Raw genomic sequence first — 144,179 nt, forward strand, 5'->3', positions numbered from 1 at the left:
CAAGCGCGGCAAAGCGCCGACAGAGCGCATGCGCAGCTTCCGCACTGCAGTACCTAAGTTTGGTCATAAGGTGGTAGCAGCGAGCGCGGCAAAAGAGCGTCACTTTGCATGTGCGCCTCCCGCGCTGCAGTACCGGATTCTGGTCGGCTGGTGGCAGCAGCGAGCACGGCAAAACGCCGCCAAGGCGCATACGCGGCTCCCGGGCTGCAGTACTGAACTTTGGTCGCCAGACGGCAGCATTACCTTAATGATTCTTTCTGAAGCATCAGTAGATGATAAATTTCTGCTGTCTCGGCCGTTTCTACCATCCAAAGTACCGACTTAACGGGGATACAGGGCTTACATTTCCCTGCGCTTTTCCCACACGCAGCCCCAGCAGTGATATTCGTTGCCTTGTTCTAAAAAGCAACCACGTGGCTCGAGCAGTTCACCCTTTGCATTTGGCTGCTTTAAGTCTGGTGGTTGTTCCTGACATGTGCTTTCTCTGCTCCTGTGGTTTGTCCCCTGCCAACTTAACCCCTCGTTTTATTACTGAACATAGACCAGGTGGTCTGGAATATCTCTTTGTGGAGTTCAGGTCAGTATTCCCTTCCAACTTTCTGTGCACCACCAGCCTACTCACTGGTGGGGTGGTGGTGTGAGGAGTCAGGTGGCGTGCAGGGAAGCCGGTGGGAAATAAGCAGGTGGGAGGTGCCCAGGGGTCTGGAGGCAGAAGCATTACGGGCAGCAGAGTGGAAGGGGGGGGAGGGGCGGGGCAGGCGGGCACGGGGGCATGAGATAGGTGAGCAGTGGATGTGGGTGAGCATGTCATTTGCATGGAAGCGCAACCGAGTTGAGAAAATGGGGGGGGGGGGGGGGGGGCACGGGACGACAGATGGACCAGGGGGGCAGGGTGGGAGATGACAGAGGGACCAGCAGGGCAGGAAACAGATGGACCTGGGAAGGGGAAAAAAAAAATACATGTGTAGAAACGTGCATGCAGAGATGTGTGTAGGACGACCTACACCAAATGCTCACAGCTGGGATATCTACATGAGATTATCCACTCCGGATGACTGACCCACACTGGGTAATCCACACCAGCTGCCCCACGGCAAGGGGAGCATGCTAGAGGACAGTGCCATGTATCTTGCTCAGTCTCTGCTCCATGTTCCCCTTCCCTTCCTGTGCTTGGACGGGCTCCCCATGGCAACAAACGTGCCCTGTCCCCACCACACAGCCTTGGATACTGCACTCTGCTGGGCACCCACTGGAGACAGAGTCAGGAGCCTCCAGAGACAGGGCTAGCTCCTTACTGTGAGTATGCTTAACCAGCAGGCAACCCCGGGCTAGGGAGGTATCTACTGAGCATCACAAGACACTTAACAGCACATCTGAAAAACAAAAATCCCAAACTGTATTTCAGCACATTAAAAGAATAACACGGAAGAAAGCAGAGGAATTGTCAGAATAAGGGATAGGATAGTAGTTGAGCTAAAGGATGTCAGCTTGAAATACAACAGATCCTTTAAAACCTAGAGTGATCTGAACACTTAAAAACATTATTTAGACTAATTGATACAATTTTGAACACATTCTTAGCATAAAAGTAAACACTCTTGCTGCTGTTGGACAAGGTCTCATCCGTTCCTTACACCACTGCTGCAGGGATATAACCCTGTGAGGCTGCAGGACAAGGTTGTACTGTAATCAGAATCTATGCTTACAGCTATCTCCAAAATACACAGTTATAATTTGACTTGGCTTTTTTTGGTTGTTGTTAAATGATTAGAAATAAAGTACTTCAGAGCACTCTGTCAAAACATTGGAAAGAAACCTGTAACATTCAGTTGACTCTCTTTTTAAACATTTAGAACAAATACCTAACTGCTTAAGCACTCCTAATATTATATGCTATAGTTATTTGGCAGTTACAGTTTAAACATTGCTAGTCAATTTGTAATTATAAACTTTTAACTTTTAAAAAAAAAAAAAATTATGATGGAAAAAAGAGATAGAGATCCTGTGGTTTTACTTTTCAAGAAAAAAACCAGTCAAGTCCCCAGTGCTGCAATTCATAAGGCTACCAAAAAGGACTGGCAGATTTTGGTTGTACTGAAGCATGCAGAGGAAAAATGGTTTTAATTATATCTCAGCTGTTACAACTGAGAATCCAAAGACCAGCGATGCCATTAACTTTTGGAACGCACCTGTGCTTGGGTCTTTGGAAGGAAATGGACTACCTTTTTAATTTATTTATTTAAGGAAAGTGAAAAGTCGTATCGCTGATGACTTCTACAGCCAAGTAAATCATCTCTGAAGATGCACTCAGATGGCAAGTTCATAAAATGCAACTTCTTCAAATGAGAAAGATTTCCATTTTGGAAAGTCTCTTTCCAACAGAAGGCAAAATTAGACACTGTAGGGCAGTAGTCCTGGACCTCTCAGCTTTCAGAGGGCCGGGTGTCTGAATCCATCCTCAATCAAAACCACATCAGCTAACTGGGTTGTTCCTGCAGTCGCGAGGTTCCTCTTCATCATCTGCAAAAAAAACAGTGATAACACTAAGTATCAAATGGGTCGACACAGACTTGTTCCACAATACCCTCCTCCTCAAAAGGAACATGGCCTTCCACTCACCTGCTCTGCACCAACTCTCCGCGATGGATGCTGCAGCCGTCATCGCTCATGGCACCTAAGATAGCACAAGTCAGAAAACTACTGTTGCGCTTGCAAGAAGTCACCAGCCCCACGATCCTCCTCTCTACTACCCCAGCTCACCTCAAATACTCACCCAATGGCAAAGGCTGCCTGCACAGTGCCTGCAAAACCAAAGAGAAATGCTTCACTGAGTTGTCACAGAACACTTTGCTCTTAGATGCTGACCTAGCTGACAACAGCCTTACCTTCTTGGACCGCTTGTCAGCATATGGCTTCACCCCCCCAAGGCTATGTGTGTGACCTGCAAAAACCAAAACAAAAGGCATATTCTGAGATACTGACCAAAACCATAGCCTGCCCGCACCCATTCTCATCTCCTCCCCCTTTACCTTGGCCGCTCACCCACCCTGCCTCTGCCCTTTACAGGTTACCACACTGAGGCTTAGGTATGAACTGTAAAATACAAACAAGGTATGCTAATAACTTCACCAACAATACGACACCCAAAAAATCATTGCTACTTTACCCAAGTCAGCTCCAGTGCCAATCTCCCGCTTTGCACCTTCAAAAGAAAATAAACCTACCAAAACCTATAATCTAGTCATGTAGCCACCAGTCTCATCTTCCCTCCAACACCACTTGCCAACCCACCTTCTTATAGAGGGCCTCTCCTCCGTCACCCTTTGGCACACAGCTCGTCTCTCTGCATCTGCAAAAACAATATCAAACAAGTCACACAGATGCAGATCAATAGCTTAACAATTCCAGAGGTCTTGTTTCCATGTAGAAACACCATCCAGATTCCAACAACAGCCTGCCAGCAAGAAAACCCAAAAACAAAGCCTCTACGTAACAATGACTGTAACATCCAGATGGACAGTGAAAGGTTTAGGGGATTCAGTAATTAAAAGGCACAGAGCAGAGACCGCAGTTCTGAAGGATATATTTTAACGTTCCTAATGCTTTATGAGGCAAGACTCATCTGACCTTCAGCCCTGCCTATCGTGATGCAAAGGCCTGGACGGTTTACACTGCGTCTCTCGTGACTTTGTCATAGCTCCCGCTGGCCATGCAGAAACTAAACAGAATGGACCTCACTGACACCCAAATCCAATGGCAAAAGCGATCCGAGAAAGGCTGATGAACTCTCCTCCCTTTATTAACCATCCCTCAGTCTTAAAAATTCAGACACCCCTTTCCTTCTCCTGAACTGTCAGGGAAGGAACCCCATTCCCTCCTGACAGCTCCTGCCCTGTGTTTGCACCCCTAAACCACCTGCACTGCCCACTCCTTAGCAGCTGCTCTTCCAAGCAAATTACCATACTGTAGTCTCTCTAAAATATAATTTTAATGTATCTGCTTTCTAGTGTATATAGTACAAGGACAAATACTTACAACAGCCAGGTTTCCCTTCTGACCACTTCCAAATAGTTGCCTCATGTGCATATATTTTATTATCCTCCCTTTTAAAGTACTGGTGTAACAGTATTTGTACAGTATTTGTACAGTATTTGTAGTTGACTTGCTTTAATAAGATACAGAAAGCTTTGCTTAAAATTCCTCACAAAAAGAACTCTGTGAAGAACAACTGTATTATTTCCATAAGACTGCAGTGTATGATGATGTACGGTTCAAGTGAGTACCTAAGAATTTGTCTGTAATTATAGCAAACTGCCCAGTCTGAGAATTTCACACACAGGTACGTTTCTTTCATAGAATCATATCATCGAATGGTTTGGGTTGGAAGGGACCTCAAACATCATCTGGTTCCAACCCCCCCCCCATGGCAGGGACACCTCCCACTAGACCAGGTTGCTCAAGGCTCTGTCCAACCTGGTCTTCAACACTGAAGCATCCAAAGCTTCCTTAGGCAACCTGCTCCAGTGTCTCACCACCCTCAGGGTGAAGAACTTCTCCCTTATATCTAGTCTAAACCCGCTCTCTCCCAGCTTCCAACCACTACCCCTCATCCTGTCACTGCAGGCCCTTGTAAAAAGTCCCTCCTCAGGCCCTCTTCAGGTACTGGAAGGCCACCAGAAGGTCTCCCCAGAGCCTTCTCTTTTCGAGGCTGAACAAACGCAACTCTCTCAGTCTGTCCTCGTAGGAAAGGTGTTCCAACCCTCTGACTGTCTTGGGAGCCCTCCTCTGGACTCGCTCCAGCAGCTCCATGCCTTTCTTGTGTTGGCAGCTCCAGAGCTGGACACAGTATTCCAGGTGGAATGTCACGACGGAAGAGTTCTTTGGTATGTGTTTTTTTCCTTCTCCACAAAACGGTTTGTTGATAGTTTTTTTATGCGTCCATAATTCAGCACCAAAACAGCTCACAGGGAACACCTGCAAAATTTCCACTGCTGATACTACTACAGAACACGTGTCGTTATTTTCAAGATTGATCACTGTAGAACACACAACGTGCAACTGTTTAAAAAGAAACAGACTAAACATATTACTTCATTTCCTCTAAAAACACAGCACATATAAACTATGGATGCCGATGTGATGATTCACACTGCAAGGGCCGTTTACATTCCCTTCTTGTCGGTGTGCCGAGGTGACAAAAATGGCCCGTTACTACCAAAAGACGGGGACCACAAGGCAGCCCCAGGACCGCAGGCCAAGGCGCCACAACACGCACCAAGAGCTCCGAACCGCGCCAGGGCCGCACAACCTTCCCTCCCGCGCCTACGGGCCGCACAGCGCGGCCCGGGCCGGTCTCCCCCAACCACCGACACGAAACCTCCCGCCGAGCACCGCCACGCGCCTGCGCCACGCGCGCGGCCCGCCCGCCACCGGCGAGAGGAAGCACAGCCCCCGCGCGCTCGCGGCGCGTCACCGCAGCTGGCCCCGCCTCCTGCTGGCCCCCGGCGAGAGCGGGACGGTAGCGCGGCCCGTCGGCCCGCGCATGCGCACTGCCTCGCAAGCGACCGCCCCCTCCCCACCCTCTGCTGCTCACCCACAGCAGCGACCGCGCCGGGGCAGCGGGGGGCAGCAGAGACCGGCCCGGCGGCAGCTCCCGGCGCTGCTCGCGCCCAAAACCGCGGGCGGCTGCGGGCCCCGGCGGCGCAGAGCAACACCGCCGAACACAGACAAGCTCTGCTGACAGTCCCTGAGCGCCGGGGCGGGGCGGCGAGCACTAGCGTTGCCTTACCTGCTACCGAAACAGCGGGGAACGTGATCAAACATGCCGAGCAGCGATGCGCGCGCCGAAAGCTGAATGCTGCACTACGCATGCGGGAATCTGATGGCGGCACCGGCCGAAAGGCGCATGCGTCCTACGGGCGCTGCTAGGCCGTAATCATCGGAGAGCTGTGGAGCACCACGGGCCGGTGCGCACATACGTAAACCGGCTCACTGCAGTACTAAGCGTGCCCGCGGAAAGGCAGCGGAGAGCGCAGTTACCCGCACTGCACATGAGAAAACCGCACGGCCTAACTACAGGGCTGCGTAAAAATCACGTGGTGGAGAGTGCGCCAATCAGACCACGTGCCGCCTACCAGAGCGCAAACGAGAGAGGGCGACAATGGGCGCCCTCAACGAAAGTACGCATGCGTCACCCGATTGCCTGCAGCCCCCCCCCCCCCCCCCCCCCCCCCCCCGATCGCAGGAGGGCGCGTGTGTGAGGTGTGCGACGCTGCGCGTGGGCGAGGCCTCCTTCTGCAGCCCCGGCCGGGCTCGGATCGAGCGGGGCCGGCCCTGAGCTTGTCGTGCTGCGGGGCGCGGAGCTGAGCCTGCTGCGTGCTGTACAGTCACGTGAGGGCCCCGAGGAGCTCTGCTGACTCACGCACGCGTGGGAGCGCGTCTGCACCCGAGTCGGCGCGCCACCCCCGTGCCTGTTGCTCCCGCATGGCGTCCCGGGGACGGTCAGTCGCTCCACAGGGTGACAAACAGGCCCAAGTACAATGAAACTACACGGATCATCTTGCAGACACTGGGAAGCGACAACGGCCAAAGACAGTCCGTGCTTCTGGTCCATGAGGACTTGGGGATGGCAGCAGCGACTGTTGCGGCTGCAGTGCGCAGGAGTGGCTGTTGCACCCAGCGCCAGGCTTTTGAGGGGCGATGGTCATGCGGTGCACCTGGCAGCTAGGCGCATGCTGCAGTCTGGCGAGCAACTGGGGGCAGCGATCGAGGCTGAGGCCATGCCCACGACGTGTGCCTGGAACCAAGCATGCTGTTGTGACACCCTACTGAGAGCCCCGTGCCCTGCGCAGGGGGAGCCCTAGCTGTGGCCACAGGGTGCTTGTATCACAGACTCAGAGCAGCTGAGGTGGGAAGGGACCTCTGGAGGTCACCTTGTCCAACCCTCTGTTCAAGCAGGTACACTTCCAGCAGATTGCCCATGACCAATCCAGATGGTATTTGAGTATCTTAAAGGAGGAGGGCTCCACAACCTCCTTGGGTAACTTGTGCCAGTGCTCGGTTGCGAAAAAGCAGGTAGGAAGAAAAGAGCGAAGAAGAGGAAGGGTGAGGGGCAATGGGCTACTAGTGAAGAGACCTGCGGGACCGAAGGCCGGGCACGGCTCCCACCGCGCCGCGCAACGACGGGGGAAGCGCGGGGGCAGGGGAGGCGCCGGGCCCAAGAGGCCCTGCCCGCACGGCGCGGCGGCGCCTTCCCCCGCCCCGCGGCTCTGCGCCCGCGCTCGTTCCCCGCCCCGCGGAGCGCTGGGAGGAGCGCGCGGGGGGCCGCCGGGCGCGGGCCACGGCCGGAGGGAGCCGCGGCCGCCGGCGGGAGGAGCTGCCCGTCGGCGGGCTGCGGCGCGGGGGGCTCGGCAGGGGGGGGCTCGGCGCGGTCTGCCGGGCAGCGGCGCCGGCTCCGGCTAGCTGCTTTGCCGCGCGGCGCTGCAGAGGCAAGAACCACCTCTGCGAGAACGCTGCGGACGAGGGGAGGCCCTGGGGTGGTCCATAAGCGATTCCAAGGGAAGATATGCGCAAAGTTCGAGGACGATAAAGTCGTTTGAGAATGTCTTTGAGAACTCGGGATGGGATGCGGTGCGAAAACGCTGGCTGCATGTCTCAAGGCAGCGATAGGTGGCTCTCGGTCTGGAACTTGGTGGGAGATATTGGGAAGGGCAAGGAAGCGAATAAATAGGGGATTCCAAGTCTCCAACAGCAGCAGTGCAGCTGTGACCGAGAGATGCCAGAGCTTTGAGGGCAGGAAGGGGCTACGCTTCCAGGCGGGTCTTCTGGTGCTTTGCGGTACTAGACGGGTGTCAGGGTGTAAGGTTTTACCCATCTCCTGCTTGAAAAGTTGTTTCTTTTCTGCTTTTCTGCACTGCAGGCTACAAGCTAGAGTCTCATTTCATAAATGGTACCTTAAAAACACCAGTGTTGCTGTGACTGTAACTCGATTCTAAAACAGATGTTCCAAATTAGATCTCTGTACTCTGTGGTATCGCCCATGCAGAGATTTTTTTTTTTTTTTTTTTTAATGGATATCAGCATTAATGCTGCACAGGACAAGTGCAGATGGACATCTCTACTAATTAAAGTATAGACTGAAAATATGTACACCAAGTGGAAGCCAAGCATCAGAAGTCACTTCAGCCTTTATCCTGAAGAGACAGTAAGATGACACTAAATTCTAATGTCTTTTTCAGTGTTAGAAGATTCTTGTTGTTTCTCATTACAAATCAGCTTGTCATTTTGCAGTCCTGCTGCTGACACGAAGTTTGTGGAGGAAGAAATTAGAACCTTAGAAGGTGTGTGTCATGATACACTGACTTCTGACTCGTCCACTCACACTATAAATATTTCTTCTGTCACGGTGCCTGTCTCACAGGGTTACTGTGACAGCAGTTATGCCTAAATTTTGTGGAAAAACTTGTGATAAAAAATCTCAGGTTAGTGCAGAGAAGAAATACATTAAGTAATTTCTCAAGTAAGACAAAGACTGAACAGAAAATGCAATACTTTTTTTTAATAGAGGTGAGTGGTCTGGTAGACATCCTAGGGCTTTATCAGACAATGCTATATGCATTTTGAATTTACTGTCAGTTGTTGACAAGGCTCTGCTTAGAATCTCTTTGTGTTTGACTTTGAGGTTGCTGGTATTTAAACATGTTGTTCACTTGCACCATCTTTGGTGCTTAGGAAATTTAGCATAAAAATTTTGTTCCTCATGTAACACAATTTTTTTTTCTTCTCCTTAAGAAATAATGAGCATAAGGAAATTATCACCAGCAAGTTGTGTTGAGTAAGCCTAAACCCGCTGCCTCCACACCCTCTCCAAAAAGCTACTCCTGCACAGAATTCCACCTCATATTCCATCAGATGTTCCTTTCCCCTCCTTCCATGTTTGTCCCTGGTCAGACAGCTCAGCCCAGTCCATACCATACTCCAACCCCGCTCATCCTTCACCTACCCAGCACACAGGGCTCTCCCCTCACTGACGTGCCAAAAGCCTGCTTGTGGGCCTGACTGCCTCCTCACAGCTCCAAGGTGTCTGCATCTGCAGGACCAAGAGCATGTGCACTGGCCCATATTGGGAAGGAACCTTAGACCAGAACGAGAGAAGAAAAGCTGGGGCGGATCAAATAGGCCATCCAGGCTAACCCCATAGCAGGGTCATCCTCAGTGAGTAGACAAGAGAAATCCTGGTGACAAAGAGAAATGTGCTTGCCATGGCCCTTATCCACCACAGACAACAAAAAACTTGCCCCAGGCTTCTGCAAGGTTCAATTTTGAGTGCTTTGTGTTGCCTGGCACAAAGGGGATCAAATAAACTATAGTATGTATTGATTCAAATACGACTACTGAAGGACGAAGGGGAATCTTGGGAGATACAAGAGTCTCTTCTTGCCTCTCCTTTCTTTCAAACTCTCTTTCAAACAAGAACTAGGATTTAATGGGCAAGCAGGATAAACATTAATATGCGCACTGCCTGTTTTCCCCATGACCATGCCGACGAAATCCAAAGAACTGCCACTGCCCAGGCAGCAAATGGTCAGAGAAGGATTGGCTTCTGCTCCTGGTGTTTCTGAGATGCCAGCTGCCAATTCCTCAAGATTTCCTTCAATTACTAAGATTTTTACTATTTCAGTGCTTTCTATGGGTCCCTGCGGGTGGGTAACCACCACGAACTCTCCTTCTCAAATCCCTGAGGTACTACCTAGCCCCATTTCAGGCTCATGTATCTGTGCTTCCACTATCTTGCATAGCTATACCATGTATACTTCCTCACATCTCTCTACAACAGCTCAGCAATTCCCTGAGAAGTCTGAGTGCATGTAATGAAGCTATCAAAACCAGGTCTTGAATCAGACCGCAGAGAGATGAACTGTGGATAGTGAAGGAAGAAGATTACAAATCTTATTTCAGGGCTAGTGTTCAAGAGTTGCATCTTTCAGGAGTTTATCATTTACTTCAGCAACCCACAAAATGCTAAACATAGAGTGTGAATCCTAAATGATAAAGCATGAGGCCTGAGAATACAGTGATCGATAAACCATAAGCCCTCGATCACAGTGATATCCTGTAAGTCATAAACTCCTGGCAATATATGGCAAACACTGAAGGATAAACCATCAACCCTAAGCAATAACCACTAATAACCACTAAAGCTGGGTGAAAACCTGGGAATGCTGTTACAGTTGGTTTACACCTTTTTTTTTTTTTCGGGGGGGTGGGGGTGGGGGAGAGGCAGGCAGCACAGAATAGTAGCTTCTGGCTGGGTATTTCTGAGAAGCCTCACACACTATTAACATACAGTGCTTCGTATGACCAGCCTCAGGAAAAAAGAGGTCACAACAATGCTGAATTACATGTGAGATAATATTAACTCATATCAAAGGTTACTCTTAGCATTCAGAATCAGCAGACCAATTAGTCAATGATAAGGCAGTTGACTGACTGACAGCTATTGATGGTGTAAATAGGTTCCAGGGCTGAACTGGGAGTATATGTTACCACATCTAAGGGAGAAAAGTTATTATAGAGAACTAACTACATGCAATCCCTTAGCTATAGCTATTGCAAACAACTACACATGGTGTGTAAAGAAAGCTAATGAGGACAACCATACAGGCTATGCAGAGAACACTTAAGGATACGTGTACATACTAGAAAGTGATTCTTTTTAGGGGAAGGAAAAAAAAATACAAAGCTCAACAGCTTTTATGATCTTATGTAAGTTGACACTTTCAACACGAAATTGAAACAGAAAATATCCATGCCTTTATGTACATTTTTGCAATAGGTAATATTCCAAATTAAATCTGATAAAAAACCAAGGTGAGTGGTTTTTCATGGGTAACTAACTGTATGAGACTTTGTAGTGTAGGCTCAGGGAAGTCTCACAGTACTCCGATCTTACCAGACACACAAAAAAAGGCATTGTGATAAACACAAAAATAAAAGCCAAGTTATGACTGAATAACACGTCTGATGAAAGACAAAGAATTCTGATAGATCCAGTAATTTTCTGATGGTTCTTTCCCTCAAAACAATTACTTCATTTTTCATGAAGCAGCATCATCCAGCCTCAACAGCTAAACTCGACAAGCATTTTTGCCTCCTGGGGTTTTCCAGGGGTTATTCTGACTAGTGATAAAGCCTGTAGTGTTATGAAATTAAGTCACATTAAACGAATTGAACAGAAAGCATTAATCTGGACAAATTACTTCCAACAATTAGAAAGCCACGGCTGTAGCAAAGTCAGACAATAGTTTCCATTAGAGAACAGAAAAATAATGACATATATAACCTCCTCTCGCTTAGACCCTGCAGCTCAAGGAAGGTTTTCGTTCTACTGTGATACAATTTAGAAAATATTTCCTGGATCTATGGTAGAGTAGATGTCTAGCCTTCCCTAATAAGTCATCCATAAGTGCTTGGGATGATGGCTGAAAATATAACTTTTCTTTTGGAGAATGCTGAATCCATCTGAGGGGGGAAGTATGGGAAGACAAGAGAAACATGTAGCACTCTTCTGTCATTGGAAGTTAAACCTAACTGGTTACATTCCTTGTGCATATTTCCATGCTTTTTTTGGCAGGGATGGTTCCACCTGCGGTAACATCTGTACAGCGGTAAGGCTTCTAAGAAATTGTACATTCTGCATTTAAGCTAGAGATAATACAGAACTAGGAGAAGTTTCCACAAGTCAAAAGCTCCTATTCTCCCCTGTCGTCTTTTGAGATGTTTCTCTCGTATTTCAGACATCTGATCAGCTGCATTGAATGCATGCTTCTAGTCAACTGCTTCTAAGACTGCCGAACACCGACTTTCCACCTATTACCCTGTTCTCATTGTTTACTGTTCCTGACACCCACTCACTTTGCTAGAGATGTATCTGCTGCCTCCAGTGTTTTCAGACACACTAATTCTTCCTCTTTTGCGTGCACATGGAAAATGACTCTCTGTATTCTGCTAAAAATAGTTCCTTCATTTTACAAAAGATGCATCAGATAGACATACAACCCTTGCTTAGATAGCCCTAGATAGCCCTTATTTTTTCCTACGGTGACCATGCTTTAGTGACTTTGTAAGTGAATTTCAGGCAGTATTTATTTCCATTTCAATTATTTACCATCAAAAGGCTTCCCCCCACCCCCCGACTGAATTCATAGTGCAGCGAAGAGTTAAAAAAAGAGAAAGCCTCTTATCATTGTCTGTCTTTATTATCTATACTGCCCATATTCACAGAAAATTAAACATCTCAGCACATCAGTACAGACTCTGGGAACAGTCACCCATGTTATTTATCTTATTATTAGAAAATGCTTTTGAAACACGTTTACAGCAAGTCCCCATATGATAACTCCCTTAAGTGTGTGTTTCTCTGTTGAGTTTCTCTGAATTACCAAGGACAGATTGTTTAGTAGTTAAATATACTATCCTATTAGGTCCTCTTGATCTCTGAACATGTAATCTAAAATTGGGTATCAGTGTGACAGATTATAATACCAAGTGTCGCAATGTTAAACCAGTCCTCCCTTGTTTTTGGACTGTCAGTAAAACACAGCAGTATTACAGAGCACTGCTATTCATGCTTTGTGGCTTCAGACAAGCCTCCCTGTTTATCCTGTGTGGAGCAAAGAAAAAAGTATGCAATATGACAGACCCAAGCATCCAAAAGAAAAGGTTAAAAAGTCCTCAAGTCTTACACATAGTATCAGAATAATCCTTCCAAAACATTATTGGTGGGACACAAGCATCATGCCCTGCAGAAGAAAAAGCTAGTGGTTTTATCCAAATGGTTTCAGTAGATGCTCAGCTCCATCTGCCAGTAAGCAATATTCCTAAATTGGCAATCTGAGAAGAAAAATCTCTGTTATGATAGCATTTTTCATTCTGATCACCGGAAAGTTTGTGCTGAATGCTGAAGACAAAAACAAAGCCTTCATTGAGGCAAATATGGAGAGTGCCTCATTCATGAGAGAAGGAGAAAAGGAATCGGGAAGACAATGACTTTTCGCAGGCATGCGAATCTCACTGAACAGCAGCACAAGAGCACTTTTCTGAAATATTATCCATAGTAAATTGTCTGCACACAGTCTATTCACAGATGCCTTTGCTCTGCCAATCTAAAGCAGCTATTCTCTCAGTGGTTTTAAGAGTAAATACACACTTGTAACGCATCCATATATCACTGACTGCATTCAAGTGTCTATCATACAAAAACATTCTTGAGTTCAACAAGGCACTCTCAGGCACAGAATTTTTTAGATCTTAAAGGTCAGTTATGACAGCTTTATTCCACTGTTCTGTGCTGAGGAGTTTTTCCATGCAAAGCTCTAGTGTCGTCTGAGAGAGCAGTACAAAACCAGCTCTCCCAGCTGTAGAAGTAATAGTTTTAAGTCAATAACCTCTGTTTGCTCAAAAACAGCTGTGACATGGCCCTCAAACAACAGAATCCTCCTCACAAAATTCACTAGACTTTCTGTTCTGTTAAGACCAACTCCCTAGACTGCTATAGCTTTCAATGGAAAATGTGAGCTGTTTATCAATAGGTCATCTTCAAATTCTGAGTAATTTCAGAGTTACCTCTAGAAATAATTACAAAAGGTGGTTCTAGCACAGCAAAAACAAATATACTTCATAAATTCACTTAGGATTCAGTCAGCCCGAGGCAAAGCAATCAGGGTAAGAAGAATGTGTCTTAGGCAGTTCCCCAATCTCCAAGCACAAGGGTATTTGAAGGTCTCTGCTTAAGCTTTTTAAAGTCTTTAAAGGGCCTGCTGCATTCTGTAGCACTACAGCTAACTTTGATATTTCTTGACAGATTATTGTCAAGTACATTGAGAAAGATGTTTCTTTGAGTAAAAATATATGCATATATCCTCCCGCATTGTCCTCAGTGGGACTCCTCTTCTGCATTAAGGGGCTTGTGTAAAATACAGTTGAGTATCTGAATAACTGAAGAAAAATCTAAGAAGCAAACTGTGGAAACTTGTGGGTGTTTCATCACCCAGTTTGTATCTAAAATTACTAAATTACATGCATCAGCATGAGGAAGAAATGGACAATTTGAATGCCTGGACAAAAGCGGGCCAACCATCACATGTCGCTAGTATGGCTCACTATCAGTAGAAAATATGGTGTGGGGCACAGGCAGTGACTATAGCCAAGTACGGCCTAGACAGGCGTACACTAAGCTGGGTTAAAGACTGGCTGGACGGCCAAGCACAGAGTGGTGGTGAATGGAGTTAAATCCAGCAGGCAGCCGGTCAGTGTCCCCCAGGGCTCAGTATTGGGACCGATCTTGTTTAACATCTTTATTGATGATCTGGATGAGGGGATTGAGTGCTCCCTCAGTGAGTTTGCAGATGACACTGAATTGGGTGGGAGCGTTGATCTGCTGGAGGGTAGGAAGGCTCTGCAGAGGGACTTGGACAGGCTGGATCGATGGGCCGAGGCCAGTGCTATGAGGTTTAACAAGGCCAAGTGCCAGGTCCTGCACTTGGGTCACAACCACCCCATGCAGTGCTACAGGCTGGGGATGAGTGGCTGGAAATCTGCCTGGTGGAAAAGGACCTGGGGGTGCTGGTTGACAGCCGGCTGAACATGAGCTGGCAGTGTGCCCAGGTGGGCAAGAAGGCCAACACCATCCTGGCTTGCATCGGAAATAGCATGGCCAGCAGGACTAGGGAGGTGATCGTGTCCCTGTACTCGGCACTGGTGAGGCCGCACCTCGAGTGCCGTGTGCAGTTTTGGGCCCCTCACTGCAAGAAAGACATTGAGGTGCTGGAGTGGGTACAGAGAAGGGCAACGAAGGTGGTGAGGGGTCTGGAGAACAGGTCTGATGGGGAGCAGCTGAGGGAACTCGGGTTGTTTACCTGGGAGGAGAGGAGGCTGAGGGGAGACCTCATTGCTCTCTACAACTACCTGAAAGGAGGTTGGGGGGTGAGGTGGGGGTCGGTCTCTTCTCCCAAGTAACAAGCAATAGGACAAGAGAAAATGGCCTCAAGTTGCACCAGGGGAGGTTTAGATTGGACATGAGGAAAAATCTCTTTACCAAAAGAGTGGTCAAACATTGGAACAGGCTGCCCAGGGAAGTGGTGAAGTCATCGTCCCTTGGAGATGTTCAAAAAACGTGTAGATATGGCACTTCAGGACACGGTTGAGTGGGCATGGTGGTGTTAGGTCAACGGTTGGACTTGGTGATCTCAGAGGTCTGTTCCAACCTAATGATTCTATGATTCTAAGTTTAATTTTTAAACATAGGCTCGCTATATGTGGCCAGTGAATAAAAGGTCATTAAAATTTCAACTTCAAATTCAATCAACTAATCTCTTCAGGCCAGTTAAATGATTGCAAGTTAGAAACATGAGTAAGACTTTTATTGTGTAGAAATATCACTACAGCATAGCTGCCATAAATTTGAACTACTTAAGTTCACAGAAATGTAATGGAAACTGATTTGTGTTTGTTCTTAGGAACATACGAAAATTCAGGTTGGAAAGGAACTAAGGAGGTCTCTAGGCTCCTGCTCAAAGCAGGGTCAGGAATAAGGTTAGACCGAGTTACTCGGAGCTTGTGCAAAGGAATGCAAGCAAGCAACCTCTAAACGAAAATCAAAGGTCAAAATATCCCTTCCCCCTTGATTCCTTCACTGCTACTACTTAAAAGACTGTAGAGAGCTGACCTTAAAAGTACATTTCCAGCAGTCATTTGTCACCTCTATGAATTTATTTGGTTCAAATTATATAAAATCTTTTGTAAAGGAAGTGATATGTATTAATAGAACAGAGTTAACATCTAGGAAAAAAAAAAGAAACATAGCTTGCTATTATTCATGACATTCATTAAAATAAGCTAATGCTGATGAATTTGAAAAGTGATCTTTTCTCTCTCAAGTGTTTTGATGACAAAGTACTGCTTAATATGTTCTTTCATTTACTAAATGCTTTAGAGAGCAGCATGAAAGTACAACACAAAAGTAAAGATTTATATTCATGACAACTGTTGCTTTAAAGCACAACCCTTTGAGGAATTAATCTGAATCCTACATTTCAAACTGGTATGTGTAGTAGCATGTTTTGGAAATGATCAGTGGGGTGAGAACCTGCCTACTTTATACTAGGTCCCTTTTGACAAGCATCCCAAAGATATTTCAGAGCACGAATGAGAGAAAGATGAAAGCATGAGGGACATACTCTGTTGCCTCCTTAGTATGTGGAAGCAGGGATTTGCCCTTCTCGTCTAATTTTTTGCCAGCAGCATTGCTGTTCTGATACATATAATCAATGCTAAGAGGTTTTGTTTGGAATAAAATCTATTTGTACAGGAGAACAACTGCTTTCTGCTCTGTATAGTTCCCTGTCGGTAGGACTGTTCCCTTCTTGATGTTCTCGTAGCTTAAGGCACTAACAAAAAGGAAATTACAGAAATGGAATTGGACAAATTGCTTAACTTCTGACTCACAGGCTCTGGAATTAGCTGTATCTTCGCATTCACTGCAAACCGGTCAAAACAAACGAAGTCTGGTGAAATAGCACATTATATGGCCAAACTGGAAATGAAGGACCTTCCTCATTTTAAAAAATTTTAGGCAGTCACGCTGCATCTCTTCCATGAGTTATTTCAGAGCCAGATGAGGGAGGTTAATTTGTCAAAGCACGTGGTAGAGAGTTTGGGGGGCTCCCAATAGTTAGCAGCTCTTTGGCCAACCATTTACAATTTGGCAGTTAAATGGATAACTCTTGGGTGGTGGACAATGAACAGGAGGAAGAGCTTGTACATCTCATACTGATCCAAGTTATTTGGAAAAAAAAAAAAAAAACCTGGACGGAATTCACCTCTGGCATGAATGCAAATACTTTTACAGATAATAATGCAGTAACAAAACAGTTGAACTTTTTCTCTGTCATGAGCTGAGTTGATTGTGCTCAAGAACATTCACTGTACTACTCTTCCACGGCCTAACTCTTCTTTGTACCAATTTATACTTTTACTTTTCACAGTACCCTCTGGCAATGGAATACACTTCCATTTGCTTGTTTTAATCACCTACCAGACAATTTAGATGGGAGCTTTTATTTCTTGTACTGCAAGAATTACAGGAATAATTGCTCCCCACTTTTACCTTCTCTGTGTTCACTGACTTAACTGTCTCTGTCTTATAGCTCTGATCATCCTTGTCACTGATCCTGTACAGCCTTCTGAGTTCTGAAATACTATTTTTAAGATGGGCCAGCCGTTATTATTGCACACAATGTTCAAGACAAGGACATATGAGGAACTAGAAATATCTAAACCCTAAAGTTTAGAAAAGGACCAATGTTACCTTGTAGCTTGGCTTCCCTGGGAAACACAGGCTTGAGTGGACAATGAGTCCTTTCACAGAATCAGAGAATGGTTGAGGTTGGAAGGGACCTCTGGGGGTCATCTTGTCCAACCCCCTGCTCAAGCAGGGACACCTACAGCAGGTTGCCCAGGACCATGTCCAGATGGCTTCTGAATATCTCCAAGGATGAAGACTCTGCAGCATCCCTGGGCAATCTGTATCAGTGCTCAGTCACCCTCACAGTGAAAAAGCATTTCCTGATGTTCTAACAGAGCCTCCCATGTTTCAGTCTGTACCCACTGCCTCTTGCCCTGTCACTGGGCACCACTGAAGAGCCTGGCTCTGTCTTCTTTACTGCCTACTTTCAGATATTTGTACACATTGATGAGATTCCCCTCGAGCCTTCTTTTCTCTATGCGGTCCTAGTTCTCTCAGCCTTTCCTCATAGGAGATTTGCTCAAGTCCCTTAATCATCTCAGTGGTCCTTCGCTGGACTCTCTCCAATAGCTAGCTCTATATCTCTCGTGTAACAGGGAACCTGAAAGCGCCTTCCAGTAGCACAACCCAAAATTGCAGCAACCCGCTTTTGATACAGCTGGCCTGCATGAGGAGTAAAAGCATAGCTGCATGGCTTTTGCAATTACTAGCAGATGAAGCATCAGCTCCTGCAGTTTGGTCCCCTCCAACAGGGCAGGACTTCATGAGCATCCATGTCAGTGTATCCTTGTGCATACCACATATTTTTCCCATGTCTCATTGTCTTGCTCCCATTCTGATATGGAAAAAAAAAAATCAGTTGCATTTGTTATATTTTTATACCATTTTAACAGTGCCACCTATGACTCCCAGATGATTTTATGCTTTAAAAGCCACAGATTCTCAATAAGAAACAAGAATGGGCTCCGGTGAGAGTCTGTATGTCTTACGCCAAATGGAATGCTGAGAAATCATTTTATTTTAATGGATGTTTATTACAGTAGAAAAGTGTCCTGTTAGCAAAGATATTTTCTAGTTGCCATGAGAATTTGTTAATAGTGCCCCCTGAGGATTGACACCAACTGACTATACCCCTTGAGTTTTCACAGTAACACTAGGAAAGAAAAAAAGTTTACTACATATTGTATCATTTTTAATTTTTTTTTTTTTTTTTAAAGAGAACCTGTCAGACTGTGTTTTTAAAGTTGCAACATAAATTCTTAAGGGTGGGGGAAATGTTACATCATTTTACAGTGACTTGATCATACTCAGCATCAGTTCTAAAGATGGAGCTGAAAGAACCTTTTTTTCTCTACCTGCCCATGCCTGATAATCTAGTCCCTTGATACAAAAGTGAGAGATGAGATATAAGTTAACTACTTAATGCCAACTTGATTCTAAAAAGAGACCCCATCCACGTCAGAATATCCACCTAGTAGAAAATTTTTCACAGTAGCTTTCTGGAGTACTGAAGCCCTAAGTAAATGAGTCGTTACACAGTATTACAGCTCCCCTAACAGATAAAACAAGCAAGCAAACAAAACCCCCGAAATCAAACTGGAAGGTTCCAACTACCATCTTGTACTATCTCCAGTTCTAGTGTGAAAGCATTTCTTGTCCCCACCCCCTCAAGATTTAGAATTTGGATTAGTCAGTTTAAACATACAGCTAGAAAAATGCCAATTTTCTAAATGGAAATAAAATAAGACCATAAGCCTAGGATGCAGGAAAACGAAGAATCTTCCTATAAGGGTACAGAGACTGATGCTAAATGAATGTTTACGTATGGTGTCAGTTTCTGAAGAACATAAATACTGCCTTACCATATATTAGTCTTATCACTTAATCAAAGTTCTTTGCTTTCCGTCTGCATAGGCTGAGCTGTATATTCTGGAATACAAAAGTTACTCTATTGTATGGCCGATGCCCTGCTGGAAATAAATGGATGACTCGAAAGACAAAAGGCAGCCTTGTGTGAAAGTCTCGAGAATACTGTGCAACACCCTGCCGCCCAAGGCACTCACACACATTACAGCATCAATTTAAGTTAAATTGAAAGAGGGCAAAGGATATTTTCATGTTTATTTTGCTCTATAGGAGCGAGTGGCAGTACATATGTTTAAGTAACGCATTTATTCTTTCAAAAAACTAGTTTGACATTCACACAGATACATTAAAGCGGCCTTAACCGAGCAGACAGAATTGTGCATTCCTTCCCTTGGATGCTGCTTTTGCAAATAGCAGTAAAGAAGAACTTATGTATAATGACCCGCAGGAAACTCCTTTGTTGCTGGGGGTACTTGCCTCTTTTTGGGAAAGGCGCTTCTTTGTGTACTTCCCTCCCTTGAAAATAACAGACACTGCGAGCAGACAAGCTCACAGAGGATGAAAATACTTCACTGCTTTGTTCACTTTAATTTGTGACAAATATACTTCAAAACACACATCAGTACAATTTGTTTCAGTGAGCTAGTGTCTCCTGCTGGCTGTCACAGTAAATCCACTTACAAGAGCAATGAGTTTACTCTTTTTATTTCAAAGACCTTTATGTCTGGAATATTATATTCAAAACTCTTCAGGTAAAAGTGACTGAAAGGGAATTACTTTTTGTTTCTTCTCCCAACTGTCAGACACAAAGACAATACAATAATTTTCTTCTCCGGTTGCTAACTGGGATGAACGTTTGGGAGACATGTATCCAAAAATATTTCTGTATGTGTAAAACGAGTTTGTCACCTGGGAATTAGTTATGCCGACCAACCAGACAGAGACCAGATGTTAATTCACCAAGAACCTTGCACTGTGCTATACATAAAATACAGTGTTAGTAAAGCTTGCACAAGCAGGAACTAACCTGTCCAACAGGATAGTGGGTCATGGTGCAAGAAACTTCAATTGTCATTCCCAACTTCTTTTCAAACACACATAATGAGTAGATGTAACCTCATCGCTAAACCTTGCAATAAACACTGCTAAATGAGAGATATACAAAGAAACTTCCCTTACAAAGTAAGTATACTAAGTAAACTTCCCTTTGGTTTCAATTTTCCAATCCAATATTTTTACAGGAGCTATTTAAATTCTTCCATCATTTTCTTGGAAACTCCATACAGTTTTTCTAGCTGTTGCATAAAAAAAAAAAACCAACAAAACAAAACTACTTACCTCTTGCTGTACATTATGACATTATGCTAAATTAGCACCGGTGAAAAACAGGACCACAAGTGCTTAATACATTTGGTGCATAAGAGTTGGCTCTGATTTTTTTTTTATGAAGCACTGCAACTAAGGACTGCTTCATATACTTTTTAGTTCAGCCAGTGTTAGAACTGCAGAAAGCAATGGGACTCCGGGAGTTTGGTGCATGCTACTGGGAGTTTGTACGGCTAAACTATTCTGTGTTCTTTGTTAACTGCACCTATAAGCACGTATTTACGCAGAATTTCTTACAGGGGCTGACGACAAAGGAGCAACATCACTGACTGAATAAAGCTTAAGCACCATAATGAAAATTTTCATTGCAAGTTTGAAAGTCAATCAAAGATAGGCATTTAATGTGTACCTAGCTCAAAATATGAAGATCAGCATGCTAGTTAATCCAAAATTATTGATTAAATCTAAACAAACTGGGATGTTTTTCAGGAGTTCAGCCTGACTGCAGCACAGCTTCAGCAGACAGCAGATACAAGGCTAAATTGCTTTTTCCAGTCAACTGATCCAGACATAGGCCACCGACCCAGCAAGTCCATAGTTTGTTAAAAAGTGTGTGTTGTTAAACCAGCAGCCACAAGCAACCAGTCAGCTCAGGCAGGGTAGTATTTAAAAGCATAGTAAAAGACACTTAATTGAAATGAGCTAAACTGCAATGAGCTTACAGTCTATTAATTCACACAACCAACATAGAATGCAACAACAGTATTAGCACAGCCTCTGGTAAAACTTGTCTCATATGTACAATGGTGACCTGCTTTGATAGTTATTTTTGGCAAGTCATATCTAATCTATAGTCTGACATTAGTAAATGGACTCGTAGTTTATAACCAAAAAAAAAAAAAAAAAAAAAAAGGGTTTTGGTCACACTTCTGCATAAGCACGTTGCATTTTTAAAGGCTGGCAAAGTCTTATTTAATGTCAACATGTTTAACTGAGACACTGGCCAGATTCTTCTAGGATCCATACTTACATTACGATAAAGGAAGTTCCCAGATTTTATTTCTAGCCCTTACACTGAAACTAGCCCGTGGCACAATCTGTCACGGCATAGAAATCAATACAAACTCAGGCTCCTATTTGTCAATTCCATTTGATGGCCCATGCTGTACTGCCAGCATTGATCATCAAGGGACAAAGTAACGGAAATGCACTTGAGAGTCTGGAACGAGAGCGCCTGCAGGATTGCTGTCAGAGGTGTGCAAGGGATGAGAAACACATAGACCAAGAGAAGCAGTTTGCCTACTGATACACACCTACTGTATAGCCCTTTAATCCAGACAGACCTCATGCATAATGCAGGTAACTCCTCATCCACTAAATAGCCCTCTCGTTTGACCACAGTGCCACAAAAGCCTGCTCTTTCCATGCTCTTTATTGCCTAGACTTAGAGCTAGCGCTCAACCAGTTTCTCCCAATCCCAGAAGTCTTCTTACCACATCTTTGTCATAAGTCACTCAAACCTCCTCTAAGTATTGACAGAGCTCTCACATCCATTTTCTACAATTCAACCTTCCAGACGTACATTCCAGCAGGACAGCTAAAACTAGTTTTCTAGGCCAAAACCAGCACGGCTCTGGGTTAATAGCAGCACATTTAAGAATGCACTTCAACTAAACCCAAGTTCCAGAGTCCTTCCTCTCCAGAGGAGAATGAGGTCTACTGGCCACGGTTTATACCCAGGTATTCAAGTTGTTAATAAGGTCAAAAATAATATCCAAGAAGCTTTGATACTAAAAAAGCTCGCCCTTGCCATCAATACCCTTTCAAGGCCCCTACCTGGGACTAATGCCTCTCTGGGGGCTGTCTAGATGCAAATCTGCCACCCATAGCTACCTTCTATCCTGAACATGCCTTAAACAAGTTTTCCAGCTCCCTTCTCAAGAGCAGAGCCAGTCATCTCCAGGTAGGCCCGTTCCTTCCAGGGTGCAGCCATAAGGGGCAACTAGAGCCATTCAGTACTGACTGTCAAGGTTTTTCGAGCATATGGTTTAAATACTATCTCATTCATATAGGTAGGTTAAGTGAAAATACCAGCATGGTATTCCTCAGCCTTAGGGCCTCCAAAAACCTGCTAATTAACAGAGCTTAGAACATACAGACACAGAGGTGTAAAACTACTCATGAAAGAGTGATAGGATCACTGCTGAAAGCCTGGTCAGGGAAGCACAAAGGGAAGGACGGCTGCTTCTCTGTTCTCGGGGGCCTTTTTCTTTAAGTGTTGGTCTACTGCCTAGTCTATGTCAGCGTGGTAGAATCCTATACACCTTATATGGTTTGTTCTGAAATGGATGGTTCTTTTACTGACTTTACAGATTTTTTCATCCTATAATCACATAAAAACATTTTCACATAATTGTCTTCATTAACCAAAATCATCAGTGCACATGAGAAATGTCTATGGCCCAACTTCGCTGTGAAAATCTTCACATGGAACTATTACTGAGTGACTTTACATTTTATTATAATTTCACGTATATATCCTAGTCTGTTTTAGAAGACAGAATGCCTTGCTTAGCACCTTGCATTGTTCTCTTGCTCGTACTTGAATAAATGAGTTCTAATTATGAGACTGCTGGTTTGCTTGTTTTACACCTTTTCTGGAAAAACACAAACAGGGTTAAAACAAGCCTGGTAAGGGAACCAGACCCTGATAGGCTAGACAGAATTCCCCCCACTCCCCCCTTTTTAGAGTTCCAAACAGTGAAAAGAAACTCAGAAAGCCTTTCGCTTGTTTGGCAACTAATAGAAAAATATTTCTGTTTGCACTTAGTAACACTCTGAATCAGAATTTTTAATACAAAATCAGTTTACAGAGCCTATCCTGTTACTTCAGCTTTCTGCAGCAGTTTTACTCTGGCTTTTTGCCATTTAGAAATCTTCAGGGCTGAAAATTTTTCAGGAGACTCCACTCAAGGAAAGATCTCCACAGCTTCCCTTCAGGATACTACTCTTTCAGAGTATCTTGCTTGGTTTTTTTTTAAAAAAAAAAATTAAAAGGAAAGACAGATAGCAATAAAAATACCTCCACAATTAACACAGGAAAATGGAAATACCACGCTTATGTAAAATGACTGTAGTATGCTGGGGTTTTTTGCTTTATGATAGAAACCAGATCTTTACTATATGCACACAAAAAAAAGAGAAAATTATTCTTTTCAGTCTCTAATACTGTATTACACAGCAAGGATTTTTAAATTATAAGCTTAATTTGTAAACTTATTAAAAAGCATAAAGTAAATGACTGTAGAAATGGGTAAAGCATAGTTTGTACCTTCTCAGAAGCATGGTTGCCCTTTAAGCTGCCATCTGAATTCACACAGTCTCATCTAGTGTGGCTTAGAATTAAAGCAAGGAAGTTAAGATCTGACATTGCTTCAGTTCAATAGAAAGACATTAATTGTGAATCCTGATCCTGAATATATATTCTGTAACTATCTGAAAACTTCTTGCCTTATTAAAAAACAAAGAACGGTAAAAGGAAATAGCTGGTAAAACAGTTTCAAGACAGCTGCCTAGAATTTTTCATGGTAATTAGCTCAGTTCATAGACTTCAAAAATATAAACAAGACTCATTAAATACGTAAGAATGGCATTTTCTACATTCATAAAACTACAGATCAGCATTTGTAAGCCCTCAGGAAGGCATCTAGCCCTCATCCTAATTAGATATGGTAGTTCAAAACCTAAAAGGGGGCAGGGGGGAGATAGATCTCTATTGGTGATTTATCAATTATGGCATTTTCTATTAGACTAAAATGATGCATGTAGGCTTTGAAATACGTAATTCCCAATGCCAGTTGCTGTAGCTATGACAAAAGGGCTATGCTAACAACAAAGTCGGTTTCATGTTCTGGTATTCCACTTGACTGCCTATCTCCTAAGTTTAAGGGATGTGGCCTGAGGCCACAGTCATGCTAGTGAGCTATATATAACACTGGCAATCCCATAGGAACTGAAAAAAAAAAAAATCCCATATGCATACATGCATTAAATCGGAATGGTAAGTCTACTTCATGAGTCTCATGCTGTACCTTTTGTAAGATCTTTAGCAGATAACCAAAACCTCAAGCAAAAGTTCGCGTATAGTTTATCAAAACATACATAAAAAACAACTGTCTGCTTACCTACAAGAAACATTTCTGATTGTCCTTCAGTCACGACAATGATTCTCTACGGGCCATGTGAATCTCAGGCTGAGTCTTGGCTGATTACAAGAAGCTGCATATGTGCATAATAAGATCTGCTGTTAAATGGCAACTCCCCCCTGGAGAACAAAGTGCTGTGGTCACAGATGTTCTGTACTTTGGCAAGCTCTGTCAACAGTGAAATGACATTTAATTTTTTATTTATTTTTTTTTTTGCATCTAGAAGAGTAATTGGGTGAGCAGGACCCATCAGACTGCAAATATACTTAGACAGAAATAATATACTTAGCAGCTATCCTGAGAGGAAACTGGAGATAACTTGGCACTGTTGCTGTAGTAGCAACACATTGCTGCTTTTGAATTGCAGAACTGAGTTCAAAGACACAAACTGCTTTGCCCTACTACTGGAGGGCAGAGAGCACAAACTTAGAAGACAATTACGCAGTATTTGTTATTTAAAAAAAAAAAAAAAGAATGACTGCACTGGAAGCACAGAGAGCTTCAACACTCTACAGAGACTGGTTATGTCTTAACTATGTCACATAACACCTACTGCAGAAATCGCCAACATAGCACAGAACAGGTGTGTTCATATCAGTGTGCTATCAAGCAGGAGTTTGTTACAGCTGAGCTGCTCTTAAATCCTGTGCTCTGATGAAGATATTGTGTGGGCATATCTTCTCACAGGTGTGGACAGCTCAGGCACCTGTAACTCAAGCCTGTGCTTGTACTGACGAGTCTTGTAGTTTGGCTAAACTGTGGCAAAAGGAGTGGAAAGACAGTAATTGTTTACAAATAAAAATTTATAAAAGGGAAACTGTAAACAGTTAAACAACTAAAGAGGTACTGAAGAGAAGTCAACTTGTGCCAGTGGGAAGGGAGACATACAGAATCTGAATCAACACAAGGGAGCTTAATCAAAATTTCAGCCTCGTCTTTTTTTCTGAATGCTTGCTGTTCTCCTTTCAGATCTGGAAAGCTGCAGATTGACATATGTCTGGATTTTTTTATGTTGTGATTCTTTCCTCCTAGGATCCATGCCCTACTGCTTCTGGGAAACTTGTGACCTCTGTATTTTTAATTAGAACTCAGAACTTTTTCCATAGCAACATATTTTGATGCTGCAAATACAGAATCCGTCAAACCAAACAACTTCTGGTCAGATGAAGTCGAAATACATATAAATGCTGAGCAGCAATAGGATGTGTGATATGACACAGTTAAGAAAAAAATGAAAATAGACAGCAGAACAGGGAAGTCTTGGCTTTGGTTAATTTACAACTTTGATCTTAGTAATTAATGAATCAATACAAACAGAAAAGTATTACATCGCATGCTGAACTGGTTTAGACCAAAAATTCTTATAACTAATTTCCTTGCAGTTGAGAACAGATAAGATCCAGCTGTCTGATTGGTCTGCCAGTACTCACATGGTATAAAGGAAGTGAAGTATTCTCAGGAAATACTCTAGATGTGGAAAAATCCTTACTCACAAGGATGAACTGTATAAGCTGGTGCTGAAAGAAAAAGAAATCCTCTGCAACAAAACCTGAGCTCAGATATTAACAGACCCAGGAATAACGCAATTCAATGCAATGGGTTAAGAAAAATAATTTAGTATAATACAGCAGTTATATATGTATTTTTTTCAAAAACATTTATGTATGATACATATCTTGCATGCACCAAAAAATCATAGAATCACAGAATGGTTTGGGTTGGCAGGGACCTTAAGGACCATCCAGTTCCAACCCCCCACCACGGGCAGGGACACCTCCCACCAGACCAGGTTGCTCCCAGCCCTGTCCAACCTGGCCCTGAGCACTGCCAGGGAGGGGGCAGCCACAGCTGCTCTGGGCAGCCTGTGCCAGGGCCTCACTGCCCTCACAGGGAAGAACTTCTTCCTAATACCTGACCTAAATCTCCCCTCTTTCAGTGTGAAACCATTACCCCTCGTCCCATCACCACACCCCCTGATCAAGAGTCCCTTCCCACCTTTCCAGTAGCCCCCTTTCAGCACTGGAAGGCTGCTGTAAGGTCCCCCCAGAGCCTCCTCTTCTCCGGGCTAAACAAACCCAACTCTCTCTCCTCACAGGGAGCTGCTCCAGCCCCTGAGCATCTCCGTGGCCTCCTCTGGACCCCCTCGAGCAGGTCCGCGTCCTTCCTGTGCTGGGGGCCCCAGAGCTGGACACAGCACTGCAAGGGGGGTCTCAGCAGAGAGAGGGGCAGAATCCCCTCCCTCGACCTGCTGCCCACGGTGCTGTGGTGCAGCCCAGGGTGCGATGGGCTTTCTGGGCTTGAGGGCACATTGCCAAGTCATATCCAGCTTTTCACCCACCAGCGCCCCCAAGTCCTATACTTCCTTCAATATTTAATATTGGAAATGTGAACATATATTAATATATCAATAGCTGTATTAATTCAAATTGTATATAGGGAATTAATATATTAGCATATTACGATAAATAGATTTATTTCATTATTTAATAAGGAAATATTAAATATTTCCTTTGATAAGAAAAACTAGGAATTTTTGTCATTCAGATACACTATGTGCTACTATAATTCATTCATTGATTCTCGATTACAGACATTTCTTTAATGCTTTTTTAGCATATTTCAGTGTCAGATAGACTTGCACAGAATAGTGTTTCCTGTCCCATCTTCCTTGTAATTACCAAGAAATGCACTAATAAATTTCATCTCCAACACGAAAAACTCTTAGACAAAAATAATATTATTTTCTGGTTAACCAGACTTTTGCTCACTCTTAACATAGTCAGTTACTTGTGTTTCCTTCTCCTGCTTTAAGCTAAGAATTGGCTTCAGACTGAGAAAGCGTCTTTTAGCGCCATTACTGATACCATGCAAGACGCTCACCCTTTTGCAAGGACACTCATATGTAATTCATTGTCAGGCCAGCGTCCAAGAGATATAAATGTGCTCATTAAGTTTGTTAAAACAACTGTTGAATTGCATGAATATCTTGAAGAAGAAAAGGCAAACACCAATATGGGAATAGCAGCTTTTTCTTTTTCCTCACTGGTTAGAGACACGTGATTACTATCCCTTTGTCTATTCCATCTGTTTCCACTTTCCATAAAAACCCCACTGGAATATTAAGTTAAATTTGGTGTGTTTTAACCTTGCATTTCAAATAAGGCTTTCCTGGGGTTCCTGGATCCTCCACTATCACAGGCGCCCTGCCTGGGTGTGTGTCAGGGGAGAGGGGCACAAAACCGCAAAAAGATTTCCTAGCAGATACCTGGTATTTCCCCTCATCTGTCTCTGGTATATAAGAAAACTAAGTTCAACATTCCAGAAATGTACTGTGGTGGCCTTCAAGACTGTCGAAACAGAGTATGAAAATAGATGACATTACTTACACAATTTAGATTTTTCTACTTTAAAATTAAATGCTCTATTCATATAAACTCTCCTACAATTGTCAGAAGAAGTAATTTTTCAAATTAAATGCTTTATCTTACTAATTTAAGAAGAAAACCCACTGCTATGAAAGCTTTGATTTCCAAAACCACAACATTTTTTAATTACTTTAAAGCAAGATGGAACTATTTAATAAATCTACTGCTACATATAACATTCAAGTGATCGGACAGCTAGTTTGCTGGTATTATATTTATGAGATACAGAACGAGCATCACTATATTTATGTGTGCCTCAAAGAGGACCATATTATTTTTAAAAACCAAATCATAAAACCAGAATGTTTTGGAGATAGACAAACAAAATTTCCAGGATTTTGCCTTCCAAGTATAAATTGCTCAAGCTTATGCCTGCAGCTAACAGGCATGTCTTCTAAGTGGCTTGGTGAGAGAAATTGAAACCAACATGGCTTTTACAGAAACGGTGGCATTCATTCACTTTCTGTGTTTGCAGTTTTCCCAGCTATTTCCACAGATCCTGTCTGCCTCATGGGTCCTAAGGATGCCATAACCTTGAACAGAGTTATAAATCTAGAGGGGGAAATGAACTGTCTCTTGTCTTAAGCAGAGAGCCTAGGACAATGTCTATGGGGCTTTACCAGCAAAGTTGCTGAAAAAAGAGCCAAGATACAGGGGTCCCTGACCTTTCCCAGCCCTCCTCCACCAGCATCAGCCTGCAGCCTGCTCTGTAAAAGTTTCTGCTCATCCAGGGAGCAAAATTAGAAATCTTCTCCAGGGACACTCTCTTCCACCAAGTCACTCATCAGTCTAACGAGGCATGGAAACCAGAGAGAAAGAAGTGAGTTTAAAAAATGTATGTCACTCAATAAGGGTTTCCCACAGCAGAGTGTAAATACCCAGACATGCACCGAGAGTCTAACACTGCCTCATCAGCAGAGGCCTAGCCTTCACACTTAGGCCTTTGGTGCTCAGAGCTGTTATGGTGTAGAACCAGTGCCAAGCACTTCCATGGTGATCCACACATCTGTGAAGCATGTACATGTAAACATGTTTAAACGGAGTAACATCAGCACTTAGCAAGCGTTCAGATCCTCTCATCCCCACCGTTCGTACAAATTTGCATGGTGTTTCATTAATAGCGTATTTTCTCCAAAAAAAGTTTTGGACTTATGGCTGTTATGTAAAGCTTTTTGAAGGTTAATGATAACTGTATCGTTTCTTGGAAAAAAACTCCTGGTTAGTATAGTCTTATTTTTATCATAAGTCACCACAGAACAAGGTCAAATTGATAAATGTGGAGAATTTTCCAATAAACTAAAAATAAAAATAACCAACTGCAGTACACCTTTTTTTTTTTTTTAGTTTAATTTGCTAGTTGTTGAGTTATAATTAGCCTTTTTTAAGTGAAACCTATGAAACAGTTTGTCTAGTCGATTTTTGTGACCACTTCTAATTCCTGTCACAGGTTCTGCACAGGGTGGACATGAGGTTTAGAGAGATTTTGCACCACCTAGTGAGCCACTGATGCCTCCTGCATCAGCAAGAGGGGAAGCACCTGCTAGCACTGAGCTCCAGGTGTGTTTTGAATGGGTGAAATGCACTCTCAGCACAAAATTCAGAGAAAGTTTGTAAACTGCTGTCCCAGAACACAGGTAAGCTATCGTTCTTTCAGCAGCACAGTTCCAGCCTCTGCACCGTGAACATCTCCTCTATTTGCTTTAAAACTACTTCCTGACGGTGCTGCTAGACCCACCTAGTGCTTGTACTGGAAAAGGTCTTAACAAGCTTCTACCCCACTGGCTCCTAGGGGCAGCTACATTAAGTGTACAGAGGTCTGAAATTGTAACAGACTTTACTGCATGAAGGTGTGAAGACACACGACGAAAATCACAGCCTGCATGCTCTGCTCAGTGGGCTCTCTTTTTTTGAGGAAAAGTCTGGTCTCAAAATGTCTGATGAGAGTACAGCACAAGCTGTAACACAAACCTGCTGTTGGCTGGGACTGCATACAAGTCACAGTAATTTTCCTTAAATAATCACAGGATATCTCAAAATGGAAGGGACTCATAAGGATCATGAAGTCCAACACCCTGCTCCACGCAGGATTACCTAAAACTAAATCATAATGACTAACAGCATCACCCAGGAATGTAACAGGATGTACAAATTACTCTCTCACTCTTAGAAATCCTTGTACTACAGTAAGTATGCACTATTTTTCTGTACTCTTTTACTCTTTTTTGTGCTTACACTGACAGTCATAGGTATCTCACGTAGCCAGCTGCTCTCTGCTCACAGCTTTAAATGCTAGTGCACTGTTTGTCCAGAACTGAATACAAAAGCCGCACGTAAACAAGCAACACAAAAGCAGGGTTTCCCTTCTCCACTCAACCCTCTGTGGAGGCAAAAGGCAAAAAAACTTGAATGGAAAGAAAATTACCACTTTCAACTGTCCTGTTCAATGTAAATGCCGCAAAATTCAAAACTGGACTTCCTTTTTCAATAAATTCCATATTACACAGTGGCAAGTAAATTTAACAAGTATTTAACTTCCCTCCAACACAAAATGCCTTAACATAAGTAGTGAATCAGACCAAGCATCTGTTCAGCTAAATATCTTGCTTCCTACAATAATGTCTAAAGGGTAACCATAAAAGTGTATATAACATTAGGACACACATGTATTAGAGAGCTCCAGAATATTCTGTCGCCCTCCAGAAACTTGCATTTTAGAGGCTTCTTAAATCAGAAGACAGCATTGGTCCTCCCTAGATTTCCTTTCCAGGAAGGAAACAACATTCTACAGCAACAGGAAGAACAGTCATCATCTCTTTATTTTGAGAGTGGCTTTTGTTGTCCCCTACTTCTTGTGTTGCAGAAAGCATACTAGCATTACCTTTGCAATGTCTCTCATGACTTATCAGACTTCTATCAGATCTCTTCCTTTTTCCCCATTATTTTACTCCTTTCCAGACTGAAGTGTTCAATTTATTAGGCTGTTTCTGCATGAAAAATTATCACATACTCTTTACTGCCCTTCTCACCCTTCTTTAAATCTTTTCCAGTTCTACTATCTGCCTTCTAAAGTAGTGGAATGAGAACTGCACATGTACGCACGGGGAATTTTTACAGTGACAGTATTTATTCTGCAAGTCACCTTGCTTTCTTCCACTGTTACAGACTAATTAAAAGCAAAAGCCTCCAATGACTATTAAAGGTATTTTTCCTGATTTTCAAGCTCAGAGCCCATTACTACAAGGGTAAAATTAGGTTTTTGAGGGTGTTTTCTGGTTTTGTTTCGGTTTTTGTTTTTTATCCTGGTGCATCACTTCACATTACCTAGAATGACCTTTATCTTTCATTTAATTTGACACATAATATAACAACATCCTCCTGTAATTACTTGGAGATTGAACACTAGAGCCTACCATGTAAACAGAGTCTCCTCGTTACTCTCCCATTCCCAATCACTTATGACTGCTGATGAGCCTGGGTTCAAGACCCCTCCAGGACTTCCTGGAAACTGACTATTTCATCATGTCTTGTCGCCTACCTTCTAAACCATTCATTTCTATGGATAAGGACTCCACTGTCATAGACCATGACAGCCTAGCAGTTTCGGTACTGAAATGTGGTTTCTGAAATATATCATTATGATTTTGAAATAATTTCGGACTAGAAAATTTTATAATGTTTTCATTTGGTTCAATTTAGGTGCATTTCCCATTACCAGGCTTTAGGATAAATGGGATTATGCACAGCAGTTGTTCAGCAATAACTACATGACTTCTATTCCAAACAAGCAAGGTAACAAGGTAGCTTATTCCCTGCTCTGCAGCTCTGCCTTCAGTACTAAAGGCTTCTGTTGAAGGATAGCCTCAGCATAATGCAAAGGCAAAATTCAAGCACGCTGAAGGAAAGCATAACTAGGGAGTGTTCACTCAAACAAAATTCGTTGTAGTTTAAATTTATTCACAGAACTTATGTAATTAAACACTTTAGCAAAAGAGACATGTACTAATGGTATGTAGCTATAGTTTATATAGCAACATTAAATATTTATAGCCATGCAGTTACAGTTTACCTGTCACCAGAATAATTTCAGTTCATGGAGACATCACACTAAGGACAAGTGAAATTTTACTTGAAAGTCCCCTAAAACAAGAAGAAAAAAAATATGCTTTAGCAGTAGATTGCTTTTGTCATTAACTAGCACAAATAGTAAATTTCACGTTTATAGTCAGAGAGACTAAGGAATAATTTTTGCTGAAGAGAACTGGTTTTACAGTTGATTCATAAGGCTGCAGATTGCACAAAGTCTCTGAATTATGCTTTGTCAGTAAGTGGAAATTAATGGGGTCTCCTCAGAGAAAGACTTTTCTATTCCTCCACAGCCTACAGCTGTAGTTCATGTACTGTGGCAGAAAGAAAGGGCAAGGGGAAGGGGAAGAAGAGAGGAGAACAACGGGAGAAGAAAATGAAGAGGAATTGTGGAGCTCCTCTGCTTTCTCTGCTCGTACATTTTGTGAGGAAAACCGATTACATAAAGATTAGGAACGTCAATTCTATGCTATAATTTTACATGTATTCTGGTGAGGAAGATAAATCATTAAACAACTAAATTCATAAAAAATAGTGATACCAAAATTTACCAGTGTTGCAAATAATTTCCAGGGAAGTCCCTCTCTCAGCTGATGTAAATAATCTTAGTTCTACTGAATTCTGTGTAACTTCACTCTAAATCTTTCCAGACTATTTTAAATCAATGACTGAAACACCTAAGCTTTGTGTGGTTGATCTCAACTGTAGAATTCAGAACAATGTGGTAAGATTAAATGCACTGCAACACGTGGGGAACAAGGCACCCCAGGGTTATGATCATGCCACATGGAGGTAAGTTTAACTGGCTCAGTCTAACCTGCAAAGACTACCCACAAATGAGCATATCTGAAGTCTTACAGCTCACTGGGAACTGGGTATTTTACTCAAGCCTGTAAGGAACCATGTAGGATTCACAGCCTGGAACCACATTCTCAAGAACAGGCATTCACAACTTTGTTTTCAATATTCTCGATAGCCCACACTCGTTGGAAGCATGGCAGTGAACGCAACTGCTTTGCAGTACAGCATACTGCACTCATTCTCCACACTGCCTTGGTTTTTACTGCACCTACCCAGGAAGCAGGAGGCACAAGGTGAATTTCTTCTTTCTGTAAAAACATAATAACCCATGTCTCCCGTCTTCTGAGAGAGTGTTCTAACTGCCAACCTGTTATGTTAGGAGTGGGCACTAGTGCAGAGCACAGCAAAGCAAAGCCTGCCCCATTGTTTCTAAGGACCTCTGACCTATGGGCCAGTGTTAACCATATTCTGAGAACATTTGTGGACGTAATCCCTTTGGGATCACGAGAGGTGATTGCCGCATTTCTAGAATCTGATCTCACTTACCTACTGAGAAGCTCAGGGAAGGCAATCACGTCCATTTCAGAGCCTCATGACTCCATGTAATAAACAGCTAACCCTTTCCAAGATTGCTGTGTCTCCAGGGACTTAATTAACTTTAAAATAAAAAATTAAGATGACAGCTGATGGTAGTGCAGTAGATATGCAGGTTTTTCCTCATCGCTATTTTAAAATTAGGTGACTAAACTTAGCCCTCTGATTTTTCTGAACTTAGAATCTGGGTCTTTACGTAAAGTCTTTTGAATATGAAAGACCACATACAAATGTCACCTGTTATCTGGGCTGGACAGGAGGTGATATTTTTGGTAGCATTAAATTTTTATAGAATCTCTTTATGTCCAAGATTCCTTAGTATTTGTTTTGTAGTTATGTGTCTGCATCGTCTGGGAGTCTTGCTCTGCGAACTTTCTGCCATGGTTTTGTTCAGTATTTGAATTAACATTTAGTTTCTTTTTTTGTGTCATGGAGTCATGCCCTTCAACCAAGACTGAAGTCTAGGTTTCTTTACTCCTCTTTGGACATCTTGTTATCAGACATTAATTCCCTGAGCCTACAGATCAACCATCCGGGCACATTTAAAGCCTAAAATGTGAAAACGATCAAATGAGCAATAAAGGTGAAACACGACAGCATCTGAGAATAAATGTTACATTGACGGTTCAGCTGGCAACATTTCAGGAGTTACATGGAGTTTGTTCTCATCTCCTACTGGCAAACAACGAATCTTGTTTTTCTTTTCCAGGGAATGACTATAGGGAATGATTTGCTAATGCTAGATGGATAAAATATACCAGTCTATTAAGAGTTGAACCTAGTGATCTGGTACAGTGCAGTTTAATTTTGTAGAAGGAAAAGTCACTGTTCCTCAGGATATTAACTCCTCAGAAATGCCACACCATACTTTGTTTCTTTATTGCCTGTAAGGACAAGTGCAGACTTTAAACAGATGCAATCATCCTCTGTTTTTCTAAGAGGAAGACACTGCAGAATTCTCTTCATTAAACAGAATATGCAAATAAGAAGCATAACTCCGGAGTATCCAGAAAAAGGACAAAAATCCACAGTTGATGTGTCTGGAGGGCTGCAGACCTCAGATCCACTTCACCCGCAATAAAAAGATGAAGAAGAAATAGACTCCAGCAACCTGTGATACATATCCAGATATTTAGTATAATTTTTGAAGAGCCACAGGTATACTCTAGACAATAGACTTCTCCTTTACCTGAAACAGCATCCAAAGAAAAACAGTGAATGCTGTACATCAGGTTTACTACCCTTAACTTCCTTAATTGCTGTGACTGCATCTGAAATTACTCCATGTTTTACACTGCTTACTGTTCTTACTTTTAAGAATTTCAAGGGACAGTTGAATACTGTGAAATACGATTGCAATTGTAATAAAAAATAAAAGCAATACCTTCAAAACATTGTCTTAAACATCTATGTAACAGATGCTGATGCTTTGCCTTAAGGTTAAAATGGATGCATTCAGCATCTGTTACTGAGTCACCATGACAGAGATTAGAATGTTATGTTTGTGTTTAGATTATCTGCTATAAATGCATCCAGGCGATTGTCCTGGGATTAATTTGATGAAGTCTGACATTTGTGTACTATCACCTTATTGTTATCTGGTCCTCACAGGGGTGTTGGCAATTCCATAACTACCTCCCCCATACAACTAAAGGAAGGGAAATAAGAAAATGGAAAAGGTCAGACTTCTGAAGTAATCTTCACCGTGCACTTAACACTTTACATCACAAAAATTAATGGAATAACTGTAACCACAGGCACACAAGACAAAGGACAGAAGCTCTTTTTCTTTTATGGTGCAAGCACCTTCTCTCCCACACAGAATCTGTCAATGACTCTTTTCCCAACTGCATGAGATTTATTTCCCATTCTATTTCAAGATGCCAGCAACTCAAACTCTAGCTAAAGCTTGCTAAGACAACTATTTTTGAGTTCTCTTGATGAAACCGTTGCATCACATTCTAAACACTTGTCCTTTCCACTGTGATAAATGTTCAGGCAGATAAACAGCAGTGTGCTGGAGTAGATTTGGGGTACTGGAGATGCATATGGGTTTACAGTATCATGTCTGCTAAGTCACTAGGAAACGAAACACTGGCAAATTTTCATCCAGCCTTTACTGGGACACAGTATTAGTCCACATATAATTAAATGCAAAGATATTCTGACTCTGAGGTATTCAAAGAACAAAATCTTCTTAAAACCACTGGGCCCAAATAGATTGATTGTCACTAGTATTTCCTTTCCCATTACGGCAGTTCAAACCACTGTTGTTAGTGGGAGTATGAAACATTTGTAAGTGCAGGTTACCATAGCTTAATCGAATTTGCCTTCTAGTGAACTGGAAGCTCACCTGCCTACCAGGAAGTTGAAAGACAGTCGTACTATCTATTTCACTGCAGTAAAACTGGACCCTGAAGTCTGAAAACGGCAATATTTTGCGTGGTTCTGACTACATACCAAATATCCTCAGCTTCCAAAATCCTCTTTGCAACAGGAGGCCTTTGAGCAGGCACTCGGTTCCGTAGGTGTCAACCAATCCATGCTACATTCAGAGCCTTTTTACCATTTTGTTACATTTTAATGTGAGCAGATAAAAAATCTGGACCCATTTGTTTTGTTACTTGCATCCACAAACCAAAAACTGCAGTAGGGCACTGTATGCCTTTAACAGAGCGGGGTGGGGATAACTTGTGGCTATTTTAATTATGCTGATTTAATACCAGATTTTTTTGTATGTATCAATTTATGTCAGCATATTGCAAAGTAATTCCAGGGGACAGCCTGAAAATGCAGCACACAATCACTTACATCCACAAACATAGTCATCTTACCGTATGAATGGACTGAAAAGAAAAGGAAAAAGGCCAGACCTGTAAAGGAAGTTGAACTCCAATGAATAAGCAACACTGCTTCACGGAGATCCTCCAACAAAGTAGTGACAAGATCCAGTGCCCTGAACATAGATGATGCAGACTGATGGACCGCTATGACTTTGTCAGAAATTACAAAATAATAGAGAAATCGGAGCAAAATCTCCTACATAATGGCAAAAGGTTATCAGTAGTAGCCCCCCAAAAGACAGCACTCGATAGTGTATTAAATGCAGTCTTACTTATCTAGCGTCTTTAAGTCAACAACTACAGTTGTCTAGGGCAGGCAAACTCAGGCCAAGGCTACCGAAGTTGAGCCTTATGTCATCCTAGAGTCAAGCTAAAATTTAAGCAAGAAGCAAGAGCTTGCTTGCTTTTTTGTTAGCTGGGAGCTAATGTGAAGGTACTGATTCAGTTTTCAAACATCCTCGCTGAAATACACTCAATGCTAAATTGAAAACCACAGAAGTGAGGAAATGAGCAGGAGTAAATAATGTCTCCCTTTTGATATCTAGGTTCATGGAAGCTTTTCTGAAACAACGACAGTTAGGTAACAAGATGCAACCACTTACAAGGTGTTACCTATTATGAGGGAAAACTACGGAGAACGACATCTCACTTTAAAAAGCTTCCTATTCAACTGATTTACTGAGAGATGGCAGCTTGAAAGAATAAGGTGTTCTGAAAGCGTCTGCTGTAGAGCACAGCCTGAGAAATACATGCAGAGCTCTAATATAAACACATTTTAATATACAGTTGTTTGAAAAGTTAGACAAATACTTCAATTTAGCACATCTGTATCTCAGTACAAAAGAATTCTAAATGCTAGAAAGCTCTCAGAAGGTCTGACAGCAGCCTCTTCTTCTCAGAGAAACTGGAGAAAGTCACACCTGACAACTCTCCCAAAGAAAAGTGTTGGAAGCCCTCTATGCAGCAGGTGAAGGAAAACACTAGTTTAGGTAAGGAATCTGTCACAGATCTGACACAAGCTCCAGCATGATAAAAGATGCCATGAGACAAGTTGTCTATGAAAGTGTTTGTAATGTCAGCCAAATCCATTCTTCACATTGCACGAGCTACAACAGAAATGGGCAAGGTCTAGTTTTGCGAAGCAATGCATTTTGACTGATGGTGCCATAACGAACATTTCACTTTCGTGTCGGCTTTGTAAAACTTAAAATCTGAATTATCTGTCTTTGCTGTTTCTTTTCTTTAGTAGCTTCCAGTGTGGCCTACTGGCTTTAATCAATATAACCCGCTACTTTCTAGTGGCACTAATTATCACTTCCTTCTGCAGTTGTACAACGCAAAACAAAAGTCTGCGGGGGAAAAAAAAAAAAAAAAAAGTAGCTTATGAAGTCCACAACAAGAATAAGTTTCACTGTAACTAGTTTCTTCACATTCGATTCCAGTGAGGACAGTATGATTCCAGGAATGTGTTTGGTCCACAAGTTTCAATGCCACTGAAATCCTAAACTTCAGAAAACACTGGAAGATGAACTTTGACTGTATAGACCTTTAAATAAAAATAGCATTTTTACTAATGTATTCTTCCCAAGTGCCTGCTTCTTCCTAGTATGTTTCCCATCCTAATACTGTATGTTTTTGCAGCTGGCAATTGACACTGCCAATGAGCCTTTATGTTCAATGTTATTTAATAGATTCCCATCAGAAAGCTATTTTTGCTATTCAATTTCAGTATCTTCTTGAAGTGTCTTACATATAATGTTCATATTTTAATTCACATTTTTCCCATAGGGTAAGTAAATAAAGATTCAAACAACAATATCGAAAGAATTCAGGCTTGTTTGCTGAAAGAAATTTATAGAATGGAAAACTGCTTTGTTTTACTGAAAATAAAGGAAAAAATGCAACTTTGTGTTTCAGATGGCTATACTGGAGATAACCAATAACAGCGCCATCATAATGGGACATTTGCATTTAATTTTATAGGTATGGGAAAATAACATGCTCAGTTATCATCATAAATGGCAGGATGAAAAGTTCTCAAAATATTGTCCCATTCTATAGAACAATCTCTTAAACAGCTACAACTGGCCCTTCAAGAGGCAGTCTGTGTGGATCTGTGTGCACCTGCCGTTCTTCCACGAAACTAGGATTTTGCGGCCTAGCACTACATGCTTTGGCTAAACCCATGCCACCCAATTTTCCCTTAATGTTTCAGCAGCATGCTTGTGAGGAATCACACATCACACAGTCCTGTGTTCTGCTGTCACAGCTGCAGAGTGATGCAACGGGAACCTTCAGTCTTGCGTCTGGAGTAAACACCAGCCTGTTCTAGGGCTCAGGACCATTCCTTGTGCCAAGGGCATTTGAGTTCAATGCTTCCACAATCCTTTCTAGATTTTCATACATATAAAAATACATATAAAACTCAAAACACCTAGCAAGACAGAATCAGTTCCACCTGAGAGTACGGCAGTGGCACAGACTACAAATTATTCTTTCATTTACACTTCAAATATATTTTGCTCACAAAACTGTAATTGGCATTTTGTCCATATTGCTCACAAAGCTCACAACAGCATGGGCTGACTTACAATGTTTGAAAAGTAGACATCATTTACATATGTTTGCTCAGGACATATCTGCCATTGCTGTAGTACAGTAAGATCTAAATTTCCTTTCTGCTATAGTCTACTAAATAAGCATACTCTGTCCCTTCCCCTGGACTGAGAAAATTTTTATTCACACACATCCAGTATAAAAATACTGTGACCTCTTTAACAATCTTCAAGCCAATACTTTCTTCTGAATTGGAAAAATAATCTTATGTGGCTACAGAAATAATGTTTGTGTTTTATCAGTGTTGTTCCCGCCAAAGGCTGGATTATCTGTTTCACATCCATTTAAACACAGGAAGGTTATAACAGGGCAGACAGCAATCTGGACTTTATTGGCTGGGAAAACTGACCTCATAAATCTGATTTGATACATCTGTCCTTTCGGCTGTCTGCATATATGCCCATGCATCCACTTGGCCATGTGCCTGCTCAGTGGTAGATCAGCTTCTGTGGCTACTGCACAGAGGATTTTCCATCTCCCCGCCTCTGCTACAAAAATAAATGTACCAAAAGAAGTGCAGAAAGGAAGACATGTTTACGGTTACTTGTAGGTGCTTAAGAGACAACATACTGTAACGACGAACGGTGAGGAAGCCGTTCAAACTACCTAGAGCAATGTTGATTATGTCTAGCCACCTATTTCTGTAAGCAGACACTGATACTACTCTCATTGGCATATTTTCTGAGTACACAGCAGCGTCTATCAATGGAGTACATCACTACATAGTTGCAGGCCATCTCGCGTCCCAAATACCTTACAGCTCCCACTTCAACAGTAAAAGATTGGTATCTACCACTTGAACCCAGTTAAAAATACCAAACTTTCAGAGAGACCAAGTTTCAAGTAGGAAATGAAGGATCAGAACTAGCCCTGTATAACTACAAAATAGGTATTATGATGCAACAATTCTTCCACATAAATGAATTTGCTGAATTGCATTTACTAGAGTGAAATGTTTCAGTTTGTTTATCACCAAAGACACATGAAGTCTGCTCCTCTGCAGCACAGTGCAGATACATAACGCCAAGTTTTTTGAAGGGAATTACAAGCAACTCCTTTTTCCTCCAGTGTCCTGGCCATTCCATAATTTAGGACTATCCCCATACAGGCTTACGCTATTATCAGTAAACCAATTTAATATAATTAGCAAATACAAGTGAAAGCAAAAAAAAAAAAAAAAAAAGAGCACATGTCACTTATTGCCTTTTCAAAATGAAGACTATCAATCACCAATAGGCAGTTTTTAAAACAGTTCATACTAGCTCAAGTCCATGTTCTCTTCCTTCTGTTAACTTCTGCTGGTCTCTAGAAGCCTTGATGTGAAACTTCAGAAGTGCTGCTAATACACTCTACCTGGAAAAATGACACTGTATGATAGAAGTAGGAACAAATGAAAAATTTAATATTGTCATTTTAGAACATTCCCCCCCGCCTTAGATTTTCTTTTTCAATAGACATACAGGTAATTTCAAGATTGATAAACATTTTTGTTCCAAATGTCTGACTTAGTTGCTAGATGCATAGAACAGCAGTTAACTATAGATACCTAAGAAGCCTGGCATCTGTACTGATTTATGCTGGTTTCAGGCACTGTTTAACTTCACAGTGGAAGAGTAGAGGATTAAAAAAAAAATTAGCCTCCATACTATGGATGGATTTGGCAGTCCAGCTGCTTAGAAGGAAAGCAAAGAAGAACAGGCTCATGCTATCGATCCGATTTTCTGCTATGTGCTACAAGGATGCCACAGTTTGATCTGATTTTACGATGACTCCACTTCCCAACTGCTCTTCTAGTAGAGAAGGATAAGATAATAAGATCATGGGAACAGCAGCTGATAGAATAATCCACCCATTGATTTCTTCTCCCTGCTTACGCCCTGTGTTTTAATTGAATTTTGTGGTTCAGCATTGGTTTCAGTCTGTGCTTTCCAAGTCAACTAGAGTACAAAGTAAAGCAATGGGGAAAATCAAATTCTTGAATTTTGTCCAAACAGAATTGGACAAAAATAGACTCAGAGATTCTCATTGCAAATTTGACTCTGGAATGAAGGTTGTGTTGGGTGGTTTTTGTTCTGGTTTGGGTTTTTCTCCTTTTCACTCAGCTCGTTCTTGCAATAAGGGCAATGTGAAAAGGAGAATGCTGGGAAAGAGAAATTTTCTTGTTCCCAGCAAGCAGGTTAAAAAAATTAATGGAGCTGGAGGTTTTGAAGAATTCACTTTTGACACAGAAGTCACAGAAGATATTTAGCAGAGTGGGACAAGTTGCTGTCAGTCACCTCTTACATAAATACTTTCTTTGCCAGTTATGCTAGAATTTGGTTTGCAGTCTCTCACCAATGCACTATGTAAATGCTAAAACTTAAACGCTGGACATCTAAAGGCATTACAGCGTTAAATATAATCCTAAAAGAAAGAGAGACATTGAACAATAGAGATGAACGGCTCACTTCTACTCCAGCACTGGGCAGAGTATTTACATGCCCTGCCTTCCTCATGCTTAAATTAAGCTTCAGTCAAAAAAAAGTGTTTTCCACCACCTTGAGAACATGGTCCTGCATCACTCTTTCTTTCTGCTTTACCTGGAGAATGCCTTTAAGAATGTAGGATTTAGAAACACGGATGATGATTTGTTTGATGATTTACTAACAACCAAGACTATGGATGATAAGCTCCAATTCAGTATCTCCCTATTCTCCAGCACTGCATGAAAACTGCAGGTAACTAAAGCTCTGACAGCAGAGCTGTCACAAAAGCTTGGTTTCATTCCAAAAGGACAGTGTGTGAACAGTGCAAAAGTTCAAGTGGCTAAGGAACCGACAGGCCGTACGCAAACAGAAAATACACGATCAAAAAAACCCAAAAGGCCCACACACAACTTTTCTCACTGACCACAAGGTTGTACAATGACTTAGGGCCTGTTAAAGAGCTGCATGCATGAAATCAGTATTAGGCTGAAGAATAACGGAGGCACTCTGAATATTCTGTAAGTTACCCTGGGCCTCCAGAACTCCTTAGTAGCTGTTCTTTATAGGACAACATTAAGCAACGAATACATTAAACATGTATTACATGAGATTTACAAGTCTGAGTTATGCTAGGTTAATTTCCAAGCAGAATTACTTTACCCATCTGACGGCTTGCATTTGTAACCACACAAATTTTTGAAAGGCTTATTGAATGACAGATGCAACGTAAAATTGTATTTGCATGTCCTTAGGAGAATAGTAAGAAGAAGAAAACCCAAAATACCAACTCTCCCTTCTTGCATAATGAAGAATAGTTTCAAGACATAATATGGTTCAGCATTTCAAAAGGATCACAGCATAGCAAGGAGAATGGTGCCAAGACACATAGCAGAATGGCATGAACTCACGCAGTACCAAGTCTTTAACACTACAGATCTTGGATATTCATGCAGAAGCCAGGCATGATGCTACCCACAAGGCAGGTACACGTCCATGTCTAGTCACCGACCACACTGCATGGCCTTTCAGATCACAAGAATGAAGACAAAATGAGCCTTCAGCAATACTGATTATCCGCACATCTTTCTAAACAGCAATCATAGGACAATCAAAATTCCTTTTTATGGAAATGACTGCTCTAGTCTTATCTTCCTCATGTTTGGAAAGAGGATATGACATGTGCAATCCATTAAGTAAAGGAAGAATAAGATCAATATCCAGTTAGAACCAGCAACTGTCTCTCATTTGGGGGGTTCTTCCTGCCATCCAAAGAGGGCCCACATGAGTTTCATAACCTGGGCTCAAGATGAGCTAGCCGAAACAGTGCCTTCTCCACTGCTTCCAGAACAACATTCTTATTGAAATACTCTGTACTTCGCCAGACCCGAGGCAGTGCCAGCAAGCTAATTAACCCATTGATTCCAGTTATAAAACACTGTGCAAATCTCATAGTGGTAATATATCCACTTCATCCGTAGTCTCCAATTCTTCAATAGCACACAGAGTAAATTTCTGTTTGCTGAGCACTACATGACGGCATTACATAAAGCTGCTGCTAGCAATATCAAAACATATTAAAAGTTTAACTAAGACAATGTGTTTCAGAAGAATTTGCTTTCTTTAGAGCTGGAATGTCCCCATAAAAAGGCATGATCTGTACTAGACTGAGCTGTCCAATGATCTGCAAACACTGCACATTGTGTCCTGGAGTAAACCCTGCTTTCTTCAAACCCAAATTGGTTTGGATTCCTCCTGTGCATACAGACAGCATTTTCAACTAATGCTACAGCTGCATGTCTCAAACCTGCGTTTTGATTTGTATGGTTGACTTTCACAGATGTACTTTCACTTTTTAGTATTGCGAGTCTACTGACAATGCCACAGAGCCTCTTCATGGAACCCCTGGGAGGGGGGGGGGGGGGTGAAAATGTCCCTGAAAAGAATAGCTGTTCCCGTTTTCAAGGCTTGATCCACTACTCTGATTTGCCAAAAATAAAAGGGTTTTTTTCCCCAAGATTCTCTTCCTGCTATCCCACTGAAAATAGTATTATTTATGTAGATCTGTGCAGCATACAAACATGTAATTCAGCACATGCACACTTTCAATTTCTCCCTGTGCCAACACAGACTCATGGTTACTAGCAGCCTTTTTCTTCTCCTGAGTGCCTCTCTGCCCCCATCTTGCCTGGCCTCTCACCACTACTTCACCTCATCCTCTGAAGTGTCCTACATCTCTAGTACACCTGTTTCACTATTTCATTTTAAAGCTTTGTATTCCCCAGTCTCTCCCACCTCCCTGTTAATACTTGTGGTCCCACATTAGTGCACAAGGCAAGAAAGTCCAGGACACATAAAAGTGAGTCAGTTCACTTCACTGCTGATAAAAGGCTGAGGGATTCTGCAGACTCTGAGGAGATTTACCTGGCAATACAGACCTGAAAATCCTGGTGAAGGCGAGACAATGTCTGTACCTCTGAAAGAAAAATCCAGTGCATGAGTGTTACAATCCTACCGGGGGTTGACTCCATGCCCACTTTTCCTCATAGCAAAACTGAAAAGCTGTGCCTTCATTCAGTTTTCAACTTAGAATACTTCTCACACACAGAACTATGCCTTTTACTGCAGAACAACTTAACATACATAAGCACTCCCACACTAGCTCAATCCAAAGGTAGCTCTGGCCTGGAGTTCTGTCTCCAACAATGTCCAGGAGATGGGTAGAAAATAAGTGCAAGAAATAGTGCAAGTGCAGAGCAATTCACTCTTTGATATACTCTCCCAGTTTGCTGCCTTTTTTAGTAGTAAAGACAAATTGTAACATTGGCAGGGAGTCCCAGCTTTTTATACTTTCACCAGTTCTATTGTTGTTACACAATACAGAGCTCAGGTCCTGGAAGACAAGTATGATATGAAATACTTTTAGAGCATTACTTTAAATGTGTTCATTTGCACTCCTCTTTAGCCTTCCCCCAAAGCCCCTCTAAGATTTATGACTAAAGACAAGAAGATACTGGACGCAGAGATGGTGAAGTGCAAATCCATCCTTTGAGGCTTCTGGTGTCAGGGCAGGATCTCTCCAACTGAGCACATTCTTTAAGCTATCTTAAAACGTCTCACCCTCAATACTCAGATGCATCTCACTCAAGAGTCTGACATTAAGCTTATGTTCCTAATTTCATTGCAGCACTTCCTACTACGTCCTTTTGTACCCACTGCCCCAGATAGTACTGAAGGGACCACAGCTGAGTGCAGAAGCTGGGGTCAGTCATAGCTTGACGCTGAAGTTTTTTTCCTTTGCGCAGGTACACATACACAGAGTGAGAGAATGCTTCGAAATGCAGGGGATAACCCTCACTCTTTAAGATAATACTCATATTCTGATACCTAGAAAAGAAAGGCAGTTTAAAAAATTATTAGTGATGACTGCTTTAAAAAATGGGCTCCCTCCAAAAGAGACAGAACTAGCTTCTCTTAGCAATGTGCGAGTCGCATTCAGTAGGGTGGACTGGTGTCCAGTCTGAGACATAATTCACATGCCCGAAGGAAAACAGCAGTCAAGGTCCGATCTCACTACTGTGAAAGTAGACAGGCCTTGTCAATACCTGCAGAATTTGAACCAACAGAAAAACTAGGAATCAGCCTGACAGCAATGCTCTTTTCAGTGAATAAAAACCACTGCAGAGACATTTTACACTTCATTGTTGTGAATCTGGTCTCTAGGTTTGGACGGTATCTCTTGATCAGGTTACGCAAGCCTATGTGTGCCCAGAAAGCAGCAGTCTCGTCAAGCGCATTTTCCTTTTTAATTAAAATAACATCTTGTAAATAAAATTGCCCTGTGACAAGAATAAATGACAGAACAGCAGCTGTAGTGATTAGCCTGTAAGGACTTGTATAACACAACACTAATGAGCTGAAATACACGCTTGCAGAATATCAAAATTGTTTCTTCACATGGGCAAAGGAGTTCCTTGGCTTTTTAATGAATATTTAGTACAACAGATGGCTTGACTACAGTGGATATCAAAATGGTTTTATCAGATGTCACCACTGCTTGAAAATGTCAGACATCTCAGAAAATATGTATGCCTTCGCAATCACCTCCACAAACCGTGCAGCATCTCTCTGCATCAACATGCTGAGTCTATGTACAGTTCTAGTCTCAGGAGGGGCAGAGTGGAGTTAGAAAACGGTCACAGAAGGGCATATAAAGAGATTACGGTGCTGAAACAGCTGCCTTATGAGGAAAGACTAGAAAGACTGTGGCTCCTTCGACTGGGGAGGAAGAAGGTGGGGCAGGACATGACAAAGGTTTACAAAATTATGAAGTTGGTGGATAAGGTGAATAAGGAACTGTTGTTCAAGAAACCTGACATCACTGAAACTTGCGGACAGTCATTGAAACTTATGTGAGATCAGTCCAGAGCACATACAAGCAAGCACTTTAAAGAGATGGTAGAGAACTTCTGGATATTGTTGCCGCAAAAGGTTGTGGCATCAAATAGTACCTGTAGGCTGGAAAAAGAACCAGACAAGTTCACAGACAACAAGTTCACCCAGATATAAATGGAATTAGGGTAGGTGTGTGATTTCAACATCCCTACTTCAATGACTGTGAGTAAATCTTATCTCCTGCTGTCACTTTTGGGAACAAAGTGCATTTTTTATTAATCTAATCATGCTGTAGTCATTAAGCACTGTTCCTAAAGCTTTAATGAAAACAGAACAAAACAAAACACCAAACCCAGTACATTTACCACAGAATACGCACTAACAAAGCTAATGCTTTCAGGTGTTGATACATAAAGAGTGAATAACAGTACTGGTTTTAATTATTGCCATGCAACAGTGCTAGGAACAGAGAACCATGTTTAGCAACTCCTAAGCATGCTCCTCCTTAGAAACACAGAGAAGCGCTGGTCAGGGAGAATCCTGCAGATAGGATTCCTCTTCAAAGACTGAATTCAGCTTAAGGAAATTAAATATTGCATGACTGGGAGGCAATCTGCAGTTGTCCACAAAGTATGGCCTCTAGCACGGGAATGATTTATGGTAAAGCACAAGTAGCTTGAAAACTTTTATGGGGCATTAAGTGTTTGAAGAAATTCACTGATATTGTAAAGCCTGTCCTGGTACCAGAGCTTGGACAAATCCTAGATGAACTTTAAAGCAGCCATGTAATACCTGTTATCACAGAGTGACTGTTAACTTTACCAAATTACTTTTTCTACTTCAACTCCATAGCTCAGCGAAATTTTGCTAGTTAGTACTTCAGTCTCCTCTGTTGCAGCACAAATATTATTTTAAAAACTTTCAGCAAAACTGGGCCCCCTGAGAAAGAAGTTTTAGGCAGCATGTTTATAGAAAAAGAGGTGGGCCAAGCAAGCTGGACCTCTTATGACCATGTTCAGACCAAAGAGCAGGAAAAGATACGTAATGAAAAGCCTAGTTTTACACTTTTAAAAAAAATTATATACTAGCAACCTAAATGCCACTGTTTGTCCCACATCCTCCACAGGATTTAAGCAATGAGGCAACCTTCCCTGACAGCACCAAGTTCTCCTCTTGAGGCCTACTTTATGACAGAAGGTCAGGGGGCACCCTGAAATGTTTTAGGGCACACTGAAAAAAGAAAATACTTCTGTGGGAGAATCTGTAGCACAGTGCTGATAGTTCCTGTGATGTTCTGAGGCCACTTGCTATTCAGGGCCACTGAAGCCTCCCTTAAGAACAAGTACAACATGCTGCCTTGTGGGGATCGCCTGTAGGTCAGACTCAATACAGATCATATTCAATACGCCTGTGCCTCTAGTGAGACCTGCTGCTGTATATGAAGATTCAGTACTGCAAGCCTGAAAGAAGGAAAAATTCTGATATGATCATATGTCATTTACCCACTAACATGGCAAAAAGGATCAGATGGTAATACTCATTCCCTGTGGATATAAAATCTCTTAAGCAGCTGCCAACTCCCAAAGGTCATGAGCAAAGTGTGGCCGTGCTGGCAAATTATTCTCATTATCTCAGTGCACATCATGCACATGTGATGAAGCCAGACTTTGATATGGAGACATAGGTTCTATTAGAGCATGGTAGAAGAGCAGTAGAGAGTAGGACGAGTAAACCTAAGGCCTGTTTCATAGATCAGAGCAGAGAAGAGTCATTCTACACCAGAGTCGATACTCCTCTCTGGTCCCAAATCCTCTGCAGCAACCAGAGGAGCAATGCTGGAAGCTGTGGTTTCTCAGCGAATCTGCAAATGATAGCCTTGCTATCCAGCAACAGGTGGCATGCCCAGATCTCCTGAAGAACGGTCTCATTTCGTGCTGACATTGGGTTAGTGAGTCTTCAATCAGCTATGAGCTTCACTGACAGTGCTAATACCCCACAAAAAAAAAAGGATACCACTGTCAGACTCTGTGGATTTTAGGAAGATTAATGCTAGCACACTGTTAGCAGCATATAACCAGTCAAAAAAACCCACTAACCCCAAAACAGGGGAAGCATGCATTTTACTAGCTCTTTAAATGCTCCTGTCATGGAGATAAATATGAAAGGTACACCAGACCATGTGTGCTGCTTATAAAACTGCATCAAAGGAGCTTTTGTCCACGGACAGAGACCTCATACGAAAGTCCGCAACTAGTGAACTCTGACTGACAAACTCTTTATGGTTTCCGAGGAGAATTCAGACTTCAACGCATGTCTGTCTCAGCCAAGTGCAAAAAGCTACGTCCTGGGAAACAACTTCGCAGCTACTAAGCAGACTATCTCGAAACTTTTTCTCCTCTCACAAAAGAGTATGGAATAAACATCTGAGTGCTGATTTTGAAAATCCATAGTTCATTTAATACTTTAAATAGCTTATGCGCTGTCGTTTGACCCTCACTGACAACCAACGGCTGAGGGTTAATAAAAAAGGTATCCCAACAGAAGTGCAGGCGTTGTGTATTCCAGAAATATTTGTAGTTACTATATCTTTCCTAACAACTATCAGGCAAAATCCCTGCTGAGTCTGAAGACTAACGTAAAGTTTTTCTCATAGCTCTGCTCTGTCTATATGTCACTGCCATTAGAATTATATTCTCTGTCTGTAACAGCATTTGAACAATCAATAGAAATTTGGCTTCTAGTAAGCTCAGGCTTTTGAGATATTTTCATTTATAGTAAAATGGTTTCTTTCTACTGTGCACTACATAACTAACAAACAGAGAAAGAACAGATTAGTTCAAATCACTTCCCTAATTCACCATAAATGAACGTTTCTAACCACTGCTTGGTTTGAATGGCAGTGTATTGGAAATGCATCATGTACAAATCAATTTTCCGATGCACCCAAGCTACATTCTGTATGTGTTATCGACTCGATTGTGAAGCCATGTGGCAGAAACAGTTAAGAAAAAATTTACAGGAGACTGAGTCCTACAGTAAATCAGTAATGAACTTGTTTGTCTGACCTATTTATTCATGACCCATAAGTGAGCTTCTGCTTTTTTCTAGTAACTTCTATCACACACATAATACTATAAAGTAATGCTACACAAACTAACAAAGACAAAACAGACTTCATTCCTGTATCAACTTTTTCATTTTTTGCAACTAACACAAGAAAATAATTCACATTGTGATCATTCCTTCCAATCTCTTAATTTCTACTTAGCCAAACATGGGTAAGCTTCCTCCAGCTGAGTACTAAGGGAAAAGCTTAATCTCTCTTTACATTCAATTTAGCCTTAGGAAGAGAGCTCTCAGACAAGTTTACACAAGACAGCTATGTTCTATTTTCTGGAAATTTTTAAAACTGGAAATTATAAACACTTTTAGGTAAAACAGACCATTGTCTTACACTTTGAACGCCTCATTTGAAATGCTTAGAACTTTTCCTGCACTTACATCAAAGCATCACCAGGACAACTAGGGGAAGTGGGTAATTTATGATACATCTTTTTTTCATGTAGAGGCTTAGTATTACAAGGAAGCATCGGATGTAAGTGTTCACACACACACATGTAAATAAGTGTCTCTGAAGAAAATAGAACTTGTTAACCTCATCCCATCTCTCTATACTTTTACGGGATCTCTGTAAACTGTTTGATGCTCTGTGGGCCCCTTTCTCAGCGACCAGACACCTGTCTGAAATGCCAAGATTTTAGGAACAGCAGCTGTACTCACCTGTGTTACTTCCAAATCCACAAAGATTTCAGAAATAAATGAGGATATTAATCATTTTGGGCAGCTTTTTTCCTCAAAGAGTGTTGCTTCTAAACAGAAAAGCCCAGACACTTCTCAAATACCTTCCCTGAGACTTTCAGCAGTCAAAAGACATTGACTCTAGGAGGAATCCACCTACAGCCCTCAAGCCCTCTTACAATCCTAAACATACCACATAGGCACAAAGCACTGTTTTCATACGTGGTGCCTCCTCCACCCTCCAGCTTTCTTGGACAGAAGTGCTGATGTGGAAGCAAGAGGGTGTGATGATCTACAGTTGCTGTTGTGGGGCTTAGGGCAACACCAAACTCAGCCTAGCGGTCAGAACAGACAGCCCTACAGCCAGGAGAGCACAAAACATTTTACCTGTAGTCATCACTCTCAACAGTACTGCTCTTTGTTTTGGTCTGAGCACTTTTGTTTTCCTGAAATTAAATGCATTAGTGCACTACATGGCAGTACTCAGGCACACACTGGATTGATTTGCACTTAGGTGGAACTGGAGATATTGTTTAAGGAAGCTCATACAAAAGATCATGGGAGACTTGAAATTATTGTAGTAGAGGCAGAGAATTAACTGGATGCAAATCTGTAGAGAACCAGGATTCATTATTCCTCTGCTCACAGAACTTCTCTTCATGCAGCTGCTTCTCTAAGTCCAGAGCTCATCTTTTCCTTACTCAGCCTAACACTACCAGTCCCTCACCTTGTATGCATTGACCTGCCAAAGCAAGAAAATCCTCAGCTCATGGAGCAAAAAAGTTAAGCAACCATGCACGTAGTAAGACTTTTCTCTTTAAATCTCTGGTTCAGACCACTGCTAAAATAGAAAGATACGTGACCTTTGTGCAATGCTTTCAGCCGCTCAGCTTGGAGTATAGTACTCCACCTGGGATTAGGCATTCTTCTGCGCATTGCTAGTGTGCCTGTAGGGCCACACCTGCTCTAAAAACTAGAAACCATGTTTGTTTCGGTTACATGGGAATATAAGGAAAGGGAATACAAGCTAGTGCTTTTTCCCAGGGATTGTCACAGCTGTCTGTCTTGCTTGTTTATACCAGTCTGCTGGTGTAAACTCAAGAGGTACAAGAATAAAGCACAAGAGAAGGATTTCTTCAAGACAAAAATAAGTGCTTGTGATACAGATTAAGTACAAACATGGTATACTATTGATTATTATGTCCAAAGGAGCTTTTGTGACCACAGTTTTAAGAAAAAGAGGTAGGCAAGAAATCAATTGTAGAGATGCCAAACACAAGTGTGCACTAACGTTTAAGTAAAGAAAAAAAAAAAAGGGGTATCTTTTTATATCTCTGCTTCGATGCTGTTTGCTACAGTCACAATGGGCTATAATGCTCTTTCACATTTTCCAGCACAAAGTCCTAATCTGAGGATATTCTAATGAAGCAAGACAAATGCTCAACACAAGAACAGCGTGGCATTTCTGCAATGAAATACGAAGCTAAGGCCAAAACTCAAGGTCAAGTTTTACAGGCCAAACTTTCAGAAAACTTTGATGGCTGGCTGTGTAAATGAAGAAATCACACTTTGGCCTGTGACTGCTATCCTATGCGGAAAGCATTTTTCTTTTAGAAAAACAAAGAATCTGCATAATCCTGGCAAACTGGGAAGGTAATTTTAGCACTTGCATCAAGCATTTTGTACTGCAATTTCCTTAAGGATACTTCAGGCAAGTTTAAATGCACACTATCCTTCAAGAAACAGCCTAGCACTGAAGTCACTGTTATCTTTGGTGCTGTGGGAAAGAAATTTAAAGTTTGTCTACTAGTTTTAATAAAATACAACGGCGTGCTGGCTTCAGGTCCAGAAAGCAGCATATCCATGTGGCAAATTAGAAACATTATTATCTCAAAACTACTTTGCCTCCTTGCTCTACACCTTTGTGTAAGCACCTTCCGCACATCTTTCCTTTCCCCAAAGTCTCTCCAGATGGCTGCCCTCTTCTGGATGGAATCAAAAAACGTTTGATTATTTCCACAGAGAGAAAATGCAGTGGTCTGCTTTTCAACAGAGGACAATTTAAATTTTTTCCTTGTGTCTGTGTAATCACAAAGGCTACCCTATGCCAGAGTGAGAGCTATAAAACTCTTAAGTGGCTGCTTCATAATTCTCTACATAATTAGCCACTTTTTTAGAGTTTTTAGCCAACTTGCTTTTTTTTTGGTATCTCATGAAATTTTTCACTTTTGCATTTCTTTTGTATATTTATCAGTTTTTAAAACACCCTGTTGTTTCCTTGAAAGCACTTAATACTTCTCCACAAACATAATGGAAAACATTTCCATATCTCTTTGTTGCTTAACATAAGCATGTTAAACACAGGGTATTACGTCTAGAAAGGTTCTTATATAATCTTTTCTTCTGCTCCAAGTCAGGGTCAAATATTTCTTTGCTACTCTAGATCAGTGTTTGGCTGACCCTGTTAAAAGAGAGCTGATAATGGGGACTGCACAATTTTTGCAGGGAACACAGTCCGCTGCTTCACCAGTTAACTCTTAAGAGTTCCTACAGGCTTGTTTATAGACTCATGACATGAGTAAAAGGCTCTACAGATGATTTTCAAAAGGATCCATTCATCAGAGAGCTCAGAGTTTCTTTCTGTGAGCTCTCATCTTTAAATTGAGTGCAAGGATTAAGATGCAAAGTAGAAAGGCTGAAGACAAAACGTCCGTGCAAGAGGGTTTTGGTTCTTGACAGTAGAACCAGGAAGTTGGAGGTTTTTCTCGGTATTATGTATGCACAGTCATACAACTAGCGAACGCTTTGAAACTTTCACTGCACATCTGTGCATCACTGCATGGACTAGGCACCAAGCCAAAGGCTGAATTCCTACGAGTCCATGCAGCTCCCACACGTTTACAGCACTAGGACCCAGAGGGAGCTTAATTTCTGTGAGTCAGTGCAGCTAGCTGAGCCCTGAGAGCAGTGAATGAGGCTGGAAAGACAGAGAGAATGTGAATGGCTCTTCTGGCTTGGGAAAGTGTCCACAGACTGGGGTGCTACAGACTACAAAACAGCTTCGACAACCCTCCGGATTCCCTGTACCCCCTGCGTCCAGCGATACTGCTCTGAGGTGAGTGACCCCACAACAGCCAGTTTTCACAAAGCAAGTAATGGGGCTGTTGCACCACTTGTGGAAGTTTGGTATCTTCAAAATTACCCGATGTGTTTTTGCTGTACAGTGATTTTCGCTCTCTTGAGGAGGAACAGATCAGATGACTTTGAACTACGGAGTGCTTGTTGCTTAAAAATAGCATTTGCAAGAAAAGCGTGGTCTAGTGAAACTGAAAATTGCATCTACAGGTTAAACTGCATGCACATCTGGAAGGTGTTGATAAAGCATTTGTGCTTAAGCTTAAAGCTCGAAAAACATCTTTAGAAAGAACAGCTTAATCTTAGAGAAAAGTAAGTATTCTTCTCATTTGTTTTATCCAGGTATATAAGAACTCAGTTTTATTTGCATTGTACAGCAGTTCCACCTAAATGAAAATTCTTTACTGTCTTTGTTCTGAATATTAGGGCTTACTTAACACTTCCCATACCCTCCCCCCCCCCCCCCCCCCGATAATTCTACTCTAGATAAGAATTCCTTTCTTTCTTTACAAATGTGAATAAATAGTAGTTCTGGTAAATCAAAGCATGACTGGTCCAAGGCAGAAACCTTTCAGCTACAGGCAGACTGTATCCTCTAGGATACACTTAGAAAAGCTTGCAAACTCCCTGCTGCCTGCCTGCTAGTGACAGGATCAAATCGACAATGTTTATTGATTTATACCAGGTGCTAACACTGTTTTATCTGATACACTGGTCAGAGACAGAAATGGGGAACCCAGTCAGGGAGACAGAAGGAATTTGTGTGCTGAGAACAACTGTGTCTGTGCTTCAGTTGCTTTCTTCACTTTAAATTCTCCTTATATGCTCAAGAAGTTTTAGAAAAACAGCGAAAGTGAGCATGCTTGTCAGGCTGGTTTTTCCAAGTTGTCACAGCTTGGAAGTTGCATTGTAACTGTTAGACAGATAATTTATGGGTGTTTTCATGCATTGGAGTATCACAATAAAGTCTTTTGGGCACTTTTTTACTAAGGCAAAATGTAATCTGACAATTATCTGCAAAAAGATAGAGAGGAAGCTAACTCGCCTGTACATTCATACTCTTCGCACTTCTGAGCTGTTTCAGGTATTATGGAAAAACGGCTTTTTAAAATAACCCTGGCAACTACCATTTCAGACATTTGTTTGAAACTCAGAAGGTTACAATATTTTCTGCAATTTCAAAAAGAGGTTACAATGATGGCATGAAGAACCAAATAAACTGGAGTGTTCACATGAGTATGATAAGAAAGATTTGGCCTTTAAACATACTTATAGCTATGAATCATTTTCTAACAAATCTCAGCAAGGTCTGGAGAGAAGCCCTCCTGACACATCTGTGCAGGAGAGTAATAGGGACTTCACATCTTGATCAATCCCAGCCACTCACCCTAAAGGGATCTGTCAGTCTCCCAGTAAGGTAGTAAAGGAAGTAACTGTGGCTTTCTTTTTCTCATCCTCTTAGCTAAGCAGTGTCCATTTTCTCAATCAAAAGCTTAAATTATCTTTTCAGAAGTCTTCATTTAAGTTCAGTGGAGAATTACAATAAGCGCAAAAGATCATTCTAACCCATCTGCTAAGTAAACAATTGTTACATAGAATAACTAGACAGTCTATGCAATCACCGTAAGAAGTTAATTTATAAAATCAGGTTAGAAAAACACCTCAAATATGTATTCAGATTAGCATTTTCATGTGCAAAATGTCTGTCTTTAGTGGAATAACTATATCAAGGGTCAGATAGAGCACATTTAAAAACTAGATTATTTCAATCAATAGAGTAAGTCCCATAAATTCCCCTACTGCTTCATGGCTTTGGCTATATAAAAATGTTCCTTTAACAGCAAATTCTATTAATTGGTTTTCTGTTTCTTGATTAAATGCTTTTAGGCTAACAGAATACTGAATACATATTGGTTAGCATTAATTGTACTAAATTAAAGGCATGTGGAAAAAATATTGGTAATTTTAAGAAGTTAACATAATTCTGCCTTTTTTAGACTGTATTTTAAGAACAAACTCTGTTGATAAAAAATAAAGGGTTAATAAAATTAATGCTTTCATTCCAAAAGCTTCAATATTCTAACCCCAAAAGTCAATGCTGGGTTGGTGAGTTTAGAAATATTTGTCTATCCTTCAAATCTCAGTCCCAACAAGAGTGAAACTCAACTCCTTTCAAATCGGCTACAGCAATGGTGACCTCTGCTGGCAACTGCCCACTCATGAAAAGAAGCTGTAAGGGCTTATTCAGAAAGTGACCGTGAACTACAACATTTATTAGATCAGCTGATAGACTTAGAGAAACATAAGATTACACCTCTTCCCATGCAACTTGCCTCATGGTAAAGAACGTGAAAGGCACATGCAACTATTACAACTGCATTTCTTTCAGAGTAAGAACGAAATTCTCCCTATGCTGAATTTGACTTGAGCCCCGTCACAGAGGCCAATGTATTTAAGAACATTTCTACAACAGAAGCATCTCCTCCTATGGGACGGATGTCCTATGGGATGTGTCTGGCCTGTTTTCCTGACACAATGCCCTTTGTGCAGCTCTGCTGAATTCATTAAATATGCGTGTGTGTGTGCATATTTATACCAAAAATCATGTGGCCGAGCAAGCTGTTGCCAAGAGATTGTAGTATCTATTAATGTGATGTGCACTCTCATCTGCTCGGTTCTACCAATACTAAAGCTATGTAACTTCGTTGGTGGAAAGAAAATCTCAAACCCTCTATATACACCTATACTGTCCCCACAGCCTGAGTATTGCTTGTAGTTCTGGTCTTCATTTACATCTCACAAAAAGAATAAAGTAAAATAAGCAAAGGTGCAGGATAATGAAAGGCCTGGAACATTTGCCATAATTAGAGGATCTACATGGATTATGATTTCTAAGTCTGGAAAAGAGATGGCTGCGGAGGGGTATAATCATAGAATCATTAGGTTGGAACAGACCTCTGAGATCATCAAGTCCAACCGTTGACCTAACACCACCATGCCCACTCAACCGTGTCCCCAAGTGCCACATCTACACGTTTTTTGAACACCTCCAAGGGACGGTGACTCCACCACTCCCCTGGGCAGCCTGTTCCAATGTTTGACCACTCTTTCGGTAAAGAGATTTTTCCTCATGTCCAATCTAAACCTCCCCTGGTGCAACCTGAGGCCGTTTCCTCTTGTCCTATTGCTTGTTACTTGGGAGAAGAGACCAACCCCCACCTCACTACAACCTCCTTTCAGGTAGTTGTAGAGAGCGAGGAGGTCTCCCCTCAGCCTCCTCTTCTCCAGAATGAACAAACCCAGTTCCCTCAGCCACTTCTCGTAAGACCTGTTCTCCAGACCCTTCACCAGCTTTGTTATTTATAATCATAATTGTCCTTAAGATGTTTAAAAGGAAATGGCTGTTGTCTCCCAGTTCAAAAATCGAGAAGCGGGAAATAAAACTAGCAGGTGGCAAGTTCAAGGCAAACAAAAGAAGGTGGTTCCTCTCTCCATGCATAATTGAGCTATGGAATTCCTTTCCACAGGATATTGTAGTTTGCAGGGGTTCAGAGAGTAATCAGGCATACTAAAGGCACAGACATTACCTGTGGTCAGGAAAACTGTGATGCAAAAATGATTGCTAAGTGGGAAAGTACAACAAGGAGATGACCACCATATGGTTGCCCTATTTGTACACCACTCCCTAAACATTATTAGCTACTGCTGGGGACAGAATACTGACCTAGATGAACTTCTGTTCTAGTACAGACACCCCAATATTCTCCTCAGTGTTTTAGACTGTCAAATACTGAACCTATCCTAGCAAAAAAAAAAAGGTGACTATGTAATACTTACTATGGGTTGCTAGTTCGCTACCAGAATGGCAAATCTGGCAAAACAAAAAGATAAAGACAGCATTCTTTTTTTTTTTTTTTTACTTTTGTTCAAGAATTAGGTGTAGGCATGTGTTCATATAAGTTTCCACCTCAGAAAGACATTAATCCTGAGATTTACAGCTATTCAGGCAAATCACTATCTAAACAGATTATGACCAAGATACTGGAGAGAGGCCTATAATAGTACATAACTGGTTGATCTTGTGAAATTCATTGAAATATACTGCAAATGGGAAAATACAATTTTATCTCATATCTTTGGGGCCTCTCTGTGGAGCTGACACTTTATTTGAAACTCATTATTGAACTCACTAAAAATATACATACATCTAATTAAAAAGTAGCATGGAAATATTACATCATTAATTACACTGACAATACTCCTTTCACTTTAAGAACTGCATCACCCTGCAAAATGCAACAGTCCAGAGAATGGCAATGCAAACAGTGAAACCTAAATGCCAAGAACCGGCAGCATATTCTGAGATTGAAAGGCGGAAATAAGAAATGTCAACCTGACTTTGCTAACCTATCCCCAAGCGTGGCTGTCTTGCTGGTGATACATTAAACGTGTTTTTCAGCCTGTAGCACACACGAAGAAACACTACAATTATACAGAACTTCCCGTGCATAAAAATGGGATTTTCTGCCCAGAAACTTTGCTTCTCTGAGATTACTAAGTACATGCAAATGAGTTATGATGTACTGGAACATTAACACCTGGCACTTGTAAACAATTATGGGGACACAGGAGAAGAGATGAAATCAAATTTAATGGGTACACAAATGAAGACGTTAAGACTGACTGCATTGGCAGAGAGTTGGGAAGTCACCAAGGACTATATTCATGTGAAAGACTTTTAGATTACACCATTATTGTACAGCAGGAGAAAATATGCAAACCACTGCTCAGTATTTTGAGCCTGCTTACAGCTATTAAGATGAAAATTGCTGCATGCGTGTAGAAATCAGGCCCTACCTACATACAGAATCATAGAATCATTTAGTTTGGAAAAGACCTTTAAGACCATCAAATATATACAAGAGTAAGACTTCTCTGGCATATTATCTAAATTGAAAATTAAAATGACTGTATGAGGTAGTCTGAAATAACATGCTTGATGGCTTGCTTCTATAGCATCACTTGAATTTCTTGTGCCATTGTCCAATGAATGGAACACCTCTGACTTTTCCTTATCCTGGAGTCAATGTTTAATTCCCAGTAAAGTGCCCTTCTTTTTTTTCCTTGGCTCTTGCACGTCCAACAATGCTTTGAGATTTTATGGCATAGTACTTGATACTATCAGATGACCCAAACTAAGATCTATTAGACTCACACTCTCTATTGCTGGGTTCAGTCTTATACAAACATGCCTTCCTCATTTCATAGTGGTATTCCCTGGAAGAAAATGTGAGCTGCTGACAACGCATAGCAAAAATCCTGAGGAATTGTCTGACCTGGACTTTACAACCCAAACCCTAACACAGTCTCCCCTCACTCTGACAGTCCCTACAAATATTTTCTGAACACAACTTTGATCAGAAATCATACCTGCAGTAACCAGACCACTTGATGTAGTTTAAGACTTCTTTTGTTCAGGGTTTTTCTAAAACTGAACATTGAACACAGATCATTAAACTGATTCCAAAAAAATCTTTCCCCACCTTATGTTCCTGGCTCCCAAATCAAATTTCCTGTTCCCACAGGGTCCATAACAATGTGCTAATAAAATACCAGATTCTGCTCCCATTGACTTGTTACATACCAAAACTCTCATTGATTTCAGTGGAGAAAGATTCAAGCACAAAGACAGAAAAAATCAAACAGTAGGTAACACAATTTCTGTGACTTTGTTTTGGGCCTCGGTTTACATATTCTTGACAAAATCATAATGACTATTTATGTTATACAAATATGAAGCTCCTTCCACGACTAAAATGAATGAATGATCAATAAAATTAATCTGCTGCTTACACTCAGGGTTGGTCATTTATTTTGAACTGCTATATTTGTGAGAAACTTTGCTGCATTAAAGAGTATGCAACAAAAAATTGATCCAGCTCAGTTAGTTGTTAACTGCCCAGAAAACTAATAAAAGATTACACTGTTTCTGACACTTCTGACCTACAATGCGTAAATCAGCCCAGTATAAATATTGCTGGGAAGCAGATTACTTCTTTGACAACTTTGTATTTGCCAAGTATGGCTTTGCTAGTCTAAAATCTACTATTTTGACTTTTTTCCTATTCCTAACCGTTTCATATTTTCCCCTCTTTATTGTATAGGTATAAAGTTGACACAGACTTTCTTTGTGGTCTGGTTCACTGATTTACTTCGATTGTCTTTATTTTGTTCTTTACACAATCATATGCGATCCAAGCTCTTTGGGCAGGGGGGGGTCCTCAGAAATTTTTATTATTGAAATTTGCCAAGCACCTCATTGCTATATACTATTTTGATTATGATATCTTTAACAGCTCTGGCCCACAGAATATGTGTTTTTCTATTTTGAAATGTATCTTTGTTTTTCTTTTGAGGCCTTTATGTGCTGGATGACTCAGGTATGAAAAAAGACCTGTGCTTGTTCACAAAGAGATTTGCCCTGTGGTGAATGACACAGCCTGTTTTTTCCGAAATGCATCATTTCCTGCCCATTATTTCATAATCCTTTTGAGACAGGCTGTGTACCAGCCCCAGACCAGCAAGGTGTTTAAGCACATACATTACCACAGCCATACAAATCGCTCATTTGAACTATTCATCACTTAACACATTTCAAGAACAACTCACAATTCTGATGAACGAACGTAACTATAAATTCAGCCCTACTTAGGAACTGTACTTTCACTAATCATGAAAACAATTACACTGTGGCCTTTAGGGAGGGTCAGCAGGGCGTGTCAGCTGCAGTGGATCAGTAGGCAAGAATTAACTGTCAAGCTGTGCAAGCATGGATGTCTTTTGGGACTGCAGCTGTCCATGTCCTTAATTTTCTGTTGCTTTCATATTTCAGATTGAAAATTAACACTTACACACAGCAGCCTTTCAACAATGGCATCTTCTCTCATTAATAATGGGCACAGAATAGCCATCTCTGAAAATGTATAGATTTAGATGTACGAAGCGAACTTTCTAACTGCAACTGATGGACTGCTACACTGCACAATCTGCAGGTAGCTGCTGCTCAGAGATTTGTGACTTCACAGGACAATTTGCTTCAAGGCAGGATGATCTACAAAAGAAAGGCCAATTTTTTTTTTTTTTCAAAAGCAGCTACTAATTTCCACTTTGTTCAGACTGCTGATCACCAGAAAATGTCATGTTTGTATCCTTTCCTGTTTGTTTCTGATCTCCTAAGAATTCTTAAGTAGCAGGAAACATAAACGCAGAGTTACGTCTGTCTTTCTTTTTTTAATTATTCCTACCATCTTCACACATCTAGAAAAGGCCTAGCTTTGTTTTGGACTTTCAACACAGAAAATACTTCAAAATGACAAACATAAATAAATTTTTGTTAAAAACACAGTATACAGAACAAATTAAGCAAGCCAGTTATACAGCATTCCCTGAGAGAAAGATGGCCTTCAAATACTGAGAAGTGTAGAATCAAAGAATAAATCAAATTGGAAGGGACCTCAGGAGTCATCTGTCCAGCTTCCTGCTCAAAGAATGATCTATGTACTATTTACTAGAAGACTAGGACTGGGTAGTCAATAACAAGCAGCAAAATTTCTGCAGTGTTATTTTCTTGGCTAGAAGTGATCAGTGCAGAATTCTGGGGATGAGCAGAGTACAGCCATACAGCAGCTCTTTAAGGAACTCAGAGCCAAGAGACAGCATTATGGGTGACATTCAGTCTCCTAGGTAAGACTTGAATTGACTCCACTGATGAAGGGTGATGTCCATGTGATAATGGCCCATATTTATTACTGTTTTGACACCTACAAGCGTTTCCATATGAGAAGCCACCCATTCCTTCTCTTGTTAGTCAGTTTGGGGGTTTTGGTTTTGTTTTAGGGGTTTCTTTTTTGCTTTTCCTTTCCAGTTGGCTGCAGTGCACAGTCATCAGCTTTGGTATTTTCTCTTTTTATCATATTCTGCCTTTAACCAAGAGTTCAGGTTAAGTGCTTCCATCACCTATAAAAACAGGTATCCTTTCACAGGCTAGATTCTTTCCTCACTATTTGGCTGCTGTACTGGGGACTAGGCCCAACTCTTCACCTCTCCCCACTACCATATTTTTGGACTTAAGCAAAACAGTAAAAGTCCAAAGGGGCTTAAAATTATGGGCAGATTCAAAAGGCTCAGATGCTTGGTGCCTCTTCCACTACAAAAGCGAAGTGCATCAAAGGGAACCATAATAATTTGTTGTTGGTTGTTTGGATGTTCTTCCCATAATCACTTCTTCCCATAATAAAGACTCTAGTCCTGTAAATAAGGCTGGTATTCTTTGTTCATCTACGAATGACATTCCTCTATATTCCTACCACATACCGGCTGTTCATAACACGCGTTGTTTGCTTATGCTCAGTTTACCAAGTGATCCATAATGCTCTATGAAAATTTTTTCCTCCTCTTTGTTTTTCATACTTTCCATACTTACATTAATTGCAAATGTTATTTGTTGCTGAAGGTCACAGACAAATGTTAAATAGCTCAGGGTCTACCCTTCTCTGTTCCTCTGGGTTCACATTTTTACTCCAGTCCCTTCACTGAATTACAACAAGAAGTACAATAGGTAGCAGAAATAATGAAACCTTGTTCTCTGTGGCAGTCAGAGTTTCTGATGTCTACTAAATTTGCAAGCACCTGTGAGGTCTGAGTAACTTTTAGGACCTACAGGTACATGAGGGCCCTAACATAAATTCTCTAAGCAAATGGATCTCTAACACCATAGCTTTTATTTTGGTCGGGACCTCTACCTATCCTGCATTTTCATCAAACTTGTAGAAACATATTATCTTTAACATACTATCTTTATGTAGAAACCTATTAGCTTTAAAATCTCTAACCTCCTGTCAGATGTGACTGACACTCAACAATTTCGAGGGTCACTGGGTCAAAGGTTCTCAAGACAGAGTCATTTCACAAGTGCCCTTTCCATATTAAACTAAACCCAGGTGATGCTCTTTGTTGAACGCAGTTTGAAGTCTATGCAGCAACAAAGAACTGTGTACTCTGTTATGCATTGCACTTGTGCAGTAGCTCATGTTTTATTTACAGAAATATCAAGCCATAGAAACTAGGCATACTTTTATTTTTGATGTCAAGAATCCTTTCCACTCTTCTCCTTGCTATTGGTGTTTCTTACCAATGCTATAAATATTAAACACCTACGTTTTTGTTCCGCCTAGATCCAAATCCTCCCTGCCTCAGTCGCTCTTGCCAAACCCTCCTCTCATCATTTTCTCAGGCACACACTGTAAACAGAAGAGCGCAAAGGTTCACTGCTCAACCTCACATTCCAGGACACTTTATATATGACAAAAGTTTGAGTTTCTGGCTTTGTCAAAGCATGCAGAATCACATGCATTAGAGGGACTTTGATCCATGAGTTCTCCCTAGATGTGCACTCCTGCACTGTAAACTGCCTTTGTGAAACTAGGGTTGTAAAGGACTGTACTAAGGACCACTTTTTATCTCTGTGTGTTTTGAGAGGGAAAAGCATGTGTCCTTTCCTTCTCATTTCTCCCACTCCTTCTTTTCTATTTGAAAGCAAAAAACTATAAGACTATTTAATGAACTGCAGAATTTCTTACCTTTGTGCAATATTTCAAATTTTTAAAAGAATTCAAGTCATTTGAATTCAGTCTTCAGCACTTGATCCATGATTGCGCCATCACTTAAAAATGAAAGGAAATACTTTCTAAGAAAATAATACATTTCCAGTGACACAGAAAAACTGATGTAATATTGTTGGACAGATTTAAAGTTCATCTCTCCACCTTTGAAATAACACAAATTTGCAGAAGCTCGTTTCCAAATGACGTATATTTAAATTCTGACATTGTGCACAGGTCACTGTGCACTAGGTAAACTAAGTAGACAGCTAATCATCAAAACTTCCCTCTGATTTTGATTTTAAGCAGGCAGAAAATGATCTCATAAGGTGCACAACTAGATTATCTGCTTTGAGCCTAATATTCACCCCTCAACAAAACACAGAAAAGTGGAAATATGCTAAACACAAACACAATAGGCCTCTTTAAAAAGATTCTTAAGTCAGAAAACTGCTAGGCATATGTTATTTTTAAAAAATTCTTATATAGGCAAATATCAAAGAAAAATCTATTCCTAATGCCATGATTATGACAACAGTCTGTGGAGTACCATTCTTCAACAGCATTTAGCATTTTCACACTATAGATCACATCTGACCACAAACGTCATCTTTTTTCTCTTTCCACTATATGCTCATGCATACTACCTTCCTTCCAATTCAGAATAAAGTTGCTTTCTTGTAACTAATATGATTGTTCCTGACAACTGATTCAACAGACAAATAATACTATAATAAATACAATGAGGTGCACATCAAATATGCAGACAAAGGAAATATGTGGTTACATACAGTGTTACATGATATAATGACAGTTAATTTCAAATGTCAGGTTATTTGAACTAATTAATTTTGCCACAAAAAACCCATGGAAATACAGATTTGAAATCAGACATTTCTGAATGGTTTTTGTGGAGCTAGAGAACGTGTAGAGTCTAGACATGGTACGCTGTCCTGCCTGCAGAAGAGTGCCAAACACTTTGTGAATGTGTTCACTTGGCACTTCACCTACTGTGCAAATACATACTTTTCATAAAGGATGTAATTTCTATTTTTCACTTTGGGATAATATTTATTAGGTATCCTGTTCAGGCAGCTGTTCTCATTCTGTCCTGCACACTGCTGAGTGATCTGCACTAAACTGAAAAACAAACTAGTCATAATTATGTGGGGAAAGGATTATGCATTTTATTATGCTTCCAGTACTGTCACTAATAACTAGACAACAAAGACCAAAACCGTATCAGATACCTCATGTATGTCACCAGCAGGTTCCCAGCTGACCACAGGTTGTAGGTACAGTATATAAGCTTTGGAGTAAATGTGCCTAGATTCTTTATGAAATCCAAATACTGTTCTTCACAGGGCTGAACATAAAAGGTAGAAAAAGAAAAAATTTTTGGTTTATGTTACCCAGCACAGACACCCAAAACCAGAATTGAAAAGTAGTAGTATAAATTCTGACTTTGTAAAAGTTTTACTTGTTTGTAAAAGGTCCAGTGTGACTCTGGAGTGAGAATTCATATCCCTTTCCACCTTTCCCGTTCATATGGGGGAGCTCCAAATTACCTGTCCTAGAAGCAATGCAGCATGGACTCATGGTAGGGCATAAAGCAGAGAAAACAAAACCGAACTCCGAAGAGCTCTGACAAAACCCTTTAACCTCCTTCTCCTATTCCCTTCAGCTTTATTTCACTTTTCTTATAGCAATGCCATCATTTAGCAAATCATAAAATAAAAAGAAAAAGGAAGAATTTATAATTTCCAGCACGTGTTGAATGAAGCCTTATCAGCATGAGGTAAAAAAAAAAAAAACCAACCATCACCAAAAAACCACAAACAACAAGAAAGAAAAGTAATTTTCCTACGTTGTAATAATGGATCTTACCTAAGGTTCTACCACCTGCTTTGCACAATCTGTGCTACATAGTATAGGTACTGCCAGATGAGAAAACGTTTAATCAAGGTGCATGATTTGCAGCCAGATGTCCATGTTGTAACTTTTATCTTTATATGACTGGTAATTAGAATACTGTGTCATATAGTATTGGGTCACAAAATTATTACGAATACATTAACTGTGACATGGTATTAAGGTGTTAAGTGTGCTTGCAATTTCCGATATTACAAATGTGATGGAACAGCACATAACAAATAGCAAACATTTATCAAAGCAAGCACTCATAAAATTATGCAAACATGTGGCTGCAGGAAAATAGATGACTCATTTACAGATGTGCTGATGATAAATTTTTCATCATTGCACACAACCTGGCACATCAGGAACCAGAAAAGTATTGAAACAACCACCGTTACTTTCAACTGGACAAACTCTTGCAAAAAAAATTGACATAACCTGTCTTCAGCTCCTATTTGAAACCCTTTTTGCTAGATATAAGAAACAAAACCCACGGAAATATCCTTTGGGATTAATTCTTTGAAAAACAGTGAAAAACCTACTGACTTAACTCTAAAATACCCCATTTTCCTTCCAGGTGTGATTTTTGCTGCTAGTAGTAATATCTACAAGAGGCTGGGTAGGTTGGTATTATTTATCTTTTTGAAAGCTTCTAAAAACTTCTCTTAATTCCTAGAGGCTCTGCAAATTATGTATCCCAGAAACAAGCAGCATTGCAACATCTTTCAGAAAAAAGAACGTGACAGAGGCCAGATGCCATGTTCCAGTCTCTTAATCTATACCCTGCAGTATAACCTAATGCAAACCTGCACAATGGAAACCTCCTTCTACTTGGAGGCAGCCCTAGTGAAAATCTTCAATTATTGCAAAGAACAAGTTTTCACTAAGCAATTAACCGCTTGACTGAGAATATCCCTTCTTTTAATTTTATCTAACTCATGGGTGATATTTTGAAACATTTGGTTGAACTCAGTCACTCAGTCTTGATTATGGTTTGGCACTTCCCTCTGTGTAGGCCGATCCATAGGGAATGCCATTCATACCAACACTGAAGTAGAGCAGGATGACTCAGCTGACTAATCAGCTTTCTTTTTTTCTTATTAAGAAGCAAGTCTTTAGCTTCCCCAACTGCTAAAGTGATCATTGTCAAGCTCATGTTATAACTCACACAGTTTTGGTCACCCCTGACTCACATTCTAAGTGAAGGAAAGCAACCCGTAACCTACAATCTGTTACACAGCTATATGACTGATGAAGGCAATAGCAATACTGCACCCAGTGGTTTCTGTTCACCATAAAGTCCTTGTCATTTGAGGGAGAAATGTTTCCATTCCTGTTGCTTTCTGATCAAGATTTGTCCCTAATTTGGAATCAACCATAAATCCAGTGTTTATACGTTCTGACAGTGGTATCTATTGCTATAGAGAGGTGGCTACTGAAACTAGAGCACCTGTATTTTGCTACATAAATCTAGCCACTTCCTTAGCTAGAACATACATGGAGCTTTTTTTTTTTCCTTTCATTAATAGGTAAATCTCAAGAGAAATGCAGCCAGGGTACAAGTGAAGCATGTGATCACTGTCACGAAATGCCTACAGTATAAATGGACTTAATGACAAAGCTAAACAAATCTCAATTAAAGGCACAATGATTCTAGACAAAACAAAAACCACCACTCTCCCCCAGCTTCCTACTAAGCAGGTCTGCAAGCACGGAAAGGTTGCCAGCTATATGGAACAGTTTAGAAAATTAATGACAGTAAAAATAGGATTCACTGGAGACTGTAATCCTAACTCCAGTAAGCACTGCCAGAGGCCTAACACGAAGAAAGAAGTACTATTTCAATCAGAGCGCAAAGCCAAAGGAAAGATTAACATCTGTCAGAATCGGCTACAGACGAGATTCTTATTGATCACTGAATGTCACAAGAATTTAGAAGGACTAAAAGGAAATTTAAAGAAAATAATCACCTATCTGTGGATTTGGTTTGTAAATTTGAAATACCTTTCCTTACATTTCAGCTACATATTTTCAAACAGCTGTATGAGATGTAGGTCAATGTTACAAGGCAGAAGAGGTATGTCTGCCAACTTATTCACTGTCAAGCTTAGTCTTGTATGAAAAGTAGGGACAGGGAGCAGTTTTGTTGCTCTAGCTAGTATGGCTGTTACTAGCCTCCAAGCCATTGATTTTCACGTTTAGGCTATGTTGCCATGGATTTTGTTTCTGCCTTATCCCTGTCTATCCCTATAACAAGATTAAAACTTTGCTCACATTCTTCTAATTAAAATGTTGTAATTCTGGGAAGAGATTCCAAGTCGTCTTTTAGCAGGGTAATCAGTGTATCTGTGAGTTCAAGTTACCATTTTTTAACATCAGAGTTTGCACAAAGATAGCACTCTTCCATGCAGGCCATAACTCTTTATCCACACTGGTTTGAATAACACACTCAATTTTGTAGTAGTGGTATCAACAGCATTTGCATACCATAGCTAGCTGCAGTGTTGCCTCAAGCCGGATGAGTTTACAGGTTTTGGAAATGCCATCCTTCTCAGTAGTTAAGCAACCAAAGGCTCTTGGTATCTTGTCACACCAGGAACACATGTGAATTTGTCTGCAACATTTTTCCCTTATTAAACTGGAAGAAGCGTGATCTGAACTTCAAGCTGTACGGTATTTTGCACCTACAGCCTTCAAATATTATTTACAAGTTATTATTTCTGTAGCTTCTCATTCCTATAGCAAGTTACCATTCCACAACTTTCAGAAGTACCTTCTCCCACTGACTCCTTCCCCCATATATTCTGTAACGTATGTGGCACAGTACTAAAGAAGTTTTTGTTTAATCAGTCACTGCAAGATTGTTTTGGCCAACACAGGGTGAGAAAACTTGTTACAGCAGTTCAGTCATCCCAGCTCCAAAAGTTCATACATTCAATCTATTGATTGTTCTCACTATTGAAATGGGAAAAAGGTTCATACCTAATACAATAAAAGATAGCGAGGAAAATAATACACTGGTAAACACAGTAACAGTAATCTTCTAATCCTGGCCCACATTTCAAACTGCGTACCACGGAAGTCAGTGAACCGCACAGAATGTTGAAGTGTCAACAGCATAAAGAAATGCAATGACATCAGCAATTAGCATCACTGTGCAATTTGGGCATTCAGATTTATTCAACTTAGAACAAGGCCAAAGAGAGTTCTAGAAAAAATAGTAAAAACATGCAAATGCACAATTAAAAAGAGATACATCTTCCCCAGCATACTTTTTGACTGTAGCAAAAAATGCATTCAGCAGTCCGATGACGCCAGAAACTAGAAAATGAACATGTAAGAACCCTATATATATTCCTAACACAAGTGTGTTGCCAAATGCAGATCCATAAGAATTGTTGAGGCTGACAGGTTGGTCCAACTCCCTGTTTCCTGTTCTTAAGCAAAGGCTGCTGAAGCCTGAACTGCATTTAAACTTCTTTGTACTTTGTTCTTTGCTTGAAGGATTCCCACGTATAAGGGAGTGAACACTACGAGAAAGGATCAGATCTTTTCTTTACACTTTTCTGTTTAACTGTCCTTTTGCACAGAATAACTGTATGACCAGGAGTACCGTTCAAAGACACAAGCACTTCTTTCAGAGGCAGCTGCGGATTCCCAGCAAGGGAGGACATCTCGCACTCTGTATCATCATTCACTTCTCTGCATATTATACTGACCGTTGTTCAAGCTTTGTGTGAGGTAAGGATGTTGGGGAGTGGTCAGGCTCCAGAGACCGTTCAAGAACCAAACAAACCCCTTCCCACGTTTAAATTTTATTTCACCTTAAATATCTGGGTGGGGAAGAAAAACCTCCTATCTTAAAACATTCACAGCAGCTGCCTCCCCTCAAACTCGGACATAATACAAAGACAGAAAACTCCTACTCACCCACTGCTCACTGGGTCTGGGCCCAGAAGCCCTCACCATAAAGCTAAAAAACGGACTCTGTTCAAACTATCTTTGCTCTCTGGGAGCATTAGTCAGATTTTTTGTGCAGCAGCTGCCTGACACATTCAGGATGCTGGGAGCTCTGCACAATGCAGAAGTTCGGTCTGTATTTTTGTGGCCTCAGGTTTAGTGTCAGGGTCTCAACTAAAGCACAGCTGAGATCCGAAGGGACCTTATAGTGACCTTCCAATACCTGAAAGGGGCCTATAAGAAGGCAGAGGAACAATTGTTCACAAGGGTTTGTAGCGATAGGACAAGGGGTAATGGTTTTAATCTAGAAAAGGGTAGATTTACGTCGGGACATTAGGGAAAAGTTCTTTACTATGACGGTGGTGGATCTCTGGAACAGGTTGCCCAGCGAGGTAGCAGAAGCCCCATCCCTAGAGACATTCAAGGACAGTCCTGATGGGGCTCTGAGCAACGTGACCTAGTTAGAGATGTCCCTGCTTATTGTAGGGGGGTTGGATTAGACGGCCTTTAGAGGTCCCTTCCAACTCAGTATGTTTTATGATTCTATGATTCTCAGAGCATAGGAATGAAACAACCTCCTAAACCAAGTCACTGTACTTACTTCTTCAGTACAAGGAAATGCAGTTTGAATTAGTTTTTCTGAATACATATTTTGTTGCTAATGTACAGAGCCCAATATATTTTGTTACTACCTCTCTTTATGGTTGCCAGCAGTTGTCTAGCATTACAACTGTGCGAGTCACTGTGCAACGGGTTAATACAGTAATGACTAAATACCTTCCACAGGAGATGAAAGAAAAGATGCTTAAGAGGACAAGAGGTCCAACATACACTGCAGCGAAGACTGGGTAGGGCAGCAACTCTGAAGCAGCTGGTCTCAATGCGCGAAAGGAGAAGGCAGGGAGACTTGCAAATAAAGGAGAGGATGCAGTCAGAAAGAACGTGAAGCAGACAGCACTTGGAGCTGGAGAGGAAACAAAAGAGTATGCCAGGATATAGGCATGACCAGGGGCATGACTGATTTCCAGAGAATATGAGATTTTACCAGCAGGAATATATTGCTTGGTCCTTTAGTGTGCTGCCCAGCAAATTATTATCAAATCAGCACAACTGTTGCACAGAACAGCTGTTCTGTTTAGACAGGGAATACACAGGTCTGATTTAGCGTAAGGGCATATTGCGTGTGTTTGCTGCTGTACCAGTTAAGTCACAGTAGCAGGCACAGGCTGGACTTGGGGATGGCAATCCCATTCTCCTACTGCTTTTTAATCCATAAAGAAAGGTGCAAAAAGGGATCATGGTAAACAGAGAAGGAACTGGTACTCATACGGATTACAAACACTGACAAACCTTCTCTTGTTTTTCTACCACTTGAGGCACACACACCTGCACACACAAAAATACAATGAACAAATAAGGACAATAAGGCAGATAAAAGTGCAAAGAAATAGTATCTTTCCCAAACATTTTGAACACTTATACAGATCAGCTTTGCAATGGTTTATTCCGCTGCCAGTTAATCAAGACAATCGTCTAGACTGAAAACAGCTCAGAACAGAAAACATACAGGAAAAAAAATGTAGGTATGGAGCATTTTGCACAATGTCAACACATTTACACGGAAACCACACTTTAATCCTAAGTAAGTACTGACTACAAACATGTGAAGAATGAAAGTACATGGGTAAAAATTCCAGCAACACCACAGTTTACAAAACAGCTGTCTCTTCATAGAAAATGATGTAGCATCATTGCTTCTGAAGTGCTAGAACTCGAACTTTAAATCCTATTTGCTTGTTTCCTTTTTCTGATCAAGTCCAGATAAGCCAAAGTTTTAGAATATGGCTTAAAGGTCTAAGCAACAGTAAGAACCTCATGTTTTTCTTGGTAAACTACCCTAGATGTCAGGAGACTCTTATTTCTCCTGTAAGAACTACTTGTGCTTCTGGAGAACATTACAACAATTACACAGATGATATGGCAATCTGATAACTCTCTCAGTGTTTCTGTGGTTTACTTTGTTTTATTTGGTGGTGTTTCCAGATTTTTTTGTGGACAGCTCTAATACAGGCCCTGTTCTTAGAAGAACTTACCCTCTTATTTCAAAATTGCACCAGATCTGAAAGGGTCTTGCTGTACAGAGAAATAAACCCCTTTTTTTCACCTTTAGTAACTTCCGATTTTTAAATCACCGGAAACTACTAAAAAGCCTTCAAGTTTTTCTTGCACCCAACTAAACTATCTGCTTAGTTTAGATGGCAAAGAACACCATATTTCACATCTCTGTAGTGGAGTACTTGGGAACTCTAAGGAAATTGTTTTGAACACAAATTAAACGGGAAAGGCTGGTGGTGTATAAGAGTCTGAGCATCACTACATCTTTACACTCTTCAGAACAAGTTCAGGCATTGCAACGAGAAGACATACAAATATCTGCCCAAATCTTTGCATGTCACCTCATGTATAGCAGGACACAGCTCACTGCTCTCCATTGCTTCTGTCCAGCAGTCATCTAGAAATTACATACTTCTCAAATTTACAGGATATGTCAAAGAATACAGAAGGCAAACTGATCATGAGCAACAATTACTTAGTTTTTTATACATTCAATTCAACTTGGGGCATGCTGAATTAATGAAAAATATTAACATTTTAAGTTAATAAAGAGTATTATTCCCATGCCTTATACAGACTTTTAACAAAATCAGTTAAATGTAGTTACAGTAAGACAGGCACAGAATGAATGTGTCTGCCGTGGGGTCAACACCCATTTTCAACTGCAATTACAATAAGGAAGTCAATTTCTAAAGCTCTCATTTGAGGTTTCTTGTCACTATTTCCTTATTGTCATGCAAAGTAAATAATTAGAGAGGGAATTCAATCACTAAGAAGGTAACTGAAGTCTGTAGGTCTCATGAAGGTAAAATAGATTTAGAAATAGAAAGAATAACCTAGAAGTTGGGGTTTTTTTTTTAAAAAAAAAAAAACGTGGCAAGAGAGAAAAAGAACATAGCCAGTGCTTGGCAAGAATCCTATGTCAATTCTTCAGGTTCTTCACTTCCTACAGAAGTAACTTCTACTGACCATAAGCTAGTGGTGAGGCCCATTTGATTAAGTGCTTGTAAAATGACTTGACATTTTTGGATGGAAAATTCTACATATGCAAAGTAATATTCTGTTTCAGTATTGACTATTTCTCCACTATCTCAGAAATCTCTGAATGAACACAAGTGAATCTCCATTTCATAAGCTGGGAGTTTTATTTTGCAATCCTTTGTTTATATCGCTCCAAAATTTTTTATCAAGTGCAGCCAGATCCTCAGCTTCAGCAGACCATACATTTTAAAGTTCTCTCAATCTAGCCTTCTTTGCTGCATCCTTCCTGTATTTTGATTTGCCAAGTACAGACACACTTCAACTTCCCTTTTGTATTTTCAGAATTCCTGCCCCATTAAAATATTATTGAGGCTTTTAAAATAGTTATAAAAGCACTGGAAGATTTGTAGAAGATAAAATTCCTTTTTGATGTAAAGAATGAGTGGAACAGGGAAGCCTGAAACAACACAGGCATCAATTATTAAGAGTCATGAGGATCTTGGCCATAATTTGTGGATGCTCTTTGTACTTACATAATCATCTTTTCCAAATTCCAAGATCTAGAGAAACGTTACAGATGATGGAATCTATCTTTGGGAATCTGATCATGACAGTCCAGCTCATTTTTTTGGAGTCACCACATTTTATACATTACACTACAATACACGTCCAATCACTGAAAATCTCATTTGTTTCAGATTTATTTGCAAAGTGGCAGAAAAGTGAAAAAGGGTAACAAAAATGAAAATTATAAGCTTGAATAAAAATTAAATGCTAGCACTGCTGTTAGGATTCAGCTGGTTCTTATTAAACAGGGTTTGGACAAGAATCAGGATTTATATTCCCTTCTGAATAGCTGGAATAAGATCACTAGTTGGAAAAGTTTACTGGCCCTTAAAGATATTGTATTTTTCTGCCTTAACTACTTTTGGCTGTAAGATGTGATAGTAACAGTGTACTCTGATTGCCCTCGTACTTTCTTTTCCCAGATGAATTACAGTTTGATTTTGGTAGTTTCATAAAGTCTGAAATTCCAGTTCTTTCACTTCTGGTCATTTCACATTGGAAACCTCAGGACCAAATATAGCAAGCTAGACACTTGGTAGAACGAGCTCAAGATCCGTTCGGGAAAGGTGCAGAGGGACAGAACAGGCCATGCATCTATCCTCATGCAGTTCTTTAGGACTCGGTGTTTTAAGCAGCACTACGGAACAACTCCTCCTCTTGTGTTTGGACAGGAACTATATGTGAGCAGTAACCTTGTGTGCTGGCTGTTAGCTGGGTAGGATGGAGGCATCTGTTTCTATAGACCTCCAAGGTATCCAACTTTTTACAGGTGGGATGGATTTATCCCATTTATGCTGCAGTGGTTTTCCTGTCAGGGCCTCAGATCTTTAGTCACTCCTTTGTGCCAATGAATTAGGATTTATGAAACCCTGGAGTCCTATAGAACATATATAGTTTGAAGTCTATATTCAAAGTTCCAAACCATCATGTCAATCATTAATTTTAGGATTTGCTTTATAGATATAATATAGGGATGATACACAACTGTAGTATGCTCAGACAACTTATTTCTAGCCAGCATTTTTATTTCTAGCTCACTTAATTTTACCAGCTTTATGCCACTAAGGCAATCAACTTCAGAAGAACCAGATTCCTTCTAAGGCTGTTTTCTGTCATTTATTTTCAGAGAGATTTCTCACTACTTTTGATATGCGACCATTAATTAATTTTTCCTTCAGTATATTTAAAGATATTTTTATCCTAACAGAAACAATTTCCGTACCTTTCATTTAATGCCTGTCAGTTTTTCTTTCTTATCTTAAATAGGATAAACATTTCTCTTCTGCCAGGGTGGCTCTGTGCATGTTTAACACTGTACTAAAAGCCAATCTGTCACAGTAAGAGCTGCATCCCATTGCAAGTTTTTACTGGTATGGCCATCATGACCTGAAGATCATGTATTGTTTTCCAAAGGAAGTCAAGTTTTAGATGACTGTTGATGACTCTAAGTTCCCATGAGCATATTCCACATGTGAGAGTATCATGATGCCAAACACTACATTCTTAGAAACAGAAGTCTCGATTATGTTTTACAACTCGGTAGTTACAAAGTGAGCCTTTTAAAGTTGAGCTCTCTGTGTCCTGTGTCACAAGTCTCTGTCACCTACTGCAAGAAATCACCACCTGTTGCTGCAGGCTGGATCCCTCCCATCAGATAGCTTCACTTGTCACCCTGTGCTCTGAGGTAATGGAGCGTCAATGAAGGTGATGGGGAATAGACTTGTTTTGCTCTTTTGGGGCTTCTCTGCAGAGGCACTAGCAACTGAAATATTTATATACTGGTTCAGGAGGATAGAAGCAACAAAACTAGGCTCCTGCAAATAAGCCATTCCTATTACTTATGCCCAAATAAGTACAAAACCCCTTAAGAAGTGTTTTCCAAAGCTTTATGATTTCTGATTTGGTGAATCCCCACTCTGCAAGTCAAGACTCACAGTGCTGTTTTCTCTTAAGCACCCAAAATGGACAGATGCACCATGGACTATCAAGCATTCTTGTTACTACCCTTGCTTAGACTAACTTGAGTCAGAAATCCAGAGGGAGATATTTGTTGCACATCTGTGATGACGATGATCATGGTGACATGATGCATGCTCATTGCTCCAGGGCAGCATTTTTCTCAGTCTATTGCTCTCCCTAGAAGTACTCAAAGGAAGATTTCAGTACTGGAGGCATTTGGAACAAAAGGAAGTGTGTGAGACACAGGTAGCTTCCAGCTGGCTCTTCAGCATACACAGAGCTCTCATTTACAGGATGAGTCACCGTAGATACAATAGAGGAATGAAATCTTGAGATCATCAGAAATTCCCATTTTCTTGCTCATCAGCTAAGATCAAGGGAAAGCTGAAATGCAGTACCTCTGACACTGCTCTTAGTCATAATGGCTTAAGGATTCCCTCCAAGGCCTCTCAGGCCTCAGAATTTCTGTCCCTGAACTGCTACTGCTAAATTTTAATTCATCTACCTATTCAAATGTTTCAGCGAGGAAGATGTGCCAGTAGACACCTTCTCTTTAACAGCAACTTCAGCAGCAGCTGCCTCCTTCATTTCTCTCTCACAACCAGAATTAGTGAGATAAAACTAATACGCTATTTGTTGATTATTTTGGTGACCTCCACGATCACATTTGCTGCTTAAATAGCCAAGCATATCATCCATCATTGCAAATAACACCAGAAAACAAGCAGCAGTTTGCTGGCTGCAAACAATTTGCTACCACTAGCCCTAGCACAGCACACACACTCCATATCGTGTCACTGGAAGAACCGCACAAACTTCACCGCTGGGTCAAACCCTATAGAGTATGAACTTCTTCCTTTGTCATTACTGAATAAAGCAACTACTTCTCATCTCTGAAATGGAGAAGTCTAATCAAATACTTTGGGGGGTCTACTGGCTCATTCAATACTCTGAAAACCATTATTTCCTGCTATTATGATGTTAGTTTCCTTCTGTCTCCTGTAACCTGAATTACAAAATTGGTAAATCAGATGTGTGTTCTCACAAGCCTCATCATGAAGACAAAAAGATTCAGATATCCTTTCTGTTTATTATTTGCACATCCCTAAAATACACCAACAATTTCAAGAATGGCAGAAAACATTGTGAATTGTATCATGCTTCAGATTACAACTTTCTATGCTTATGTTTATTGTCCATGTTTATTTTTACTCAGAAAATAATTTACCTGCTGTAATTTAAAGAATTAACTATAAATATTTTAATTACTTAATTATTAATATAAATTAAAAATCTTAATAATTAATAAGCTGAGCATTAATTTATCTTTTCTCTTATTAGTGTAGGAGCTACTTTAGTGGAATCTGTGGAACATGCAATTAGAAGGCTGCACTGTCTTCTCTATTAAAATAAGGCACTAAACCGTATTACAGACAAACATGCCTCATTTTTACTAACACAGACTGTAAAACCACATTGATAGCCCAATTCAATTCCAGCTTCACTTTACCTAGTCAGGCGTTACTGGAAGCAACAGGGTACTCAAGAACCTCAAGACCTACAAGACAGACAGGTCTTGTATATTATCATTGTTTTCTGTGTTCTAACAGCCTAACCAGTACTCAATGTGCAGCAAATAGTAAAGTACCTAGGATAAAAACTGAGACATAATTAAAGCTTTACTGGTGCATTACGGTCAACAAACAACAAAAAGGCTTCCCAAAGCATTTTGGAAAATTTTGTTCCTTCAGTTCAAGCAACAGCACACTTGATGCAAGCTAAGGATGCTCCCACTTGTTTAGTACTATGGTAGTAGTTACCTGAGGTGTCAGAGGTTTCCTGGTATAAAATCAAGGCTTGGTCTTAGATTCCACTTCATGCCGATAGAGCTAGAACACAGCAGTATGGCTTTAATTACCAATTGCTCCCCCAGGTTTTTATTTTCCTGGTCTTTCAAGTCTCCCATCATGAGACTTCACAAAGCAATACAATCACCATATTTACAGAACTACATTATGCTAAGACAAAAACCTCAAAGGAAAAAAAAAATGTCATTCTTCAAGGAAAGCAAGAATACATGCCAACCAGACATGATGGAATTACAAACTTGGAATACACCGAGTGTATATTAATCTCTAAAAATTAGGAACTTTTTCCTGCCCACCCCATCCCCACTCACATTTAGCAAAAGCATGTGGCAATAAACACTCAAGAGCACACTTTCAACAAAAGCTAACTGGAAAATGGAAAACTTGTCAGCACTGAACACACATCCTCAGCCCTTAAGAGTTCACTGTAGAAAAACCATCCCTGTTTCTGAGTGGAAAGTAAGTCATCACTCTGAAAAACCCCACATTTTTTTAACCTGTAAAGTTTGGTGGCTGGATCTAAATCATGTGCAACTTAAAAAAAATTAGAAGTTTTACCTGTTTAAGTGAGGTGCGATTGAAAATTATTCACTCCCATTTGTCTCAAGAGAACATGTCTTAAATTCTGCCATAGTGCAATCTGACTATTAATCACTGAATCCCTTTTTTAACTTTGAGCATTTGGGGGACTCAGCCAATATACCAACACTAGGAAGGGATAAATCACCTTTGTACAACTGTAAGAGGCACTGTAAGGTAGGGATTTGCCCTAAAGGAGAAGACTATGATTTGATAGGAGCAGTCCTTCATTGTATTAGTGCAGTATTTGTAAACTAAACCTTAGAGGTTATCGCTACTGAAGTGCTGGCTGACTGTCAGCTGGCCTAAGCAGGGAAGCTTTATATACACTTGCAGCTAAAACTCCCATTGTTCCTGGTCATGACAAAAACATTTTGCTTCACCTCGTGATGATTGTTCTAGAGGTATCACACTGTATAAAAGAACAGCATTATTGCTGGTCCTGTGAAAACACTAGATGACTGGTTTCTGATTACTGTTTCTAGTTGAACCAAGACAGTGCAGTGAGACTATAATTTCTGTTGGAAACTGAATTGCTAAAATTCATGTTCCTTTAAGATTTAAATATATCTTACTGAACTACATTGGCAGCAAAGAAGGAAGTAGCTGTTTCTCTTCATTCTACAGGTATGAGAAAAAAGAAAACTGTTCTTAATCTCAAGGATGATTCTTCTCAGAGTGATCTGCATGACCTGGGACCGATGGATACTGGGAAGTTCTTATAAGCCCCAGAGCAAATTTCCCTACTGGAAATCTGTCCATCATTCATGATATCATGGTCAAATGTAATCAGAAATAAGAAACATTAAAAGACCATTAACTTTCTGAAATGTAATTATATGTTTTTCAAGTAAATTTCAAGTAGCAGGTCTTCATCTGTCTCCCCTAGCCCTTCCTGCTGACTCAATGATTGAGCAAAATCAATCCACTTTAAACACAAATGTAAAAATACCCCTGAAATGTAGCAAAATATGGTGTTGATGTTTTGCCAGTTACCATCCAGTGTATATACTATTATCCTGTGAAAAGAGCTGATGTCAGAAGAACACATAACTAGAAGGGACCCTCTTGGGTTGGTTAAGTCCAGTCACTTCTATTTAAAATATACCCCCCCGAAAAGCTATTTAAAGCATGACGATTGTGACAGATGTGCAAAAGTATTTCTGATTTGTTCTGACAGAGCTGAATACCTGAGGGAGGAGTTCATGTTGGTTAAACATCACCACTACTGGTCTGCTGGAGCTGTGCTAAATCAAGCTTCCATTTTCTCTCCTTCAGAAAGTTTAAAACATTAACATTCCTGAAGTGAGAAGCTGCACTGTTCAGTGCCTTAGGAAGAAAGAGTGGGTGATGGCTTGGAGTCCAATCTTGCACGATGTATTTCCAGTTATACAAGTGGTAATCAGGAAATGGAACTACTTCCCCACAGTACACCATTTTTTCTCCACACTATAATGATACTTTATCAATGCTTCCAGGTTTAAAAGAGCTGTATTTCTGCATTCCAGCAAAAACAGAGCTGCCAAAATTCAATGGCAGTTTTCACAGAGAACTGCCAAATTTATACATTGCTCTCAGAATTCTGAAACACTCACACACATCTTTACACGCTAACTGTCCAAGTACTGCAGTCTGAATTGAAATTGATCTGCAAGGAAATCAAGGGTTGCAAGCCTGGGAGTTTTACATGTAACAGCGATCTATACAGAGATTTGGAAACAATTTTAAGCACTGGTATTCTTATTGGAAGCAATTAGTTTAGTAAATGTACTAAATTTTCAGTTCTAAGTTTCCAGGCAATATATCCTTTTTGTCCATTCTTTCTCAGATTATGTGGGATAACTCTTTTTTAAAAAAAAGGAGTTCCCTATATACACTTGTTTTGTTTGGAACTTGTTTTGCTTACAGGTGCCTGCAAGCAAAGAGTTTTTCAAGACACTGAACCGCTTGCTTTTTGATGTGATCCATTTCCCCATGCTTCCATCAAGCCCCTTAGAACGTTGCTTTTAGACTGTTCAGCTTTTAATAGTGACTTCTTTACTGCATGACTGCCAAATAAGCAAAGAAATAGGGAGACTGATCATCTATATTTCAACTATTACCTTTTTCAGAGAGCACTCAGATCAGTTGGTAAACACTATATTTGTTTTACTGTAAACCGCTATGAAGCATTCATGTGCAAACAGCACTTTTTTATATTTATAATGTGCCACTACTCCTACTATATGTGCTGAGACTAAGAAATAAGAATGAAGTGAGCTAACCTGAATGCATGTAAATTCTGGACAAATACTTACTTCAGTAGGATATTTTATTAATCTCTGGCAATGGCAGGTAGAGAGGAATAGTATATAGATGCTGTCTTCATCATCATTTGAATAACACTGCATCATTTACTGGATTCCGACACAACCAGGAATCCGGGAAGAAGACAGTAAAAGAATTTTTAAAAAAGCCCCACTGAAAATAAGCTCTTTTGTGGTTAAAAACCAGCCAGTTGGAACTGAAGCAGTGTTTTCTTAGGGTGGCGACACAGTCAGAAAAGTTGTTGGATTATTTTTGGCAGCGGCCAGTATATTATAGCTCTATAATTACTGTTACTAAACTGTCAAGAGTCCACTGAAAGGGCTATTACTTTACTAGTACATTCTTGCAAAAATACAGCATACTCAGTCTGGTAGCATGAAGCTTTGGATTTTAGAACTTCATTTGACCTTTCTGACACATTCATATCACTGTAACTAGCTTAACTCCTAAATACTTCAACCACACAGGTACAGTAGAACATGAGCCGTGATCTACATACAGCAGCAAATCCAGAGTGGTCAAATCATTGCAGAAGTGTTGCACAACACAATACAATGAGCACATTTACAGATCGACTCCTGTGCCCTGCACTGCTTGAAACTGGGCTTGGAAGATTACAGTTAGATTTTTAAAAATTAATTAGCTTGAATTTGGATCTTGGTGAGAGCCGAACCCACGGGCTACAGTTACTGGCAGCCAGCTCTCCTGTGGACAGAAATTATACAGGTGTAGAATTAATCCAGTTCATGCTTTGGCATTAGCAGCATGTTCTCCTTAGCAAATGTGCGTGAATCTCCACACTAAATCCAGCAGGATCTTTTGCAGTACAACAGTACCTTATACAACTGTTAATTACCTTATTAAACGGAACAGGTAAGCTATCTAAATATTTAAGATCAATAAAATACTATTTCTGTCACTTTCAATGGTACTCATGAATTTACAATTGGAAATGTACTCTGCTGAGAAGCCGTCAGCATGTTGGATTTAACTGATGAAGAAAATAATGGTTCTCCTTTGATTTGGGGTCTGTATGACCATTCAGAGTGTAGCAATTAAGACTGGAGTTATTTCTGCCTTTACAGTAGCCAGAGGACAAGCATTTAAGTATGCACCTTCACATGCCTGCAAGTTTTGTAACTTCAGTTCTTCTCAAATATCAGCCACGATCAGATAATTCTCTGCCAACAAACAGCCATCTGTGATTCTCCTTCTGATTACCTACTGAACTGACCAAGAGATCTCCCTGCTGTTGTAGCTGTTGCTTTCAGGCCGTTGCTTTCTTCTCCTTCACTAGGCTTCAGCAGCTACCCTTATCTTCTGGCCAATTTCTCCTAAATCTGGGGGTAGGTCAACAGTTTACATCGCCTCAATGAAAAAGAGTATCCCAGCCAAATAGCTCATTTGGACCCACTTTGAATCACATACAAAAAAAACCCCAAAATTTAAGGCTTTTGTCCTGTGAAAGGTCTTCAGATTCCCTCCTAAGCCAGGAAGGCTCAAGTATCTCTCTGCCCCTCACTCGATCCCTACTTGAATGGTAATGGGAAAAGGAAGCCTGCCTAGAACAGAATAACAGTAACTCATTTTCACCTCACCAGTGCTAGTTTGCCAAAAGCCTTGATTAAGAGATTCCAGCAGGTAAGGACATACTCGGTTCACTCCCTAAAATGTCATCCCAAGCTTGTCTCCAAGTCTCATTTTGTACAGCACATTGATTTTCTGGTTTTCTCCTAAAATTGCAGGCATTCAGCACTGAGGCTGACCAATTTGCTAGCTTTTAGCACACAGTGTCTCTTTGCTCTGGCAGTGTAAGAGCCTTAGAATTTAATTTTCTCTTTTATTCTTTTTCCATGTGTGAACGAAAGATCTCAGGCATCAACTCTTCACTGAAACAGACCCTCAGCAGTCTGTTATGAAAACTGTTCAAGTGGAACTCATGTTCCAAACAATCAGCAGAGTCCAGACACTATCGCTGGACAGCCTGTGAGGTGTTGTCACTGCAGTCTGCTGAGCTGCACGCTTTTTTTTTTTTTCCTGCACCCACTTTCACCAAGCGTGACCCTACTACAAAACAGCCCAGCCAACTTTGTTAGCTTAAACAGTGATGGGGGGGATGGAGGAGGCTAAAACTATCCTGTTGGTAGCCGGTATTCAACGTGGAATGTTACAATCGCTGACAACTTTATTGTATGTGCTGACAAAAACTCAAAGGAGAAGCAACAGTTACTTTCCACTGGCTGTTCAGAATGTACAGTGGCATGCATATTGGCAACCCTCCTTCAGGGTCTCTAAAGGACTTCCAGCATTTGGCATCATGAGAAAGCACAGGGCACAAACTGCTTAACCAAGACGTGCGCAATGCAGATTTGTGGATAGCAGGTAGATAGGTTCATGTCCTGCACGTACTACAAATGTCTCTGGTTTTGAGTGTTTGAGTGTTCACAACAGCAGTGCACCATTTTGAAGTACTGTGACAGAAAAAGGACACGGGGCTGGCCGATGGACAACCAAGCAGAGCAGCCACCGAGTTTTACATTGACTGCATTTGCTGGCACACAACTTGTGCCTTTACTTGTAACCAGATTTGGTTCCCAGACAAAGACAATGTGGGGGTCAGAGCCCTCATTTGCCTATCACTACTGTGCAAACCAAGCTTTGATAGTGACGTCAGCAGGTATTGCTTCACTATGCTGCATCATTCCTGGTTTTGGTGAGCCTGGAAGATGCCCGAGAGGGATCAGGAACAGTGGATTGTTAACCACGGTCTGGTAAAGGTGCTGAATAAAGGTAGCTCTGTCTATGTGCTGCTCCTGAAAGTTGAGAACTGCACTTTAGACAACGTCTACACTGTGACAGTGAAAAAGGCACAATTCAGAGCACCAAGAAAGTGGATTTGCCCCTGCACTCCTGTTATCAAGTGGGGAATGGTACTGAAAAACTTATTTGCTGGCTAATTATTGAAACAAACACTTCTACTTCTAGTGGCACGCAGAATAAGCGACTTCCGGACTCAGCTACGTGGTCAGACTGGCCCGATGGCATGCTGCAGCCAACTCCAGCTCAGCATCTGGATGAAATAACAACCTTGCCGGGAGAACAGTTTTTTGTGCAGCATACTCAGAGGTAAGCACAACACACACACGCTCTTCTCGGAGCAGACTGAAATCGCTTATTAGTAGTATCACACAATAGCCTGAACAGCCTCACCAGAAGTGTTCGTGACACTTGACCAATGTACAAGTGGGGAAGAGAGCCGTCATCTTGAACTTAAAAAATCATTGATCTGTCTTCTGAAGAATGAAGATGAGCGCAGTTTGCATTCAATACTCTTATTTTTGGAACAGCTTAGTTCTTTGACTTATTAAAACAAGTTGCTTCACTGATAGCCACTAGCTAGCTATTTTCTGGCTAAAATGGGAGTTCCAACTTATTCCGTCTTCTTTTATTCCATCTCCAGACATCATATCGTTTGTGGGGCATGTTTACTTATGATGAGAGATGGTCCGCTTAGACCATCACAGTTCTCATTAAACACTCTCTGGTTTAGTATAGGGTTTGTATTTTTGGCATTGAAATGCCTGTGAAAACCTTTGTGGCCAATGTTACAAACAGATACCCATGTACTACCAGCACTAGAATTGGCAGCGGTGCATCTCTGGAAGTTTAGGAGGCTGCACTTGGCATGTACTGTGAACACTTCTAGAAAGCACCATGAAAGGGTCTAGTAACTAAGCATGCGACAAAGTTTAGAAATAACCCCCCAAAATAGCCTGTAAAATATCTGTCCCTGCCAGCAAAAAACCCACAATCCTCACAGTCTACGGCATACCTATTCTTTGACTGTTAACTTTTTTTGCTTGTGTTTTCACCAAGTCTGGTCCACATTTTTAACCTGTCAGTTTCTATTCTCCACTAATTTAATAATTGGTCAAAAGATTCAATTTTGAATCTTCAGGAAAACTACCAAGAATCCCAAATACATTTTGTCTGTGTTTGGGCCACACTCACCACAGAATGCTTTAACACAAAGAGATGAAATACAAGGCAAGGGTTTTTTTTTTTAAAAAAAAAAAGGGCAAGCAGGTGAGAACTTTCTACTTTTGTGTTAACGGCCTTAAAGCCTTAAGGGCCTCTTAGCATATGCCACATAAGAAACTCAGAGAAGGGAGATAAATGTAGCTGCATTTTAGAGCTACATTTACAAAACCAGAAGCAGCTCTTCGCTGACAGCGCAACGTCTCTTTCCTATAGAAGGAAATAATAAAAAAAGGGTTTATGCATAAATACAATAGGTTGAGGCTGCTATTGGCATGTTTAAATTGTTCTGCAAACCTTTTCCATTAACATTTCTGTCAGGAAAGCTAACTCTTTAGAGATGTAATGAACCATCTGATTTTAATTTGGTTGTAGAACAAGGGGTTACTCTCCAAATCGTGCATAGCCAAGATATTGAGCTACACCCAGCTCTATTTCCTTATACAGACGATGATGACTGCTCAAGCGCGAGCAGCATGTCGGATAGCAGCCTTGTTTTAAGCAGATTACAGTAGCTTTGAAACAGTAAGGATTTTCTCTGTGAGAGAGATCTGACTCTCATCATCATTTTGTCCCCAATTCTTCCAGGCCAACTGTTGCACAGGCAATCACTAATGCAGCTTTTGGCCTTTCTCCTCTTTTGTCCCCTTAATGCAGGGACTGTAGCATCTTCACTCTCTTCAGTCACTACCTTCACTCCGGCTGATTTCTTAAATGCTTGCCCAGTCCTGCACGAACACCGCTGTTTATTTCATTTCAGCTCTTGTCCGAGATAAGACTATCCACAAAAGATCCTATGGGACATCTTAGGGTTTTGCATTTTCTACAAGATTGTGCTTTAGCAAAGCTAAGGACCTGGTTGAATGCTTTAGTGCTGCTTGGGATCCTAGTCTGAGAAAGCTGAACAGAAAAAGAGAGGGGGAATTTCAACAGTAATTGACCCACACCCAGAAAAAACATCAAGAGATGCTGGGAAATCGCAGTGGAACTGCAGAGCCCAATTCCTCTTTCACAAAACCCTGTTTGTCCAGTCTATGTGCGGCTGCCTGCCTGCTGGCCGGACACAGTGTAATTCAGGGCCAGCTGAGACACGTCAGGCAAAACAAGGCAAAGAGACAGGGGAGGAGTCTCACTTGCTCGTTTTTTCTTTTCTGTTTGTACCCTGTCTCTGCTTATTAAGTCTTCACAGAGGAAATACAATGTCTGCCCTTAAGTGCAATTTCAGATCATTTTTTAATGCCTCTTACTCTGAGGATGCCTGCTGCTGATTTGTTAACCCTATGTGTGGCTGAATTAGTCAACACATAGTAGTAGCTTAATAAGGTATTAGTGCTGCTGGTCTTCTGCCATAAAATTGTTCTTAGCGAAGTTGTAGACATTCATCTTATACTCTTCCGCACCTGAACAGATGTGCATATTCTCCAGATGGAAGGAAGACTAGTACTGCCACTCGATCTGCTATGTAGGGACATTTGTGGAGCTCATGGCACTCTGAAAAAAAGGAGAGCGTTTCCTTGTACATAATTCCCAGTACAACGGCCACAACTGTTTCAGCTATGCTATACCTAAGATGCCAACCCAGAAGCAGCCTGTCAGCCATGGTGCTCCTATGTAATACCCATATTTGTCCTAATAGGCAGCCTGAACATGGAAAAATCCCATCTGCCCTTGTAACATGTGATGCCTGAGCTCTTCTGGGAAGGAACCTGGGGGTTATCTGCCCACAATCAGCAATATGGTGCATCCCGAAAGGGCAGATGGGATAGATGGAGGCTGCTGGGCCAGCCAGAGTGCTGGGGCTTTTGTCCACATGGCAGGTAAGCACGGCTGTTGAGTGTGATAATGGTACGATTCACTGGGGCTCCCCTGCTTCCACAAGTACTGGCTTAGTGGTCCCCACTCTAGCCTCAAGGACACCTCTGCAGGCAAAGTAACTGAATGGACAGCTATTTTAGCCAAGGGACTGCTTCTGCTCTCACTACTCTGCAGGGTATTTGCAGCCAAGAGACCAGACCTGGCCAAAAAGGTTGCTGCAAAAATCACTGAAGATTATACTCCTGGGAGCATGCTGTTGCCATATGGTCTCCACATTAGTAACACCAAACAAGTGCTTCATAAACAGTGTTTTAATAACAAATACCAGAGGAATTAATAATAATCTAGCTATTATTTTCTAATGTTCTCGCTTTATTAAGAACATTTATGCTGTCTGAATGAGCTCTTCCAGAAGAACAACATCTGGCACCCATATGAATACCTGATGAAATCTGTATGATCCTGGGTATCTTACACATTTGTCAGCAACAGCATCTCTTTGTGCCAGCATGGCCTACAGTAACATTATGTTTTCCTTTTGTTCTAGGTGAATAGCGTAATGCCCATGCTGTACTACACTCTGATTATAGCTTTTTTGATCGGCACACAGGCAGCTCCAAAGTCAGAAGACAATGCTCCACTGGAGTATCCTGCAGAACACTCCCTGCTCAGTACCCACCAGAGTAACAGACACGACATTCCCAAGGCAGCTCCACAGACATCCCACAGCCACTCTACTCGGACGATAGGTAGAAGAGAAGCTATAAATATCACCATGGACCCAAAATTTTTTAAGAAGAGGCGTTTCCAGTCTCCTCGGGTGCTGTTCAGCACACAGCCCCCCCCAGTGTCAGGGCAAGGACAGAATATGGGATTTCTCAGCAGTGCAGGTTCTCTCAACAGGACTGCCAGGACCAAGAGGACCGCACATCCCGTATTACACCGGGGAGAGTTCTCAGTATGTGACAGCGTCAGCATGTGGGTTGGGGACAAAACCACAGCCACTGACATTAAAGGCAAAGAAGTGACAGTGTTGGGAGAGGTCAACATTAACAACAATATTTTTAAGCAGTACTTTTTTGAGACCAAGTGCAGGGACCCTAAGCCAGTCTCCAGCGGGTGCCGAGGGATTGATGCAAAGCACTGGAACTCTTACTGCACCACCACACACACCTTTGTCAAAGCACTGACAATGGAGGGCAAGCAAGCAGCCTGGCGATTCATTCGAATTGACACAGCCTGCGTGTGTGTGCTCAGCAGGAAGTCAGGGAGACCCTGAGACAGATCTAAATCCCATGACAACATCCTCCTACCCCCCTACCTCAGTTTGTAAATTATTTTAAGTTATAAAGGACTGCATGGTATATTTATAGTTTATACAGTACAAAAAGAACCTCATTATTTATTAAACTCTTTTGGGAATCTTTCGTGTTTTGCAATTTATTTACTGGCAGAACCCTTCAAAATATGTTCACCTTAGTCTCACTCAGCCCTACAACTCTGAAATGTTCACAGGGCCACTGAACAATCTTTTCTCGCCACTCTACAAAAAGAAAACATTTTTCACACAGTTTTCACACATACTTCTCTCTTCCACGACAAACGAGTTTTCCTCACAAAATCTGCCAGTTTACTGTGAAAATCTTGTAGGTTTATTTTAAATTGAGATGTTTTGTCCAACTACCTACAGACTGAAAAATACCTTTCAGAACTTGCTTCCAGTTTTACTAATTATCCATAAAGATGTTAATCTTACGTTATTAATCATCTTGGTGAACTCCAGGTAGAAATACAAGTTCTTCATGTTGCTAGATAAATTTCTCCCTTTAGTGCACCTTTTAGGTTTGCCAATTTATTTTCACTGCAAAAATAATCTGTTCTGAATTATTTTGGAACATTTGTCTGCACAAGCGTAGAATCTAGATGTATGTATTTTTGCATTAAAATGGTATTTTACAGCCCATTACTTATGAGCTACATTAGAGCGACAGGGTTGCAAATGTCAATATACTTTATAAATTTTAAAAAGTTCATGTGACTTATAATTAAAATTTGAAAATTCTTTTAAGCTAGTATTTTGACAACGGGGACATGACAGAGGAGCAAGTCTTTTCATGCATGATAGAAGAAAATTTTTTTAAAAAAAAAATCACTGAGGCTGCGTTTTAGCAAGGAGCCTTAAAATAACCCTATGCTCATAGTTTCTGTGCTTTGGGGAACATTGGTCTCTAGAAGTACACAGTGGAGCTTGAGGCCTCTGATGGGTGTTTCAGTCATTGCCCACTGAATAAAGCTGCAGTTTCTCTCATTGTTTCCTTTGGAAGAGCGACTATTATCCACTGCAGAAACTGTTTCAAAACAAATACCATTAAGGTTTTTCGGCTTGGTTTCTTCCTGTCCTAGAGGGCACACTTTCACCCTTGCCTTCCCTCACGCAGAGTTATTATTTCTTTAATGAAAAAAGCAGACCTGACATTTGCTTCCTCCACATAAACAGCAAAGACGGGCAGCAGCTCTCTAAAGAAAAGGAACTGTGGTAAAATAGTGCTAGTGAAAACAACCAAGTCAAGATATGCTTTCTGGTATGATAGTGCCAGCCTGTGTGAAGTGGAAGGCACTGAGACAGAGACCATTCCTGATAATCACTGGTATGTCACTTTTTAGCCCCCTCTAGTAGGTGGTTATGGTGTGGGACAGCAATATTCCAGTGAGAATGTTTTGCTCTCTCCAGAACAACATATTTGCAAAATTTGCATGAATAGTCAGTTATCTGAAAGGTCAAGGAGAGGGCAGGCTCCTGACTGTCCTCCAAATAATGAGGACTTGTTCTGGAGCAGGAGGAGACAACGAAGACTAAGCAACACTTACAGTGCAATCATGTAGGCATCAGATGCTCTGACACAGTAGCAGAACACTACAGCAGCAGCAGTCACCTGCCAGTCGTCACAGGAGAGATGGAGGGAGATCAGAGAAATACAAAGTATTCTAAAGCAGAGAAAAATATGGAATTGGAGCAGAGTCCTACCTGTGCTCTTTGGTAGCCTTAAAGCAATGGACAGAAGTAACGAATCTGCCTTAGAAGTGCTCTTTACCATAAATAACACAGCGCGACTTGGAAAACTAGGTGCTACTCACCCAGGACTTCCAGGTTTATGGAGACTGCCATTATCTTACCACTGACATAACAAAACTGCCATTGAAAGTCTCATGAACGCATTTGGTAATTCCAAACGTGTAAGACTTGGCATTTCTTCAAAGAGCCCTGAAACTGATGACTTTCTTCTCAAAGCCATCTTGGGAGCTGACATTCCTTCCCCACCCAGCTCACTTACGAGTTCCTCTGACTACACCTTAAAGCACGTTCTTGCCAAGAACAAGGTACTACCACCGATAACACCCCATCTGAGGGACAAAGAGCTGTCATTAAAAGCTTGATGAACTACTGTTATAAATCTGGACCTTGATTAAAATTTCTATTAATAAACGTTTAGCTATTCATTATGGGGGGAGGGTTTATTTAGTCTTGCAGATATTGACGCGATCTATTCCACATTTATCCCTTCATGTGATTTTTATTTTGTGCTCCTACGACTGAAACTAGACTACCGGTTCATCCTTCATGACAGTGATCTATTCTATTACTGACATTTCTTGCCTATTCATAAAAAAGGTCTTTAAAAGGGAGGGTGGAAGAGTGAAAAGGACAGTTCAATGCATTCATACTTATTCATACTTGATCTTGATCCCACTATTAACTGCAGAATCTGGAATTCCAGACTAAGAGCTACAAACCTAAGCCTGTAACTTAAATTTTAAGGTTGTACGTAATTTCTCTCCTTGCACATGTTATTGTTATACCTGTGTGACACACTGATGTAACCAATGATCTACTGAGAAGTGGTGAAGTATTTCAAGAAATTAATTTAATGAGAATGTGGGGTTTTATGATTGTAAAATAAGAAAAACCTGGGAAAGAGCATTCTTAGAACTATTACCATATTTCAATTTTTATATTAACTGTGCACTTAGAGGGCAAGATAAGTCCTCGTTTCTACCACAGCTACACAAACCAAATCTGTGAGATTCCCCCTGCAGCACTCAAATTTCATTCCGCTTACAGATGTTTGAAGTATTCTTGCAATAACTAGCATAACACTTCCCTTTGTCTCCAGCAACAGAGAAATATTCTTGATAAGGCCCAAACACAGAGTTTCACAAAATCTAAAGAGGTCAGAATCATATGATATAAAGAGGTTAGAATCATATGATAATGATAATCTGAACAGCCAGAAATGACATACAGGACTGACTGCCTGGAGGTATAAGGAATTGTCCTCTCTGGACATGCCAGAGAACAGATGAGACAATACTTGCGAGCAATGCTTCTGCCTTGAGTGAGACGCAAGGATTATGTAACTTTCATTGACATCCAACACAATTTGCATGCTTCCAGACAAGACTTAAGTATAACTTTTTTGTTGAAGTCACGCTCACAGTTGTTACCCATCTACAGAAAGGCTGAGAAAGAACTTCTGAACATTTTCAGTTTTGTATATGGCCCCATACTTTTGGAATTTCAACACATGGATGAAGGAGTACAAAGTTCATGCAATAACTACTATGTAGAAACCCACAAATGCTACTGGTCTACGTCAGGCAGGCTGGGTTATTTTTCAGGAACAGAACAAAACCTGGGAGAGCATTTTTGATACTGTTGTTGATACTCTTGAGGCTTAGCCTTCCAAACCATATGACAAGACCTTCGATTATCTCAATAAAAAGTGTCTCTTGGCATCCTACATCAGAAACAGGTGAACTGTCATAGAAAATTCATCTCACAGATACATTGCAAGGGTATCTTAAAAGGCAGTGTTTCTCACATCATACTAGCAATTCAGTCTCAGAATGCCAGGTGTCCAGGAGGTGAATCGTTGTATGCACTTGTCACTGATTATCCTGACTGCTCTCTGCTTCCTTGGGCAACAACTGGTATCTTAAAAGCAGAGGGCTAAATCAAGATTTAATTAGAAAACTAACTCAGCACCAAGCTGTTGTTAATTTCCTCCCACCCCCCCCCACCCCCCCACCCTGAGATCAAATCCAGCTAGAGATGCCTGAGATATTATCTCAGTTGCAGTGACTTGATCTTTTACATCATTAGGTTACAGTAGATTGTTGTACACGTTGCTTTCTGGACAAAGTACAGAAAAGGGAACAAAAACGCCTGTCTTCAGTTTGCTCTTCAGGAAAGTACACCCATGAGGAGTATCAGACATCAGACCAACGTATAAGAGTAATGGAAGTTTTAGAGAGAGATTATGCAAATTAAATACAAACAGCAATGCAAATTCATAATTTATGTCTTTTAATTTTAATTGCTGTCTGTATTTAATCTGCATAACGTCTCTCTAAAACTTCCATCACTCTTACACATTGGTCTGATATTTTCAGCGTTGAAGTAAGTAACTTTCAAAGTACTTAATGTGAATTGATTCAGCTGTTTGGGAAGCTGTGATAACCATTATCAACTGTCAACATAGTTGTTGTGTTAAGTAATATTTTCAGGAACTGTCCTTTATTGTGGTTAGCTTTCTCTTCTGTTTAAGAAGTCTACCAAGTTTTAATTATCTTACAAGCCTGACAATCAACTGCTTTCCTAAAGATGAAATGCCTTCATTTCCTCTTAAAGCCTTACTTACAAATGTAAGGACTGAAAACAATTATGGCTAAGAAAAATAAAAGCTAGTTCATATAAAACAAGATCAACTAGAAGGACTACTATGAAGCAGACAGATTTATTGAAAGAATTGTATAGGCACTATTACAAGAATCTGAAATTCATCTCTAGATTCTGAGGAAAGGAAAACAAGATCCTTATAATTAAAAGGCAAATCAGATCAGACTTGGTTTCACCTTTAGCCAAATGCCACAGACATGACACCAACAATTTCACTACTGCTCATTTGGTCTGACTAAGGAGTGCAGGTTAAATTTTGCCTGGAGGAAAACAGATCGTTCTCTGGAAAGATGAGTCCCACCTAATAAGGCACTCATCCTCTCGTCAGTGCTGTTATTACTGTTTTGACTTGGTGGTAGGTTTTGGTGGGGGGCACATGGGTGACAACACATAACTGAAATCCTAGCAGATACACAATCATTCCTACTGCTGAGTTGATGCTGAAAGCCTGGAATGCCAGAAAGCCCATTCTAATGCCTAGAGCTGCAACGAGGTTATACTTCATTGGGCCTTGCCTTAATTATTTTCACTTCAACTGCAATACAGACAGGAAATTTTGACATTGACAGAGAAAGAGCCAGGTTACATAACAGTCAGGCTTTCTCTATATGCTTCCTTTCATCCCTTACATGACACTGCTGCTTCATTACCTAATCCCTTATTTAAACAGGCGATTTAAGAGAAACGCTGTAGAAGCCACACCCTTGCTGTGTTTTCTTTAGTAAGCAACATCTTTCACTAGAGCAGTTAGAACCACTGTCAGGGAACTTGTAGGGCTTGGAATCAGTGTATTTTATTTTCACTTTTCTTTGGCTGTCTTCTAGAGGAATTCTTTGCTCTAGAAAAGTCAGCTTCTATATGCCTACAAATAAGCTATTTGATATGGTATCTCTAGCGTTATATAACAGCCATTGGACCTCATTTGCAATCTTGAATTCCAGCACTTGGTCTGTATAACCATTGAAGACTGTATGTCAGCACTTCAGTAGCATAGTACCCTTCAACCAAGCTGCTTTATGAAGTGAAAAGAAACTAGCAAAAACTAAGGAACACTGAATATTGCAGCCCAAAGTGGAACAAAATACGGAATAACCACTATACAGCAGTTTAAAGGTTAAGGAAAACAATCCAGCAGAACACCTTGGCACAGGGGGCAGGGTTGAAATTAAGAAAATACGAGACGGAATTATCCAACTTCCAATTTGGCCAGGAGACAGTGGGTTTAGACAGCGTAAGGGAATTGCAACAGGACCAGCACCTTGTTAGAAAAATGGACATTCCTTTGGTTGGTTTGGTGTTAAAGAGCAAACCAGCTCCATAAAGGTTTAAAGAAATGGTGACATTAGCTGCATAACCTTAGTGCTAACATTAAGAGATGTGCTTTCCTCAGCCCAGTCAGCTGACACCTTTTGGTATTTCCTTGATTCAAACAAGAAAAGGCAAGGTTAACATGCAGCACAGATCAGAAGACAACATCCCAAGCACAGCAACAGCAGACAAGAAGGGGCTTTGCAGCTAGGTGGCCTTACTTGAGAATTCTTAATTTCTCCAGGACAGAGTTCTCTAACCAGAAGATCACCTACCTCCTTTCCTATGCGCACAATTCTACAGCAGATCCCAGGCATTGGCCTCAAATTATCGGATAATGTACTTCATCCTTATCCTTCCAGTGATAACTGTTTCTGCAATGATTATTTTTACTTTATCAATCTAGTAAGCACTTCCTCAATGTTCTTTGAGTTTTCCTTAGAGTCCTTCCAGACTTCTAACAGCACCAAATACTTTCCAATGGAACTGGAAATTCATAGCTTTTGGAGGGTTTCCTCGCACTCTCCAAGAAATTAAGAGGAACGAATAAGCTGCAAAGTTTTACTGTGCACCTTTGTTCAGGAAAGCCATCGTTTTGCTACCTGTTGTCCAAGTGATGGGGACACTACAATCTGACTATAACTAAAATCACCAAGGTGGTATAGCAAGCTCTTCCGCTGTGCTTCTGCCAAACTATTCTGGAGGGCAACTTTTTCTTGCTTTACACCAAAAGAAAACAAAAAACCCTCAGAAATGCCCATGTCTAAATCAGTTATATGGATTACTGCTTTAAATGCATATGACTTTTTCTTTTGAAGTACTGCTTTTGGCACACATTACTTTTAAATAGAACATTGCCAGCCAGCGTTAAAGCACAAAACCCACAATACTTGCTCTGCAAACTGGTGCTTCACTTAATACTCAAATTCAGTTACTGTGTGATGGCTCCTCCTGCCTGGAAAGGGCAAGCCTGTACTGAATGCACTAACTCATGGATTGTCTCTTTTCTATCATTCCTATTTACATAATCCAGCATACATAGTGGCCCCTCTTCAGGCATTTAGCAAGATCCTGCCCTGAAGTTTATGATCCAAAGCGTGATCATTTAGGAAATTATCCATACAGTTGTAAAGCTATGCAATAATATTCAACCTAGGTAATACCTTCAGCATCTGATGAACAAAGCACAGATGCTCTTGGCATCTCTATGAAAAGCACATCTGCTGTTGCTGCTGATCATATGCATCCTCTGGGGATTTTGTTCTGTCTCCCTTTTTCCTCTTGAATTATTTGATTTGGTTAGATTCCAATTCTACTGCACAGAATTCAACTCTGAGAACAAGTTAAGCTGTGGCAGGAAGGAAGGAACATGCACAATCTGAATTCCCTTGTGAGAGATCTATTAACCAATAAATAACAAGACTTTTATTACAGGCTCTAATTAAAACAGAATTTGTCTGATTTAGAAGTTAAACTGTGTACTAATTCCAAAATTGAGTTTGATATGTTGCAGTAATGTGCAACCTCTATTCATTTTCATTTTGTATTGACTCGATGCACAGTAAAAAAAAAAAGAAGGGGGAAAAAAACATGTTCATGTCAGCAGCTGTGAATGATTGCTTTGGTTCTAGGTTCTTCACACAGACTGAAACTCGAATTTCTAAAAACACATGCACTGTGAGTCTTTAGACACCATGGGATGACATTTTAAGTGGAGCAGAGTGAAGCATGCTGAACATAGGAAAGAGCCACTAAATAGATTAACAAAAGCATGTGTACAATTCACCAGACAATGTCCACTATGTCAAACCTATAATTTTAAGATCTAAGTTTTTATTCTGTTTTCCCACACAAAGTTAAGAATAATTTTCAGAAACTCGTGAAAAACAATTTCCTATTAAGGCAGTAAAAAAATTGAGCAAACAGATTTTGTTCAAATTTTTCAATAGCTTTGATGTCAACTGACAACAATTATAAGAAATTTTAGCCATAAATATTGTTTAGCAAACAGTAAAACTAGAGGCTTAGGTTAAAAATATTCTGAATCAGAACAGCTGTGTGCAACTAGCTAAGATGAAGAACTGGAAGTGACCAGAATGCTAAAAGTACATGGGAAGTCCCTTGTTCTCCATTAGTTTCCTACGCCTATGAATTCAGAATAGACAAGGAGAGTAAAAAGATTTGAGTATCAGAGAAATAAATTTAGGCAACTAGTAACATAGGAAAGGCAGTATCTAATGGGAAAGTGCTGTTCTAAACTGGGACTGTTTACTGACTAATGATGAAAGTCCAGTTCTCTCATTCTAGGAAGACAAGAGTTCTTGAAGTTCTCTTTCAAAGTGCACTCCCAAAGCAGATCATTGAAGCCAAACACAACAAACTTTGCAAGGGCTATTGTTAGTCTGAAGCAAACGACTTTTCAGATGTCTGACCGAAGCAAGTTATAAAACAAGCTACATTCAGAACAGTTAGGCACCAATACCATTTTCAACAGCCATCTAACACATATCTCTTGCAGAATCATCTGCCAACTACACTATTAGAACTGCTACACACAACTGTACCACTGCACTGTAAAAACCAGGCAAAACCCTGACAATACGCAGCTACTTTTGGCCACAAGACTGCTAGCCACCAGCTGATGCAGAAAAGCCATCTGTAACAGACAGTATCATCTTCTTGCTTCACTCCTTGCCACATAAGTATAGTAACCCACATGTAATGCAGTTCACTATGTATTGAAGGTACTGTTACAATTAATGTCTAATTGCTGACATAGGAAAGAGAAAAAAAAAAGTTTGGTTTACTTGCACTTGACAACCTTCTGTTAAGAGTTTTCATGCTTCCTCCTTGTTGCTGCTGTGAGTCCACAGAACCAGGAGAACTGTGGTAATCAAGTTTCTGGAAAAAGTTGAAAGCTTTCTGCTGTGTCCTGAGTTGAATCAGCTACTCTGATTACAATTTCCACAGCCAGCATGAGGAGAAGAGTGGCACTATGAGAATTAATGCCATACATTCCAGGAGTAGCAGACTTCTGTATAAGCTCAGCACTACTTACAAACACATGACTTTCCATCCAATTAAGTTATATCGAGAGATTTATCTTTCTGAAATTGGAAGAAGATGGTGTACCCAGCAACTTAAGTTATAAACAACCTAGAAATTTCCTTCAAATTTGCACTTGAAATACTGAATTGCCCTCTATTTCACCAATGTTTTAAGAACATTAGAGGTCTTAATTTTTTGATCTGTTTAAAAAAACCAAGACTTTTCTTTGAAGAACTTAACACACAGCCTGTCTCATCTACAATGGATTTGGGACAAATTGAAATGAGTATTTATCCCATCTTCCCTAAACTCAGGTCATCTTCAACTTTATCATAGGCATTGTCTAATGCAGGCGAAGAGATGACTCATTCAGTGATTAGTAACTTCTAATACAGCTGCCATCTGCAGCAAGGCTTAAACACTGACTTCTGACCATCAAAGCTATGCAAGGGCAAAGAGGTGTAATCAAATTAATATATTAGATTTTGCAAACTGGAACTGCTCCTAGCTTTTTCAGCTCCAGGCTGAAAAATTATGTTTATTGTAAGAGTTTATTCCTTATGTTTATAACAACCAGTTATTCTTCAGATAAAGTACACACTCATAGCAGTCTTGCTGTTGACCTTACACTGCAAGACAAGTCAACAAATTCCAGCTTTCCGTTAACTAGTTCTAACAGGATCTTACCTTTGAGCATAAAAGTTGATTCGACAAACATTTAATATTGTAACTTTCTCAGCATCGCTCTGTATTCACTTACAAACTGCTGCTTTTTAATAATGCTGACATATTTAGGAAACAGCTGTACTAACAAGCACCCAGCTGAAGCTAACAACTTAAAATCAAACAGGCTGTCCTGCAGTTTTCATGTTTCTATTCTGTTTTAGCAAATTTTCTCCATATCATTCTTATTTCTCTCTGATTTTCATGCATTACATTTTTTTGCGCTCAGGATCTAGCTTACCAATATTATTATTTAAATGTTCCTCAACAGCAGCAGCTCTCATTCTATTTTTGCTCATTTTTCACAATACTTAGCTACTTTGCACCTAATCCCATAAATCCTCATTTTCTATTTTGCTGACTGTTTGTTTCTCAAGCTGCCACCCTGATTAATAAGGCACAGAAGATGCCATAACTAATTCACCAGGCAGGTGACCACATACAGCAGGGCACAGTCAATCAATCTGGGCCTTCAAAACAGATATCATTCCTTACCTAAAGAATCTTACCTGTCAATACCCTAAATTGAAACAGCAGTTGGAGGCAGGAGCAACCAGGCCATAGTTTTAGCTGCTTATGATAAAGTAGTAGATGGAGGAATGAACGTACATTTTACCCTCCAAAGCTCATGCAGAACAGGCTGCAACAACGCCAGTGCTCCTGCCAACATGCTTCACCCTTCGCCTGACAGAGCCTCTGTCATTCAAGTACCTTAGATCTTTCCCTGAGATATGTATTAAATGCTGTATTTTGCAACTTGAGCATCAATTACAGCTGGAGACAAAAACACCACTCTACAGTGTTCATAGCAACCCATGGAAACAGTAGACTTTCTTGTTCATCTGCCCCGTCTGTATGAGAGCTCTGCAATTAACTCGACTAGAAAACTGCTAAACATACCTCTTTGCAAGGCTGATCTTTTTCAAATACCTTGTAGATGTAAAGAAGTTACTACACAGGAAATAAACAATGATTTATGCTGATCTGAGACAGGACTGAAAATGAGCAAAACTGTATACACTCTTGGAATTCATTTTATGTTTGCATCCCATTGGCAGTCTTCATGTAGGTACCACATCTCAAACAATCATTGTAAAGCCCTAAAATACTCTTTCACAAAAAAAATGAATATTTTTGAAAAGGCTTTTTTGTGGGCATTTTTTTGAGGTTAGTTGATTGATTGTTTGTTTGAATAAATAAAGTGGCTACGAGGATAAAAAATTTTTCTGGGTTGACTCCAGTTGCTTTCCTGGCTTTTTTCCAATGATGTTCAAATCAGGGGTTGTTCAAACTAGCAAACAGTAGTTTTGTGGTTTACTCATACAAAAAAATTGGGAGCTCTGGTATTTTTTTAGCACATATTACAACAGGGTTCAAAAGTACCCTCTGCTCTGTCATGTGGTTCTGGCTGTGCATAAACACTGCTTTGACCAATAAGGGCAAATTTAGATACTTCCCAGAATGATTTGTTGCATTCTCACGACAGTTGCGATCCCAGACTGGATTAGATCCAGTGGGAAAAATGTTTAGACAAAGTACTGCTCCAAACAACACTCCTGAGAGATGTGCCTGTGGTTTGCCTATAACAAAAAGTAAGGTTACAGAAAGACACTAAAAAATGGCATGCTATGATTGTATGTTTCAGAGTGAATGGCCTATTCAGAGGGAATAATACTCCAAAGAGATTTCAGGTCAAAAAAACTAAGCATCCAACAAATGTGCAGTCATGCTCATGATCTCTAACACGATCCATTTGGTTTTATCAATTTTTGTTCCTCTTACTGCTACTGCGGATTGCTCTGAATAGCAGTTACTACATGCGCACATTCGCACAACACAGAAATAATGAATTATGTCTGTAAGTTTGACGCATACATTGTTAGAAGTTCATTAAAACTACATTCTTACAGGCATCTTGTGATAGTATGCTTATGAATATATTTTCTGACTCGGGTAACACCATTATTCAGCTTTTCTTATATTCTTTTTTGGTGGAACATAACCTAAAGCTGTTTAGAAAGCAGAAGATGTGAGAAACTGAAATCATCTGGAGACAGCTTCTCATCTGCCACTGATCACAGGTAACATTACAAAAACTAATTCACTATTACTGTTAAATTACTGTTAGACGTAGTGCTAGTTACTTTCATTCACATCTTTGCTGTGAATGCACAAAAGATCCTTTGTAAACCAGAGACTAATCAACAGCAAGAGATAAAACAGCCAGAATATGTAGGAATGACTTACTAGTTCTTGAATGGTATGTCCTTCATTTTATGTTTATTCTTGGTGTTCATTTCTAAGCCAGAGGTCGAAGTGAAATTTCTTATATTTATTTTCTCAGTGTGATGGAATAAGCAGAATGTCATGGTGTTACTTTATGATAAATCATCATGTTAACTTACATTACAAACAATGGCTTAGACTTTAACTCAGGTGTATTTTGAAGCAGTAACAGCATAAAGCCGAGACCACTTTTCTCAACCTGAGAAGCTGGTAATTGTGGTGCCTTTGTGGATAGTCTGGTCCCAGAATGAGGAGCTACTCTTCAAGGTCCATGGGCAGAATGGTTCATTTTATCAGGGTGGGAAAAGAAATGAGAAAAAACCACCAGAGACAAGAAATGGAGGACCTCTGAGCCAACAGCAGAGAAAGCAAAAACCTTCAGTTTCTACAGCTTTTAGGACCTAAACAGCATTTTGGTATTACTGTAAAAGTATCTAAGCCTCTGTTTAGCTTCTTCCTTTTGCATAAATGTAAGACACAAAGGGAGCTAGGAATGAATAAGGAATCACATAAGCATTTCAGCCTCCTGTATTGGACCACACCATCCAAACTGCGAGCCTGCAATGAGTTATGCCTGGAGTGGGGTGCAGGGAACAACCTTAGCATACCATGCCAACTCTGAAAACATGAAAACACAGGCAGCATCTCTGTGAAGCGGACAATGTTCTTATATGCAAAGACATAAGAAGTGAAAGTGAGAGGATTTTTGCAAAAAGGTCTTGAGGCTGGTATTAGTATGACCCAGCAATATTGATATAGGCTATTTTTATAGCCCTAGATGAAAAGTAACATGTAAAACCAGTTAAAGCTCGATGGCTACTTATTTAGTGGGGCAGTTGGTTCCATTGTGGCTCATTTCTTCTACATTAGATGGAAGGAACATAAATAGAAGTCTATATCCAGAGCATCAAAGAATTCTCTTCCTTTTTCGAAGAAAGGCACGTTTTAATGTACTCATCACTCTGAAAGACCATTTCTTATACTTTTGGGAACTAAAACCTACTCAAGATACTACCAAGGGCTGATCTTACTCATTCACATATTCCAGGGCTGCACAATTGAGGCATCATTTCCTATAAACAGAGCACCATGAGACACAAATCCACCACCTCTTCAACTCAATTACAATTTCTTTTTCTGAGATAATTACAATTGCTTGAAGTCAAATGATGTACACAGCAGAAAGAAAACGAATAGAAGAAAATCCGACTTAACTGAAAGAGTCCTCCCTGAAAATTCCATGCTGCTTGTAGCACCAATGCATGTTTTAAAGAGAGGTTTAGACCATTAAAAAAAAAAAAAAATCTGACATATTCAAGTCAGACCAAAGGTTCGCTATTTCAGCACCCTGTTTCCAACAATGATCAAAACTGGACACTTAAGAGAAGAAAAGCCAGTATGCATTCCTGCTTAGTAGCTGGTAAAGATCTGGGTACAATGTAAGCCCCAAGCAAAAGAACATACTAAAACACCTATGATTCTGAGATCTCATACATCTGAAGTACCTAATCAATAGCGTATATCTTGCCAGTCTAAAAAGAAATACTTCTCATGCTTTTACAGGAAGATGAAAAATAGCACTAAATATTATCATCAAATCTCAGAATCTATGAAACAGAGGAGGAGTACAGCAAGAGAAAAATACTCTAGCTAGCAGTTGCATTATTAATTTATCCTCAATAAGACAGCTTTCCCGAGAGACTACTGCAAATCTGTATTCATTAAGTCACAGGCTAAAGCCCAGAGTAACAGATTTTATTAGCCTCCTGAACTCACAGATCATGGATGTTCAGGCAAATCTTTTGTCTTCTTGAACAGGCTTAGAGTGAAAGCACTCTACATATAAAGTATTATTCATTGCACTATAACCAAAAATGCTGTGGTTTCGTAATTGAACTGGGGCTTGACAATATGCTAATGCTAGCAGGAGTCTGCAAAACATGTATCTGGGAAAGGCAAATGCACTTCACAGTGGAAAGAGTTCAGTCCCTTCTGAACCGTGCAGGAGGACACAGCAACGCTCATTCAGTTGCATGATGCAAACCTTCTGTAGCAGGAGGCAAAATGCTACAGAAAGTAATCAACTAAGAGACATGTACATACCACCCTTCACCATCCTTCTTCCCACGGTTGGCACATATAGAATATATCATTATAATCATCCATTATCATGGACTGCATATATCCTATACCATTATGAGCATATATCATAGGTGTCATACTTTTGATACCTCTGCTATCAACCACCTTGGGCTGTATCACTTAATAGGTTAACAATGCTAATGTATATTACAATTACATTCTCAACAAATTGTGGTGTTTGTTCAACTTCTATTTTAAACAACAGTGAGCCCCACTCATATTGCAAGCAGCACAGCCCACATTGCTGTGTGCTGTTACGATACAAATACTAGAAGAACACTAGCTTATTCAAAACTCAGAATGCTGGGTATGGAGGCAGAAAAGAAACTTGCTACTGCCCACTGCTGTAGCACGTAGTCCAAAAAAATACCAAATATTTTCATTATATTACTCTTATATTTGAAATTTGGCTCCACTTTTGCTGTCTATTCTTTTCATTCCCCTTTCCCTTCCCTTAACATTTCACCATCTTTTAATTTATACGTAACGTTTAAGTTTGTGTTTCAAAAGCATACATGCTCTTGGTCTCTGAAAAATAACCAAGAAATCACCTTTACTTCCCACAATGCAGACCCAGAGCATCCAAAGTATATTTGCTCGTTATATTAATAGAATTCAGAAAATTGCTCTACAAAATGCCTAAAGAGAATCAGCCAAAGTTAGACTTGGCATCTGCACAAGTCTCAGTTATTTTTTGGAATACTTTGACAACACTCTTATGTTATTGTCTCTCGGTTCATTTTTCTGCTCATGTATTCCCCAAAGAAGGAAAGAACGGTATTCCTGTTCTCTGAATAAGGACACATCTTGCTTGTTAGAGTGATTTAATTATTTATTTTCCCTTCTCCCTCTTGAATTGTTGGATCTTCGGATCACGAGGCTTCAACTCCTTCTAACTCTTGGTCTTCCACATGAGGGCACAGAAGTCATCCTACTGCCTTAAATTAAGAGAAATGAGAACAAAATTTTACCAGCAGAGAAGACGCTTTCAATTTTTGTCTTTTCAGCTGGATACTGCAGAGAGCCTTCAGAGATCACAGGAAGCCTGTTAGTTTCCTAAATCTAATTTAGTAACACAGAAAACCTGAGCTATTCAACACTGGCATGAGCAACGCTGCAATGCAAAGCCCCAACTCCACAAGGCTGTACTTCGTTTCACCTGTGTGCACCCAGAGACAAAGCAAAGGTGAAGTATCAACAGCGTTACTCTCCTATAAAGCTGCTTCTGAAGGAACTCTGCAGTCAATTGAGAACATTTTCATTTTCTTTCTTTCTTCCATTTGATCTTCTCTGCAACATGTTTTTCGTATTACTTCTCACATTTTACTTCCATATGGTTTCAGCTTTTGATTAGAAACTTGGAAGTTCAACTTTTAACAGCTCAGTGCAAAGACCTGAGCTGCTTCCAGCCATTTTCCTCCATGGAGGATCTTAGTCCAGTCGTATGGTTCTTTTTACTGTGCCTCTGCCCATACTGGAGGCTAAATCCTTAGTAAATAGTTTGCAACTCTTGCGAAGAGCAAAAAGCCCTAACCTCTGTAAACACAGAAGGGTTTTGCTACCCTGAAAGAAACAAAACCTACAACACAGATGATACTGCTTTAAAAACATTTGCTATACTAAGTGTCATTATAGGGAAGCTGCAAATTATCACATTTATCAGACAGGATACAATACAAAAAAACAACACCCGAGTTACTGCTCAGAAAAAAAGAATTCAAAATGTTAAGTAATAAGCACTGTTTTGATGAGATATCCATGTCCTCCCCTGTGCAGTATCAAGAGAGGCTGGCAGCCATCAGTTGTGCAGTCAGGCCAGGAAAGGCTGGTGGATGATACCATTTTCACCACAAAAAAAAGAAAACAAAAACACAACTATCTTTAACTTAGAAACATTAAACCAGCATACTGAGTCAGAACAAAGACTGATCTATATCTGCTCAACTGTTTGCAACAGGCAGGCACATAAACACCCAACTTAAATGTGTGTATAATGACGAATTGGTGATGTGAGAACAGTGACTCTCCCACAACATCTCAATTCCAACAGAATAGCCAGAAGTATTTAATCCTCGAGGACCTGTGAAAGTCATGAAAGAAAACCAGATATAAGCCAACATCAGAAACAAGGGAAATCTTGCGATTTCAAACATCTTTTGAACAGCATCACAGCCAGTAATTTTCAAAAGCATTCTGAATCACCACTTTCCACAAGCATCCATGAAAAGTTCCCTACCTAGCCTAGAAATGCAGAAGAGACCTGTAAAAAAGGCATTCAACTGCTAACTGTAAGAATCAATGAAATGGACTGAGACTTCCCACATTTCTGAGCAGTCAAAACAAGACAGCTAAATAAAGATAGAAAGCAGTATTCTGATTGCAATGCTACGGAGAAGCAAGCTTCCGTATTCATCCCACTTTTGTCACTTGTATATTTTTTGTCTACATTCTGAGCCTGATCTACCTCATCTGGACTGCACTTCAATAATATTCTTTGCAGTATTTGTTCGCAGAGTTCACAGAGTAAAGACTGGAGACATATGTGGAACACATGCAGGAGCTATCCTGGAATTATCTCACGTTTACAACTCAAAGAGGGATAAGAGAGCTGAAAATTGGTCTGGATTGTCCCCTAGTGGTCCCCACCTTTCTTGGGGAGCAGAACCCAGAACAGGCTGTGTGAGTGCCGATTGTCATGTTCATCTCACAAACTGTGATCTGTCTATAATAAGCAGTATGTTTGCCCCCTTCCCTGCAACATTTTCTGCTCAGCTTGCAGTTTGCAGCATCTCCCATTCTTCACAACAGACCTTACCCGGCCATTTACTTCCAATGCTGCATGTGTGATGATGCTTATTCCTACATAAATGCATGATCTGTTATATTGTTATTAAGTTGTAGCTACTCTTTTAGAGGTTTTGTCTCATCTACCAGTTATTTATAATTTTAGTTCTGTCCTCCTCCATTCTGGCAGCTTTTTGCAGTTTGTTGTCATTCATAAACTGCTTACGGCGTTTCCATTACGCTGTCCAGGTTACGTCAAGAAAATATTGGCCAACACAAGATTCATGGTCATCTACCCCAATAACTTCACTTGATACATCCTTGTATGCACTAAGAAGCACAAGTAATGATGCAGGTTATTTTACTGAAAACATTCAAGGAAAAAGACTGATTTCCCAGTAACCTGTCACAGATCTTTGCTCACATTTGCTTATTTTCTTCAGCTATGCAGCTGAGAGAAACAATACTGTACCTAAGATCTGAAATGCTATTTTTTCAATAACAGGTTAAAATTTTGAAACCCGATCTGCTAGCAAGACTACCCATGCAGAATTTTTTTAACTACCTCTTTTCCAAATCCAGTCATATATTGTCACATGATGCTGCCAGTAGGCTTTCTCTTATGCTTTCTTTCTGCATGCTTTTCCATGTTCAAACATTACAGTACCACTCTGTAATTTAACTGGAAAGTTGACAGTTCCAGACATCCTAAGGCTCCTGCTCTACATAGTCAATCTCCTCCATGTTTGACCTCAGCAACTGGAGGGACTCCTATTATTTTTATTAAGAGCTCAGGAAAGTACTGTTTATGTCTCTTATCCTCCAAAGAAGTTTTTGCTCTAGTTCCTTCCTTTCTGTCTAAATCATCTCCCAGCTGCACATGCTACCCAGCTGTTTTGTTCAGGCTAATACTTACTATCCATTATTCTGTTATTCTTCCTCACTCCTCTTTCTCCTTCCATATCCTATGCCTTCCCTGATGCCAATTTCAGCTGTTTTTCTAAGAAAGCTCACGTTCCTGACTGCAGACAGCAGCAGCCCACACATGCAACAGCATAGGAAGCTCAAAAGAAACTGCGGCATTAAGTGGCTGAAGTACAATTAACTGAAGGATCGTCTTGGAAAAAATCTAATTCAAGCTAAAACCCAAAATCATTAGCCCAACTCAGCACCACAGAATTTCACTAAACTTTCATTTCGGTTCTCTACTGCACCCAAAAATATGAAGGAACGAGGAAGTTCACCACAAATTCCAAGTCATGTTATGTGCTTAAGAAAAAAAAAAAAAAAAAAAATATATATATATATATATTTGGAAAACTCCACTCAGCAGAAGGAAGGGAATTTCTTCTTATTCCAGACATAGAAAGCTCCTCCTAGAGAGGTAAATATTATTCAGTCTTAAAAGATAAGCTCCTTTTTTAAGCAGATGGAATGAGTTGTGCAGTACTACAATAATGCAATAGAACAATACAATAATGCAAGAGCATAGTGAGTATTAACCAGTACTTTACATGTTGGGATGACTTACAGAACATACTTTTATCCCTGCCCATGGCAGCGGGATTGGAATTAGATGATCTTTACAGTCACTTCCAACCCAAACCATTCTAAGATTTCATACCTGATGCCTGTGGCTGCATATTCTGTAATGAAGTTCCCCAAAGATGCCACCTACATAGCTCTGATAGCTGGTTCCTAGCTGACCCTCATAATCATATTAGGTTCTATAACTTAGAAATTAATCACCTAAGTGTGATACCAGTGTGATGAGAGTTGATCACAGCCTTCTGGAACAAGAAACTTTATAGCTAAAGTTTTATACAATCACTGAGTAGAACAGTTCAGAAAAAACACATATGGAAGTGTCTCGTGAAGTTACAGTATTATGGGTGAGGGCATCTGGGGGATACATTAAATGTCTCAGGTTGGTAAAAACGAGTTGTTGGTTTTAAAAAGAGACAAGACTGCAACAAGACTAAGTCTTTCCTCTTTGCTTACCCACTTCTCCGTCTAGAAGGTTATTAAGCCGCAGGACCATCCCCATTTACAAGTCCCATTCGCTAACTTTTCTTTTAGCACTGCTTTTAATAAAGTCCATGGATTCTTATGCTAGAAACCAACCAAACTACAGCAGTGTGGGTCTACCCACGGCCTTGCGGCAACTCCTAGCACCCAAAAGGTTAAGCACATAGACAGACAGGTTCTCCTGTACACAGCACTGGTGAGGCCGCACCTCGAGTGCTGTGTGCAGTTTTGGGCCCCTCACTGCAAGAAAGACATTGAGGTGCTGGAGTGGGTACAGAGAAGGGCAACAAAGCTGGTGAAGGGTCTGGAGAACAGGTCTTATGAGGAACTTATGGGGTTGTTTACTCAGGAGAAGAGGAGGCTGAGGGGAGACCTCATCACTCTCTACAACTACCTGAAAGGAGGTTGTAGTGAGGTGGGGGTTGGTCTCTTCTCCCAAGTAACAAGCAATAGGACAAGAAGAAACAGCCTCAAGTTGCACCAGGGGAGGTTTAGATTGGACATGAGGAAAAATCTCTTTACCAAAAGAGTGGTCAAACATTGGAACAGGCTGCCCAGGGAAGTGGTGGAGTCATCGTCCCTTGGAGGTGTTCAAAAAAACGTGTAGATGTGGCACTTGGGGACACGGTTGAGTGGGCATGGTGGTGTGAGGTCAATGGTTAGACTTGATGATCTCAGAGGTCTGTTCCAACCTAATGATTCTATGATAACCATTCATGAGGTTACTACAATTTAATGCCTTTTATTACCCATGTGCTCTAAATTCTGATTACAACTGCAAGAAAACCCTCCAAGATGCTTCAAAGGGGAGCTTAACAAAAGCGAATAGAAATCGGAGGATTCAGGTGCTCAGGTTTTCCACCGATGTGCTTTTATGACATGAGGATACAGGATATACATGGAAAGCAACAGATTAGATCAACATGCCTGCAGTAAAAAGTAGGTAAAAAGAGTAATGTCCCCATCCACTCTATCCCACTCAAATTTTTGCACTAATCTCATTAACGTTTCCAACCATAACGCAACAGTAGTCTAAAGAGCAAAACCAGCATCTGCCACAACACATTCTCCCTCTTTCCTCATCCATGGGAAAGCGGATGGAGGTACTCTGATTTCACTCGATGCCTAGCTTGCACTGGAGTCAGATCAAAAGAGCACACCTTGTATTTGAATGGAATGCTAAGAGATCCGAGACGGTTCATAGATCCTGTGAGGGCTTGTCCAACAGCCTTCAGCCAGCTATTAGCAAAGCTTCATCCTCTGCACACAGTTTCTCTTTGCTACAAGAAACGTCATGCATGTATGTCAGACGGTCAAATAACGTGTCCTACCTCAAGCTACTGCGAACAGGAAAAACTCCCACTGTGACTTGATATTCATGAGGAAACAAGTACAGAAAGCCAAAAGTGACAGGTCAGCAATACAACTTTTTTTTTTTTAAAAGAAGCTTTTCCCAGCTTCAAAGTATTTAACTTAGTATGGGCAAAATGGCAGCCAACTAACTAAATGCAGCCAGCAAAGACAATTTATCTGGCTCCCAGTATGACTCTTGCACCCCTCTCTCATCAGAAAGCTACATTTTCACACGTTTGTACGAAGCTGGGCTCATCTACAAGCCCATGTCGCTGGCAACTGAAAAAATTAAATTATAATTTGGTTGGCTCTAAGTTCCTCTCCTAAGGAGGACATCCTTTAGCCAAGTAAACTAAGCTACGCACGAGTGGGTACATAAGAGTTTAAGGAACTGGATGCAAGAAAGCAACGTGGGTAAATGCAGCTGGAGACATGAGTCACGACCAGAAGGAGAGGCTTAAATGAGAGTGAAAAAAAGAGGGCAAGAAGCATCAGGAAATAAAATACTTCACACAGGAAAGATCTGTCAGGGCACAATGGGAAGGAGCAGGCTACAAAGATTAAAGAGGGCTAGAACCAGGAACCAAGCCTGCAGGAAGGCCCCAGGCCTAGCGGGCACAGACAGCAGCAAGGCTGCACCGAGCCGGCAGTGAGCTCAGAACGTTCTAGGCCAGGCCAGCCGCGCGAGCCCGGCACGCACCAGCAGCCCCTACTGCCCCCCGGAGTGGGGCCTTCCCGGGCCCCGGCCCAGGGGCTGCCCAGCACCGCAGACAGCCCCCCCGGCCCCGAGCCTCACCGCCGCTTACCTGCTGCCTCAGCGGCCGCGACTGCCCGCCACCCGGGCACGCCGCCGCGCCCCGGCCTCCCCGGCGGGCGGCCGCGCGCGCGGCCTCGCGCCGAGCACGGCCGGGCCGGGCCGGGACGAGAGCGCGCGCCCGCTCGTTACAGGCCGCGTGCAACCACGTCAGCGGGGTCGCCTCAAGCGAGGGGCCGCGGGAGCAGCGGATTGGGCAGCAGCTCCCCCATGGCCGGGGCAGCGCTGCCGGCAAAAGGCGGGTGTTCCCCAGCGGGCAGGAGGAGCCCGTGGCCTGCAGGGAATCTGGCCCACCGGAAGGCCCGTGAATTGCTCAGAAACTCCACTGCAGCGTGTGGTTCCGTGTCACTAGCCACGGAGTGGAGATGCTGTGGAGGGAGTTAGCCATGTCGGCTGTCAGGGCGTAAGGACAGGTGTTTGAAACTCCGCCAGTCAAATACGACCTTCTTTGAAGACAGCTGCCAACCCTCCAGCCAAGTTGGTTTTACACATACATTACGATCATCTGCTGGAAATGAATTCTCGGTCGTGCCGTGCAGCAGCATCTGGGGTCAGCCCCCTGTGAATGATGGATTCTACAAACAAGCAGAGAGAAAATGCCCAGGGAGCCACCCTGCTCTGGGGCCAAGCTCCAGGACTATGGCCTCAAAACAGTGGGGCCCAGATGCGCACACGAGGGAGGCCTTGATCTCAGAGACATGTAAATTCACTTTCTGTAGCTGCTACGTAAATAACACTTCAGACAGTGGACTTGGGGGGGGGGGGCATGTAAAACAGGGGGAACTGACAGGTGCTGATTTTGTATCCACATCTATACATGCTCCTGGCAAGTCAGAAGCCATTGTCCAGAGTACCATTCAATGGTATAGTGCATCCGTACATAAGGGATCACACTGTATGCCTTTTACTAAAGCCCAATTCATGGAATTTTATGATAGCATCTCTTTTGGTTTGGTGAACAAGGGAAACATAAGGTTACAGAGAAAACCTAGAAAATTTTATCTGCATAAACACTAAATATTCAAAAATTATTTTTAACAGGGCCATGTGTATAAATGACGATCTGACTCATTAGTTCAGAACACTTAGACCTGGGGTTGTCTCTCAATAAGATGGACAGTAATTAAGCTCAAAGACCTTGTCTGCTTCTTGAATGTTTCTGAGAACAGTGAGTGCTTGGGCCATGATACAAACAAAAGCTCAAATCCTTGCTTAAACTTCTATACTTGTTTTCCACATTGGGAACCAGATCAGTATTTTTTAACTTTTTTTAACCAAACCTCTGGAATTCTGACGTGTGTTACTAAGTGTTGGGGTCTACCGGCAGGCCTGTGCTACCTTTCTAGTCTTCGGCTTTTATTACAGATACTTTATAGAAAGGCTGTCAAATGCTGTTTGTTCCATTTCCACAAAAGCAATCTTTTTAGGGAATCACACTATACTTGGGGAGGGGACAGAACTGGAACAAGAGCAATACAGTGGGAGCAGACTGGAAAAAGCAGCTCAAATCTTTGGATATTAGCTCTGTTTGAGACTAGCTTTTCTAATAAACTCACAGAATATCCTACATTTCTGTGTTTGATCCATGTATAAAGACAAAATACTATTGCAATCAATCAGCAATCTTTAGATTATTTCCTCCTAATTGCTTACATTACCCATAAGCAAAAGTTACACCTGGAAATTTACACCCACTCCTCCCAGTACGCTGTTGGGGAAAATCACTAATTGTTCTACCAACCTGATACTGATAAATCCTACTAATTCCCATGTTCAATTCTGCCCACTGCTGCTCCTGAGTAAGCATCCTACTGTTCTGACTTCACCTACTCTGGAAGAAACAGCTCAAGTGCCCTCTAGTGTGGTTTCAGAATATCCAGCCCATGCTTTTCCCAATTTTGTGGGACTAAATAAAAGGGTTTGTATTTAGTTTGAAATATTTTTTTAATAGGTCCATAGTATTCTATGACATAAGCCACTGTGAAAAATACCTTGAAAAATTTATGGTAGTTGTGACTTTTTTTTTTTAAATTGCTGAATGATAGTTATGGCTAGTTTCACAGGGATATTACCTGTTTTAGCCCCAAATTGCAAAATTTACTCAACATGTCTGAATCTTTCATGACCATTATATCTGTTTATGAAGTGATGCTGTTGGGTTCTTTTTCTTGATATGGATGAGTCTAGAGCATCATCATTCTGGGAAAAAAAATTGTGGTCCTTCTACTTACTTTTTCAGTTTCTTGTATTTCCAAACTTCTAATATGTATTTATCAAAGTAAAATTTATTTTCTTTCTACTACATTTTTAGTAGCTTTTTGGCTACAATAAAAATTTCTGAAATGATCAAGTGATTCTTACTTTTCTATTTGAATTACTTTCCTAGCTTATTCAACCCTAAGAAATTTGTCTCTTTTAAAGCTACTCACAGTCTGAATAATGAACATGCTTCGATCATCTCAGAGCATACGTTTCTAGCAGCTTTCCTGGCTGTGGTGGACAGTCTTTGAAATAAGCTTCCTGTTTAAGCTAATACACTTATTTAGCTTCAGTAGTGTGCACACCATAAAAGCTAATAGACTCAGGCACCAAACGGGTGATTTTTCCAAACTGAAGGTAGAAATGGGAAGAGTACAGACTGTGGACTAATATAATTGTTTCAGACATCTTGCACAGTAGTGAAATGCTCAGAACTGACTTGAAAGAATATACAGATATACAAACATATGTTCAGGTCATACCCACGGTCCATCTACTTTCATCGGTAGCTGCCAGCAAATGATTAAGGAAAGAGGTTGAGGATGTTAAGTGTAAGAATACAGGGACTACTTTCCTAGTATTAGCCTTCTGGAATTCAGTAATGTTTGTTTTAAGAAGAAGAACAGGAAAAGAAAATTTAGAGTGAGAATAATGGAAATAAAGGACAGCCCAAACTACCCACTGTGGAGTGACTGCAAAAGAAGAGTCCTGTCATTTGGCTCATCTATACACAAACAACTTTGAACATTAGAACTTGGTCTCTCAAATTCTCCTCTACAGTTCACAGATAGTGATGAAATCAATACCATTTTCCCCATTTTTCATAACCACTTCATCCCACTCCATCCTTAATGTCCTTTTCTATTACTTCTAAGACCTGGGAAAGTACAGAAGTCTATCTAAAACACTGGCAACTTTCCAATCAGCAGTAGCAGCTGTGGCTAGGATCAGCAGCTCTCCCTGACAGAAATTTTCTCTTGTTGTACACATACAGTATCACAGTATGATCGCATCAATATATTTCCTTCAAACTCTGTTTCATGTCTTTTTATCCTTAGCCTTATAGACCTTCTTTCCCCTGAATTCCTCATATGCTCCATTTTCATGTTGTATGTGTGTCTGTCTGCCAATATTGCAGTAATATTTTCCCCTCGCATCATTGCATATCTCTTTATGCACACATTTTTGCCCACCCTGTAGTCTATTCACAGAAATAAGTGAATCTCCACACCATGGGAATTTTAAGCATCTTTAAAAGTCAGCTAGTAACTAATTCTGAAGAAAACAATTTAGACATGAATCCTCTTTGCAAAACGTGTGTTCTGGTAACTGGGAGTCTTTTGAAGAACAGCCCAGCTATCCCACAGCTGCTGGTGGGATACCAGCATTACTGCTGATTACATTTAAAAATACCATTAAAACAGGCTGGATTTTTTTCCCCTTGCCTGTTTGGGTCTTCTTAAAACATTTGCTTCATAAAAATTCCCTTTTTTAAAAAATTCTGAGCAAGTCAGGTGTGAGACTAAAGTTCCCCTTTTGTCTAGCACAACATGCCTCATTCTTGTAATTTTTGTAACTATTCAACTCTGGGGTTTTTTCTTGTCTTCAGTGGTAAGTCCTTGCATCAATTTGTTTATACGACTGTTATGTATAATGGCTTTCTCTTCATTCCTCTGAATGCCTGAAATTGGTGTGAATTGTGACATTTTCAAGCCAGAAGCAGAAAAGCAGTGCTCAGAGAGGTATGTGAATGGAAAAGCAAATCGGATTCTGTCATGATTGGAGTAAGGATCCATATGAAATAGGACCAACCTAGTAAAGTATGTCCTAATACTGCTGTGATTTTCCTTTCCCACACTGCAGATATTTTAACAGTCCCTGATGAGTGCTTCTTTCAGGGGTTAGTAGGAATTGGAGAGGAGGGTTACAAAACTCAGTGAAGTTTTCTACACTTAAGCATACAATAAATAGTGATTATAGACACGGGAAAATTTGACTTAGCATGAAAAAGGAAATTTTGGTCTTAGAGGCAGGTTATTGAGAAAATCAGTCACTATTAGCACCTGACTTCAATCTTAAAATCAAAAGCACTTGACTTTTCTACCCAGATACATGAACAGTTGAACACCTTTGAGTTGCCAAATATGTACGAATTTGTATGAGTACGTTTGGTCTGGAAGAACATTTCATACATCTCCAACATGATAGCAGTTGTTACAGATGCAACAACTTTGTATAAACAGGACAAGAATAACTTTGGATACACCATTTTTAAGAGTGCCATCTCTTCTCAGTTCATCTGCTTCCTAGCAAATTTCCATGGGAGATGCATGCGAAACTCAGCACCATCTCATTTTATTTGAGAAGCATTTACATGACAGAATGAAGCTCATATTGGACCTTCCCCTTCTATTTTGTCCTTGCACTTCACTCAGGGTGAAATTCAGAAGACCTATTTAGACTGCTCAGTCAGTGACTGAGTTTCTGTTCCTCAGCAACAGCTCATCCTGCAGGGATCCTTACATTTAATTGGTGCTTAGACTCTGGACCACAAAGTTCCCACAAGATTCACAATCCATGTAAAAAAAGCTGCCCAGTCAGAGGAGTGGCATCTTATCTCTTCCTATACCCTCAGAAGACCTACCAAGTAGGCATGCTCTGAAGACACCTTATAGGCATAAAAGCTATTGAAGTCAACATGCAGCCCAGCAGCGAAATTTACTCTGTGAGTGAGAAGAGAAAGGCACTCCTATGGCCAGTCTTTCACATGGCTAACTCGAGTCATGCTATCGGAAGTGGAGCCATTACCATTATGTAGCCTGTAGAACAAATTAAATAGCAGAGAAGTCTTCCCAAAAATTAATAAAATCATTTACTGTAAACTTGTTGAAGACTTCTTGCAAGAGAACCCAAAACTTCTCTTTGATAACCGAATTCTGTGTCCAAATATTCTTCTGATACAACACAGGCAGAGTTTTTCTGTGCCAAGAGAAAAATCACATTTCGTAGCAAGGGTATGGCAGGCAGTTTGGCGGTCCCCCAGATACAACGCTAACCAAATGTTACTAATGGTGTAGCTTTTTAACTCCAAAATATTGTCTGTTTGTTCTAAATGCTATCTTTCTTGATTGAAAGCGCTCAAGCACTCAGTGAAATAGAAAATGGGCTTACTATAATTTTTCAGGGCTTCTATTTAACCAACAAAAAGAACAGGTTTTACATTCTTTAAAACAATAAACAATACTTGTTCAGGTATCCATCTGTCTTGGGTTTTAGTGAGCATTTATCCAAGATACTGAGCACCTGCTACAGTTCATACCTTATCTTCTGCTGCTCTCATTATATAGCAAACTGAAAAAAGTGTCTAAACCTCCATCAATTCCTAGCTTAAAGTAGTTCTGTGGAAACAGACACTTCTCTTTAAGGACTTCTGATGTCTGCTGGGCTACCTCATCCACCATCATAATGAGATGCAAGCACTGCAAGTGCTACTCAATCCCTGCTGCTTGTGACCGTCATCTTCCCTTGCTGGAATGATTATGCCAGCTAGAGGTAGACCTGAACTGAAGCCAGAGTCTGTTGGTGGGAGCATGCCAGGCAATACATCGCTCGTTCATTCCCGAGGAGCTGACTCAATTTACAGAACTCACTGGTGGAACTGTTATTTCTCATCATGTAACAAATCCCCACTGTCCTTTATGTGGGTAAAGTGAAATGCAGAAAATATGTGGCACGTTTTACCACTCAGTTCTCTTATTTCACATTCCAGTCTTGACACATTTTTGAAGGACCACAGAAATGTGTCGTTTAAAACCTGTCTAGTCAACTTCCTTGATCCTGAGGCACAGCTTTGAATTTAAGTAACTTTCTTTTTTCCATTGTGCTTTGGAACAGCTTCCTTTTCCTACTTGGCTCAAATCAAGACCTTTTCATTTTCAGATCAAGACGGCAGCAACAGCAGGTTCCATCCTGTGATGTAGATTGCGAGTCAGGGCCTTTGGAACCTCCGTGCTGACTGGATGAAATTACATTTGCCCCCAGGCAATTGCCCCAGAGGCATTGCTGGAATGGCTGGCAATGCTTGCAGTACCGTACAGTACCCTGCATTTCTGCTGTTGAGACACAGAACCAGAACCCTGTTACTTTCCAGGCAAAGAGCAGAACTGCACACCCTCCCCTAGATCATGGCATACAGCACAGAGATTAGCAGAGCTTTTTATAGGCTTTCTCTAATAAACAGCCCCAGACCACTACGAAATAAGTCACTCTTAGACACTTTTTTATGTATTAGACTTTAGTTTCCTTAAAGAGAATAACAGATTTACATGGGAGTAAACCACAAGGCTGAGCTAGGACAAGTACTCAAGAACTTACAGCTCTGGGATCACTCCAGTAGCTCAGTCTCTGCAGAAAATCTCCACTTTTATGCTGGGCCTCATGCTGGTACATGCCCCAGAGATCTGTGAAAGCATCCTGAGCCCAGAATAAATGAACATACAAAAGCCAGAAGCTCTGGGTAAACAGCCTTTTCATGTGTCACTTAATGTCATGTGGCATTAAGACCAGGGAGCACCGGCAGTAGTACCTCAAGGCATTCAGTCTGTAAGAATGAGGATTATAATGTCAGTCCTTCACACTGAGAAGTCTGCAAATATAGGAGAAAAGCACACGTACAAGTATGTATCCACTGCTTGGTATATGCAGTCCAAGAACAATTTGCAGTCTGTAGAAGACAGTGTTGAATCCCGTGCTATCTTTCCCTACTATACTCTTTTATTTGTACTTAAATCACATTCTCCACCATGGCCAGTATAACATATTTGAAGAATAAAATTAATTTTTAAGGCCTGATGCTTGGGCAATATTCCTCACATTGCCTGAATATTACCTGACTTTGACATTATGAGAATGCATTTTAGGATATCACAGTTTTGGAGTATTAAGATCTTACTTTATAACGAGATGTACAGGTAAGGATCTATCTTCATGCTTTTTCCCAGCAGGGCATACAGCAAGGTTACTAGTTTATACCTTGTGGTATTTTTAGTTTCAAAGTGAAAAGCAGCACACTCTTGATTTTGGAGGGATAGGGTTCACGTTGAACAGGGCATTCTGTGGTGGAAGGAATGCTAAGGCACAATTATTTTTTAACATGCCATGTATAAGTGAATATACCACAAAACAAAACACGTGTTTGGATCTTCTCCTTTTACGCCAAGGAAAAGTGTTTACTACTTCAGACTGGTATGTTCTCCATTGCAAAGCAGCATGGTGAAGATGAAGATGGCTCCTCTTGGAGTAATTATCATGAAGAAATCCACCTCAGCTCCAGAACAGTTTCAGTGATGATATGAAAGGGCACACAGTAAGTTTCAACAAAGAACATGGAGAGGGAGTCTAAGGATCACATATGAAAGAGCAGGTAGGCAGTGCCAGAATTTGTTAATACTTCAGGGAGAGCATGTCACCTCTTTAAATCAAGGTGCATTAAAGACTCATTCTACAGATGCCCTTTTCCAATCATTTTTTACTCTGTGTTTAAAGCTTGCATTGTAATATGACATATGCCTTGGAAATTGTCAAGTTTATAAGGACAGAAAGGCCATGTGAAGAAACAGTATCTCACACTCTATTATTGCTGGCACATTTTTAAGCTGTATAAGGGGTTTGTGTTTTAAAGCATGACAGAAAGGACAAGACATGTATATTTAATAACATGAAATCAGGCTATGCACAGGCAAATGTCATTTGCTTCCATGGTGTAAGTACTCATATTCAGTGGTCACACTATAATCCACAATGGATACACTTAGGCCTAAGCCAAATAAGTTTATCTCTGTAAAGCTGTTCCAGACCCCCTGTGACTCATAGAACTAGTTCCATACCTCATTTTCCATGCTGACCCAACCAGCTAGATTAGCTCAAAATGATCTTAGCCATCACACGTAGCAGAAGAATTCCTTCTAATTAAACCCTGAGCAACAGTTTTGATAGCCTGTTTTTCCTTAGTATTTTTCACAGTTTGACAGATCATGTTATTACCCTCTAGATCAGGTTTCCTGGGAAACAAAGCATCTCCTTACTCTTATAATCCTTCCAGGGAAAGGAAGCCAAATTAAAACATTTCACGGGCGTTCATTACATTTTATCATAGTTCATGGACCTATCATCCTCAACTGCCCAGAATGTACTACTGCTTAGGGGGCAGCAGAGACAATTAAGCTTGCTTTTTGTAACAGTTACTTCTTGTCCAGGAGCAACATTAACTAGGGAAAAAGCTTCCTTTCTGGGCAGTGCTTTGTTTCGTCCCAAATCAAGGGAACACTCCACTTCTGAGACCTGGACATTGCTGTGGCAAAAATGTGTGAAAGAGGCCCTTCACAAACACGCAAGACAGCTCCAGCTTCTATTATATATATTTGCCTCCTTTGATTTTCTGGAGGGGAGCACATTCTTTTAAGTTAAAGATGACAGCTATGACATGGAACCTTATTTCTGTTCTTCCTTTAGCTAGGGAAAACTTAGTGGAAATGTTCCTCCGGAACACATGCAGTCACGCCTAAGAGGCTGTGCATGCTGTGACTACATGAGCCTGCAAAATGTGTCATCATGTCTTTCTGCAGACATGCCCTGTTCACTGAACTCACATACAGGACGGTCATTTGTATTAAATATTTAGGACCATTCATCTGCACCTTGCAGAGGAACTTCCCTTAGTAGGAGGAGCTGCTGAATCAAAGTGGAAGTGTGCAACTCACATAATTGCAAATATAAATGAATAGAGAGAAATCAGGCCCAAAGAGCGGATGGAATCTGTAAAGAAAGTATATTAACTGGTAATTGGATGAACACCTCTCATTTGTTTAGTGGAGAGCTGGCAGATGACTCAAAAAGCCAAAATGGGACTGAGAGCTGCTTCCTGGGAGAGAACAGAAAAGAAAACCAGGTATTCTTCTATCCTCATTCCCATTTTGGCCATGACAGAGAGATGCTAGAAAGAATACCTGGATCACACTTGCTGTAGAAATTAAGTACTTTACAGGATTTTGTAATTTTACAGACTTGCAATGCTTTTTCTGAAAAGCAGCTTTGAGAGGCCAGGATTTAAAGCCCAGCAAATTCAGGACACTCCTAAAAAGAGAAAACCAGGCCAGTGCAGTTGTCAAGGGATCCAACCATAGTTCTCAACAGCCTCATATAAGCTTTGCAGACTGATCTGTCATGCAAGTTCCTCAGGCAAAGCAAGTAAATATACTTTAAAAAATTGTAAGAGTGAAAGGAAACAAAGGAGCAGACTATTTGCCCAGACAGTTGGAGAAGCACGGTCCCTTCCAACCTCCTATGTAGTCCAGGGAACAATTCCTGAGCTGCATTCTGAGACAGAGGCAACGTTGCTAGGCCTAGCATTCCAGCAATACTGGGTAGGAAATGGAAACAGCAATACAGAAGCCAACAGTGTGATGCAAGTTTCACTGTCACTGTCAGAATGGGAGTCCATTATGGTTTCCGGGCTGTTTGCTTGGAATTTAAAGGCAGTTGTAGTTCCATATAAATCACACATTTAAGCCAGGAAATAAGATTTTTTTTTTTAAAACGGATCTCTTCCTCATTCCCTGGCCTATGCTTCTCTGAAGGGCTATTTCAGACCTTTAACAGGGAATTTGAGCTTAGCATGAATAGAAAGAGATGAGAAACACAAAACAGATAGGACAAGGGGTAATGGCATTAAACTGAAAGAGGGGAGATTTAGATCAGGTATTAGGAAGAAGTTCTTCCCTGTGAGGGCGATGAGGCCCTGGCACAGGCTGCCCAGAGCAGCTGTGGCTGCCCCCTCCCTGGCAGTGCTCAGGGCCAGGTTGGACAGGGCTGGGAGCAACCTGGTCTGGTGGGAGGTGTCCCTGTCCATGGCGGGGGGTGGAACTAGATGGTTTTTAAGGTCCCTGCCAACCCAAACCACTCTGTGATTCTATTATATGAAACCTGAACAATCCTCTGCAGAGCTAAGAAGCATGCATATGCAAGTTTTGCATAAAGCATAAAACTGGAATAATTGTAGGCGCATGCTTGTAAAACACCTAGGCATCAGCAGAACACCAGAAAGAAATAACAATATTGTGCCCTCCTAATCTCTCAAAGGTCAATGGGTTAGCTGAGAGCAATTTGAAAGACAATGAAAAACAGAAGAGTAGGTCAGATCTGTAAGAAGAATAGTAAAATTCAGGCCAGTAAGGGGACATTTTAAATGTTTTAATTCTGAAGTCAGTTTAGGGATGATCTTTATGGGATCAAAAATTCAGGCTTTCTTCTAGTAATTGAAATTAAACAGCACTTGCTCAAGCAAGGATAGTTTCTTATCCATCTGTCATTACAAATAAAAGTAATACCACACATTTTGCAGTATCTAAACATCTAGTGCTACTGTTGGGTAACACTTCTTTCAAAAGTTTCCCAGCATGCTCTGCAATGAGAAAATAACCAAAACTAAATGGTCTTTGCCCCAGGATCTGCATAACTGTAAATCTAACTGCCAAAGAAATTGCCAGGTTACAAAGCTGCTACAAATATCCATACGCTTGTTTCATAAGATATACTATGCAAGCACCTATGGGGAAAGGACACTTTGATAATAGAAGGCTCTTTAATATATAAAGCAATACAATCCATGGATTTTAAAGCTGGACATGGTCAGGATGGAAATAAAATGTCAGTCTTCACAGCAAATATGATATGAAATAATGTTATGAACAGTCTACCAACTGAATGTTTGCTTCACAACTTGATAATCCTATTCACAAAAATATTACGAGCCCCTTCTTTCCTTAATTATATTGATTTGTTCCACAATAGCCTGTGAAATGAAACTATTAATCACCTTTGTAGTTTTCCTGAAAAATCTCCTAACGGGCAGAAAACACATCACAGACACCATCACAATGAACGCCGGGGTTGCATAGCCACGGATGACCAGAGACAAGCGGGGAACGGGAGGAGGAGCAGGAGAGGCCGGTACTCCCGGAGCAACAAACAAACGGGCTTGCGGCAGAAACCGGCGCGCCTGGCGCGAGGCCCCGGCCCAGCCCCCCCCCCCCCCCCCCCCGCCCCCGCTCAGCACGCGCGCCCGCCGCCCCCCCGCCAGGAGGGCACGGCACGCCGCGCACCTCCTCCCGCCCCCGGCGCCGGGCTCCGCCGCCGCCGGCCCGCGCTTCGCACGGCGGCTGCCGGCAGGGGGCGCTACCGCGCGCCGAACGCAGCCCCGGCCCGCGGCCCGGGGGCGAGGTCCTCCCGAGTCCTGAGCAGCGACTTCGGCTTCGCTGTGGGCATCGGTCCCGAGGAGGAAGCCGCAGAGAAGCTGTCGGCCTCTCTCTCCCACGTGCTGTCCCCGGCGTCTAGTGGCGGGGGGCCGGTCGCCGTGCCGCACCCGGGGCTCAGACCCTGGGAGGGTTGAGTGGCCTGAGACCTAGCTGGGAGCGACACAGCAGAAGAAACCTAGTCCTGTAACACGGACTTTCACGGTTCCTTCAGAATCCTTTGAGGTCCTACAACTTCGCTGGCTGTCAGCACAGCTCTCGATTATTTGACCTCACCATGCCCAACTGTTCATGGGGCACCGCGGGAGGAAGCTCTGAAGTGCGTCCTGGAGAAGCAAAGAACTGTGTGGTGAAATACGGCACGTTGAAATTCAGGTGGGTACTGACCTTGTACCCAGTTGACAGGGTCAACATGGAAGGCTGGAGAAAAAGGGCAAGATATAGACCCTGCACACTCCCTGCCACTAACTCTCTGAATCATTTTTCTCATCTTCACTTGAAGCTTCTGTAGGGTGACTGTGCAATCACTGCCTAAATCGGTTTTCTGTGGTGATTAAGGTAGTACCCGTTGAATCCAGTCAGGAAAGAGCTCTCCCCTACAAAGTAAAGGAGTCCTGTCCCTGCAGCTCCTCCCCATATAGTCACCCAGGTTCTCCCTTGTCCCTCCTGAATCTATTTCACTATCATCAGCTCACAACGAGCTCCAGCTCAAAAAAAAACCAAAACAAAACCAAAAACAAACCAACAACCAAAAAAACACAACCCCAAACTACTTTTCACAACTAATCCTGGTTAGCTCTACCCAAAATAAAGGCACCAAGAAGCAGCAAGACCTTCCTCCTCTTGGCTGCATGCACATACTAGTAACTATCCCTGCCATGAAGAGCACACCCACTGAGTAGAAAAGACAAAGCAGGGCTCACAGGTTAAGTCAGCTTCCCTGGATCATGCAGGGAGATATACGGCAGAGATCAGGATAGAGAGCGTGACCCTCCCATGACCCAATTCACTGTCCACGCAGTAAAGCTGTGGATACTAATTTAGGCAGAGATGCCTTCTGACTTCCACTGTTGCTTACTCATCTATCTCCTAGATGAAAAGGTTTTATCAACAGCTAAATTAAAACCCAAATGTAAATTTCACTTGTTGCCCTTGGAACCTTGTTAGAAATTTGCAAATAGTGTTTATTAAAATCCAGATTTTTGTTTCTAAAGTGAGGGGAAAAAAAAAAAAAAAAAAAAAAGGAATTTTCTTCATGGCTCCCTGTTGTTGCAAACTGCCCGTAACTCCTAGGAACAGACTTTGCTAGATCCAGATATTGAGGAATCTAAAAATCCTGCTCAGAGCTCTGAGAATTGCAAAGCTCTAAGGGACAGGTTTTGAAAGATGATCTTTTGATCTGCTTTGAGGAAGAACAGACATTCTGTGCTACAGAACCTCTACAAGAACTTGGGCTTAAGAGGCTTAGTGAGGGGAGTGGGACCAAGACTGAAGTTCACAGGCTAACATTTCGTGCATGGACTGTTTTCTGGCCCCCTTGCCATAGCCCTGGGAACACATTTTAGAGAAAGAACAATGCAGGAGCAGCTAAATCACCACTTTTGAAATGCTTTTGAGAAAAAATAATCACAAAAACATTGAATCAAGTCCACATTGAGTAATCTCACACTTCCCAGACACAGCCAAAAGAGCTACAAAATATGCTCTTGCCACCATGAATAACCTTCTTCTGGAAGCAATGGAACATTTACATAGATGTATCTGCAACAACAAACGACCAGAAAAGCCCAGCCACATATAGCATAATATCAAACTGATGCCATTATTCACACCACCAGTTGAAACTGCTAGCTGGGAAGAGCAAAACCTTCCTGATAAATTTAGCATCAGTTCAATTGTATTTCATTCACTGCAAGAATTATGTAGCAAGGAGACCCAGTATTTATGAAGACTGAATGGTCCATCTGTAAACTTTTACAGAAAATTAGCATGAAAATTACTAGAGAAGTAGAGAAGCCCGATAAAAGACTTTTTCAAAAACTATCTATTTTGCCATCAAAAGCCAATGCAAAACTGCTCCTTCTTAGATTTTTTTATTGCTTCAAATGTATCGGGGGATAATGAAGTCTTTTCCTACTGTTTGATACATCTTACTGTCACTACGTTACATTGTTTATTAAAATGGCTTCATGTTTTAATTATTTTAGAAGGCATACATTGGACCTGGGGAGTCAATACCATTTAGCAGAGCACCACTGAAGCAAAAAAAGGGAAATTGCAGGGTTTTGCTTTGTGTCATAAGGTAGGCTGAATGTTGCTTTTAGAAAAAACTAATAAAGTGTCTTTCATTGCAAATGGAACAAGAGATTCTTAACAAAACTCTGCCCTTGCAATTCAAACAAACATTTTGGATGCTTTTCCCAAAATGCTGACAGGCTTTAAAGCAGCTGAAAATAAAAAGCAAAGTGAGTGAAAATGGAAACCACCTCCCACATCCTTCAGTACTACTTGATCCCTAGATGAGTGTAACTGCATTTGAAATAACAACACCCAAGGATCTTTTCCTATGCCTTTTTGTATGGTTTCCACACACACCTTGGGAAAAACTAATTTTAAACATGAAAACAATCCAGATAGGTAAAACCATACAGTTACTTCAATAAAGCACAAAACAGGAAATAACTCCTTTATTCGTTAAACACTGAGAGGAAATGTTTAACATAGAAAACCCACTTCCCGAAAGCCTCTACCTTACCTTGTGCTCCCTTGTCAAAGCCCTGCAGACAGCTTCAGACTCAGACTTTCTGAAGACCGAGAAAGAAAGCAGCAGCTGGAAAAAAAAAAGTAAGAGAAGAAAGATTTAAGATTTTGAGAACAGAGTTGGCATTTTCGGCGAAATCTTGAGAACAAAAGTGGAAGTATTAGTGACTGGAAAATCAGCTTTAGGGGCCCTTAGCTTAGGATTGCGATCGAAAACAGTTTTAAGGAGAATAGCCGTTTTCCTGCTGTCTTCAGACTTCGCACATCAAGTTCTCGATCCTGCTCATCATCTCCCGTGCACGCGTTGTGGATCCTGCAGCATGAAGTGCCCCATATAAAGTCTCGGCCCGAGACACGGGCCAGGCCAGGCGGCCGAGAGGGTTTATTGAGCCCTCACGGGAAAAGGGGGACGGGGCCTGCGGCGTGCGCCCGCGGCAGCCCCCCGGAGCCCCGGACCGCGCCCTCCGCTCCCGCAGCCGCCCAAACGCCGCCGGGAAATACCGCTGCCTCACGCTCGGCCCCGCCGTGCCGCGCAACACACCCCGCCGTGCCCCGCAAGAAACCCCGCCGTGAGGGCGGCGGGCCCCGCCCCCCGCGGCACTGCTCCGGGCACAGAGCGCGCCCCGCGCCGCCGCCGCCGGCCGCTCCCCGGGCGCCGTCCCCGCCGCAGAGCCGCCCTGCGCCCGCCGCCTGCCGGGGCGGGTCCCGGTCGGTGGGGCTGCCCCGCGGCGGACCCGGCCCGGCCCCGGCCCGCCCCTCGCCGCGCCCAGCCCTGCACCTGCCTCCCGGCGCCGCCCCGCTCCCTGCCCCGTGCGGCGCCGCCGGCGAGTTGGGCCGAGCCGCCTCGGGAGCTGCTGCCGGAGCGGGCGCCCGCCATGGGCACGGCGCACGGGCGGATGCGCTGCATCAAGATCCTGCTGTTCATCTTCAACCTGACCTTCTGGGTGAGCGCCGCGCCGAGCGGAGCGGAGCGGGGCCGGGCCGGGCCGGGCGGAGCCGTGCCGCCCGCGGCACCTGCCGCGGGCGCTCCCGGGCCCCGGCCGGGGTCGGTCCGGCGGGAGAGCGTGGGCGGCAGGCTGCGGCCGGCGGCATGCCTCCCCGGGGCACCGCCGAGGGCCCCGGGGCTGCCCCGCGCCAGGGGCGAGCCTTGAGGAGGGGCGCGGGTCCCTCGGAGGAGGCGGCGGGCCGGGCTACCGAGTTCGCGTTGCACAAGTGCCCTACTAGAACTCTCGACTTCTACTAGCTTCTGTAAAGCTACAGCTCTTCCTGGGAAAGATGTACTCGATGTAAGATGGCATTGCTGAGAACAGACAGGGTCTTTCCTAACTGGTAGTTTAAAGTAGTGACAGTTTCCCCAACAAGCGTAAAGTGTCAACCAACAGGAGGCTGTGAGAGGTTCACCCAGCATCCCATGCAGCGTATTGCAGCAAAACACTTCTTCACAGCATCACGATGCTTTTTAATTATGTAACTTCAAATAGTGAGCCAACAGCTGCTACTCTTACAAGTTCATCCTAAGAGAAAGTCCTTGCATCACATTTGCTGATAGCTACCCTAATGTGGCAAGTGTCTCCTGCAGAGCCCTTGCTCAGGAGGCTGAGAATGCTATGCCCATTCTCCCCTCATCGCACTTTGTAATAGTCTCGCAGTTTCATGGCACAACTGAATTCAAGCCTTCTTTTTTCTTTCACTTTCCTTCACGCTGTGTTCTCCCTTCCAGTAGCTCTCCAGTTTTTCACACTGGAAAACAATTAGCAATATTATCTTCTCAAATGTCTTGTTCTTTCTTTCTGATTCACTTTTTTTTAAAAAAAAAAAAAAAAAAAATCACAAAATAATCCTGTTCAGCCTCTGGAGCAAGCAGTTATGGGCTTTTGTCTCCTTTATGCTTGAAACACAGTTAAACCAAATGCTTTTCCCTCTTGGTGACAGCACTGCAAGCTCCGGGTACACAGTGCTGCTGTGCTCAAGCTGTAGGAGCAGAGTGATGTTGCCCAGCTGCAGCTGCAAGTCAGTAGAAGGACAAAGCTTTGTGTTATGTTGTTTCACAAAAGTGACAATTACTGTGTTTTGTTATCTGCCTTTTCACTGAGATGGAAGAAACTATCTCCTCAGCTGGACTGGGGGCCTTCTTTTCAAACACATCTAAACTACCAGAGGCACTTAGAAGCCTGGATTGACACGAGAGGGCTCATAGCATGCTCTGGTGGTCGGAAGGCTGAGCCCATGCCTGCAAGCAGGGAGGTTCAAATAATATGACCAGGGAGGCAGGGGACCCTCACACTCTGTGCTGTGACACTTCTGTGAGGAAAGCCGTGATCCCAAGCTCTTCAGCCTTATGCTTGCCTGGTTTCTTTGCTTGCTGTAGCTATGCCAGATGAATCAAGTGCCAGGCAATGCAAGGCACATTAAAAAAGCACCGTGCCAGGCTGCCAAGGATGTGGTAAGCAGCAGGTGTTTTGTGAACCTCGTTCAGGTTGTGCAGTTGGTACAGACCTAGGCTCTGGGCCTCCACCAGAACAGCAGCAAAGCACTATGCCTGGTCCTGCAGGATGCTGAAGCTGTCTGCCAGGACACACGCCATTGCCTGGTAGGCTTACAAATATCTCTGGCATGCAGTTGGTCTGACACCACCACCTATAGATCTTTCCCCTCAAACAACATGCCTTGACACTCCTTTTTGATCTAGTCTTGTTCACATTAAAGGGAAGTTTTCCTTGCATTTGACAGCATCCATCACTTGTTTGTTAGTAATTTCTGTGATCCAAGACATTGTACACAGTAATAATCCTTTTACCTCCTAGTTCTGATAGGGGTCCCATGGTGATTTACAGAAAAATTCCCTGTTGTATTTGGTCCAAACACACTTAACTTCAGCACATCCCTAAGAACCCTCTCTGTCTGGTAAGCCTCTAAACAGAACCCTTCTTACTGAGCAGCAGCAGCAATTCTGAAATGGCAGATTGTCTCCTGTAGTTTGGTATGATTTAGAGGTCCAGCTGGTCTCTCTACAGCAGCATATATCCTGTGACACTGGAGCTGGACCTGTGACACATACAGGGGAAGCCAAAAGGCTGTTATTTAGCCCTAAAACAGCTAGAAGGGTTGAAAAAAAAGTCAGGTTACTTCTGTCCTCAAAGTCTGGTGTGTGTCAAGCCAGCAGGGCTTAACTCCTGGTCATGCAGCACTTCCCCATAAGGTACTTTTCCTACAGTAATAGTGTCTTGACTCCAGACCCAGGCCTGAGTGGCCTCCTGCATACTGCTGGACTACAGTGTGGTTCTGAGGGTTAGGAAGGAGGGCAGAGTGTTCCTCATTGGTTTTGCAGCCTGTCTGTTCTTCTTATGGGCACTCACTTCCCCTCTACAAATCCCCTCCGCCCCACTCCATACCCCATTGCAATTCAGGCCAAGTTTTGATGACTAAATGAGCTTACTTACAAGGTTTGAAAGTCACTAGTAAGTTCAGAAGCACCACTACACTGAAGAACTGAAAGAAAGAAGTACATTGGACTATAACAGGAATTCATTGTTACCGAACACTGGCAAGTGCTTCCTGAATTTTCTAACAGTGCAATCCTGAGCTGTGGGATTTCACGATAGCATAAGGTGCCAATGACACCTCTTTGATGCTTTCCAGCCAACTGTTACTAAAGTATTGACTGGTCTGTTTATCTTGCAGCTGGCAGGATTGGCTGTCATTGCCTTTGGTCTATGGCTGCGGTTTGGTGGGGTTATGGCAGACTTTGCTTCAGACAAAAAGTCTCCAGAGTATTTCTTCATGGGTAAGTTAAAGTGCCTGTGATGACAGCAGCCTTTAGCCTTGGTTTCATCCTGGCGCATGTGACACCCTTTATGCATTGAATTATATGAAGGCAAACAATTCCTGGGCTGAACTACACAAAACTGGACATTCTGGTGCTGTGTGTCATGTGTGTGACGCCTTTCGTCCTTTCTCTGCTTCCTTAGGCCTAAATGAATCTTCTCTCAGATATGATTCAGTCCTCATGTATCCTAAGTGAATTGTGCTAATACTGTCGGAATAGAAGTTGAGATGGGTCAGAGACTCCTGGAACATAGGTCTTACCAATATATCCTTACAGAGTTTTCTGTGGAGCTGCTAGCCAACAAAACAAGTGTCACTTTTGAATGTTTCTAATACCAGTGCAGCAGTATAACTTTTGCTCACAAGTTCTCCCTGCATCTGCACACAGAGGCCCTCAGTATGACTTTAATTATCAGAGCAAATCCTTCCACAGCCAAAAAGTAAAACTACACAGAGTTCAGTCATCTCAAGAACTGTTTGTCAAACCTAGGTAGGAATCAACTAGCTCCCCAAGCCCACAGAATTGGTATTGGTCATATCTACTTTTAAGCATTTAAGATAATTTTTTTTCTCACTAGGATTTCCAGTTGGGTTTTCTGCAACCACCTGTGTTGTGTATCTATAGACATCCTTAGATAGGAGCTGTCTAGGACTGCCAGCAACAGCATTTCTTTATCCACTGGCAACTGTAACATGTCTTTACACCAGAAGAGTCAGATTTTTTTCTGTTTTAATGTATCACCCCTGGAGACGGACTCACTCAATAAAAGCCAATTGGTGCAAACATTTCTACCATCTACAAATGCCAAGTGTGAATGAATACCCAGTCCTGCCTTGTCCATCAAGCCACTCTGGCTAGGAATGGAAGCTGATCCAAGATGTCCTGTAGCAGGCAGTTACCCATCACAGGAATATTGCCTGGGCTGTGCAGTTACTTTAAATACCCCGATTCTCTTAGTGGAGACCTTGACTCTGATATATCACAGTCCAAACCCCAAGCTCCTTTAATATATGCAACTAGGCTAGAGGCACAGAGCTGACTGTATAGTACTGTGGGAATAGATGAGTCAAATGTTATGTCCAGCATTGTTTCTGTGGGAGTTTGTGAGGCTGAATAAAATCATTCACATGAAAATTTGATTGGGACCTGAGGGTTACTGTAAAATACCCTGTAGCACATCCACCGACACAGAAACCCAGGAAGTATGATTTACTTTTTTTCTTACATCTGAGCTGCTATGTCAGCAGCATATTAGATCACGAACTTCATTTCCAGATGAGTTTATACCTGCTGAATTTCCTATGCTGTATCTTGGAACTCTTCATTGTCTCATCCACTTATGTTTGACCCAGGAGATTCAACAAGACAGAAGGATGTTCTGGCCTTCAAAATCAAGTACTGTTCGTTTCTTAGAAGCCAGAAAGTAGTACATCCTCTGATGCGAATAAGCGCCACAGTCATTTCACAGCTTTGCAGTGCAGATTGTAACACTGTGTAAACAAGACATTCTTTGGTGCATGTGTATTTAAATCTCTCAAAGATTTTATCTGCTTCAGTCCTGAATAGGAATTACAAAAGCTGTTCAGAGTTGTTAATTTTGGGAAGTCCTGGGGAACGTTCTTGTAAAAGTTTCATCATAAGACTGTGACATTCAACTAGTAGGCTGTCACCTGTATTTATAGAGCTGTATGCTGTAATATGTAACTGCTAGCAGAGGAAGTGCTAAGGAACAGGACATAAATATGTAGAGAATTCTTTTAAACTTGCACTTTTGTCTGAATTCTAAAGCAAAGCTTTGGCCCTTTTTTGTAATAGGCATTGTGCTCTGAAGGAAGCATTCCTGATAAAGAAAACCAACATTTCTGCTGTCCTCCCTCATTACAAATCATGTTAAACGCTGTTGTGACTTCTGAGCATCTGATGGGGCAGCCATTCAGAAGTCTGAAGCTGTTAACAGTCTGTGACTAAGGCAGTGGTAAAAGAATGGTGCTAAGTTCAGTAATGGTGTGCAAACAAGGCTGCACTTGATGGTAATGCTCAAGAGCTTTACCTTGCGGGGACATTTCAGCTCTGAGTGCCCCTTGACAGCTGTGTATTGCGCCCTTCTCACAGAGACTCTATAGACTGTTGTTTATTTGGATTTGTGTCTTTGCTCTGTAATATGCATTCCGGCTAGAATTTTGCATAGGAATTCTTAATATGGAACACTGTGCAGCACACAAGGAGCAGCTGCCCAGAGGGCTGAAAGAGAAAGCAGATCATTAGTATGACTTGGAGATATAAACATATGGCCATATATTTAAAAGTAATTTCTTTAGCTCTGGCCCACTGACTTTTTGTGGCTGCCTTGTGATAATCCCAGCCCCTGTGATCGGATCAGCTTTGTGTCAGTGCTTGGAACAACAGTGCAGCTGCATTAGAGTTTGCTTTGTAAGTTGAAGCACTGTCCAGAATCACCATCTTGTGGAAAACATTTTCTTGCTTCTAAAGAGCAGCACATTCTGCTCTTTTTGTACCTGGATTAAGCTGCCAGCTGAATCTAACCAGCTTCTCTCTTGTGCTTCCTCATTAATTTTTTTTTTTTTCCTGCATCTGAAATGTTATTTTAGTTTAAAATAATTGATAATTATATCCTTGCCTTTTCCATTAGGCCAGAATGAGTCTCCTTAAATAGCCTTGTTCTTCACGAGCAGTCCAGCTGTCTTTTCTGCCCTCTGGAATAGTTCGGGCCATGACTTGGCAACCAGGCCTGTTCATCTTTTCCAGCCACTGAAATGTTTTTGTTGGTTTGAGAACAACTTACAGGCAGCAGTGCTGAGGTCAAGCACATATGTTTTTAGTTTTCTATTGCTTGTGGTTTTGTATTCAGTGATCCATATTCCTTCCTTACTGGAGCTTGCAGTGTTTTAACCTACAACATAAAAAGGTTGAAATTGGAACTCTTTGACCCATGCAGTCTCCGTCCACTTTACCAGATGTATCTTATGCTGGAGCGGCCTCCTAAAATTGCATATCCCTTCTCTGCAGCTCCCCAGCTTTTGGAGTTCCCACTGCAGTTGCAGGCATGACAATATTTTTATGTTACTCCATCTCATAGTTTTTTGTGCAGGCGCTTCAAGTGGTGAGCAAAACTGTAGCTTTCCTGTTCTATTGCAGTTCAGCTCTGGTAGATTTCATATATCCTGCTCTTAGCTGTACTTAAGAGAAAAAAAAAGAAAAAGAAAGAAAGAAAAAAGACAATTTCAGCAAAGGTCAATAGCTGGACAGTTAACCTCTTTTATCTGACTTGTCTGTGACACTATACTGACCCAATGGAGAAATGGATAAAAGATCTGTAGAATAAAGGGAATTCCCTCAGATTGCTCGTCCTTCTTGAGACTCCCGTACCAAGACTCTGGTGAGTTTTTAACTGGGCAGGAAAGTCTGCTACAGTCAGGAGGAAAAGAGAGATGCTTGTGTGAACCCAAGATGTCATTGCTGACTCACAATTAATTGATCCTTAATTAATTGTTTGTAGTAGTGCTGTTCTTAAATTTAAAAATACCTAAAGCACAGAAGGGAGGACAGAGTGCCTGCTGAGTGCAAGTTGAGCATTTGTGAAGTAAAAATGAACACGGGAACTTTTTAAGGGTCAGTTCAAGACACGTATTCTCGCCTCTTTACTTTTGGTGGATGAAGAGGAAAGTCTGTTCTGGTTCCTTGGGCAACATGGAGGACAAACTCTTTGTATCCCTAATAAATGAAGAGCAGAGGGTCATGTCACTGCCAGTAGCAATAAAAATGAAGTGTATGTACTTAACAAGCCCCATCAGGAATGATAACAAAAACTGATGAATGTGAATTAATCAATCTGGATGACTTTCTCATAACTGGCAGCACTGAAGTGTTGCTTCTCCTGCATAGCCAGAGCTCACAAACTTTCTGCTATGTTACATTGTCTTTGCCCCAGTTCCATGATCCAGTCTGTGGTCCAGGCATTCACTAGGGCCAAACCAGTTGTGGGTAGTTTTATGGTGGCAGTGGATTTTTCCTGGGGTCTGTGAGAGCATGAGTGATCATTCTGCCTTTGAAAGGTACAGTCAGATGGCACATGCCTAAGGATATGAAGTCATGTCTGGCTTTGAAGGATATTAGTAGTTTTTCTCCATAGTAGTGGGTGCCCATGCAAACAGGAGTTGACTAGCAGTTAAATCCATGTAAACTGCAATTCTCTGCTCAAGTGCCTCATTTTGTTATAGTTCTACTCATGTATTTTGGAGTCAAGTGCTATACTCTTAGTCAACAGTATTTTCTGTCCAAAATCCATAGCTTTTCAAACTCTATCAGCCCTGAAAATGAGAGCTATTGGCAAAGTAGCCTCTGTGTAGAGATGCAAAACCACAGGAGGAGCATCAAATGGTCCTGCCATCATGTGTATTGGAGAGGCTTTTAGTCTGTACTTAAGACTTAAGCAATGAACTTGTCTTCCTATCATCTTGTGTGCAGGTCGTCTTCTGCAGTTGAGGAAGTGTGGTTTAGAAAAGGCCGTCAGTGGCCCTGAGTGGAAAACGAAAGCTGCTGCACTGGAAATCTTCTTGAAAAATACACCACCACCATTACTACCCCCTAGAAAAAGCTTACTCAAAATGAAAGTTGTTTGAAAGTCCTCAGTCTCTGTGCTGGATCATAAAACCTAGCAATCAATTCCTAAGAGTCAGTATCCCATCTGGCAGAGTAAAGGCAAGGCCACCACAAAGTTAGAATTCTGACAAAACAAGCTAATTAAGCCGAATGGAATAATCTGTCCATCTATCTCAGGTTGATTATTTTATATTTGCAATACGCTAAGATTCAGGAAGCATTTTCTTTTCAATGAATTGCTTTATGCTTTTTGCCTGTTAAACTGTCCTCCTGCGTAAACCTTTCTCCCACCCTACTCTCTTTGTGTGTAGCTATCTAAAAGCTAGCCAGTTCCACACAGCAGCAAGGGTTGAACCAACAGTTACGCCATTTCCTTCTTTGATGCACTACCTCAGTGAGCGATTGAGCAGTTGTATCTGATTCTGGTTGGATGGCCCATGCACAGGCCAGAGCCCAGCACTACTGGCTCAACACTTCTACTTTTCCAGAAACAGCCACCTGTAGCAAGTGACCACGGTGACTGGGGATAAACCTGCCATTGGTCCTGCATGAAGTAAAAAGACATCAAGATGTTTCCTCTCGCTGTATCAGCACACTAAACTCCAGGAATGCCCAGGCTTTTTCAGTTGCGTGTATTATTCTTCATATATACTGTTTAAAAGGACAAACTCTGCTCTAGATGCCAGTCTCTAAAGTGGCTTCTAGAAAAAGAACCAAACCAATATAACCCATTGTATCTCAAGGGAAATGTCCTGTGTTGTGTTTCATTCTGACAGAGCTGGAAATACAATGGGACTGTCCGCTATGAAGCCACTAAGAGGAAAACATTTTGTCTGCTGGAAAAAAAAAAAAAAAAAACCCACACAACCAAAACCACAACAAAATAGCCCTTAGTTCCTTTTTGGGGTGTGTCACATCAAAAGCATCTACAGAGAGGGTGCACTTACGTGGGTAAAGTGCACCTAAGGGGACCTTATCAACACTTATAAATATCTAAAGGGTGGCTGTCAAGAGGATGGGGCCAGGCTCTTTTCAGCAGCGCCCAGTGACAGGACAAGGGGAAATGGGCACAAACTGGAGTGAACCTAAGTGAACCTGCTTTAGCAGGGGGGTTGGACTAGATGATCTCCAGAGGTCCCTTCCAACTCCGACCATTCTGTGATTCTGTGTAAAGACAGCTATCTGCAGAGTCCTAACTTTTGCTACTGTGGGGGCTGCAGATTTCCATTAATCCATTATGGCCATACCCTGTTTTCTGGTTTGGGTGGCTTGGAGCCTGGGCATTTAAGCATTGGAAGTGTATAATTGTTGCTGATATCTGCATGGAAATGTATGCATACACACAGGATTATTCAAGGTGTCCTAATGTAGAAAGGATTGAAGAGAATTGTGAGAGGATTTCAGAACACCAAATGGCTGAGTAATAAAAAGGCAGATAAAATACAGTATCAATAAAGCAACGTGATGCAAGTGGTAATAGATAATCTAAGTGGTATAAACACTGACAGACTTTAAATTAGCTTTAAACACACAGGAATGTGATCTTAGACTCACTGTCAGTTTATCTTCACAAAAGTGCCTTGCTCAGCTGTGGCATGTAAATGTCAGGAATTATTAAGAAAGAAAATTAGAATTCAACTGAAAAGTTTTAATGTCATTGTGTAAATTTGCAGTGCACTCAGTGTCTTGAATGCTGTATGTGGTTCTGGTCAAAAAGATGCAATGAAACTAGGAAAAGTACTAAGAAGTTTGACAAGATTAGTATCATAAAATGCACTATGAACAACTTCCATATTAGGAAGTTTTTCACACTATTTGCATCATTAAAATGTAGAATCCATTGCCACAGGATTCTGTGAAGTTCAACTGTGATAGTACAGATCCACCTAACACAGGTATGTTGATTACATCTGACTTCAGTGAAGTTTGGTATAAGGTGAAGCAGACATTGACAAGAGCCATTGGAGACTTCTGAGAAGGTAATAGCTGACATACTTTGGCTTATGTGAATTTGGGACGTAATTACGTAGGGTTATGAGATGTATGTGAGCAAGATATGTAACAAGTGCTGGTATCCTGTGGGAAGGGGGAAGCAGTGGACCGGGATGTTACATTACAATGAGGTTGCTTTTAAATTGAAATTCAGGATTTGTGCATCAGCAGAAGCCTTCGAACTGGCTGGTATCTGTAATGCTTTTGTGTTTCCAGGAAGATTAACCACAAAATACTTGTTGAATTCACACAAGACATGTAATTATGTCTGTGCGTTATGCTCAAATTAAGGGTATGTTTCAGTTCTCCAGAAATTGCTCTTTCTTCAGAGGACTCTGCCTCTCTTCTCCAGTTTTGTAACTGTACTTTATAGATAAATATACTAAAAATCTATTAACACAAAAATGGTAATCTCCAGTAACAAGCCTGTTTCAGAAAATGACTTTGCTACCGTGTGCAACGTGTGCAACTGTCCCTGTCTGGCCTGTTATTTCCCACTCCTACATGTGTTTCTCATCTTTTCCAATAGTGCATTTGCCCTGCAGGTTCCTTGGTGCTCTACTGAGAACTTGAGAACGTCAGTCCTTCTGTGGAGAAGCACATCTGCCTCCCAGTCTGTAATGCATATACAAGCTCAGGGAAATCTCTTCAGGTCATGCCTGGGTTTAGGACTTCTGTCATCGCTGCCTCTGGATCCCTTATACCAAGAACAGAGCTTCTTGTTTTCTTAGTGGAGTATGAACAGTTGGCCGTTTGTTCAGTGTTAGTTACTCAGCCCAAAAAAGAAAAAGTAGAATTATTTAAAATGGAAAGTGACCATAGCAGCCAGGTAAACAAGAAACCCATGTGAAATAAAGCCAAGCAGAGAGACAGTGTGCGTTTGTCTGCTTCTGCTCTTTGCAGTAGGCTCAAGACAGGGATTTGTATCTCAAAGCCATAGGTAAGATTTTTGAAAAAGCAAGCAAACAAACAACAACCCAAGAAAAAACAACTCTGGGAGGGAGTTCTATTCCAGACTCTGAAATTAGATCTCTACCAGCCCAGGCAGCTGGCAAAGTATATCTGGTGGTGGTGGTGATGGTTATGTGTTGTCTGAAGTAAGAATGGTTTTAATACTCACGGTACATTAGTAGGTTCCTACCTGCCTTATTTGTGTTGTAATGTTTCCTTTCTGTTCACAAAACATGGGTAGTACACACTTCTGCCTATCACATGATTCTTTGCAATGAGAGCATAGAAAGACTCTGGTTCTAAGGACACAATTGTTACTCTGTCCAAGTGCCATATGACAGACTAAAGAACTGGTGACATTTCGTGTCAATTAGTTATGCATAGATTTGCATGTTACCTTGAAAGCAGTTTTTAATTGCTCTAAGGAACAAAGAACAGATGTCTAGCAGATTTCACTCATAATTTTTCTAAGAATGGGGTTGATCCCTCCCTCAATCTTGATATACATAAAGACATATTGCAGTCATCAGCTGTAAAATTCCATCCTTCTCTTCTACCTAGTTTAAAATGATGAAAATCTGTATTCACTCTTAATCACAAAGGGAAACCTTTCATTCAGATTGATCCAGAAATGACACACAGAATACCCTTTATCCTTCTTGAGGTGCTTCTTCACACTTGCAGATCCACTGTCTCCAAGTACATCCCCAGTAGGGTATATGTGCTCATACCCAGAGGAAACTATCTTATGGAAGAACTCTGTGCCACAAACATAAATACGAACTACTGAGTTGTCGATTTGCCATTCTTCACTACTGGGAGCCATAGGTTGCTCTGAGATTGCTGGATAACTTTTTAATTCCCCTTGTAATTGCAAAGCAGAGTCTGCTAGAAAATTGGAGTCCCTCCTGTTGGAATTATTTTCAGGAAATAATTATTTTCTCCATGGGATGAATCAAAAAATCAAGTATATAGACAAGCTGCTGCTTTACCGCTTTCCAAATTTGTTCTTTGCAAAATGAAACAATGGCTGAAGTATGGGCTTCCCCCGCTCTTAGACTCTATTTTTTAGCCAGAAAGGAAATCAATTTGTTATTAGGTATTCTCTCACTTGACTTAGTGCAAGGTAGAAGTGTTAGTTTCTCTTCACAGCTTATAAAAATCTGGCTGGCTGGCTGGCTGGGTGGTGTGTGTTTTAGTACAGCTAAAAAAACCAACCAAACAAACCCCACCACCCCAAAACCTGAGTATTTTCCCACAAAAAAAGGTCACAGTCAAAAAAAAAAAAAACAAACCAACCAGTCCTATGACACTTTGGTTTTCATCCTCTTATATTTACAAAGAAGCCAGTATTTCCTCCAGTACCCCTCATAGTCATCAGTGTCCTGGCTGTATCTGCTCAGATCAACCAATTTTCTCTTGCATTTTGCACATGGATTTTAATTCTTTGGAATGTTCCTCTTCATCCGTTTGCATTCAGGGGCTGAGAGTGACTTGCTTTGTCACATACATGGCAGGTTTCTGCCATGAGGTCCAGGGTTTGCTTTCCTTAATGCCACAACAGCATGCCTGTTCTCGGTATTCTCTCTTCATCTGTTTGCTCCTGTGTGGGCTGTCTGCTGCCAACGAACCCAGAGACTAATTAGTTGTCAAACTCTCTCCCCTCTTCATTAGCAGATACAGATCACAGTGACAAAATTAGGAATCAGGAAATTAGCAGAGGCAAGAAGAGGTAAGAGTAAAACTTTCACACAGGACACAAACATTTACTTCCTTTCTACCTTGTACTTTTTTACTTCTGCTGCACAAAAAGCTGCAGCTAGACAGTCTTCTCAAAATTTTCCGTTCACCGAAACAAGCTCTCCGCCTTGACCTGACTTGCCCACTTTTTGCCATGCTGAGCTTTGTGATGAACTTTTTTGTCAGGAGTTTCTAGCCATAAAACATGTTCCATTTTGTGACTATAAACTAAGTGCCTTTTTTTGTTTCTCTGCTGTGCTGCAGGTGTCGAATTGCAGGCCATGCCAAGGCTTTGTGTTTTACAATGGAAGCACTTATGAATAGAAGCTGATTAAGGCTTTGCTTTCCATCCTGCCTTTTTGAAAGGAGTAGGCTTTAGCGAAGCATAGTTATTTCTGACACATTATAATATTGCATAGCAACGATGACATTACCACCAACAAATTTCTGGATTTGTCTGCTTTGCTGATCCTAACTGGGCTATCTTATAGTTATCAGTGCATGACAGGTCTCTAGGTAAGGCTGTGATTCTAAGGGGTGCCATACCATTGTTACCCTTTTCTTTTTCTTCCCTTTCTAGAGAATCTCACTTTTCAGGGTAGGTCTATTCCTATTAAGAATTTGAGGTGATCGTGTCTACATTGCTGCATATAGCCCACTAGGAAAAGAAATAGTAGCTCCCTGTCTTCTATGCTTACACCATCTAGGATGTTTCTGAATCTATTGCTTTGATACCCTTCCTGGAAATCATCCTCCAATTGAGCATACCTAGATCTGGGTGCTAGGAAACCTCACAGTGCAAGCTGAAGTAACCTGGTCCCTTTGAATTTTTTTCAAGCTACTCTTCAAGTGTCTCATTCCTGTGTGAAAGATTACATGTGTGTATATATAGCAGACAAGTAAAAACGTCTTTAGTTTTATGGAATTTTTTTTAAGTGTCGTCATTATTTTCCATCTAGAAATAGCTCTCTGAGTATCAGCGACTACTAGTCCCAGGCTGAGAAAGGACAAAGTGTGGAATGAACTCTCCTGAACAGAAGATGGAAGAAGCTGGTTTTAATCTCTTGGCTGGCTCAGCTGGGGGCCCAGACACACAGCAAGCTCAGCTTTGTTTAGTGAGTGGTGTGAGTTCTTCCTGTAACACGCCTTAAAAGGGAAGTTCTGATTGAGGTAGCGGTTTAGCTGTGAGTCATGCAAGTGAAATGTTAAGTCTGTTTCTCATACAAAAGCAAATCCAAATTCCTGAAAGTGGTCTCACCCCTCAACCTCAGAGCTTTGTCTTTGCTAGCTGGAAGCAACAAAAAGGAATGGGAAGACTTCTTTCCAGTTGTCTTAATCAAAAGGTGTCTCTGCTACGTTGCCTGGTAAGTAATTACAAGGACTGGAGTAGGCAGTGACATGCAGAAAAGGATCCAGGAAACATCTTTGTAATCACACTGTTTGTTACCATGGAGATGTCGGGAAACAGCAGTTCTGGTGTTTGGCAGTTGAACAGCAGGTTTTCCACCTGAGACAAGTTTTTTGCCTTTTCCAATTACTCTTCCACAAGGGGCTGACCTTTCTCTCCTGAGCCATATATATCTTTGTATATCCCTCCCTCAGTAACAACTACTGTGTTGTGAATGTGTACAAGTATTAGTTTGAAGAATGCTCAGTCCTAGTAAGTCACAAGATGCTGAATATTAAAAATCTAGAAAATAAAGAACATGAACTGCCAGCACAGTCAGCATATCTGGCATCACAAACCTGGAAAAGCCGTATTAATTATAATTGTTTTACTGCTATTTAGCAGAATGTGTTCCTCAGCAGCAATTCTTGGCACAAGAAAGGTACCAGGGCAAGAAGGATGGAGGGGAGGACCACAATAGCTGAGATTAAGGTACCTGGCGGATATAGAGTGACTGGACAGTGACGCGCTAATGAATGGGCAGCCAGCAGGAATTTGCCTGCTCCAAGCAAGCTGCATCTGTGTGGCAGAGTAGCTAGATGCTCTGCACTCATATATTGATTGTTTTTTTCATTTTCCTAGCAATCATTGCAAACTGTCATTTGTAGGGCTTTCTAGCCTAGGTTACACAAGGCCTGCTAATAGTAAATGCCAGCAGCTCTGTTAACCCGAAAGATTTGGGTCAGATTTTAGAATAATGTTTAAATTGGTAATTAAGAATACTAAACGTTCTTATTGAAAGTCTGCATAGTCAAAGCTGGGAGCAAGGCTCGCTGTGCCCTCTAGTGTGTGCAGCCTGTAGCTCCACTGTCCCCTCATAACAGCATGAGGGAAATGAAGCTGTTTTTTCTAGCAGAGGATTGGCATGGCAGATTTCTGCGTGTCCTCCACGTTGCCCACACAAGACGAAGACTAGAATTACAAGGCATTGCACTGAGCCTGTTGTACTTTGGCTGACATGGTACCCAGAGACAAGGCACAAACACAGTTGTGGTGGTGTGGTGGGAACTGACACAGCACATGAATGGATGCATTTCCTAAGCACTGATCAAGCATGTAAGTTTACAAGTGAGGAAAATAAAATTCTCTGCTCTGGTTTCCTTTTGTCCTAGATAAAGCCTATAGAAATAAAACCCCGTTGGATGTGAGTATTTCTAGCAGTTTGACAGGTGGCAGAGATGAATGCTATTCCCCTTACCTCTACAGTTTTTGTCCTGTCAGTTCTGAATGTGGCTAGGGTCCTAGATCTTTAACTATGTATGGGACGATACTGACATCTCCCATGTGCTGTACTTGTCTCAGGCCTGATCTTTGCTGGCAGTCTTATCCCCAGATTGCTACATTATCCTCTTAATGTGTTTAGTCTGATGATCCACTATTTGCTGTTCTTTCTTTATGTCGTTAGTTTTGTCTACACACAGATAACTCCTTGTACCAGTAGCCTCAAGTCCATTCAGCAATGCAGTCCCAGGAAGAGGTTGGCTAAGGTGGCTGAGCAGTCCCCTAAATGATTCAGTAACTGCACAGCATTTAACTGCAAATGTCCAGAACATGAAGGCAGTGCAGTGTTGCTGCTGGCTGCTGCAGAGCCACCGATATTGCCTGTTGAAAAAAGGTGGTGGGAGGGTATCCTGTGGTTCAGATGAGGGCATCATGAGATGTTGTTTGCAGGCCATGCCTGCAAGGTTCTTGGCCTCTAAGTCTTAGACACTCCTTTCATAATCACCTTTTTTTTAATATGATGCGATTTGTCTGGTTCTGTGATTCTATCCATTTTCAAGTAACTCTTCTTCAAGTCTCCTGATCATAATGCATTGATAACATTAGCCTTTAAAAGCTGCTGATATCTCATATTCTGACACTCGCATCAGTACGTTGAAGGAAAAAAAATGTAAAGTAATGACGCTGGAATATACCTGCCCAGCAGGCAGTAAATCAGCTACTTATCGTAAAAGGAAGATGTCAAGCTCCAAGTCACTGAACTGTAGACAAGTTTCCATTCTCTGCACTGACCAAGCTCAGGACTATTGCTGAGCTTATGACCTCCCCCAGGCTGTTCTTCCCACTCATTATTTTGCCAGAGGGTTCAAATTCATTGTTTCATTCACTTTCTCTAACAGCTTTTTGGGGTTCCCCCAATTATCCTTTTCTTTCAATAGCAATCAGCTTTTTCCCCAGCCAAAGCATTGATTTCAGAGGAACATCACCCTGTAGTGCCTGTACCTTTCCTGAAAATCTTCAAATGTCCTTTTTTATGTTACTGCTATGCAACCAATAGATCATAGCTGCCAGGTAGCTTTGTAAGTTCCACCCCTACATAGCAGTATGGCAAATTTCCAGCCCCAGGTTTTACAGAAATAAGCCCTCTAGCATTGTTGTATTTTTTTTGCCTTACATTCCTCACTGAAGAGTTGTAAGGTGGTTCTGGATGGTATGGTATATATTCTTCCTGGACTGAGCTGCCCTTGGGACAGGAAACTTGGGAGGTGCAAGTCTTCTCATTTGTCTTCATGAGAGTCTCCAAGAATTCTAAAGAAATCATTGGTCTCGTTTTGTGGTGAGAGAAACTTCTCTGTGTTACAGGTGTTCTTTGTGAGGCAGAGACCATTGTTACTTACAAATGTGTGGTTTTGACAAAAAAAGGTAGCAGACTTTGGGAAAAGAAACCTCCTTAAATTCTTGTCTGATTCTGATTTTTCATAGGACTCTATGTATTGGTGGGAGCAGGGGCTCTCATGACCACAGTTGGATTTTTTGGGTGCTGTGGAGCAGCGCGGGAGTCTCAGTGCTTACTTGGAGCAGTAAGTAAAAGGTTTCAAGGGCCTGGGCTGCGCAGAAAAATAATTCAAAAGCATACATTTTGTGTCATTAGTGGAAAGATCTTTACTGTCCAAGACCTGAAATGCCTTATGTCCTTTTACTGGCTAATCAAGCATCTCTAGCCATCATGCTGTTGCAGAGCTTCCATACATGAAGAAGTTCCATTGCTTGTCTCATGTGATATATTTCCTGGAATTACCTTCTGTCTTTTCTGAAGTTACCATCTGAGCCACATCTTCACCATTTCCACCTTTGTTTCCGTATTACAAGAAATCTGACTTGACACCTTTGTTACGGACCTTGCTTACCAGCTTTCTTTCAGTTACTGTGTGGGCTGTTGAGGCCTGGGCATGGACAAGGGACTGACTGGTAGTCCATATAAAGCAGAATTGTGCAAGGTACATTAATATATGATTCTCTTCTTCCTCTGCAGTTCTTTGCTTGCTTATTGGTGATATTTGCGGCTGAGATCACTGCTGGAGTATTTGCCTTTATAGGGAAGAAAGCGGTAAGTAGCAAGCAATTTCTAATGTAATAATGGGGCAGTTATGGATTCCAGTGCCGACTGACCTACACTCTGGCTCTTGCATAGGAAAACTTTCCAGGAGACTTCTCCCAGGAAGACTGTCTGACATTCTTATCTGGAATCAGTGAGAGCTTGTCTTATCACAAGTACAGAATGGGATGCAGTTTCTGCCCTGCTCTATTAAAGAAAACCTGTAGTGTGGTTCAACTTTACATCCAGAAGGAACATCAACTAGAACTATATGATAAGAGGGTATTGCTTGGGAAAAGGGCAAACAAATTTAAGCACTGAACTTCTCCAACTAACAGTGTTTAACCAAAACACAGAATACCGCGTATGTACATTCAGACCCACGCAGAGTCCCCCTGCATGCCATCAGGCCACAAAACCTCCTGTCTTTCCAATCATGGTACCTCAGTTTACCAGGCATAATTTTCTGCTCTGGAGGTTGATGCACAAGCTGGAAGTCTGCACTGGATTGGGGGTAAGACTTATTGGCCGCTCACTTGGAAAGTTTGATTTCTGCAGGCAATACAGGAAGCCCAGAAAATCTATGAAGACATGTACGATGACTATATGAAAAACCCAGGGGGGAAGGTCAACAGGACTATCTATCACTACCACTTGGCTGTGAGTAGTCCTCCTGAACTTTAATACCTTGCTCTACTATTCTGCTGTCACATTACCCTTTAAAATTCAAAATGCCTTCCACTGAGGTATGAAAGAAAAGAACTGAGAGTTACTTGAAATGGAGCCAGAGGCTCACAATGCAGTTTCCTGATGGCTCTGTCAGAATTCTGGTTTTCAGATCCCAAGTGATCCCTACCTTTGAAAGTGAAAATGGACAGGCTTTTAAATTTCAGCTGATGCTTCTGGTCTTTGTTGTGCAGAAGATATGATTATTATGGCCCTTTTGGATACTAAAAACCAAGAATAAATACTCAAAAATGCAGAGAGAGAGAGAAAGGTCTGAATGTCTCTACAGTTGTCAGAGAAAAACCTGTGACCCATGTCCCAGAACCTATAATCTAGCAGATCCTGTCATTGACTGAACCAAGTAGGTAAAGAACCAAAAGCACATGTGTGACTTAGTTCAGGCCACCCAAAAAGTTAGTGTCTGAATCAGAATTAGAACCTGTGACTTCCTGAATCCTATTGGGGTCTATCCTGTTATCTACACTGCCTCCCACAGAGATCAAGCCCAAGCTTTGTTGCTCCTTACAGCATTCCCACGTTCTTTAGAAAAAACATTTCACAACCTCAGACCCTTTTGTCCCTTCTCCCATAGCTGTTATTTCTGACCCAAAGAGGAATTCCAAGCATTTTATGGGAGATAGGCAAACAGGAAAAACAAACCCTCTGAAACACACTGATTTATTACTGGCTCCAAACCCAGCACTATGTTTTGTCAGAAGTAAACATTCTAGCATTCTCTGTTGTAGCTTTTGAGCATTGCCCATAATTCTGTATGCACTATTTGACCTTTCTGCCTTCTCCCTTTAACAAGTCCTTTTTCCTTGTAAGCCAGGGATCTGCTTTTCCAAAATCCACTTGTTTGCTTTGTTATGAGATTCCGTGATAAAAATCCCTCCTGGAAGTTGTTGTTAATACAAATTTGTCTGTTTGCTATGGCTTCAGACAATTGAAACTGATTTTTGAGAGTTTTGGCCCACACAGTTGGAACTCTACCAGAAGTAGCAGTTAATATAGGGAATGAATTTATTACTTGATCTGTATTGGGTTTTTGTTTTTGTTTTTGTTTTTTTTAGTTATTTATTGTCTCACTTTCAGTATGAAACAAGTCTATGGTTTCCCCTTCTTTGATTCTTCATCTCTCTCTGTCTCATTTAGCTCCAATGCTGTGGTAAAGATAATATGGAACAACAAATGGGATTACCCTGCCCAGAGAACATCCAGATGCCAAAGGCAAGTGTCCTCTGTTCTGGTAGTTCTAATCACTTTTTCATGTCAATTGTTTAGTAAAACTGGAGACATTCTATAAGTAAAAGAAAGTAAGAACTTCCTTTTTACCTTGCAAATGCCAGCATGAAATCCATATGAAATGGAGCAGAGTAGAGGTAGAAATAAGTTGGAGGTCATATCGAAAATGCCCAGCCCTCATTTCTGAAGCCTGCTTGTAGCATCCCATGGTAGCTGTGACAATACTACATCATCTGAAAAGAAAAATGAGAATGATGTAGCAGAACAGGAATCCTAAATGAAGAGCCTCGTGAAGGCTGAATTTTGGCAAGTGCCTGCCTTAATCATGCATGGAGACTCCTGACTAGAAACTTCATTGGTGTTAAGAAGGATACTGTTATGTCTGTCTTTTGTGGAATCTGCTTGTGAGTGCAATGTCAATCTGAAGGGCCAAACTTCCTGACTGAGCATGGCCTACCATATAAAGGGTTTTAAATTTAGGGAAAACTGATTGTAACAAAATGACTTGTATGTGTCAGCCTGTACAGGCAAAAGGTACAGATGTCTCACTAGAAAAGGGAATATGCTGGGAAAATTGTCCAAAAAACATAAGGCATAGATGCAAGAATTGGGACAGTGACTGCAATAACATTTTTCATGTTTACCTGTTGTTTAGTGAGAACAGCTGACAGAATTGGTTGGAGTATATTTTTCTAGGAGTAAAAATCTTTCCATTTTGTTTTTAATAGAACTGCTTGGTTGAAATCCAGAACATAATTGATGCTTATCTGCATTTAGTTGGAATTGTTGGAATTGCAATTGCTGGCATCACAGTGAGTAAATCCATGTTCTTACTCTCAAAATTCATTTGACCCTTACTCAAAGCTTTGTGGAAGGTGTTTTGCAGCAACTGGTGAGATTCCTCGAAGGTGCAGCTATTCTTGTTGCTTTCAGTGTGTCCTCTCTCTGGGAATTACCCAAATCAGCGCAAGCGGGCTTGCATGACTTTGTTTCACCAGTTCATTTTGTGTCCTTAGACAGGGTCCAAAGTATCTAATGGTAATCTTATTTTGTTGTAATAGCAGGAAAGCGGAGTGCACATGAACAAAACTGAAAAGCAAAAGGCCATAGCAGCATTTCATCTATTCCAAAACAACTGCAGACTGATGCTTTAGGCTCTTTGAGAATCCATTCCTTAGATTTCTATACCCTTTGTATAGAAATGGCTTTCCAGGAAAATGCTGGCTGTAGCATTGTGAGGGATAGTTTATAAACAGATTTTCTAGGTCACAGATACAGTGATCAGTATGTATTTTGTTAAAGGAACAGGATTTAAACTACATAGTTGTCAGAACAGCATTTCTTTCCTAGAAGTGTAGCACCTAGTTACAGGTAGCTGCTTCATCGAATTGTGTCATCAAATCATCAATAACTTTCTTTACAGTCCACCTTCTCCCACAAGTGTGTATTGTTGTATTCCCAAGGCCTGCTCCTTCATGACAGAGCTGTGACCAATAGATGTCACCCTGCTGCAAGGATATGGCAGGAGTGGACAGTCTGTATCAAGCACAGGCTTTAACAGAAAGCATTTCCAGCACGTGTGTGCCATGACTTCCTTCAGATTCAGTAACCGGCAGCAGTCTAAACCAGCATGAGGAGCCAGAATATTAGTAAAGAAATACACCTTTAGCTGCTCTGAAGAGCAGGAGGTTCATGGACTTATGTGGACACTTAAAAGCAGATGAAGGGTTTATGTATGTAACAGAAGCTGAGGCATGGGTAAAGGGGATTACACAATCCTGTGATTTGTATAAAACATGAAGGTGTACTCAAAAATACAGCAAAGCAACACGGGTGGGACAGAGTTCCAGTAATCTCATTGCTCAACAAGGACACACTAGAAATATGAACATCTTCCATGGCTTCCCACCTCAGATACAGCGGAAATTATGAAATTATAGCGTCTTTAGCAGCAGAAACATGTCTGTACATTTTTTCTGTGCTTGTTTCTGACACTTCATGGGGTATGACTGGTTAGCTGTCTCCTTCTTCCTTAGGGAAGTGTGTCGGGAGGGGATATGAACTCAGCAGTTTAACTGCCTGATAGTACTGCTTATCTCCCATCATTAGCAACGAAGCCTCAGGATATAGCGGCTAACTGCTTTGGAGAATCAACCTGTGGCAAAAAAAAAGAAATTTCTGGAGACTCTGACAACACCCACTGTTCTCTGCTTTTAACATTCCCTCTAGCTAATTTGTTCCCTAACATGAATACAGTTTTATATTTAATGTATAGTCTAGGTCTTGAGTAGTAACTGTAAAACTGCAATGCTCAGCACCAGTTCCAGAGACTTGGTTCCTCTGGAATCATGCTCTGCTCTTACTCAAATGTGCATACAATATTCTGTGTAGAAGCATTCTGAAATTCAGAAGCTTTTGGTGCAATACAAGGCATAATACCAATACTCACAGTTACTGATATCAGTGAAATTTATGTTAATAATATTAACGTTTGGGGCTGTTATGCTGGCCTTAACATTTAGAATAAAGAACAGTGAAACTAGTGTGAGCAGCTAAAATCTTGGCTTTCAGTATCAGTGAAATCTGTTTTATATTAATTGTCTGATGTCTTGGGGTTTGTAGATGGAAGCAGTCACTTGCTACTCTGCCGTAAGAACCTTCATGTTGTTCTGATATGCAGACTATTTTATAACTGTTCTGTAAGTGGATCCCTAAATTGCATCCCTTCTCTTCTAGATCTTTGGCATGATATTCAGCATGGTTCTGTGCTGTGTGATCCGTAACACAAGAGACATGATCTAAAATATTCACTGCACAACTATGTCCCAGGAGTTCCAGACTAAGCTTTACAAGAAGTACTCTTCTACCCAATTTAATAATTGTAATGCATTTTAATTAGTGTTTTAACATACTGAGAGGAAAGTATCCCATTAGGTGAGCAGGTGAATTGTATTAGTTACAGTAAAACCGAAGTGAACAAAAAAGGGGTTTAAAATGTCCTTTTTAATGAAAAAAGAAAAAGGTGCATCTAAGACTAATTTGATTTTTAATGTTTGTATATGTGCAATTAAGAGTTTACACATCTATAGACGTCGTGTAAGCACATGCATATCTCTCTTTACAAATGTATATGCACATGAGCAGGTACCT

The 144,179-nt window shown here is 41.3% G+C and overlaps 2 protein-coding genes and 1 long non-coding RNA gene across 8 annotated transcripts; 2 read left to right on the forward strand and 1 right to left on the reverse strand.

The window, feature by feature from the left end:
• Positions 1-1,374: 1,374 nt before the first annotated feature.
• LOC147413973 (uncharacterized) lies at positions 1,375-121,198 on the reverse strand. Of its 6 annotated transcripts, none has more exons than XR_015183994.1 (6): positions 121,162-121,198; positions 3,292-3,349; positions 2,886-2,941; positions 2,774-2,801; positions 2,620-2,697; positions 1,375-2,520 (listed from the first exon to the last, which is right to left on the reverse strand). It is a non-coding gene; the product is annotated as an uncharacterized LOC147413973 (long non-coding RNA). The 6 variants fall into 6 exon arrangements; XR_015183992.1 differs by lacking the exon at positions 121,162-121,198 and adding an exon at positions 5,789-6,057; XR_015183993.1 differs by lacking the exon at positions 121,162-121,198 and adding an exon at positions 4,724-4,971.
• On the forward strand, positions 77,205-85,895 carry NGF (nerve growth factor). Its single transcript, XM_086476722.1, has 2 exons — positions 77,205-77,234; positions 85,164-85,895. The coding sequence occupies exons 1-2, from the start codon at positions 77,232-77,234 to the stop codon at positions 85,893-85,895; spliced, it is 735 nt and encodes a 244-aa protein (XP_086332848.1). The 5' UTR covers positions 77,205-77,231.
• Positions 121,199-122,041: 843 nt separating the features above from the next.
• Positions 122,042-143,845, forward strand: TSPAN2 (tetraspanin 2). The gene is made up of 8 exons (XM_086476434.1): positions 122,042-122,110; positions 124,848-124,950; positions 138,446-138,543; positions 138,996-139,070; positions 139,617-139,718; positions 140,940-141,014; positions 141,758-141,841; positions 143,766-143,845. The coding sequence occupies exons 1-8, from the start codon at positions 122,042-122,044 to the stop codon at positions 143,829-143,831; spliced, it is 672 nt and encodes a 223-aa protein (XP_086332560.1). The 3' UTR covers positions 143,832-143,845.
• The last annotated feature ends 334 nt before the right edge of the window (positions 143,846-144,179 follow it).

The sequence above is a fragment of the Leptosomus discolor genome, chromosome 21, assembly GCF_034619465.1.
Source record: "Leptosomus discolor isolate bLepDis1 chromosome 21, bLepDis1.hap2, whole genome shotgun sequence".
NCBI lineage: Eukaryota > Metazoa > Chordata > Aves > Leptosomiformes > Leptosomidae > Leptosomus > Leptosomus discolor.

Coding starts and splice junctions, on each gene's coding strand:
- TSPAN2 (XM_086476434.1), top strand. CDS start 122,042: ATGGGCACGGCGCACGGGCGGATGCGCTGCATCAAGATCCTGCTGTTC. Junction 139,719..140,939: donor TCTATCACTACCACTTGGCT/GTGAGTAGTCCT, acceptor TGTCTCATTTAG/CTCCAATGCTGTGGTAAAGA. Junction 141,842..143,765: donor TTGCAATTGCTGGCATCACA/GTGAGTAAATCC, acceptor CTTCTCTTCTAG/ATCTTTGGCATGATATTCAG.